Source organism: Peromyscus maniculatus, chromosome 2 (genome assembly GCF_049852395.1).
Source record: "Peromyscus maniculatus bairdii isolate BWxNUB_F1_BW_parent chromosome 2, HU_Pman_BW_mat_3.1, whole genome shotgun sequence".
In the NCBI taxonomy this organism is placed as follows: domain Eukaryota; kingdom Metazoa; phylum Chordata; class Mammalia; order Rodentia; family Cricetidae; genus Peromyscus; species Peromyscus maniculatus.
Window position 1 is genome coordinate 127,929,690 of NC_134853.1, and position 140,791 is coordinate 128,070,480.

General features: G+C 46.6%; 5 protein-coding genes, 1 long non-coding RNA gene and 1 pseudogene across 19 annotated transcripts in view; 5 read left to right on the plus strand and 2 right to left on the minus strand.

The window, feature by feature from the left end:
• Nucleotides 1-7,493: 7,493 nt before the first annotated feature.
• Ldlrad1 (low density lipoprotein receptor class A domain containing 1) lies at nucleotides 7,494-19,213 on the plus strand. 4 transcript variants are annotated; one of them, XM_042271552.2, is made up of 6 exons: nucleotides 7,494-7,721; nucleotides 8,062-8,116; nucleotides 10,592-10,717; nucleotides 13,524-13,661; nucleotides 15,064-15,192; nucleotides 16,848-19,213. In XM_042271552.2, exons 1-6 carry the CDS (start codon nucleotides 7,686-7,688, stop codon nucleotides 16,994-16,996), a joined length of 633 nt encoding a protein of 210 aa, XP_042127486.2. In that variant the 5' UTR covers nucleotides 7,494-7,685; the 3' UTR covers nucleotides 16,997-19,213. The 4 variants fall into 4 exon arrangements, with proteins under 4 accessions (XP_042127486.2, XP_076420766.1, XP_006977772.2 ...); XM_076564651.1 differs by lacking the exon at nucleotides 10,592-10,717; XM_006977710.3 differs by lacking the exon at nucleotides 7,494-7,721 and having other exon boundaries at nucleotides 7,730-8,116.
• An 18,778-nt stretch (nucleotides 19,214-37,991) lies between these two features.
• Lrrc42 (leucine rich repeat containing 42) lies at nucleotides 37,992-57,390 on the minus strand. Of its 4 annotated transcripts, none has more exons than XM_076564652.1 (8): nucleotides 57,135-57,389; nucleotides 51,417-51,900; nucleotides 46,194-46,325; nucleotides 45,167-45,285; nucleotides 43,723-43,811; nucleotides 43,208-43,321; nucleotides 40,173-40,257; nucleotides 37,992-38,457 (listed from the first exon to the last, which is right to left on the minus strand). In XM_076564652.1, the coding sequence occupies exons 2-8, from the start codon at nucleotides 51,884-51,886 to the stop codon at nucleotides 38,201-38,203; spliced, it is 1,266 nt and encodes a 421-aa protein (XP_076420767.1). In that variant the 5' UTR covers nucleotides 51,887-51,900; nucleotides 57,135-57,389; the 3' UTR covers nucleotides 37,992-38,200. The 4 variants fall into 4 exon arrangements, with proteins under 4 accessions (XP_076420767.1, XP_076420768.1, XP_042127487.2 ...); XM_076564653.1 differs by lacking the exon at nucleotides 57,135-57,389 and adding an exon at nucleotides 56,986-57,072; XM_042271553.2 differs by lacking the exon at nucleotides 57,135-57,389 and adding an exon at nucleotides 56,619-56,754.
• A 150-nt stretch (nucleotides 57,391-57,540) lies between these two features.
• On the plus strand, nucleotides 57,541-85,359 carry Ift25 (intraflagellar transport 25). Of its 4 annotated transcripts, none has more exons than XM_076564655.1 (6): nucleotides 57,541-57,632; nucleotides 68,772-68,884; nucleotides 79,744-79,850; nucleotides 81,341-81,409; nucleotides 83,498-83,541; nucleotides 85,151-85,359. In XM_076564655.1, exons 2-6 carry the CDS (start codon nucleotides 68,787-68,789, stop codon nucleotides 85,262-85,264), a joined length of 432 nt encoding a protein of 143 aa, XP_076420770.1. In that variant the 5' UTR covers nucleotides 57,541-57,632; nucleotides 68,772-68,786; the 3' UTR covers nucleotides 85,265-85,359. The 4 variants fall into 4 exon arrangements, with proteins under 4 accessions (XP_076420770.1, XP_042127489.1, XP_076420771.1 ...); XM_042271555.2 differs by lacking the exon at nucleotides 57,541-57,632 and adding an exon at nucleotides 57,779-57,923; XM_076564656.1 differs by lacking the exon at nucleotides 57,541-57,632 and adding an exon at nucleotides 64,033-64,067.
• A 6,551-nt stretch (nucleotides 85,360-91,910) lies between these two features.
• On the plus strand, nucleotides 91,911-96,567 carry LOC143271929 (uncharacterized). Its single transcript, XR_013049265.1, has 2 exons — nucleotides 91,911-92,102; nucleotides 92,314-96,567. It is a non-coding gene; the product is annotated as an uncharacterized LOC143271929 (long non-coding RNA).
• Nucleotides 96,568-102,258: 5,691 nt separating this feature from the next.
• Nucleotides 102,259-119,114, minus strand: Dio1 (iodothyronine deiodinase 1). Of its 3 annotated transcripts, XR_013049266.1 has the most exons (5): nucleotides 118,686-119,102; nucleotides 113,878-114,083; nucleotides 109,669-109,812; nucleotides 105,988-106,187; nucleotides 102,259-103,254 (listed from the first exon to the last, which is right to left on the minus strand). XR_013049266.1 is itself a non-coding variant. In XM_006977715.4 (4 exons), the coding sequence occupies exons 1-4, from the start codon at nucleotides 119,020-119,022 to the stop codon at nucleotides 103,162-103,164; spliced, it is 774 nt and encodes a 257-aa protein (XP_006977777.2). In that variant the 5' UTR covers nucleotides 119,023-119,114; the 3' UTR covers nucleotides 102,259-103,161. The 3 variants fall into 3 exon arrangements, 2 of the variants coding, with proteins under 2 accessions (XP_006977777.2, XP_042127490.2); XM_006977715.4 differs by lacking the exon at nucleotides 113,878-114,083 and having other exon boundaries at nucleotides 118,686-119,114; XM_042271556.2 differs by lacking the exon at nucleotides 113,878-114,083 and having other exon boundaries at nucleotides 105,874-106,187; nucleotides 118,686-119,096.
• Nucleotides 119,115-124,824: 5,710 nt separating this feature from the next.
• The window catches only part of Yipf1 (Yip1 domain family member 1), a 33,093-nt gene continuing 17,126 nt past the window's right edge, over nucleotides 124,825-140,791 (plus strand). Inside the window, exons 1-6 of one of the 3 annotated variants that reach the window (XM_042271559.2) lie at nucleotides 124,849-124,972; nucleotides 125,201-125,269; nucleotides 126,039-126,118; nucleotides 130,339-130,502; nucleotides 134,190-134,270; nucleotides 134,509-134,596. In XM_042271559.2, coding sequence (XP_042127493.1) covers nucleotides 126,088-126,118; nucleotides 130,339-130,502; nucleotides 134,190-134,270; nucleotides 134,509-134,596 — 364 coding nt within the window. In that variant the 5' untranslated portion in view covers nucleotides 124,849-124,972; nucleotides 125,201-125,269; nucleotides 126,039-126,087. Of the gene's footprint in view, nucleotides 124,973-125,165; nucleotides 125,270-126,038; nucleotides 126,119-130,338; nucleotides 130,503-134,189; nucleotides 134,271-134,508; nucleotides 134,597-140,791 lie in introns of all 3 variants that reach the window. The other 2 variants (XM_076564658.1, XM_042271558.2) reach the window with 2 other exon arrangements.
• Nucleotides 126,949-129,042, plus strand: LOC143271930 (small ribosomal subunit protein eS27 pseudogene; annotated as a pseudogene).

Sequence of the window (140,791 nt, forward strand, 5' to 3'; positions counted from 1 at the left end):
ACAGCAAATCCTAGTGTGTTTCTGTGTCGTCACTAGGAAGTGTTCGATTCTTGTGCTAACCAGTGTCCTTGAACTCAGAGCCTGTGGAGGCTGCAGTAGTGCTGTCTTTCCCTAGAGTGCCCCACACTCACCCTGGGGCTGGATTGTCAGCTTTCCTAAGTCAAAATACAGCTGACAGCTAAGCAGATAAGACTTTGATCACAGTAAGTAGGATTTGTGTAGATGTAACCAACCGTCTTATTAAATAAGAAACACAGAACCAATGCAAAGAAGAAAGCCGAGAGATCAGAGCTAAGAGCCTTACCGCCTGCTGCAGCTAGCCTCTTCAGCCAAGAGACATTTCTGAAAGAGACCTACTTCCTGTGTGTTTGTCTTCATATAGTCTTTCTGTTCTGCCTTCTCATTGGTTGTAAACCCAAACACATGACTGCCTCATCACTGCCTGTATGTACAGCCCTCTAGGTCTTCTATGGTATTGAGATTAAAGGCGTGTGTCTCCAATGCTGGCTGTATCCTTGACCACACAGAGATCTACCAAGCACCTTTATTTATTAACATACAATTAAAATCACATTTCAGTACAAATAAAATACCACCATAGATTTGTATTTTTAAGATAGTCTGTCTAGATTTGGAAGACAGAGAGAGGGCTGTGGGCCAGGTCCCAACACATGAGCCTTGTGTGGGGGCATTTCATATCTGAACCTGGATAAGCCTGGAGAACTGTGAGAGCACGTGGGAGGGTCACTGATATGGGAGGAAGTGGTGACCCAGTTTCAACCTGGAGGGGATGGAAAACTAGGAAATATAGAGGGAACAGCGTTCCAGCCAGTGGGTACGATATGCTTGGGGGAGAGGCTGCAGGTTGCTCATGCATGGCATAGCTATGAATAATAAAAGTAAGTCTTCATCCAGAGCATAGTGGAGAGTTAATTGCAAAAGGCTTCAGCCACAGGGTCCCGATGTAGGATGGTTCACAGAGTGACTGAGACATCTGTGGAGTAGCCTGGGGATGGGAGCAAATGCAGAGGCAGCCATTGTTGGTTAGGACTGTAGAGCAAACCCAGGCCTGCTCATGTTAGGGTGGTGTTCTGCCACAGAGCTGCATCCCAGCCCTTGGTGTTCTGAGGCAGTCTCACTAGCTCAGTCTAGTCTTGACCCAGATCCTCCTGCCTCAGCCTCCAGGTGCGCACCCCATTCCATGTTTCTTTTGATTAAGCGACCTACATCCTGTTCTCTTTACTTTCATTGTTTAGCCTTTGTCCCCCTTAACGTTGTTGGAAGCCTAGGACCCCACGCGCATGCGTTGTGGTCACAACCTAAGTCACTGGTTCTCAACCTGTGGGTCGAATATCAGATGCCCTGCACATCAGATATTTACGGTACGATTCATAACAGTAGCAAAGTTCCAGTTATGAAGGAGCAACGAAATAATGTTATGGTGGGAGTCACCACAGCATGAGGAGCTGTGTTAAAGGGCCGCACAGTGGGAAGGATGAGGACCACTGCTCTAGGTGGTGCCAAACAAACAGAAGACTGAAGCCCAGATCCCAACCGTGGAGCTCTTTCCTCTTGGACTGGGTCGTCAAGCCACATCTCCAGTCTGCTTACCACTGGCTTCCTTCAGGCCCATGGCCACGCAGGCTGCCCTCAGCTGCTGAGTCCTCCCCCAGGCTCCAGTTGCTAAGTGTCTGTTGTCCTATTTGAGTATCATCAGCTCCAGTTACCTTTTTAATCTTTCCTTGGCTGTTTGTTCTGCATTAGTGTGGGGTGGAGGTATGGCCCGAGATAAAGGCTGAGGCACTGGGAACTGTGGGCTTCTGTGGAAAGCTGACTCGTACAGTTAGTGTGGTTTTTGACATTGTGTAATCCTGACTTCTGGGGCACAGTTCCTCCCTTACTTGAAATCCTAACTCTCAAAGCCCTTTTCATGTGTTTCTCTGCTAAATGCCCTTCCTGTGCTGTTAGTGTCCGACTTGTTTAGAACAGGGATCTTCTGTTGGGGAGTGCATATGTATGTATGCATGTGTGCACCTCCGTGTATCCATGTGTGGAGGAGGGCAGAGGTCACCATCAGTGTCCTCTGTTGCTGACCATCTTCTTTTTTGAGACAAAGTCTCTCACTGAAATGGGAGCACAGCAGTTTGGCTAAACCAGCTGACCCAGCCCCTGAAATCCCTCTTTGTCTCCCAGCACTGGAATTCCAGGCCTGTGGCACCACACCCTACTTTTTATGTAGGTGCTGGGGATCCAAACTCAGGGCCTCATGCACATTACCTACTGAGCCATCTGCCCAGTCCCCTAGAACAGGGATTCTCAACCTTTTTCTGTGCCACAGACCTTTTTGGAGATTTTTTTTTTTTTTTTTTTTCTCTGAGACAGGGTTTCGCTGTGTAGCTTTGGGCCTTTCCTGGTTCTCGCTCTGTAGCCCAGGCTGGCCTCGAACTCACAAAGATCCGCCTGGCTCTGCCTTCCGAGTGCTGGGATTAAAGGCGTGCGCCACCACCACCCGGCTCTTTTTTGGAGATCTTATGAAGTCTATGGAAACCCCTCTCAGAATTACCTTTTCAAATGCATAAAACTAAAGAGGTAAGATTACAGAGAAACTTAAAATTAAATGCTTATCAAAATATTTTCAAAACTTTGATGTAGTAATGTATATACTTCCACTCACACAAAATAATATCCAAAGGTAGTTTTAACACTTGTGTGATCTCAAAGGATTGTGTAAAAGATGTTTAACACATCTTAGTGATGTGGGCTCTACTGTTGATGAGGTCACAGGTCTGCTGTTCTCCAGTTAAAATCTAGTGAACAATGAGTTAACTTTTTCCCCAACAAGTTCACCTAACCCCTGGTTAAGGGGTTGTCTGAGTTTTCTTTGACATGTCAAGAGTGAGTTGTGTCTGTTTGCTCAGTTCAGGTGATTGGATCAACTTACTGCTTCTGTGTGCGCTTTCTGTACCTGGTGTTCGCAGGGTTGGCAGTAATTGAGGACGGGGGTAGAAAGGAGTCAGCGACCGATCGGAAAGGAAAGGCTGAAACCAAAGCTCATGGCGATGCTTCCTGAGGTGCACCGTGTCCCTCTTCCCAGAGACCATGCCGCTTGAGTTCAGAGTGCTCAGGTGTATGGACTTTAATTTGCAACATCTGAATTAAGCAAGCATCTAATTAGGTAATTCACGGGAGGGTTCGTTTGTTGACGGCCTTTATAGCAGTCATGCGTCTACTTACAAGATCGGTCTTCAGTATAGCACCCTCCCAGCTGAGCTGTCTGGTGGCCAAGGAATCCTAACATCCCTGGAAGGAAAGCAGATGGATGACGCCCTCCATCTTATACTTGACTGTGTGGTTTTGGGGTAGATGGACTTCTGCAGTCCCGGGGCAGTGAAAGACCTCCTCGGGGAGCAGTGAATGCTGAGGTAGGGATTGGGCCACTTTTCCCAGACAGCAAGATGCAGCTCTCTCCAGCCCCGGCCTCTGTAATTGGGGTGTCTGTTTAGTGTAGAAGCTTCCAGTGCTAAGCCCCAGCTCTCAAGAATGTCTCTCTGTGACTGGGACCAGATCAAGACACTCAGAACCCACAGAGGGTGAACTTACTCCATCCTGCCCACAACTCTTGTTCTTACCCCATTCTTCCAGTTGACAGCTGAGGCTTGGAGCGATTGCAGCCTGCCTCTTAGATAGTAACTTGTTATTCAGAAGGAAAGCCAGGTCGGTCCGATACAAGCCAGGCGCCCATGTCCAGTGGGTCTCTCCTGGCTTCAGCAAGCTAAGATGTGGGCAGAAGCTAAGGAATGCAAGGAAAAGAAAGACCAGAGGGAGACATGCTAAAGGTTTCAGGGAGGGAGACTACCTGGCCCGGGCAGGAAGACAGGTTTTAAAAGGGAACTGCAGAATCCCTCAAACAGGAGACCAAGGCATAGGGTAGCAGAGAGGTTTACAGCCCATGACAGGCTGTTCAGATCAGGCTTGGTGACTCATATCTGTTACTCCACGATAAGGGAGCTGAGGCAGGTGGATCACCATGAGTTCAAGGTGAGTCTCCCACCTCCAGAAAAAGAACCCTCTTCTGGCCTTTGCAGGCACCAGGCACACAGATGGTATACAAGCAAACATATATACAGACAAAACACTCATACACACACATAAATAAATAATTTTTTAAAAAGAAAGGACAAAGGGGCTGGAGTGATGGTTCATTGGTTAAGAGCACTTGGCGCTCTTGCAGAGGACATTCAGTTCCCAGCACCCATGTCAAGCGTCTCATGGCAACCTATAACTCCAGGGGATCTCAGCTGTTTTCTGGCCTCTACACACATCTGGCGCGCGCGCGCGCGCGCGCGCGCGCGCGCACACACACACACACACACACACACACACACACAGAGATAAGGGAGGGAAGTAGGGCCATGGGATCCATAGCCAGTGCAGTAGCTGCCCTGTGGCCATAGGACCAGCAGATTCACAGAGGTTCTGATGGATCATCACGTTACAGAACTTCAAGATCGTCCATCTACTAACGCTACACTGGCCCCTACCCTACCTCTACAGCAGCATGGATATCCATGTTAACCTCCTGACCACCCAGAGGCCAGTAACAACAATGTGGAGGTCTTCAAGTATTTCTCCGATGACTGTGAACTGGGCCTAGGGTTCAGCTTTCATGGTTTCCCTGGCCGTGGATGAGCTGTTCCTTGGGACCGGATAACTGAGACAACCTGCTCGCCCCGGCCCTTTTGGACTCACCTGCTTGAGTCACATTCCAGGCTGGCAGCCAGCCCATCCCAACAGCCTGCACCTCACCTGTGGGAAGAGGGCCTACCTGCCACAAGACTGTACTCCCCTGGCTCTGGGCCGCGGCTGTGCCACAGCCTGCCTTTTATAGCCTGAGTAGCTGTGCCCTTGTCAAGTGAGGCTGTGGTTATGTGTGTTGGAGCCCCAGTAAATGTATGTTCCCACAAAACAGAGAGGCCCATAAGTCAATAGGAAAAAAATGCACTTATTGAAAAGTGAGTAGCCTGCACGAACAAGCTGTCCACCAGAGAAGAAAGCCCTCGTGCGTGACAGTGCGTGTTTACAAGGCCCAAGAGTGGAGAGAAGGGCCAGGAGGCTCTGGTCTGTGGGCTGAAGTGAGATGGGCCGTGGGTTGCAATCCTAGCTCTGCCCTTTCAGAGGAGAGCCTTGGGCAAGTAGCATAATGCTTCTAGACCTCAGTTTCCCCATCTGAAACGTGGATGGAGATATGCTGGAGAAGACAGGATGGGTTAACTTACAGAAGGCGTGCTGCACAGCAGATGGTGGAAGTGAGTGCTGAGGAGCTGGTAACGTTGGAGCAGGAGGAGGATAGTGAATAAAACCGTCACCATGTCCCATGAACCAGATCGGCAGATGGTGGAAGGCCTGGGGACTTCAAGGGCTGAGGAAAGGGTCTCATACACTGTTTGCCCAGCGCAGACTGGCGCAGCATCTTGAAGAGCAGCTTGACAGCGTCCAAGGTGGCACTCTAGGGGCATGCGTACGTACGTGCGTGTATACTGAAATGGTGTGTAGGACCCTGCTGCCCTTCCTTCGAGGGTTCCCGGTCACAGCAGAGCCCAGGAGAGACAGCCTGATATGGCCACACCTGCACTGAATGAAGAAGGAGTCCAAAGGAAGAAGCATTGAACAACATGAGCAGTGTTCCTATAAAGGAACACCAAAGCTGGTGTGAGAGCATGCCTGTCTTCGCAGTCCTTGGGAGGCTGAGGCAGGAGGATACCCAGGAATTCGAAACCATCCTGGGCTATACTACACAAACGAACAGCAATGAATGGATGGATGGATGGATGGATGGATGAAAAGGGACACTGAAGAATCAAGAGTCCGTGGAAGCCAGAGAGAGACGATAGGGCATGTGTTGGTCCAGGAATGTACTCTACTCTCCACTTGGACATCCATGGCCGACAGTACTAATCAATCATAGACCCTGACCTCAACACCCTTTTGATGTTCCACATAGCCTCTACTAGTTGACCATAGTTGGCAGAGGAAAATAAATCTAGGTAGTATCTTTTGTTTATGTCCGTCCCTCCAGCCTTTTCCCTTTCATGGCTTATCGGCGTGGCTTCCAACTGCCATTGGCCTCCCTTTGCCGACCACAGGCCAGGGGAGCTAGGGATAGACAGTTGGCAACAGCTTCAGTCAGTGGCTGGCAGGATGGGCTAAGTGCCCCAGTTCCCTCGGGTGAGTGCCTTAGAGATGCATCGTCACCAGGGTCCCCACATGCCCCACAGAGTCCAGGTGCTGGCCCCTAACGGTGTGTGGAGTCTCCCTTTCACCTCACTCCCCTCTACACCAGCATGTCCGGGCTCCTTCCCTTGGAAACCCACTGTCCCCTGCTCTTGTCCGAAGGCCCAACTCTGAGGAACTACACTCGAGCACCCCTGCATCCTCATGGGTGTGAATGCAAGGGACTTTCCCAAGAATTGGCAAGGCCCTGGTGAGAACGCATGCTTAGCTTCCCCAGCCTCCTGGCTCCCTGTGGTCTCTGCCCTCCTGCTTTGGCATTGATTTCCCACTGCAAGAGAGATGGCCCAGCAGGGTAATCCCTGATGGGAACTCCTGGGCGCCCGGAGGTGGGTACCACCTTTTGGGTGGGCCTCAGAGCAGTCCCTTCTTCCAGGGCCTCAGTCTCCCTCTGCGGACTAGATTGCTAAGGAATCTGCTTCCTGCTGGGATGGAAGATGGTCTGGAAAGCAGCTGGCTTCCACCCAGTCATGAACATCCAAAAGGTTAAAAATGCATATCTCCAAGTTTTTAGCAGTTCAAGAATCTGTTTACACTTTAGCTTTAGTGAGAAGGGAATGCTCTTTCTCTTTTTTATTTATTAAAATTATGTGTGCGTGTGTGGGGTGGGTGGGTGTGCAGCATGTGTGGAGGTCAGGACAACTTTGTGGGGTTAGTTCTCTCCTTGGACCCTCACATTCACTCTGGGACTTGAACTAAGGTCATCAGGAATGCATGGCAGGCACCTTTACCCGCCACACCATCCTGCTGGCTGTCAGAAATGCATATTCTTCTGCTCTAGATCAACTACTTTTTTTTTTTTTTTTTTTTTTTTTTTTTTTTTTTGGTTTTTCGAGACAAGGTTTCTCTGTAGCTTTGGAACCTGTCCTGGACTAGCTCTGTAGACCAGGCTGGCCTTGAACTCACAGAGATCCGCCTGCCTCTGCTTCCTGAGTGCTGGGATTATAGGTGTGCACCACCACCGCCCGGCCTCAACTACTTATTGAACAGATCATCAGTGAGAAAAGGAACTCTGTCAAGACTCATGGCACTTCTGCCCATGGCTCCTGCCACTGGGGCCTCGCCACCCCACAGTCTGTTGATGCAGAGGTGAAAAACGTACTTAAGGCCCTGGCTCATCTCTCCACTCCCAGTGTGACTTAAGGCACAAAGCACTTTCTTTCAGAAACACCAGCTTGTCACCTGTGGAATGTGAAGATTCCAACCTAGGGAAAGGCTTGGTAGGAGAGGGTACCCTTTCCTTTGCCGCCGCCGCTGGGGAGGCAGCCTGGGATGGGAGTGTCACAGGGGAGGGAACAGTCTTGGCAAAGCCTTTTTCTGTCCCTCCCTCCCCCAAGCTGCCCTTGGTGACAAGGCAGAGGACCTACACTGAGCTCTCTTTACCCCAGTTCTGGAACATGAGTGTTGGAGCCATGAACAAGATCTTCCCCCAGGTAAAAGCTGCCGGAGCCTGAACTGGTTCCTGACCTAGGGGGCTAACCTTGGGGTGCAAAGGGCTCTAGGGGGTGCCCCGGGACCTCGGGTTACATTCATCTGCCCTGGGGACTCACTCCAAGTGGGAGCCAAGAGTGCTAATAGGCAGACAGAAGCTCAGGGGCGTTAGGGCACTGTCACTGGGAAGACCTGCCTGAGTCCATGTGAAGGGCAAAGGAGTAGACCCTGGGTAGAAGCCACCCACCACACTGGTGAGGTGTGGAAGTGTGAAGCCCGCAGATGAGTCTGGGCTGTGAGGGACCAGCGGTTTGCCCAGTCTGCTTCTGGTCTCTTGGGCAGGGAGATTCCGAGAGCCACGCTGCTGCTGGAAAGCGAGCCCGCCCTGGAGGGGAAGGTAAGAAGGGAGGTGCAAGTCAGGCTGGGTGCTGTGGGTGCGTCCCCAGGAACTACCTGAAGCTGGGCACAGAAAGTCCAAGGCTACTACCACGGCCCCTCGGCCCCAATGTCAACAGTGGTGTCTGCTCCCAGCTTCCTGCCTAGCCAGACAGACAGCCACTTGCTGGATAGAGCTGTTCATTCTCTCCAGCACCCAGCATTTTCTGATGGCTACATTGTGCCTTTTACCTGCCAGACCACCGCACTGAACCTGTGACACCAAGGACCTCTCAATCAACCTCTGGACCCCCAGGCCTGATCTGGGCAGTTCTGTTGATCTTAAGATAGAGTGGGTTAGGGCCACACACTTGTACCTATTATATTTCCCCCCACTCTTGTGTGGCTGGGACCTTCATGAGGTAAGGAAGGTGTACCTACATACTGAATGTCTCCCTGGGCCCCATCTTGGCCCTCAGTTGAGCAAGGAGGAAAAGAATAGCTGTGGAGGATCTGCCTCGGATGCGTGGAGTAGTAGACCTTGCTTTCAGGACAGCCCTGGGTGAGTTGGGTACTAGAGGCTAAGAGAAGTTAGGTGATCGGGTCAAGGTAACATAGCATTGTAAGGAGGGTGCTAAGCCTCAGGGCCTGCCTTGCTCCGTGCTGATGGCTATTTCCAAGTTGGAGATGTGGCTTTTCTTCCTTTGTCCCGGGTGGGCAGCAGCTAAGGAGTTTCTGGATTTAAAGTGGGCATCTCCACCTGGCTCTGCCTGGGAGTCTAGTCTTGCCTGTGACCCCCACCTCGCACGCCATGTATACTGCACAAATATTTGAGGAGCAGCCGCTTGGCTGTCCAGAAGTCTCTCCCGCCCAGGTTCAACACAGTCTCCCTGGTGACCCAAGTTTACTCTGTGTTTGCTGACCTCAAAGGAGCCGCCAACTAGGGCTGTGGGATGATAGGTTTAGCTGTCCGTGTGCTTCCTGTCAGTGTGTTGTCACCTCTGCTGACCTACACCCCCCATGCCTTCATCCTCGCTAGCCACCCCTCAGGCCTCTCCTCCCACACCCTCTGCCCAGAAAGCCTGCTCTTGGAGGTCTCTCTCTGCCCTGCCCCGACCTATGAATCAGCTGGTTTTCCTGAGGCCCCTGCATCACGCGAAGCTCGTCAGAGCCCTGTCCACACTTCCTCAGCCATCCTTTCGTTTGACACTACAGACTCAGGTCTTGCTGGCAGGTGACTGGAAACGTGAGTGGTGTGAATTAAATGACCCAAATCAGGAGCCTCCCCTTGTCTTCTGCGTCTTTGGTTTGCGCGCGCGTGCGCGCGCGCGCGCACACACACACACGCACACGCACACGCACACCCAGCACCAGTGAGAGCTATGCCCCTGCCTTAGAGCCTGACCAGAGGCCACAGGGATGAATCAAACCTGCTGCTGCCCTTCTGTGACCTGGCACAGGGGACCAACAATGTCTGGTTCTCCAGCTGCAGCTGCCAACTCTCCGAGGCCAAGGAAAGCTATTTTCATGCCTTCCACAGAGCAAGGCACCCAGGAGCTCCTTCATAAAGCTGCTTTGCTTCATTTTGCAAGCAAGTAAGCATTAGGGGGTCAAGCCAGGCATAGTGGCACATGCCAGTAATTCCAGCACTTGGGAGGTGAAGGCAAGCAGATCTCTGTGAGTTTGAAGCCAGCCTGGTCTATATAGTGAGTTCTAGGCCAGAGATACACAGTGAGACCCGTCTTGAAAAACAAAACAAAACAACAACAACAACAAAGAATTAGGAGAGCCGAGCACAATTCTAGAGGACGGGGACATCTGCCAGCTACTCCCATCACTGCTGTTTCCACAGTGCCCCGGTGAGAGCTTGACACATGGCGGATGCACAGTAAATACTTAACTCCCAACAGCACCTGCTGTTTTAGAATAAACATTCAACAAACCAACCCCCATCACGGCACCACTGAGGCACAGAAAAGTGAGGTTCTCACTGTGTGGCCAGCTAGGGGCTGATGGAACTGGACTCCGGGCAACATTCTGGAGGGCACTGGAACAGATTTTAGGTTGGAATGGAGGGAAAGGTCTGGGTTTGGGCATCAAACAGGTATCGTGCCTCAGCCCAGTCCAGGGTAACCGGGACCAGTCTGTCATCCAGAGAAATAAAGGACTTTTGTGAAAAATGGAGATGACAGCTGTGATGAACCTGTGGCCATTTCTTTCATGGTACAGACTGGGTACACAGACGTCTACTGTCCTATTCCCCTGGTCATGAGGATAGACTAGGAAGGACAGACGGGGAGACAACCTCTGGGGGCAGAGGCTAGCCAGCAGCGGCGCTTGGTGATGGGGAGGACAGGCAGGACCAGAGAGTGTCACGGCGGGCTTTGGAGGGCTTCTTCTAGCCCTAAGGCTCCCTGACGGGGGGAGGGGCGCCTGCAGGGCTGGGGGGGACCCTGGGGGGGGTCCCTGCACCTCTTCACTGTCTTCCCCTCCACAGGCTGCGGCCCCTGCTGCTGCTCCCGCCGTGGGGCCTGCCTCTCGGCCTCCCTGCTGCTACTGCTGGCCGGGCTCGCCGTCTTGCTTGTCGTGGCCACTGTCCTCGGACGTCCGCCCCGCACCCCAGGTCAGGGTGGCGAGAGGGAGGCATGGAGGCTCAGGGAGCTGGGAAACGGAGCCCAGCCCAGCTTCCCCCTCTAGTGTCTTGAGGTTCCTTAAGGTGCAAACACAGACACCTGTGCATGTATGGACACAAGTCGGGGAGAGGCCTTGCACACACCCTCGACATGAATCGTTTTAAATTTTTTTCTTTTATTTTTTAAAATTTAGTTTTCTGTATATGAGTGTTTTGCATGCATATATGTCTGTACACCACATGTGTGCCTGGGGGCCAGGGAGGACGGAAGATGATGTCAGACCCCCTGGAACTGTAGTTAACAGATGGTTGTGAGCCTCCAGGTGGGTGCTGGGAATTGAACCCAGGACCTCTGGAAGAGCAACAAGTGCTCTTCAGCATCAAGCCATCTTTCCAGCCCCAATTGCACTACTGAGAGGTCCTGGTTTTGCTGTTACTTCCTCTAAGAAACTCTCTCTGACCCCTGAGCTGGGCTAGGAGCTTCCTCAGTCCCACAGTCAATGCGCTTCCTAGTCCCCTCATCTGACCACCCTGGGTGGTGGTCTCAACCACAGACCAGGTTGTGTTCAGAGCTTTCCTGTGGTCTGGCTGCAGCGGTGAACCACCCAATGCAGCCCCCACGCTTAGGGAGCAGTTGAGAGAGCCATCTGGGCTTGATCGAATAAACACCCAAGGGCAGGCCTAATGGGGGGTCAGGGGTCCGAATGAAGGCTCTCATCCAATCAGTGGTGGGAGTCAGGGTGGGAAGCATCTTGGGAGTGAAAGAGACCTGAGGTGGGAAGGGAAAGTGGAGATTGGTTGGAAGAGAGTGTCAGGAACAGCACCGCAGGCATAGGGAACAGCCTGTGTGGAAGTCCTGAGGTGGGAAGCATACGGAGAAGGAAAGATGGAAAGAAGACAGTGGATGTGAGTGCGTCGGGTCAGGTGCCCCGGACCTTAAAAGCTGCACTTGGGAGGGTGGCCATGTTCCTGGAGCTGAGGGAAGGGACTGTCCCATCCTTCTTCCTCACTTTCTGAGAGATGGCTCCATGGCCAGGCAGGGCCACGGGAAGGGTGAAATCACAGCATTCCCCCTGCCAGAGCAGGAGGGGGAGCTGCAGCCATGGGCCTGTGTGTGTAAGAGTGTGTGCATGTGTGTCAGTGCCTGTGTGCATGCAGATGCTTGACTGTGCATGTATGTGCGAGTGTCTGTATGTGTGCAGGTGCCTGCCTGTCTGCCTGTGTGCATGTGTGTGTGAGTGTGAGTGTGCATGCAGATGTCTGCCTGCTTGTGTTCATGTGTGTGTGTGAATGCGCATATGTTATTGGGCTTTGTTTTGTTTTTGTTTTTGTTTTTCACACTCTTTACTCTTTGGAGGCCCACCTCCAACTACCAAATAAATACACAGAGACTTATTCTTACTTATGAATGCCTGGCATTAGCTTGGCTTGTTTCTAGCCAGATTTTCTTCAATTATCCAGTCTACCTTTTGCCTCTGGGCTTTTACCTTCCTCTGTTCTATATTCCTTTCTTTCCTTCTTACTCCATAGCTGGTTGTGTGGCTGGGTGAATGGCCCCTGGCGTCCTCTCTCCTTCTTTTCTCACCCTTCCTCTTCTTCCTTCTCCTATTTATTCTCCCTGCCCGGCAGCCCCACCTATCCCTCTCTCCTGCCTTGCTATTGGCCGTTCAGCTCTTTATTAGACCAATCAGGTGTTTTAGACAGCCAAAGTAACACAGCTTACAGAGTTAAACAAATGCAACATGAAAGAATGCAATACGTCTTTGCATCATTAAACAAATATTCCACAGCATAAACAACTATACTACATCTTCAACTAATATTCCACAATACCCATATGTGTGCAGACGCCTGCCTGCCTATGTGCACATTAGTGTGCATGTCAGTCTATCTGTGTACATGTGTGTCAGTATATGTGCACAACATGTCTGTGTGTGCATCTGTTGTCTTCATGCATGTGCAGGAAGGTGTAGCTGTGTCCATGTGAATGTGTTCATTTTCCTGTCTGCATCTGCGACAGTGTGTGTCCCTAAGGGTGTCTCCTATGACTAGCTGAGGTAGCTCTGGGATTGAGACATGACTCATACTGGCACAAATGCACTGACGGACCTGCTGCTTCCCCTCCCCCATCCACACGTGTACCCACAGGCACAGTCTGTGACTTCCATCTTCTTAGTTTCTCCTTTAAATCTTGGGGCTACCCCTAGGGGTGAGTGTCTTTCCTCCTCTGGGAGGGTTTAAGCATACTCCACTTCTCAGGAGTACTTGGGGGAACAATAAAAACATGGAAGTTGGCAGACTCTTGAGGTATGCCCAGTTGGAAGGGATTGTGACATTCTGTCCCCAGATAGCACAAATATACAATTTGCAACAAGCTAAACTGGTTCCAGGAGATCCATCATTAAAGCCATGTGGATGATGGCACACTGACCTCAATGCTTCCTGTGTGAGCAAACCAGGGAGGCACTCTGCACACCCTGTGATCCACGGTGTCTAGAATGATCATGTTGTCCCCCACATTCCACACACCCCTGGGACTAGGCTCTGACCTCTATTATGTAGACAAAGGACCTAGGCTTGAGGGGCAGGATCACCTGTACCTGCCATGATTTGGAAACAGCAGAGTGGCAGCTTCAACTCCACAGATGCCATAGAGTTTAGGGTCTCCCCGCTGCCCCAGGCCCTCCAGGAGCTCAGAGGGGCTCCCTGGGGGACCCTGTGCAGTGTCCACCTTGCCCATCTCAAGGATGCCTGGATGAGCACCACCTCCACTCTAGGGCCTCTCTTGCCCCTACAGAGACCCGGTTCTGTGTGACAATGACCAACAGGACGGGCTTCTTATGCCATGACCGAAGGCAGTGCATCCCGGCCCACGGGGTGTGTGATGGCATCCGCACCTGTGCCCATGGTGAAGATGAGGAGGAGAGCTTGTGCCGTGAGTACCCCTCAGATCCGTGTCCCTGTTCCTTCACCCACAACCACCTTAACTCTCCCTGCAGCTCAGCTCTGTGGAACATTCTTAGGCACTGCCTCCACGCCCCCATGCCCACAGTGACATGATGCCCTAGCCAGGACCTTCCGCTGTACACTGAGGGAGCGCCACTCCTCAGCCTCTGTGGCCATCCTTCAAGGCAGAGTTCACAAACTGCCTCCTCCTGGAAGCCTTCCCTGACTCCTCCTGCTGGAGGCCAACAGTCCTTCTCTAGGCTCCTACAGACCCTTTCCTCCCTGTGTCTTGGCCCCAGTCACGCTGGCCTCACATCTGCCACCCCATTAGGCTACGAAGGCCTCTGTGGCAGTCTGTGCCAGTCTGCTTGATCCTGAAGTTCCAGTGGCTGGGACAAGGGTAGCCAGAATGACTTGCTGAATGAATGAATGAATGAATGAACACGTGAATGAATGGATCAGAAGGCCTGGAAACACCTGCATTTAGGACAGAGGAGCCTGGCTGTGTAGAACTAACGTGAGAGCATGAATGAACTCCGGGGAGACTTGCAGGAGGCGAGAGCTCTGAGCTGGAGGCGGAGGTTGGGAGTCTAAAGAATCATTTAGCCCAAATCCAAGAGTGGCGGTGCACACCGTAATCTCATCACTTGGAAGGTGGATGCAGGAGGATCAGGCGTTCAAGGTCATCCTTGGCTACACTGCGAGTTTCAGGCCAGCCTGGGCTACATGAGACCCTGGCTCAATAGCAACAAAAAGGTCAGCTGGCCCACCCTCCAGCTCCTATCCCAAGTGCTGCTCCAACAAGTGCAACAGAGACCACCCAGCCTCCGCTTAAATGCTTCTAGGACGGGGAGTTCACTACGAAAGGCTGGCCTGGGTTTGTGTGGATTTGGGTCACCCTGTACACGACCACCTGACCTGGGAGCTACTTTGGAACTCTGGGGCCTAAGTGTAAGGAATCTGGGTTCTGCCTGCTGTGTCCTGACGAGAGGAGGCTTCCTGGCTGGAAAGAACTTGACCGTGGGTGAAGGCGGTGAAGGCAGGGGTGGCGAGGAGGACTTCCGCAGAGACGGCATATGCAATGCTGAGGGGGGGGGACGTGCTAGAGGAGCCGGGACAGACACGAGACTGAGGGTGGGGACACGCAAGGGCTGGGTAGCAAGTGCAGATGCTCTTCCGGCCTCTCGCCACCCGACAAGAGGTACCCAGAGCAAGAACACTCCACTCCTTGACCTGACCTCCTCCCGGGAGACTTCCTGTGCCCTTTCCAGAGCGGATAGGGAGACCCCGAGTGCACTGACTGCCAGGCTGGACAGGGTGATCGAGCCGCAGGTGGCTGAGGTACTGTGGTCCTAGGGGAACTTCATCCTGCCCCATGTGTCCCTCTCTAGGAGATGTGCCCCAGAGCCTCCCCAGTTTCCTCCTGGCCCACTGTGGAGACCCAGCCTCCTGGATCTACTCGGACCAGAAATGTGATGGCACCAACAACTGTGGGGACTGCTCGGATGAACTGAGCCCAGGTAGGGTCTGTGCACGGGTGGGCGGGGTCTGGGCACGGGTGGGCGGGGGTCTGGGCACGGATGGGCGGGGTCTGGGCACAGTGGGCGGGGTCTGGGCACGGGTGGGCGGGGTCTGGGCACGGGTGGGCGGGAACAGGCAGCTAGGCGTGATCAGGGAAAGAGGCTGAGCAGAACGCTGAGTCTCCTGCATGCTTTCCCTGCATCCCGGGAAGGAGTTTTCCATTCCCACTTGAACACCTCTGGGTAGAGGTGCTGGGTATGAGAGGCTCTCCTGTGGAGGGGACTTGTCTCCAGGGTGTTGACTGGGCACCAGGGCACTGAGGGGGACTGAGCGAAGCCACTGCCCTACCTTTCTGGGTCTGAGCCTTCTGTCCTGGGCACCTTCCAGCAACCTGTGAGGAGGGCAGGACGGGACTTGAGACCCCAATTCATATGTGGGCAATCTCAAGCGTCAAGAAGGGAACAGACGTGGCAGGAAGGGAATGTGCAGTCCAGAGACCTGCTTTAGACCTCCTTAAGCCCTCTCCCCAGCACTGGGGAGGTGCTCAGGGCTTGCTGCACAGCATGGGGGCCCAAATTCCATCCCTGGGATCCACACGCTAGAAGGGGAGAAGTGACCACAGGCTCTCTGACTTCCACACGCCACATGCACACCATGTCAGGTACGCAAGCACACACACAATAACTGAATGGAATTTAAAACTTTTAAGGTATGGTGCTGAAGATACAGCTCAGTTGGTAGAATGCCTGCCTAGTGTGCATGAAGCCCTGGGCTGACGCCCAGCACCACAGAAGTGAGGCATGCTGGTACATTCCTATAGTCCCAATACTCAGAGTGGAGGCAGGAGGAGCAGAGGGCAAGGCCATCTTTAGCTACATAGCTGAACAGTTAAAGGCCAGCTTGAGACTCCGTCTCAAGAGACAAAAGCTGAGGAACAATTGAGAAAGACACTGCAGACCTTAAGCCTCCATACAAACACACATATACATGAGCATGCATCCATCTGTGTGTATACGTGTGTGCGCGCACACATGCACACACATTCTATCCCCAGTGTTAAATCAACAAACATGGTCTGAGCACTGTTGAGGGAGGCCTGTGCCAGATTCTGGAAGGGGATGCTCAGGAGCCAGACACATCTCCACGGCTGCATCATGTGGGTGCCAAGAGGAAGTGCTGGGCCTGGAGGAATCCACGGACTTCTCAGAAAAGGCTTCTCCAGAACAGGCTGCTGAGAACAGGGGCCAACAGTCAGGGATGGTGGGTAAAGAGGAATGCTGGAGCCATGGGCACCGGGCAGGGGACAGAAGGGTGAGGCACCCCAGGGCATCCAAGGGACAGCTATGGCGGGAGTCAGAATGAAGCAGGAAGCTGAACTGGGTAAAGCAGTTTCTACACACCCATTAATGTCTGAGCTCTGCCTAGTTCCTTTTACTCAGCAACTGAGCAGATGGAACCTGAGGCTTAGACAGGGTGAGCAGGTCACACAGCCTGTGAGTTATGGCGTTCAAGTCTCTCTGCTGCAGGGAAACCGGGAACATACTCACCCCGCAGTAGATAGCCTAAGGCTACAGGAGCTATGGTATGGTGCAGGGCTGGAGAGTGCCCTAGTGTGTGGAGAGCCCAGGACTTCTTCCTCCGCTTGTCTCCCCAGTGACTGTGTGCCCACCTTGTGGCCCGGGATGGTGGCCCTGCACTCCCACTGTCTTCAGGTACTGCAGCTGCATCCCAAGGGTCCTGTGCCGGGACCGCGTACAGCACTGTGCTGACTGGTCAGATGAGTACATCTGTCCTGGACCCTGAGTGGACCTCCCTCCACAGCATGGAAGCGGGCATCGGGACCTTCCGCCAGAGCATCGAACCCTAGACCACACAGGCAGGAAGGAACCTCTGACGTCATCCAGTGACAGCCTCCCACTCTCTCTAACTCGGAATTACCTTTCCTCTTTTCAAGGCTCTCAGCCTTTACCTGGGCACCTCCAATGACAAGGAGCTCACTTCCATGTTAGACAGCTTCTAACAAAGATGAGGCGAGTCTGCCTCCATCTTTTTAGGCCTGCCTATGGGACCACACAGAGGAAATACGCTCCTTGGCTCCAGGGCAGGCCTGAAGGTCCCAATCTTGTCGATGTTTTTAGAGACAGATAAATGTGTGGCTCAAATGCCGAGCAGAGGAGTTTAGCCCCCGTGGATAGAAAACAAAGTACACACATTTACCACCGTCCATCTGCTGCCCAAGGCAGAACTGCTGAGATCTCAGGCCGCTGGAGCATGTTGCTCAGCTCACCAGCAGCCCCCAGTTGACCACATGGGACGCACGTGGTATCCTTCTAGCGCCCCAGGCTCCTAGTGGCTGGAGAGTGGGAGGCCCGGAGAGAGGATCAGTGCCTTCAGCCTCTGCCGGCCCTGCTTCAGCCGACACTCTTCTGCAGGTTGGCATTTTGGTCCTGAAGCCAGAGTGAGCCATCTCCCTGAGTTCCTTCTAGCTTCGCGGCACCTAGGCAGGCAAGGGCAGATGTACTTTTAGACAGATGGGGAAACTGAGGCCCGGGGGCTAACTTGCCCAGGATCAACGCTGGAACTGGGACTCAACTTCAGTCTCAAAGTCAGCCTGTGGAACCCTGACCTTAGGGCCTTCCCCACTCGTAAAGAATAGAGCCACACCTTGGCTGGGGGGAGGGGGGTGACTATAAAGAGGTAGCTTGAGGGACCAAAAGTAACCCGTCCTAATCCTGAAAGAGAAACTTGGGATCTGGCTATGTGGAGGGCCCCTGTGGGAAGACACAGAGATAACCCGCTGGAAATGAATAAAACTGGTTTTCTATGTTAGTGTCTTATAAGGTTTGACCTGAAAATGGCACCAAAGGAGCCAGTGAGCTCTGGCCCTTCATTAGTTCTTTCACTGATTCATGCATTCATTCAGCCATTTCTGAACCGAGCTGGGAGCTGGGCCCCCAGAGAAGAGGCCTGGGTCCCAGCGCACGAGCAGTGTGAGTCCTTGTGGGGAACCCATGTCACCCCATGCAGGGATGAGTGAGGCAAGCGGGGATGCTAGGCCCCAGCGACCCTGCTTGAGGGATGTCCAGCCTCAGCTTGACCCTTCAGCTGGATTTCTCTGCAGAGGGCAGGCAGGGGTTGTCTTCAGGAGGAGGGACCCTGTGATCCACATGACAGTTCTCCTCACCCATGGACCGTCCAACAGGCTGGAGCAGCCAAAGCATGGGCATATGTGAAAAACAAAGATGCTCACTTCATAATAAGAGTACCGGAGACTCAGCCGAGCAAAAGCAAATCAATTTATTTAACGATCTTGCAAGGCATCAGCCCGGACTGGCAGGCTTGCCTCGTGAGTGCAGTTAGCATTTATAACCCCTAGTGCGTTTGTGAATAATCGGGAGGGCACAGTCTCACAGACCATCGAGGTTTAATCTGACCCTCTCCTTCACATTTGTCTTTTTCTCAGCAAAAACTTTGCATGGGTTCATCTGTTTTATACCCTGTTTATTTTAAGGCTTATCAGATGTGTGCAGGCAAGCTTGGCTGTGAGTAATTTTCTGTTCTAAACTTCTAGTGTGGACAGGGGTGGGTAGCTTAGCAGAGTTTGGATAGGGGCATGTGGACTAGCAGGCATTAGCAGAGGGCCAGCATTTTCTGGTCAGTTTGCACTGGGCCTCAGTTGACTCAAGGCACCTTGGAAAAGGAATCATCAGATTTTTCTCACAAGGCGGGGGGCAGGCACAGTAGTGGGCAGAGGGTCCAGCTTGCAGGCAGTGGGGTGACATTGGGGAGATTAAGCCAGGAACATGGACTGTTTTAACAGTATCTAAAACCTGTCTCTGCTGGACGGTGGTGGCATTCACCTTCAATCCCAACACTCAGGAGGCAGAGACAGGTGAATCTCTGAGTTCGAGACCAGCCTGCTCCAGGACAGCCACGGCTACACAGAAAAACCCTGTCTTGAAGTGTTTCAAAATAAAATAATAAAACCTGTCTCTTGGTGCCTTAGGGGGTAGTGAGTAAAGTGTTTTCTGTGCATGACGGCCTGGGCTTGGATTTTCAGCGCTCACATGCAAGGCAGGGGCAGGGGTGGCATCTCTATCTCCAGTGCTCTCGGCATCCGTGTGCAGACAGGCAGGTCCCAGGGGCCGAGACAGGCAGGGCCCGGGGGGCGACTGGCCGTCCATCGGCCTGATGAACCCCGGTTCAGTGGGAGACCCTTTCTCGGATAAGCTGGCATTACAGTGAGATGGGGAAAGGCGCCTGCTGCCAAACCTGATACCCGAGTTTGATTCCTGGGACCCACAAGAAGAGAACAAATGAACACAGAGAGACAAACAGGGGCTTGTCCTTCTGCCATGTGTGTCCACACAGCCACACAGAAATAAAATAAATGGAAATATAAATAAGGTGGAGAGGGGTTGAGGAAGACACTGTCAACGTCTGGCCTCCATATGTGCATGCACGAACACACACATTCATGCACACATGTACCACACACAATAAATACAACGATTAAATTAAAGCCTATCAGAAAGAGGCCTGGCAGCGTGTCTACCTCTGCGACATGGAGGACAAAGCAGATTGTGCAGCCTGCCATTTGTGGACCACTTCACGGTTGTATGCCGTCTCAGGGGATCTTCGAAGGCTGACTAATCAAAGTGGAGGCCTGAGCAGGGGCTTGGAGGGAACCCGGCCGGGTAGCAGGCAGGGAAAGGCGCCAGAGTGGGTGCGGGCAGGAGCAGGGCACTGGCAGAGGAGCGCCTGGCCGCTGGAGGAGCAGGGCACCGGCAGAGGAGCGCCTGGCTGCTGGAGGAGCAGGGCACTGGCAGAGGAGCGCCTGGCCGCTGGAGGAGCAGGGCACCGGCAGAGGAGCGCCTGGCTGCTGGAGGAGCACCAGCAGAGGAGCGCCTGGCCGCTGGAGGAGCGCGGTAATCTCAGTGTCTCAAGAGAGCAGAGCAGCCTTAGGGCCGGCTTTGCAGAGGGGTCTTGGCTTCAGGCCACAGTTTGTTTTCAGCAGGAAGAATACATTGGGTTTCCTCATGTGAAGAGGACTTGGAAGAAGGCTGGGGACTAAGGAGCCAGCCCAGACTACTCTGCAGGCTCACTGAGAGGAGGGACATGTGTAAAGGTCGTGTGAAGACTGGGATGCCTAGAGTGGACCTGTGGCTCTCATGAGCGTTAGCGGTGGGGCTGTGAGCACCTCACCCTGCCGCTGCACGCTCCTGTAAGCTCTCCCATCAGCCTCTCCCAGTATTCTCCCATCTCCACCCCCACCCCCACTCCTGGACCTGGGATAGTTGCTCACACTTCCCAGAAGCACAGAGAGATGCAGTTGCCTGCCTAAAATCACACAGCTCTTAAGAGCCAGGAGTTCCGGGTGGACAGGCCCAAGTCCAGAGGCTACTGTCACCGTCCTGAAGCCTTGCTCTCTCAGCCAGGCCGCCCCAGGTGGGAAGCTGGAGCCTGGCAGGTGCCACAGAAGCTGTGCAGGAGGTAGTTGGTGTTCGTTCCTTTCTTGTTTATTGGTCCTGCCCTTCGTAAAGGAGAAGGTGCCATAGCCACCACCCACACAATTCTCTATAAGGCATTCCAGGAAGATACAGGCCTGGGGCCTGGGCCAAGCTGATCCACCCCTGGCGCCAGGCCTCAGAACAGCCAGAAGGGACAGCCCAGCAGTCAGTGCCAATATTTGCCCTGACCCCGCCTCCCTGGTCCCAGCCTCAAGATCAAGGCTCTAAATACAACAGGTTCTTAGCTGTGTCAACACGGAGGGCTGAATGGCTGGAATTTAAAGTGGCTCCAGCTGGGCCCCAGGGCTTGGGTGGAAAATCTGCTCTGGGTTAAGCGCCCGCCATCTCTGTTTGCTGGGGGCTCTCCTTTCATCCTTATGCTCACAGAAACCACATTAGCTAGAGCCAGCAAGAGGCTCAGGCAGGCTTTTGACAAAAGAGGACGCTACCTCCCAGACAGGTCGGGGATTGGCCCAAAGCTGCGTTGCCCGGTGGCTGCCATGGGGTTCTGAGGGCCACACTAACTCCAGACACTCACTATGTATTCATGTCTGGCATGAGTCTTCACACCACACACACACACACACACACACACACACACACACACACACACACGGGCAGGGGTGGTTGTGGGGGGGGAGCAGGACATTCCGTCTCAAAAAATTGAACATACATAGGAAAAAGAACTAATAATAAGTTATAGCTTCATTACTTTTGCATTTGGAAACTAGCTTTCCTTCCTTCCTTCCTTCCTTCCTTCCTTCCTTCCTTCCTTCCTTCCTTCCTTCCTTCCTTCTTCTCTTCCTTCCTTTCTTTTCTTTGTTCCTTCCTTGCCTTTTTCCTCTCTCTCTCTCTCTCTCTCTCTCTCTCTCTCTCTCTCTCTCTCTCTCCCTCTCTCTCCACAACCTTGCCACATGGCTCTGTCTGGCCTTGAACCCTCCCTGACTCAGCCCTGTGGGATTACAGGCACATGCCACCAAGTCCCATAGTGCCACTGTTGAGTAGGACAGTACTTACTTGAATATAAGCACTGCAATACCTCAGTGACGAATCTGAGGCTGGCTGGCAGGCTGGCTGGCTCAGTGAGAGAAAGGTGCTTGTGGCCAAGCCTGAAGATCTGAGTTCAATCCCTAGGTCTCATGGTAGAAGGAGAGAACTGATTCAAGCTAAATGTCATCTGATCTCCACAATTTGTGAGCGTGAGCCTGTACGTGTGCATGCAGTAGCATGTGTGTGTAGACACACACACACACACACACACACACACACACATACACACACAAAGCTAAGTAAAAAAGACACTAAAAGAATGATCAGGAGCTTATAATAAAAAATGTATTTTAACAGTTAAAACAAACTATTTTATGAAGTACTGTAAGAAGAATATGCAATATTACATAGAGTTATTGTATTTATTTCAAAGCATGAGAAGTGTCCAGGTATGTGTGAAAAAAAGTATTATAACAAAACTTTTTAATTTTAGTTTAAAATTTTCTTTAAATTTTCATGTACTAAAAACTTCTGCTGTAGGAGTCTCTCACTTCCTTGATTAGGTATATTCCTAGGTATCTTTTGGAAGCTATTGTAAGTGAGGTTTAGGGGAGTTCCCCTGGTTTTTTTTTTCTTGGCAAATTTGATATTGGCATACAGAAAAGCTCCTGGCTTTGTGTCTTGCCTCTGCTGAAGTGTTATTGGATATGAGCGTTTTAGGGTGGGCTTTAGTCTTTGAAGTACAGGACTGTGTCACCTGGAATAGGGCTGTTTTCACTTCTTCCTTCCCTGGTGGGTACCTTTTGGTTCTTTCTCTTGTCTTACCGATCCAGCTGAAGACTCTGAACTCTATGAAATAGGAGTGAGGAGAATGAGCCCTCTAGCTTTGCTTCTCAAGTTGTTCCACCATTGAGAACAATACCCAGCTTTCCTCATGCTGAGGCATACTCCTCCTTTTCCTTTATCCTGAAGGCACGGTGACACTTTGCTGATTCTGCATCAATTGAGACAGTCTTGTGGCTTTCCTTTACGTTTCTTTATTTTGTATGTGTGAGTACATGTAAGTGACACATGTATGTACCAGAGCATACGTGTAGAGGTTAAAAAACAGCTTAAAGGAGTTGGCTGGAATCTAACTCAGGCCATCAAGGCTTAGCAGCAAGTGCCTTGATCCACTTAGCCATCTTGTTGGCCCTGATTATGTGATTTCTGATCTGATTTATGTGCTGAATTGCATTGATGCTGATTGGTGTGTGTTGGAAACAAACTTGTATCATCGGAATGAAACCAGTTGGTGTATAATCTTTTTGTTTGTTTGTTTGTTTGTTTGTTTGTTTTTGAGACAAGGTTTTTCCATGTAGTTTTGGTGCCTGTTCTAGAGCTTGCTCTGTAGACCAGGCTGGCCTCGAACTCACAGAGATCCGCCTGGCTCTGCCTCCTAAGTGCTGGGATTAAAGGTGTGTGCCAGCACCGCCCGGCGACTTCTTTCTGATTTTTATAAGTAAGCACTCTAGCTAGAAACTCTCCTGTGAGAACTGCTGTGGCTAAATCCCAAAGGTTTTGTTCTTTGGCTTTCACTGGATTCTAAGAACTTTTACATTTCTCCCTGATTTCTTCAATGATTTTCTTGTTATTTGACAGTGTATTTGTCCAGTTTTCATGAATTTGTATAATTTCTATAGCTCTTCTCTGTTGTGTAATATTATTTTAACTAGGTAAAGATGTGTTACATTTGTTTACGCTGAGTGATATTACTTTAACTGTGTAAAGGTGTGTTACATTTATTTATGCTGCATTTGTTTAACAATGTAAGGATGTGTGTTTAATTATGTAAAGATGTGTTGCATTTGTTTCACCTTGCCTGCCCAAGACACCTGATAGGTCTGATAAACCTGAACGGCCAATAGTTAGGGAGAAGAGGGATCGGGAGGCTGGCAGGCAGAGAGAATAAATAGGAGGAGAAATCTAGGCTCAAGAGAAGAACGAGGGGGACGCCCAGGGTCGGAAGCCAGGTGCCAGACATCAAGAAGCAGGGAAAGCAAGATATACAGAAGTAAGAAAGGCAAAAAGCCCCGAGGCAAAGGGTAGATAAAGAGGAACAGGTTAACTTAAGTAAAAAGACCTAGCTAGAAATGAGCCTAAGCTAGATCTAGCATTCAAAACTAATAATAAGTCTCCATGTCATGATTTGGGAGCTGGTTTGTGACCCAAAAGAAAAAGTCTGGCACACTTCTCTATCAGTTTCTGATTTTACTACACTATACTCTTATAATATGCAGGAGATTGTCTCCATTCTTTCCATTAGGAAAGCTTGGTTGGCTTGGGATGTAGTCTATTTTAGAGCCAGTCACCAGGACTGCTGAGAGTATGTATGCTGTATCCTTTGGATGTAATCTTCTGTAGACATATGTAAAGTACATTTGGGTGATGGCGTAGTTTGCCCCTGAGCTTCCTTTGATTTTAACTTGAATAAACTCTCTAGAGATGAAAGCCCGGTATTGAAATCATCCTCTTCCAGCATTTTTGGAGGACTGTTGTCATCCTCACCTCCTCCTCTTCCTCCTCTTCCTCCTCCTCATCATCCAGTTTCTCAAAGAGGGTCCTGGGATCTACTCCATCCTCTTTGGCGCAGCTAGAAGGTAGGGATGGAGGGATTTTGTGCTCTGTTTTTAAAAACAGGCTCCCAATGTGAGCATGGGAGTTTGGGAACCACTAACCCAAAGCCTTTGCCTAGGATTTCCTTCTACAACACTTGCTAGACATGCTGCTTTGTTAGGATGCACTAACCTATTCTATGCTAAATTGAATGTGCATTATGTGGCATGATTTCTTCTCTAAAAGGCTGTATATAGCTTGGTGCAAGCCTTTAATCCCAGCACTTGAGGGACGAAGACAGGAAGATGTCTGAATTCTAGGTTAGCCTGGTCTACAGAGCAAGTTTCAGGACAGTCAGGGCTGTTACACAGAGAAACCTTGTTTCAAAATAATAATAACAATAATAATGAAATAAAAAGATGTATATAAATAGGCATACATAAGCCTGGCATGGTGCTGCACACCTTTAATTCCAGCACTGGAGAGGCAGAGGCAGACAGATGTCTGAGTTCGAGGCCAGCCTGGTCTACAAAGGGACTTCCAGGGCAGCCAAGGCTACATAGAGAACCTTGTCTCAAAAAAAAAAAAAAAAAGAGCCGGGCGGTGGTGGTGGTGGTGGTGGTGGCGGCGGCGGCGGCGGCGGCGGCGGCGGCGGCGGACGCCTTTAATCCCAGCACTCGGGAGGTAGAGGCAGGCGGATCTCTGTGAGTTCGAGGCCAGCCTGGGCTACCAAGTGAGTTCCAGGAAAAGCGCAAAGCTACACAGAGAAACCCTGTCTCGAAAAAACCAAAAAAAAAAAAAAAAAAAAAAAAAAAAAAAAAAAAAACAAAACAAAAATAAATAAGTAAAAAAAAAATACACATATGTAGGTACACACACACACACACACACACACACACACACACACACACACACACACACACACTCTTTGTGCTGCTGGGGATCAAATGCCACAAAATAATCGTTTGGATCTTTTCATAAAACCCTTCAAGATGACCAGAGAAACCTGGTGTGAGGCTGCCGAGCTTGGAGGGAGCCTAAAGATCACCAAATGCCACCCTCAACTGAGAGGATTGGTTTGCCTGCATACCAGCCCTGCCAAAGAGCCACTCAGCCTTGGCACTTCCAAAGATGGGGAACTGGCTCCCTCCTGACAGCTGTGACTCCAGAAGCTGATTCTTCTTGGTTTTCACTGATTAGGTCTAGATCCAGAAAATGTATGTGATCCCTCGCTCGGTTCCAGGAAAGCATCCCTCTACAAACTGGGGACCATCTCCCCAGAGGCATTTCAAGCTGCATGGCCCCAAAGCCTTTGGCTGTTCCTTATGAGGTCAGTTTTTAGGCACCTAATCAAGCCTGGAAGCAGAGTTGGCCATGGTGACCTTCATTCATCTTGGCTTCCTCCTGTTCCTGATGACAGCAGTCATGAGGCATGGCCACTACTAATCTGAAAGGTGAGGACAAATGGACTGGAGCTCTGAGGGCTGGAGACAGCTATCTTCTGGGGCTCGTTCCTCAGAGCATACTAACATGTCTTGGTCTCTCTGACATTAAACAGCCCCCTACTCTCTATCAGGCTTTCTTTGACAAACTTCTCAACTTCCAGTCACATTGTCTGGCTGTCACCCTTGCCCTGTCTGCCCAGAAGCCACAGCCGAGCACGCCTGCCATCGGGATCATTCTTTTCCGGGTTCCAGAACGGTGTCCTGTCCTGTTTCCTGTTTGACATTTCTTCTCACTCACTCCATCCTCTGCTTCCCTTTAGACATTGCCGTCCTCTAGGGCACCGGCCTTAGTCATCTGCTTGCCACCATCTATTTGAGGGGTTCCTTTCCTCCTTTTGGGATGTGATGACTGTGGGTCCTCTCCCCAGATTGTGGAGAAAAACTCACCTCCAAACCCACAATGTCTGATGTACAACTCCAGGTTCTTAGCCTGAAAGCTGTTTTTCCTGCCTGATTTTACCCTCATCTCTGGCTTCTGCTCAATCTCTCTTCTAAGTCCCCTCAGCTCCATCCTATACCGCCCCCCCCCAACCTCCCCTCTGGCCATGCTGTCTTTACTCTGGCTCTTCACAACTGAGCAGAGAGCCAGCCTGGTAGCAGGTGCTTCACCCACACACAGCGAGGGAGTGAGCAGGTTCTCTTCTGCATCCCTCTGCCTTGTCTCACATCAGCTTCAGAGGCATCCTTCTGAAACACAGATCCCTGTTCACCCACTGAAGTCTTCAGGGCTCTGTGATTTCCAAGACCTTTCCTGAAGGTGGTCCTGGTCGACCCCTCTGCCCACCCACAGCTCCCTTGAGCTTCTCATGTGGAAATGCTGTCACTAGTTTCCACACTCCATATAGTCCTGAAGGCCTGGGCCCTCTCCTTTGTGACTTCATCCTTCATCCTTCATCATCCTTTATCATATTCATCCTTCAAGCCCACTTGGGCATCGTTATCATTTGGGAAACATTCTCGCCTCACAGCTCTTGATTATCATTTTAACATCTTGCTGTGGACAACGGTTCCCAAAGCATGCAGACATCACAGCACTGGCTGTGGAGACTCACTTCTCTGTTTCTTACTTGAGGGCAGGAATTGTCTCTGCTCTGCCTACCTGGGCCCACCCTAGGTGCCCAGTAATTGTAAAGGGATGACCATACTGGTCAGGTTTCATTGGAAAAGTAGAACAGGGGGTGTCTCTGTGTGTATTTCTGTCTGTCTGTCTATATTCTCTGTCTACATATCTGAGAGACTTCTTTCAAGGAACTGGCCTGTGTAGATATGGAGGCTGGCAAGTCTGAAGTCTATTCTTAATGTATATTTATGTGCTTTTGCCCTGGGTGTCAGGGTCCCCTGAAACTGGAGTGACAGACAGGTATGAGCTGCCATGTGGGTGCTGGGAATTGAACTCAGGACCTCTGGAAGAGCAGTCAGTGCTCTCAACCCCTGAGCCATCTCTCCAGCCCCAACTCTGAAGTCCTTAGGCCAGGCCAACTGGCTGCAAGCCTCCCTTCTTCAAGAGACCTCAGTCTTTTCTTTCAAAGCTGGTAGCATGATATGCATATTTTGATGGGTAATCTGTTTTACTCAACATTTACTAATTTCAGTGTTAAGCTCATATTTTAAAAAGGGCTGCTATTGGGGATGAAGAGATGGTCCAGCCATTAAGAGCGCTGGCTGCTCTTCCAGGGGTCCTGAGTTCAATTCCCAGCTCCCACATGTCCTCACAGCCTTCTATAGAAGGATATGCCTTCTTTTGGCATGCAGGCATATATGCAGATAGAGCACTGTATACATTAAATAATAAATAAATCAATCTTTAAAAAGGGCTGATATTTAGGAGTATATATGTATAACACATACAAATACATATAAAAATATATTAAAAATATGTAACAACAATTTTAAAAAGAGGGGCCATAAATTGGAAAGAGAACAAAAAGACATATATGGGAGAGTTTGGAGGGAAGAAAGAGAAAGGGGAAATGATATAATTATATTATAATCTCAATAAAAAATCAGGACTGGAGATGTAGCCTGCTTAATGTGTGAGGCCCTAAATTTGATCTTTAGTAACAAACAACATATTTTCATAGCAACATGTAGGCTGGTGTTTGTCCACACCTGGGCACCATATCTGAGTCATCTGAACATGAGATTGACAACCATAATAAAACTTAGCTTCTCTATCTATAAAATGAATAGTTGTTATCATGTTCTAGGATTCTATAAGAACTCATAACTGGCAACTATCTGGGTTACATTTGCATTTCCACTCACAATCTATCATTCAGTTTCTACAATTCTGTCAAGGACGTTCATTGTTAACCACTTTTTACAGATGAGAAGACCGAGATAAAGATTTACTGAGCAGCAAGAAAGAAGAAAGATGGACTAAACTGGATTTTCTGGTTCTCAGCCTAGAACTGATCCATCTGGGCCTGAAGAATCATCTTTGAAACTTGGGAGAAAGAAATGGACAGAAGCAGGAGCTGACCCAGAGGTCGGCTGCAGGAGCACACAGTAAGCCTGGTGTGACCAATGGCAGGATATTCTTTCTTCCTCTTTCCTTCCTTCCTTCCTTCCTTCCTTCCTTCCTTCCTTCCTTCCTTCCTTCCTTCCTTCCTTCCTTCCTTCCTGTCTGTCTCTGTCTCTCATCTGTTTTTTATTGTGTCTACGTATGTGAATGTAGACATGTGTAGGACATGTGTACATGTGGTGGTCAAAGAACAACTCTTAAGAATCAGTTCTATCCTGTCACTTTATGGGATCCAGGGCTCAAACTCACACAAGCACCTCTGCCTAGTGAGCCATCTGGCCAGCCCATCCTAGGAACTGTTGGATGTCATTTCTCTTTTCCAGTAGAGAGAGTACAGCATGGCCAGGTCTTGATACCTGCTGGATTAAGAATACTAACTTGAGGTCAATATAATTCAGACAGTAAGGGCGGCAGGCATGTCGGTTACGCTGGAAAATCCGGGCCACAGCTCCCTACTTGCTTGGAGTCACATGGGCCAGAACGTTGCCAGGATGTTCTCACACAGCTCTCTCCTGGAGCTAGGCCGTCACGTTTCTGCCAGACTGTGACTGCCAAAGCCTTCAGGGGAAGGACCAGAAGCAACATAGCTTAGTATGGTTGTTTCGCTGCAACGTCCCAGAAAATACAGTCAGGTTTAACCGGAAAAGGGCAGCAGAGGACTCTTCACATCAGAAAGCAATCTGCAAGCTGCCTCTGACAGGCCCGTCAAGAAGCCAGGCTTTTCCATGATTGAAAAAGGAGGTGCTGGGCGGTTAAAGTGAAGGCCTGCTGGTCCTTAAATGCCTCCTGGCTCTCCCATTCTCCTGTACTTCCTCTGGGTCTCAGGGTGCGGCGGCAGTGGGGGTGGGGTGACCCACCTGTTGTATTTTTAAAACGGGAAGGAATCACAACATACAACAGGCCCACGTGGGAGGTTTATTGAGGGGAGGGCAGAGACTAGTCCCTGGGGGTGAGAGGGGGGGGGGGAGAGAGAGACAGAGACAGAGACAGAGAGAGAGAGACAGAGAGAGAGACAGAGAGACAGAGAGAGAGACAGAGACAGAGAGAGACACAGAGAGAGAGAGACAGGTGTACAAGGCCCGCCTTTTATAAGGAAATGCAATGAATGCACACAGGAGTTGCTCTTAGCGGCTGCAGCTGAGGTCTATCCTGTCAGGACCCTAAGGGCAGGCCAGCACAGAGGCCCAAATGCTAACACCACCTCCTTGCCAGGTTTCAGGCCCTCTGGCCCCATCATCCTCCTACTCCAGCCCCTCACTTCCACCACCTCCTGCTTTACTATTGATTCTGACCCTCTGCCTCCTTTTGATATGGACCCTTGGGATTACATTGGGTCTTCCTGTCCTTGTGGATAATCCGGGATAATCTCATCCAGGGTTGAATGTGTCTCAGTGGCAAAGCCCTTGCTTAGCATGCACAGGCCTTGGATTCTATTTCCGACAAATTCAAAAAGAATCCTTCCCGAATTCCCTTAGTCATATCAACGCAGTCTCTGTGCTGATGGGACACATCACAGGTTTTGTGGGAAGCTGCGGCTCAGCTTGCCACTAAGGGTGTAATACACATGCCAGTTTATGCTCTTCTGCTTTTGAGTATGTTGGTTTTTGTTTTTTTTTTTTTTTTGTTTTTTTTGTTTTTTGTTTTTTGTTTTTTGAGACAGGGTTTCTCTGTGTAGCTTTGTGCCTTTCCTGGAACTCACTCTGTAGCCCAGGCTGGCCTCAGACTCACAGAGATCCACCTGCCTCTGCCTCCCGAGTGCTGGGATTAAAGGCGTGCCGCCACCGCCGCCGCCACCACCGCCCGGCGAGTATGTTTTAACACAATCATGGAAGGAAGGGCTGGAGGTGGCTGAGTGCTTAAGAGCATGTATTCTTCTAGAGGAGCTGAGTTCAGTTGCCAACACCCACATTAGGTGGTTCACAACCCCCTGTAACTCCATCACCCTTTCCTGGCCTCTACAGGTATCGGGGACTAGGTCGGTCGAGCCCCTCGATAGTCCCCTCCTAGGGTCCGGGAAGAATCTACAGCCAGCTGATAATTTAATCTTCGATGAAAAGAATTAAATCTACACACATGAAACTCCTTAGTCCATACACTTTATTCTTCTGAGTCAGTTCTCTCTCTCCACAGCTTCTGTTCTGCTCTCATGCCTGGCTCCTCTCTTGCCTGATTTCTCTCTACAGTCATCTGCTGTCCTCCAAGTTCTAACTGAATTCTCTCCTATTAGTTCTGCCCCATCTAGGTTCTCATCCATCTAGTTCCTTCCCATATCAGCTCCTCTCCCATCTCCTTCTTTCTTATCTTGTTCTTCCTCATCCTGTTCTTCCCCAAGTGGCTCTTCCTCATCTTCCATCTCGTTCCTCTAGTCCTCTCTTTTAGCCCTTCAATCTAGTTCCTACCATCTAGTCCATTCCTCTCCAGTTCTTACCCAACTAGTTCTTCCATTCTCTCTTTTCCTCTCTCCTCCTCTCCATCTCCTTATTCTCTTTGTTCCCCCCAAGTCTCCCAGAAATCCAGTTATAAACCCAAGCAATAGCAATCCTCTGGCCCAGCAAGGTCACCAGGCTTGAATTCTTATGGGGTCATAAAGGCAGGTAAGAATTTTCCTCAGGCAGTGACCACCAGGCTTTCTTTTTCTTTCTTTTCTTTTTCTTTCTTTCTTTCTTTCTTTCTTTCTTTCTTTCTTTCTTTCTTTCTTTCTTTCTTTCTTTCTTTCTTTCTTTCTTTCTTTCTTCTTTTAAAGATTTATTTGTTTATTATGTATACAGCATGTATGACTGCAGGCCAGAAGAGGGCACCAGATCTCATTACAGATGGTTGTGAGCCACCATGTGGTTGTTGGGAATTGCTTGGGACCTCTGGAAGAGCAGCCAGTGCTCTTAACCTCTGAGCCATCTCTCCAGCCCCCACTCCCTCAGTCAGGCTTTCTTTTACAACCCAAAATGGGAGAGGTGAAAGAGGAGGTCAACTGAGTGCTAATGACCAGTTAGTATATCAAAAAGGATATCTATGTGCTCAGTCTACATTCCGAGAAGTGGTTAGGTAAGAAGTTAGGGGTCTGTTAGTAAGGTTGTATAAGAAAGGAGGGTCTCACCCTAAATTGCACAGAAATAAAGCTATCCGCCTGACCTAGGAGACAGGTGTTGTTTCATATGACCTTGGATGCTTGATAGGCATTTTAGATAAATACATTGTTAGGAGTTCTTGGAAGCACACAAGAAAATCACTGTAGGAACCAGCTAATATATATACAAAGGCTACAATATCACCAAGACTCCTTCAGCCATGGCTTGACCTTTGGGAAAGTTGTTGACTTTTCCGAGCAGTAGCTTCTGTGATGGTAGCTGGGTTCCATGATGTTTTCCTGCGGCTTGCAGCATACAGGCACCAGGTATGTGTGTAGTGTACTTACATACATGCAGGCAAATAATCATACACCTAAAGAAATCAATCAATGGTAGGAGAGAATGGAATCTCAAAAGACAAGTTCGAAATGGATTCCTCTTACCTCCACACACATGCACTCATACAATACATGACAATACAAAAATCAAATTAAAAGTAAAAACAAACAGTAAACAACCAGAAAGAAAATTTAAGATTAAAAAAAAAATTGGTCAGGTGTTGGGGGCGCACGCCTTTAACCCCAGCACTCAGACAGAGGCAGAGGCAGGTGGATTTCTGAGTTCAAGGCCAGCCTGGGCTACAGAGTGAGTTCTAGGACAGCCAGTGCTACCCAGAGAAACCCTGTCTGAAAAAAAAACTGCATATCCTAAGAGCCAGGGCTATAGCTCAATGATAAAACATTTGCCAGGAATATACAAGGCCCCATGATCCTTAGCACTAGGAAGTTAAAAAAAAAAAAAAAAAGACTGAACCTCCCATGTTGGTTGAACACAATGAATTACCCTAGCCATATTAACAAATGAATTACCCTAGCCATATTATACAGGTCATAATTTTTTTTTTTTTTTTTTATACCGGAGCAGGAAGCTGATTGCATGCACTACATGGGGCAGGGAGCAGGCAGTAACAAGAATACCACCGGCAGGCTGCCCATAAACTCCTGACCTTTTCCTCAATAACTGAAGGAAAGCCCAGACTGTGACTTGAAAGACAGTATGAATTGTTTAGGTCACAAGAGGTAGTTGTTTAAGAACTTATGAGTAGAGAAAAATGAGACCCTTGGAAGAAAAGAATTTTTTTTACAATAATTAGCATTGTATTTGAATAATTTAATACATTTATACATAATAGAGCAAAGATACATAAGGGAAATTGTAAAACTTCTCAACTGTAGTGAAAAGGTTAGAAAAAGGTCTATACACAATGTCTGAGGGACAAAAAAATGCTCCCTACATAGACCAGGCTGGCCTCCAATCTGTAGCCATCCTCCTGCCTCCTGAATTGAGCACTGGGATTACTGGTATATATCTGCTGCTATGCCTAGCCCCACAAAATGCATTTAATTTTCAATTAAGAATAGAGAACAAAAATAGTGAAATAAACCCCCTTATGTAAACCAAAACTCATTAGTTGGGGATTAAAGTGGGGAGGGGAGTCCTCCAGTTTATATTGGAAGAAAAGATGTTTTAAAAGGAATTTTTTTTTTCCTGAGACAGGGTTTCTCTGTGTAGCCCTGACTGTCCTGGAACTCATAGAGATCCGCCTGCCTCTGCCTCCCAAGTACTGGGATTAAAGATGTGCGCCGCCGCCGCCGCCGCCGCCACCGCCACCACCACCACCACCACCACCACCACCACCACCACCACCACCACCTGGCAACAAGGAACTCTTAACCAGGTGCTGTGGCCACATCTTTAATCCCAGAACTCAGGAGGCAGAGCCAGGTGGATTCTGAGCTCGAGGCCAGCCTGGTCTACAGAGCTAGCTCCAGGACAGCCAGAGCTACACAGAGAAACCCTGTCTCGGAAAACAAAATAACAAACAACAACAAAAAGGGACCTTTAGGTTTAAAAGAGCACTGTGCTTCTGAGTAGTTCTCGGGGTCATTCTGAAGGGTAAATATGTAAGACCTGCCTTCCACAGTAAGCACACAGGTGAGACATCAGGGAGACATTCCAGCAGTCACTTTGATCGGTGCTGACCACAGGCAATGATGGTGTGGCAGTGTTGGTGTGTATTTTGGGTGGGGTGATCAAACTAGGCTTGGGTTTGCAAGATTATATATGCTGTGTTTGACGATCGAAGTTATTTATTGGTAGTAAGAATTTGGTAAGGTATGCTACTGTTTGCCTAAATATTTATTTTAAAATAGGTGTGTGTGTGCGTGTGCGTGCGCGCACAGGTGCTGAGGCCAGCAGCATCCTGTATTCCTCTGGAACTGGAGTTACAGGCCGGCATGAACCGCCCCGTGTAGGTGCCAGGAACAAACTCCAGTCCTCTGTGAGAGCAGTGCGGTGTTAGCCACTGAGCGGTCTCCCCAGCCCCACAAATGACGTTTCAAAACTCAATTTTATGGGCACAAAACCCCAAAGCACACTGTGCAGGTCAGCTCTGTCTTTGCTGCGCAGCATCTGGTATAAACAACCCAAGGAAGATGCACTTTGCTCTGTTTCAGTGGCTTGGCTCAAATGTTCTGTGGTGGAGCAAAGCCAAGTCTCATGGTGGCCCGGGAGGAAAGACCTCGCCTTTATAATAAACTACCCGCCTGCTCTCCCTCCCTCCCTCCCTCCCTCTCTCCCTCCCTCCCTCTCTCCCCTTTCTCTCTCCCTCTCAGCAAAGCGTCATGGAGCCCAAGCTGGCCTTGAAGTTGAACTCACTACATAGTTGAGGATGACTTCTGATCTTCCTGCATCTACCTCCCAAGTACTTGAATTAAAGGCACTCACCACCATCCAGTCCTTGTTTACCTGGTGCTGGGCCTGAACCCAGGCTTTCACATATGCTAGTTAAGCATCCTGCCCACTGAGCCACACCTCCAGCTGGAAACTCCATTTCTCAGTACCAATTTTCTGCATTAGCTCTCAACATCCAAAATGCCTGTGATAAACCAGCTCAAAGAAGAAAGGCTAAGAGTGGGCATGGTGACGCATGCTTGTGATCCCTGCATTTGGGAGGCGGAGACAAGAGGGCTGTGTTGTGGAATATCGCTTTAAGACATGTTACATTTGTTTAAATAAAATTAACTGGGGTCAGGAGGCCGAGTCAGCAACCAGCTTGACAGGAAGTGGTAGGGAGGAACCACGTGTAGCTAGGGTTCTTAAGTAGGGGCTGAGCAGAAGGATGCGGCTGCTTTGGGGAGCCTTGAGCTAGGAGAAAAGGTTAGCTACTTGCTCTTCAGTCTCTCTGAACAAGCGAGATTTCACCTTAGCCTTTGTTTGACTCCCGAGTTCTACAGAGGGAGAGAGCTGTGAGTGAAGGTCCCTTAGTGGCCCTGACGGAGCCGATACTGGGAGCTGCACCTTCCGGTTAGGGCAGCAGTGGCTTAGGGGCAGCTACTGACTTTAATGAAAAACAACAGGGCCGTTTGAATTCAGTCCTGACTACATGCAGACTGCGTTCTAGGCAAGAATGGACTACACAGTAGATACTATCTTAAAATCAAAACAGCAAGGGGGTTAGCCAATCAGCTCATTGGGTGAGACACTTCGGGTGACCTGAGTTTGATTCCCAGAATCCACAAAACAGATAACTGACTTCACAAAGTTGTCCCCTCACCTCCATGTGTGCCTACACACACACACACACACACACACACACACACACACACACACACACACACTTTCTTCCCCCATGGGAGGACTTATGACTCATCGTTGAGAAGTCTTAGTCCATCGATGCTTGACAGCTTTGAGGCCTGTGGTGAGGCAGGATACCAAGGCAAGAGTGTGTAACAGAAGAGTATGTCACACATACAAAGCATGTGTAAGCCCCTGGACCTTAGCACAACTGACTCCATGATAGAAGTACCATTCAGGCTGTAAAACTCCGCACATAGACAGCACCACCTGCCAAGACTAAAACAAAGACCTAATCCACCACAGCCCACAGTTCTGGAAAAGTCTCTGAATGTACTAACCTTGCTTTTTGGCTTCTGCAGTTCCGCTTCTGGCTAACTGTTCTTGTTAACTGAAGTATGTCAACAGAGGACATGGTTTTTGTGCTTAAGAGCTCACCCTGAGAAAGCCTTGGGGCTACAACTGGGATCCTGAACACACAGTGTAGTCCTCCGCTGTCTAATAAAGACTTTCTATTGGCTTAAATCCGTGTCTGAGCAATCTCTGGTGGCTGCCTCACATGTGAGATGAAAATTGCTGGGCTCAACTGCTATAAAGTGAGTGAAGAGCACTGGCTTTTCTGTCAGATTACAACCTCAACCTGGTAAGGTACCCACAAATGGGTTAGTCCACCGATGAGATTAATACCCTCATGATCCGGTCACCCCCAAAGCCTGCCTGTGAACACTATGGTGTTTAACACTTGAACTTTTGGGTACATTTAAGATCCTAAGCTTAGTGTGGTGGTGCCCACCTATAATCCCAGGCTGGACTACATACTGAGACATAGTGTCTCAAAACACTGAGACAACAAAAAAACCTCCAAGCTGTAACATGCACTGTTTGCCTTGTTACACATTTTAGGAGTCCGAGCTTTTGCTGTGAGCCTTGGTTGGTGGTCATCCATGGTCTTCACCTTGCATAGCTCAGAATAGTGAATAAAACCCCAGACCTACCTTTAATAGTTTGGTTAACCTCCAGAGTTTCCAAATGTCAAATCAACGTTTTTGATTTCTTGAGATATGTTCTCCCTTCCTTAGTTGCTTATAAGTCTTGCCATTCACGCCCCTTTTAAAGGTGGGTATGTCTAGAGAAGTGGTTCTTAACATATGGGTTGTGATCCCTTTGGGGGTTGCATGTCAGATATTTACATTACGATTTATAGCAGTAGCAAAATAGTTATAAAGTAGCAATGAAATAATTTTATGGTTGGGGTCAACACAGCATGAGAAACTGTGTCAAAGGGTCACAGCATTAGGAAAGTCGAGAACTGTTGTCGAGACAGAAATAAAATGTAATCCAAATGCAAGGCATGTATGTCACCTAAATTTTTCTGGTAGCTACAATTAGAAAAGTAAAACCAGGCACTTTTTTTTTCCTGTGCTTTTTGAGATAAGGTCTCTTATAGCCCAGGCAGGCCTGGAACTCACTAGTTGAAAATGACCTTGAAGGTGAGTGAGTGATGGTGGCCCACACGTTTAATCCTAGCACTCAGGAGGCAGAGGCAGGTGGATCTCTGTGAGTTCCAGGACAGCTAAGGCTATAGAGAAATCCTGTCTCAAAATAAACAAAAGACCTTGAACTCTTCCTGATTCTCTGACTCATCTTGCTAAGTGCTGAGGTTACAGGCATGTGCGCCACCTCCGCTCAGAGTATTTTTCATTGCCATTTATTTATTTTTTAATGTGCGTTGTTGTGAGGGTTTCAGACCCCCTGGAACTGAAGTTACAGTTGTGAGCTGCCATGTGGGTGCTGGGAATTGAACTCAGGTCCTCTGAAGAGCAGCCAGTGATCTTAAGCGCTGAGCCATCTCTCCAGCCCTCATCACCATTTTAACATGTCATTAACACCCAAAAATGGAAGCATTCTGCACTGAAGCTTCTGGAATGAAGTCTTTGCTATCTAATGTCCAGTGTTCATACAGCTAGGGTTAGAGCCTTGATACTCAGTATGGTCTGCAAACGAGGGGTACCGGCATCATCTAGGTGCTTGCTAGAAATGCGGAATCTTTCCTTTAATGTAGTCCAGGCTAGCCTTGAATTCCTAATCTTCTTGCCTCCACCTCCAAATTTTGGTGATAAGTATATGCTGTACTCAACTAGAAATTCTGACTCAAGCCTATACCAGACCTGCTCAAGTTGACTTTTTTTTTTTGAGACAAGGTTCTTCTGTGCAGCCTTGGTCATACTGGAACTATGTAAACCAGGCTGGCCTTGAACTCGAGATTCACCAGCCTGTTTCCCAAGTGCTGGGATTAAAGGAATGTGATACCACCTCCAGCAAGTTCATGTTTGCTAAGCTGCCTCAACTGCAGTCCTCACAAGGGTACCTGCTTTTCAACAAGCACCCCCAGGTGTGGTGGCAGACACCCAAACTCTGGTTATTTGCCAGCCACCTGTCTTTGTAAAAAAAAAAAAAAAAAGCATTGGCAGGCAGCCATATTTATTTACTGTGTAAAGCTTGGATATCTGTAACAAAATTCTTGTGGCCTGAAAAACCTACAATATTTATCACTGGGCCTTTCCCACTAAGTCTTAAGATGGAAAAGCTTCTGCCCTGTTACTTCCAAGGCTGTTGTAAGTCACTCAGGTCTTAATGAATACCCTCAATGGCTGGGATTTCAATAAATGCTAACTACTGTTGAGAGGCAACGTCACAGAATGGGCTTGGCAGCCTACTAGAAAGGAGCGTAAGCTCCAACTTCCACTTGTAAGCTCCATGACATTAAACATGGCCCTTAACTTGAGGATGAATGTTGTTGGCTCTGCATTTCAGCTCGTTTCATCTACACTGGCTATGAGGCTGGGGCATGGCCCAGGGCAGCATTCAATCAGCGCAGCTTCAGTCACATCTGTGTTCTGTAAGTTGTGCCAAACCTGTCAGTTCACAGGGTGCTACTTCCTGTGGTTCCAACCTGCAATCCACAAGCAGATCTCAACGAGAGCAAAAGAGTTTATTTGAAAAAATTACTATGTATTGAAAATATACATTAGAAATTATTACAGACGTCCATAGCAGCCCCTCCCCCACAAAAGTAGAACTATCTGCTTGCTATGCTAATGCCGTAAGTAAATCCAAACCAGAGGAAAACCACCAGCAGTCTCTGCCCTGTGCTGAGATGAGCGGAAGGCTGGCTGTGTCCGTCAGTACGAGTTCAGCAAGTCCCAGTCCTCCACGGCCAGACACACGCACTTCTGCTTGGCCGGCTGTGGCGGCGCGCTCTGCTCCTGCTCCGACTCCTCGAAAGCTCTCTTCTTGCTCTTCTTTGATTCTTGGCTCAACAGCGGCCCATGGCAGTCCGGAGCCTTCTCTCTATAGAACTGGAGTTTTCCAGAAGAGTTCATGTGGGTGTCTGCCAGGGGACATTTCCTTGAGGCTTCCGAGAGAGCTCGTTTCTGATCTGTAAGAGTATCATGGGGCTAGTGTGAGTTTTCTGTGCTGGTGGGCCAGGGCCTGCCCAAGTCTGACAGATCGCCTAGGACTAAGACAAGGACCTAGGGTGGTCTGGGCTGAGTACCCGGCAGCAAGGGTGGTGGATGCCCTCCATGGCAGAGGGAGAGGCAGGTGCTTACTAGGTTTTAAGTGGGTCTAACTAATACCCCAAGAATCAATTTTCTCAACTTACTCTGAATAGAAAACACAGAATGACACAGAAATAAATGTGTCAGTGTCAGGCATACCCTTAACGCTCACAAGTTGTGGGCTTTCTTTGTCCTTTCAAACCTAGACCTGACCGCGCCCTCCAAGGCACACGCTCTGTCCTCTAGTGTCTGGTATGTCCCAGGAGTCTTTTTTTTGGTTTTTCAAGACATGGGTTCTCTGTGTAGCCCTGGCTGTCCTGAAACTCACTCTGTAGACCAGGCTGGCCTCAAACTCACAGAGATCCACCTGCCTCTGGCCTTTGAGTGCTGGGATTAAAGGTGTGCGCCACAATGCCTGGCTGTCCTAGGATTATTTTGTCATCTCTATGGTTTCCTTCAGTTTATCAATTCTTGTTTAAAAAGACAAAATAAGCACAACCGAATTCAGAACTTTTCTTTTTTCAGAGCTGGATGGACTCAGGGTCTTAAGCATGCTAGGCAAGCATTCTACCAGCAGCTACAACCCTTGCCCTCCAAAACACTTTATTACCTCCATTACTGTGTGTGTGGGTATGACCTGAGTGTGCACACACATGTGCCACAGTACACGTACAGAGGTCAACTCTTGCAAGTGAGTACCCCCTTCCATCATGAGATCTGAGATCACTCTCGGGCTGCTGGGTTTGCATGGTGAGTACTTTCACCCATGAATCATCTCTCCAGTCCACAGAACTCTATCTTGTACATTAAAAGTCTGTAACTATTAAACAGTAATTCCCTCCCTCGATGAACCTGGTGCTCTGGGAAGCTCACAAAGGAACAGTCATAACACAGCATTTGTCCTTTCACGGCTGCCTTATCTATCTCATGTAACATGTCTTCAAGGCTCACGTGTCAAAGTGTCCTAACCTTAAAAAAATAAAAAACTTAGATCATTTTTAACTGTATGTATGTGATTAGTATGTACACATGAAAGCAAGTGTCTGGGGAGACCAGATATGTTGGGTCCCCCAGAGCTGGAGTTTCAGGCAGTTATGAGTCACCTGACGTGGCTGCTGAGAACCTAATTCAGGTGCTCTGTAAGAGCAGTACACACTCTTAACCACTGGGCCATCTCTCTAGCCCAAACTGTCCTTACTTTTTAAGACTGAATCACACTCTCTTGTCTATAAATCCTGCATTCTGTTTATCCATCCTCTGTTGAAGGTACTTGGGTCTCACTTCTTTTTTCTCTCGTGTTTGAGATTGAATCCAGCCTTGCCCATGCTAGGCAACCCTTGTCCCCTGAACTGCATCCCTAGTCCTGCTTCCACCTGTTGGTGACACTTAATCTGTTTTCTTTTGTGCCATACAAGTCCTCTTTGGGATGAGACCGAGACAAATAATAAAAGCAACCTTCCCAAGGTAGTGCTTACACTGCAAGCGACATTAAGGGAATGATTTGTCTTAGTGGTCATAAAAAGACAATACTATTACAATGAAATTTCCCACAGAGAGCAGACAGGCTGAGGGTTTTAAACAAAGAACTTCTCACAGAAGTACTGAGCGGCCTTCCGAGGCTCTGCATCTTTCCGCTGTCGCACAGCTTCCACGCTCACTCGCTCCCACTGCAGAACGATCTAAAAGGAATTTGGAAAGATTTGAACCCAAACAAAAACTTTTCTCCTTCCCCCCTTGGTCTCTTCCCTTTTTTCTCCCCTCTGTTTTGTCCCAGGGAGGCAAGCACTATACCTTTGAGCTAGTCTTTGCTCCCTTTCCTGAAACACAAACCCATTGATAAATTTTGTTTATAAGAATCAAGTCAGACTGGACACACAGATATGATGGATCTATGTATCTGTGTGATTCAGGTCACTCTGCTGAGCCCACTCTTTCCCAGTTTCATTCTTGTTCTAAGGTAGGATTCAACTGCTTGAATTGCACATCTTTAAACTAAACACTAAAATCTAACATCTTGGTTATAATACTTTCACATACCCTCAGACCCTTCTTATGCCCGTATTTTTTTTTTTTTTAAATTTTTATTTCAGGGCTGAGGACCGAACCCAGGGCCTCAGCAAGCACTCTACCACTGAGCTAAATCCCCAACCCCTTTATGCCCTTATTATTACAAGTCTATAATAACTCATCTCTCCTACGTATGTAGAATGCCCACATTTCTATATTCTCACAGTACTTCAATTTCTATTCTTAACTGTTACAAACGTAATTTTATTTATTAGCTACTGCTAATTCTTTAGAAATTTGACTAAATATAAACTATACATGACAGAATGAAAAGTAAATGACCATTTCAACAAATCTTGAGTAACAAGGATTTTGCACTTAATATTTCTTACTAATGGAATGTAACAATCATAATGACCAAAAATGAAGAAAAACACTTGCGGGATACAGAGCAGTTCAAGTATTAAGAATACAGACCTAGCACGGTAGAGCACACCTGTTCCAGAATTGTGAATTTGAGCCCAGCCTGGGATACACAGTGTGACTCCAGACACAAAGAAAATCACAAACCATAAGAACACATTTACTAGTCAGGGGGGCCCTTAGCTTTAGATTTCATTTCTGAGTCTTGACCTGTTACACAGAGCTTAGTAATGGCATGCACACCACAGGACTGTTATAAGGATTACACGAAGGGTCTACCACTGTCCATCATGCAGAAAGCACTTGAAACATATTAGTTACGGACCCTTCAATGATATTTCCCGGTTATAGAAAATGGGTACTGATCTAAGGGAAAGCCAATCAATTTGGTGATTTAGTAGGAAATAAAGACACAATCCTTCCATTAACAGAAATAGAAGGGCTAGCTGTGAATACAGAAAAAGAAAGCAAGTTTGGATAAACTGACTGCAAGGTGCAGGAAGAAACTTGTAGATAATATTTGGGAATACATATGGTTTCTGATAGATGTGAGTCATCCTTTCAGGACATTGAGAAACCTAAGATCACCAGAGGAGCAGATGTGTAAAAGAGAAAAGAAAGGAGGAATCAGCGAAGAGAGAAAAACCCTAAGGCATGATGTTTATATTAAGTCACTGAAAGCCACAGAAGGTGAACACTGGTGACTTGGCAGCTCCAGAGACACTTAACGTACAGAAGAGGAGGCTAAGAGCAGACTGCAAGGGAGGCAGCAAGAGTCCGAGAGCTGAGGACAGACAGAACACAGCTGCACTGGGCTGCGGAACTCACTAGGATAGGGATGGCTGACTCTACACACAGAAAGAAACCACCACCAGAGGGTGACACTGAGGATGTGGTAACTATGACACAGGAAGCTGAAGGCCAGCAGGAACAGGACTGAAAGGAAAGACAGACAAGCAAGGGCTCCCCACTGAAATAAACTGGCACAGCTGTCTCCTTTAGAAAGGAGGGAAGCAGAATGTGGTTGGAGAAGTCAAGGAATTTGCAGACAAAAGACAGTTGGCTCCTGTTAGACAGCCTCCCTCTTCAGGGATGGGTCAGGATTTAGGAGGAGCCAGGAAAGCATCCTCTGAAGCTCTGGAGGTCTCAGGTGACGGCAGGAAGCTATGCTGGCACAATCACCTTCCTCTGAGGTCACGGTGTTAGGTGTTTTACCTGACCTTTACCAAACCCACAGAGAAATCCTAGTGTTTTGAGTTTATGGGTCTGTTGGATCTATGAGGCAGAACTCTCCAGTCTCTGACTCCACAACCTATGCTCTTTCCCATGATACTGGCTACTAACCTACAGGAGGTCTTGGCAAGAGACATGTGTCCAAGGTTTATGGGTGCTAGGGTACAACCTGGGTTCCACTCTGGCAGTTACTGCAACATGCCCAGTCTGAAACCCCTGACACAGGTCTCCCTTCTTATCTACAGGGGTGATGATATATTCAGGCACCTGGGCAGGTTCACCATCATGCCTTCTGCTCAGAGCCAGGGAGGGACTCAGGACAAAGTCACCATGCTTCCACCAGGAGACAACAGTTAAGTGTCTAAAGGGGAACAGTGTCCCACACAGGTGAGCTGCTATCTACCTGGTACCTTCTGACTTTCTCTTCAAGGCTGTACTTTACCAATCTGGAGAAAGGCAATAAGAAGTCAAGAGAGTCAAAGTGCAGTTCTTTCACCAGCAAGCGTCAAGAAAGAGAAAGATCAAGAGGCTGCTCACTAAGGCTATGGAAAAGGAAAGAGAAATAAGCCCAAAAGAAAGGGAAGAGTCAGATCTGAACTGGATACAGTGTGACACCAGTTAATTCTCTCTGGAGTACAGCTGTTAAGAAAGCAGTCAGATCATATTTTCTTCCTCTTTTTTTATTTTTTTACATAGCAAGCCATAATTTACTTATTTCCTAAGTCACTTATAGAATAAGATAGCATTTGAGGCATGACGCCCATCTACCAACCACAGCAGGGAAGTATGAAGATCTGACATCCAGTACTAACTCCTGAAGTAGATGAGTCAATAATAGTCTGTCACCACTGCTGACCGAGGTGAAGACTACAACTGAGCCCAAGAAGTACCGAAAGGATTAGTGCATATTTGATTTGTAGGTACCTAGAGTACAAATGGGACGCTGTAGTGAAAAGCCTGGAGTACCTGGTCAGCCCAGCCCTCTGTTTTGCAGTTACTATGATCAAATTCCTTCAAAGGCACTTTGGAGTGAACAAGGCCTATGTGTGTCTGGAGCTTGTCCTTGACGGCTTTGATATCCTAGTGAGGGAGAAACACCAGAGACATGAATACATTTTCCAATTCTTACTTGCTTTTAGTAGCAAAGACCACCATAAATTAGGTGTGGTGGTACACACTTGTAATTCCAATACTAGGGAGACTGAGGCAGGAGGATCATGATTTCCAAACCAGCTGAGCATGGTGACATATGCCTGTGATCCCAGTATTCAATAAGCTAAGGATTGCCATGAGTTTGAGGCCAGCCTGGGATACATGGGAAATTCAAGCCTAGGAAAGGGTACATAATAACACTGTATCTCAAAAAAGCAAAACCAAAACAAAACAAGACCATCATAAATACTAGCTCTTCCTAAACACCAATTAATAGAAGCAAAATATCAAATCATAATCTATAAAATGAAAGAAACCAAAAGCCTTACCTTTAGCCCTGTTCCAGAGATATCTAAGCAGTTTAGTTTTCTAAAAGAAAATAGGTATCCAATGCCAGCATCTGTGATCTCAGGGTTACCTAGATATCAAAAATAAGGTAGCACTCTGTCATAACTGCTGGTAAAACCCCCATAGTAAACTCAGGAAAAAAACACCCAGATAACAATAGGTTATAAAGTACAGAATGTGTGAATTTTGCAGAACAAATTCAATATAAGGGTTTTCTTTTCTCTGCTTACAACATGAAGCAGCCAAACTAGATCCTTCACAGCTCCAACTGCCTAGGACTTGGATGAGCAGGGGAAAATATATATATATGTATATATGAGATCAAGCAGTTATCCCAAATAACTCCATTTGGAGCTGCATGAAACTAATGAAATGGTTCCTATGTTCTGCTCATCACCATTTCACCTCTGAAGTAAAGGCATGTGTTTAGTTTGAAAAGACTTCTAAAACACTTACAAACAAAGGGACTACTATTCCTCTAACTCTCTCATGTTTCTCCAGAAGCTTTTCTTATAGATTACCTTCTCACATCAGAGAATGCTGCTTTAGCCATTTCCTCTAGGAATGCTACACACAGTGCCAGCTATACAGCAGATGCTCAAAATGTATTTACTGAATAGGTAACTTCCCTGGGGAGGTACGCCAGGGGGTTCAATAATGTTACTGTCCAGAGGCCAAAACTAAGGCTCAGAGGAGTCAAATAACTTGCCCAAGGGTACAAGACTGTTCTCTGCCCTCACCTCGGCAGTTTCTACTCACTGGGAACCAACCTACCTTGCCACAGACAGTGTTACGGGACTCTCAAACTGCTGACTTCCTAACACTAGAGTCAATGGAACTGGTTAATCTTTTTTCTTTTCCTTTCTTTTTCTTTTTTCTTTCTTTTTTTTTTTTTTTTTTTGGATACTGAGTTTCTCTGTGTAACCACCCTGGCCATCCTGGAACTTACTCTGTAGTCCAGGCTGGCCTTGAACTCAAAGAGATCCACCTGCCTCTGCCTCCCAAGTGGTGGGATTAAAGGTGTGTGCCACCACGGCCCAGAGGATCTGGTTAATCTTAAATAACCACAAGAGTGGACTTATTCAACTTCTTGATAAATACTGATGAAAAGAACCTAAATGACAGACACCATGGACCAGAGACTCAAAGTATAGCAAATGTCCTTATGTATGCTCTTAACGTGACAGAAGGGCCCAGTTGGCTAAACACTAAGTGGCCTGGGAAATCTGGAAAGCCTTTTCCTCCCTGCAGGAAGTGTGATGATGAGATGCTAAGGGCACTGGGCCAGGAGTCATGAGCTGCTGGCTTCAGTCCTGTACTAGACTGCTATGGCTCCTAGAAGGTCAGCTTGCCTTGTATCCTCTCAAATGAGGGGTGATGACCCTAAGGCCATTATTCTCCAGACATCACTACCCCATAACTTACAAGACAAGTCTAAGAGCGTTAGATTCTCAAGGCCTCTTTTCATCACTCTTACTGGTGCTGTCATTTTCCGAATGCCGGCATCAGATAAGCAGTTATCCTTCAGGTGGAGCTGAGTTACACTAGAGAAACAAAGTCCATAGAGAGTATCACTTAAATACTGTTTGAGAACATGCTTTGAAACATTTCACTTACAAACATAAAATATCACCGTCTCGAAATATTATCAAAGTCCACCCAAGTCCTACTAAGCTGTTAAATAAGCTGTTCTGATTTCAACTGTCCTTTCTTGCTGCTGCTATTCTTGAACTTTCGTAAATTTTTAAAAATAATTTTATGTGTTCAGTGTTTTGCCTCCATACATGTCTGTGCACCATGTGTGTATCTGATACCCTGGGAAGCTAGAATAGGGCAAAGAATCCCCTGGAACTGGAATTATAGATGGTTGTGAACCACTATGTGGGTGCTGGGAATTGAACCCAAGTCCTCTCCAAGAGCAGCAAGTGCACTTAACCACTGAGCCATCTTTCGAGCCCCCAATTTTTGTTACATATATTTATTTTTTGTGTGTGGATAGTGGGAGGGATGCATATGCCATGGTAAAAGTGTGGGGGTCAGAGGACAACTGTGGGAGTTGGTTCTCTCTCTACCACGTGGATTCTAGGGATTGAACTCAGGTCATCAGGCTTGGTGACACGTGACTTTACCCACTGAGCCAGGTTTCCAGCCTCAATTTTTTATCTCTTGCTATAATAAACTAGGAATGGACAAATAAGGGACATTTTTCAAGCCTGATGGTTTCAATTACTACAGGTTAAATAAAGGTTATTTAGAAAAAAGAACAAATCAATTATCTTTCCGAAGCATTATCCAATCTATATTGTTATACCAAGTAAACAGAGGTTGAAAATATTTTAGAAAAACAATTAGTAAATAAACACAGGAAACTAAGTGGCATTCCCTAAGATAATACCATTGGATCATCCTTTTAAAAATAAAACAATCATTTACAGTGACAGTAGCCTGGTACCTAGACAGGGCCTCATTGGTGAGATGTTCCAGAAGTTCATGCTCATCTCCAAGCTTGCAACATGAAAGATCCAGGCGGGTCAGCTCCCGGAAAGACTTAATCTCTTCAAGTTTTTCTGCAATCACCAAATACCTGTGCAGTGTGGAGAGCAATCAATAGCTTGTCTTTATCTTCTAGAACTTTCCATTTGTGAGCCTGTGTCACAGTCAACATGCCATCATTCCAGAGTACCATGTAGTAAGCTCACATCACCGACGACTGCATCACATGGGATGGGCTAAGTTAATAAAGACCTCAAAAGACTTTGTACATGATGGTGAAATAAACATTCTGAATAAACAGAAGTATATGAGCAAAGGCAAGCCACAAGAAAAAACATAGTTTGTAATTAGTCAGACCTTAGTGGTAGTGCTGGGATTTCACCTGGGAATTTCCAAACTCTTTAGTATACTACAAATTTCAACTGCTCACTCCTTCTTTTGAGGAAGGGTCTCACTCTATAATCTAGGCTGGCCTTGAACTCCCAAGTCTCCTGCCTCAATTATAGGCATGAGCGCTAGCTTTAATCTGCATAGACTCAAAAATATTTCAAAAGCTATCTAGCAGATCAAACTCTACCTTCCTACTGAAACTCAAGCTTGAGCACCTGTCCACACCACTGGAACTCTGTTACCCTCCCTACCCCGAAAGCATGTGGCAGCATGACTCTCATTTAGATGCTTACTAAGATAAACTATGAACATGAGTGACTTCATGACACTGGAGCACCTTGCCAAGCATTTACCAATCAGGAAGCATCAGGGAGGCCTCTGGAGAGGGAAGATCAAAATGGCATTCCATAGCCTGGCTGGGCTCTGCCCTGCCTTTTAGTTCTTCATCGATTTCTAATGAGGTCAGTGGAGAAAAAAATGAAAGTGGGGATTCGGTGTGACAGGCACAGGAGAGAAAGGGTTCCTAAGGCACCAGGGAAGCTTGACAGTGGCAAGAGCATCTACGTCCCATCTACTTTCCTCTCGGAGGTCTGAAGTTTCTACAGCAGAGGGTGCTAGGGTTAGTGAGAGTACAGCTCTTACTCAGCAGGATCTTCACTGCCAAAAAAACGGGATGGCTACTCAGAAGGAAGAGTGGGGTCAAACTTTCCTCCCTACAGTCAAATGAAATTACTGGTACTCAAACTGACCTACTAAGTAGATGGTTTGAGGTACCGAGACCCTCTTTAAATTGAAAATTTCATCTGCCTGGAGACAGCTCACCCTGGGACACAAGAAAGCGTTACTTACTCAGACTGCTGTGGCTGCACTGTAAATAGAGCTGTTTTCTACCTTCCAATCACAGTACTCAAGTGTGTTAATGGGAATTTAGGGGATTACTGGCAATTAGAGAAAGGAAAATACACATCCTTCCATCAATTACCAAAAGGATTTTTAGTAATTCTGAAATAAGGGTGAAGAACATGATACTGTGTAATGTGATTAAGAAACATTACAGAACTCAAGGCTAAGGACCAACATTCTAGGCACAGAGTGCTAAATGCTAGTCTAGGACATAAGGCTCCAGATTCTTGTTTGTCGCTAGTATTTCAAACGACCTTCGAAGGCCCAAACAGCAGAGAAACAACAGCACACACCCATGTCAGAGACCCGAGTTTGAATTCCTTTTACTGTACTGTGGGCAGAGAGGCAGAGAGAGAGATACAGAGATGGGGGTAGTGAGAAAAGGAGTGGAGTTGGTTCTTCCATGTTTATGTGGGCTGCAGGAGTCAAACTCCAGTTGTCAGGCTTGCACTGGGAGGTAGGTGCCTTTCCTTACCCACTGAGGCATCCTGCTGGCCCCAGTTTGTGTTCCAACAACTTTAATTGCTTGCTCCATCACTTAACCCTTCTGAGTTCAATTTTTTCAGCTATAAAACTGCATCTTCAGCCGGGCGGTGGTGGCGCACGCCTTTAATCCCAGCACTCGGGAGGCAGAGCCAGGCGGATCGCTGTGAGTTCGAGGCCAGCCTGGGCTACCAAGTGAGCTCCAGGAAAGGCGCAAAACTACGCAGAGAAACCCTGTCTCGAAAAACCAAAAAAAAAAAAAAAAATAAAACTGCATCTTCCCATTCTTTCCAGATTAAGAAAAACAAACATTTAAGAAGTATATGGCATCCTACGGACCACCTTTTAAATAGTGATTATTATTATTTGATTAACATGGGGCGATATTTTAAGGAAAATATACTTGCTCTCTGTGACCATTAGGATTAAAATATGGGGGCAGAGAGTTTTGTGTAGCTGGAGCCCAGCTGTAAAGACACCGGCTTTCATTTGTAATAATCACCTTCTCGGAGCCCAGACTTCCTTTGTAAGATAGATGCTACTTTATAGGGTGGTCATCATACCTGCCGAGATAGTCTTATAAGTAGAGTTATGGGCCCAGAATGGTGACACATGCCTGTACTCTCAGTCAGAGGAGGAGGAGGAGGATTAGTCATGAGTTTGAGGCCAACTAGATTTTCACTGAGGTACAAGCACAGCTTCACAGTGAGACCTTGTCTCAAAAAACCAAAGCAAACAAATAAAGAAAGTGAACCATGGGGTGAACAAGTCGTGTGGCTGTTTTAGGGCTCTCAATACATACTGCCAAACTATTTTCAGAAATGTTACACCTATGTATTATTTTGGTACTGGAGCTGTTACATTATAAGCTCATCAAATGTGAATTAGTGGTATTCTCACAATCTAACCGATCAGACTACAGAATAATAGGGACAAATAGCATTTTCAAAACCATGGGAAACATTTAGGCTGTAAAAATAACTGGGGAAAGTAAGGAAGTAGAACATTCGTTGTAGAGCTTATGCTCTCAAGTGAATAAAACTATGCATTTGAGCCGGCGGTGGTGGCGCACGCCTTTAATCCCAGCACTCGGAAGGCAGAGGCAGGCGGATCTCTGTGAGTTCAAGGCCAGCCTGGTCTACAGAGCAAGATCCAGGAAAGGCGCAAAGCTACACAAAAAAACCCTGTCTTGAAGAAAAACAAAAACAAAAAACAAAAAACTATGCATTTGAACATTATTGCTCTGGTGGGATTATAAAATTTTTAATTTTAATCTCACATATTATCAAATATGGAGTTATTAATACATAATTCTTATTTTTTACCCTTCTAATTTTCTACAATAAACATAAGTAACTTGGAATAAAAGTGAAGAAGTGAGGCACTGCAAGGTGGCCCATGCCTGTGATAGCACCCAGGAGTCTGAGGCAGGAGATTGGCAGTATAAGGCCAACTTGAGCTAGTACAAGATCCTACCAAGGAAGGAAGGAATAGGGTCGGGTGGGGGATAAAATGTGGAATAAACTGGCTTTGTCACTTAGCAAGAGCAGTGTTTTCTTTTCACTGGCAGCAGTCCCATGTCCTGCCACAACTAAGGCCACAGCACAGACAGAGCTTTCAGGAAATGCCTGCTTCATGGAAGTCCAAGGTTCTGCTCTGTGTGCCCTTAGGCCTTGTCTTTTTAGAGCAATATATGTGACCTGACCTGGGGTGAAATCAACTCCATGAGCCAACTAAATAAGACTAGTTATGCTTTTCTTCATGTTTTCTCTCTTTCTCTCTCTCTCTCTCTCTCTTTTTTTTTTTTTTTCCGAGACAGGGTTTCTCTGTGTAGCTTTGTGCCTTTCCTGGATCTCTCTGTAGACCAGGCTGGCCTCTAACTCACAAAGATCCGCCTGCCTGTGCCTCCCGAGTGCTGGGATTAAAGGCATGCACCACCGCCGCCCGGCACCGAGTTTTATCTTGTATTTTCTGGTATGGCTTTCTCTCTTTTACTGTATACCTTTTGTTTGGCCTCATTTTATAGGTCATACTTATCTTAATGGTAAATTGGTAGGCTGGGGAAATGTGTCTCAGATAGAACACTTAATTCATATAAAAAAGATCTAGGTTGGATCTTTAGAACCACACACACACAAAATGAACTAACAGCAAACTGCCTTTTAATCACAAAAAAATTCAGATGGTGCATTATAAAACTAAGTCAACAAAACTGATTATAAATGAGTTTCAAATTGTAAAGAAAGGTACATAGGTATATGAAGCATGTAGTCATCTATATTTCCAGTATTTCCAGTTTGACAAACTAGAAAGCCAAAAAAGAGAGAGAGATGCAAATGTTCAGTGTATCTCTTTAGTTATATTTATAAATAAATAAAGACAGTGACTGGTCTCTGGGAGAGGAACCAGGAGATGAGAAAGATGTTATACTCCTCTGTGCTCTTGTTTGAACTGTTTGCTGGGGTATTTTTTACTCTTTTAAAACTAGAAGATGTTCTCAAAGTTTTCTTAAATTATAGTGAAATAAGTATTTTAAATAAATACATAAAAGTACAATACCAAAGGCAAATCAGTCACAAAAGAAAAATCTGCTTTGTAAGGAGACAGGTCTGGGTGCTGGTAACTTACCGAACATTTCTAAACTTTAGGATATTTGAAATTTTAATCAGACATTTTTTAATGTTACTTTTTAGTCTAATACTCAATATTGAATATTCTTAAAATTGAAACAGGATCAAGAATTCTGAGTACTAACCTTCACATTCCCAAGGGTATACCAAGAGGTATTTGGCAGATCATATCTTGTCTGTATTCTCTTATGGCAAAAGTTGACTCCAAGGGAGCATGATGGTATACACTTTTACTTAAAAAGTTGAGGAGGAGGACAGTTTGAGCTCAGTTGCATTTTGTTTTCTAAGACAGGGTTTCTCTGTGTAGCCCTGGCTATCCCGGAACTCTCTCTGTAGACCAGGCTGGCCTTGAATCTGCCTGCCTCTGCCTCCCGAGAGCTGGGATTAAAGGCGTGTGTCACTACTACCAGGCAAGTCCAATTGTTCTAAGCCAGCCTGGGTAATATAGCAAGATCATATCTCAAATGGAAAAGAAAAAAGGAAAAGAAAAGAGAGAGAGAAGATGGTTGCAAAGTATTTTTATCTATTGAAAGAGCTGTGGCAGCCACCTAATCCTTACGGAACACTTTCAAAATAGGGAGGGCTAAGTGTTGTAGGAAATGAGGAAAGACAGTCAGTGATTCTCCCCCTCCCTCAAAATGGTCTGTACTTTGAATGTTTAAGTTTGAAATTGAAAGTACTGTCTGTTGGCAGAGTTCATGAGCCCGCTAAGCCCGGGGCTTGACAGGATCAACATATCCACTGAAGTACTCGAATATCCTAATGAGAATACCCACCTGTTTCTTAAGCACAGCGAGCAAAGCACCAGACTCCCATAGGCCTCAGTGAACTTCTGTAAAGCCCTGAGCCCTGCACCTGGCTCTGTGAATTTCTGCCTGGCTTCAGCAGCAGAAAAGAGCTTCTCAGCAATCTGCTCGGGAAAGCCAATAAGGGAATCAATGTGATCAACATTGTCGGAGATGAAGCCCAGCACGAGGCTGAAGAGGGATTTGGCAGAGTAGCGTAGATTCCCCTCCCGGGTGTATGTGAAGATGAAGTGATCAGTCTTCTCTTTCTGTGCAGTGTCTTCCCTGTTCATGCACAGTTCCACAGAAAAGCCTTTGGGAAAGAGTCTGAAAGGCCGTGGCTTCTGCAGGCTGTTCTTAACACCATCCAGTGCCAGATTGACCATGTGCAGCTGCCCATTTTCTCGAACATAGATGGGCCCTGGATCCACGTGGGTTTGTGAGTTGAGGTAGTAAGCCATTGCCTTGATTTCAACTGTAAAAGCAAATCCAATGAAAATGTTATCTGCAACATGGACTTCACCTTGTTATGGCCACAGCTTTATGGTAAAAGCAAAACTCACCAGTTGCTGAGTACTTTGTCACTATGAGGCACCCACTGTTTCTACCTGAAGCGCGTCTTCTGCACTTTTAACATGACTCAGTAATCTACTCATCTTTCAGAATTTTAAGCTCAATTTTCATTTCTAAAATTCACTCAGAAGTTACTAAAAATGCCAGCAACAATTCTTTCAGAAGTAAAGTCACAGCAGCACAGTTTCTGATAGCAGAGCAATAGGAGCATCCTAAATGTCCAACACTGAAGTGTTAGAAAATGAAGAATACACTCCATTCCATCGGGTATTATGAAGCCATGGAAATGCTGCGACTACAACTGTTTACACATGGAAAAGGAGACAGAAGTAAGTAGCCCCCGTGCTACTTTGGCACCTTCCACACAGCTCTTTGCTGCATTTGGCTCACTGTCCTATTGGTTTGCTTCTGGGCCTGTCTTTGCTGTTTTGCACACAGAGAAAAAGACCACATTTAATTCATCCAGACGCCATAACAGGACTCTGGCACATTACAGCCCCTGGGGAGAATGGTTCCATAAGCCTTAGGTAAACCACAAGCAACAGGATGTTGAATTTGAATTTACAAGCAAAGGACCCCCCCCTCTGCCCTCCCCCCAAAAGGCTAAATAAAGTTAATTATAGTCCTCGAGAGTGTCAGATCTATTCAGGTCCTGTTAAGAGTACTCTGAGGTAAGTTAAAAAAATAAAAAGCAGTTTAGTGTTTCTTCAGTCATGTTGGTGACATTATGCACCCAAGAATTAATTGTAAAAAATACTTGTTTTCTTGGATAAATGAGATTTCAAATTACATGAGAAACTGCTATGTTAAGTAAAGTGAAGGCATCAGATTATCATTTCTACAAGAAAGAAGGAAAGAATGTAAATTTTAATACAATGTAGGCCTGTCAGTATTTCCAAAGGACTTTGAAATTATCCCTCAAAGACTCTGATTGACTTTTAAAGTGAATTCAGCTTCTGTAGCAGTGCCTACAACGTCACCCTGAAGCCACTTACGAGTGTCAGCAAACAATTAAGTGAATGACAAAAATGCTGAGTCTCTGGAGATCAAACAATGATCCTGTTTGTGGGAATCACTACTATCCAGTTTTCTCCCGAGAATAATTATGTGTATAAAGTACAGCAGAAAAGAGGGCCCAGCCTAGCCCTGGAGCCTCATCCTTTCTGGCTCATCCACTATGTCTTACTCTGTGGCCCTGCCAACACTAAATGGGTAAACTGGCCACTCACTCGACCCACTGGAATTGGCTTAGTTTACGGCCCTTGGTTGCTTTGCCAGACCTAGCTATTTCCTGCTCATCATTAACATTCAGCTCAACCATCACTCACCACTCTCCTGGGAAACTTCTCCAACCCCTGTACCAGTCCATGCCTGTCTTGTTTTCCCAGGGCACCCGGTGTTTCCTTCTACACAACACTTAGCACTATGTACTGTGTTCACTTGTATCCAAACTGTGAGTTCTTTGAAGGAAAGGCACTTGGTTTATCTCTTAGTCAGGCCTAACATGGTGCTTAGTACTGAGTAAGCACTCAACAGACTGAACTGCATGAGACCTCAAAGGGGCAGATTTCGTGCTCTGATACTGTTGCTAGGAGCCAGCTCCTCTTCCAGGCAACAGCTGCAGGCTCCTCCCCCACTTGTCAGCCCTTCTGCAGGTGGCAGAAGCAGAGCAGATGATGGGGCTGTATGGCTACTGGTACTACCAAGGGAGAAAAACAAAACAACCAAAGTAAAAATCAGTTTAGAAAAAGTCCTGCGATAGTGCCAGCTCTAACCCTCCACACCCTTCTCTTGCCAGCATTCAGAGGCGGCTGCTGCTGCGGCTGCTGCTGCTGCTGCGGCTGCTGCTGCAGAGACGCCCCCTCCCATTTCTTTTAAGCACTTCTTTTAGCAGGGGCAAGTATTTGGCCCCTTCAATCTCACAGACCTTAATCCTAACCAGGAGAAAAAGAAAACATCCTTTGATCTTTAAGAGTAGATCTTCAGAGGCTACTCCATCTAAGTATCAGAAAGTAGTACTAGGTAGGTATGGTCCGAAAAAGAAATTACTTGATACTCAGACCAAAAAAAAGAAAAGGTATAAATGAGTGAATAAAGGAAAGAAAATGTTTTATTTTATCATTATCACCACTTTAGAGTGGCCTGAAACTTACTATGTAGTCCACGCTGGCTTCAAACTCACAGCAATCCTTTACCACAGCTTTCCAAGTGCTGGGATTACAGGCAAAACCCACTATGCTTAGCCTAATGATTTAACCGTAACAGCAGAAAGGCAAATCCTATGGAAGAAATGTTATCTTAATGGACCAACACACCATAATGCTGACAAGCAGAAGGAAGGAAAGAAGGTAGAAAAAGATAAAAACCCAGGTTCTACACATATGCACTGCTCTTAATCCTCATCTCTAACAATAACCTTGCACAAACTCTGGAGTAGAATGGAACGAATGGATGACAAGGATTCATGAAAATTAGGAGTGTGATTCCATCCAGCAGAGGGCACAAGTAGGTTGGGACCAGAGTGTGGATGCTAATCCCTTACTCTGCCCCAAATCCTGGCAGCTTTACCTTCTAAGAATCATTTTCAAAAAAAGGGAGCAGTTATGACTAGATTGTATCTTTAGACTAGCCATCAAATTATATTCTCCTTTTAAATGACAAAAAAATTCAGCATTTCCTTAAGAGTAAATCTACGTCATTTGTCCAGGCAGTACTCCAAGGCTTTGCTTTCTTCGATTATAGTATTTGAAGAACTACCCTTACCCTTAGTTTAGGGATTCATGGTAACTTTTTTCTTTCTTTTTTTAAAGCATCCTGCTTAATAAGGCACTTCCTGAAATTTGTGAGGTACTATAAAATGACCTAAGGATTCAATGAATGAACTTTCAACTTTAAGAACCATAAAGGGTAAAGGTTCTATACTAGATATTGCTTGCCCCTCACTATTGTTCACAGTAGCCTATTACAAACTGACCCCTTAAGAGACCGAGCCTTTTCTTGCTTGGGGGAGGGTGCTCATTCAAACTGGAAAATTAAGATAATAGCTATCTGCAAGAATAACAATGTTCAGTGTAGCTCTCTGTAGCTATATGTCAGATTAACAGTGACAGGCAGTCTGGTGGGTCTTCCAGCCCACTACAGAAGCAGCTCTGTGACCTAACCTAACAGCATACAAGTACGTACAACAGTGCATTACCATACGGGACTCTAAAGGTAGCACAAGCAGATCATTTCTTCAAATAAATGAAACATAACCTTAGTAGATTAAAAGTTCAATTCTCTACAGCTTCTTTAAATAAGAGACAGGATAAAATAATTGATAACTAGACATGACAGTTTCTTAAACCTTGAAGCCAGTTTCCAAGCCAAAAGCATAATAATTATCCCAGTCAGGTGAACAGGGAGAGAGAAGAGAGAAGGCAACAGGATAATAGTGCTTAAACTGTGAGCTGAGTCTGTGGTTAATTTGAAGGGAAAAAAACCCAACAAAATCAAAAAGAACACCCAACCTTAGTAGACAAGTTAACAATCTCCTAAAAACAATAAATAGGCCAAAGAATGACCAATGTTAATGACACCAGATGTGACTGAAAACTCGGATTTACTTACTATATACCTACCAGCTGGCAAGCACTGTTAGGTACAACATAAAATGATGTCATGCAGTCACCGATCCTATGAGGTCAGTACTGCCTCTTAATGGATGAAGAGGCTCAGAGGAATGAAGTAACTTACTCAGGGCTCACAACTGCTGAGTGACACAGCCTGGATTCAATCACAGGGCTGTGGGACTCCAAAGCACAAGATCTTTCCACTTGCATGATGCTGTACCTCAAGAATAAAAATATGACACCCAGCCTTAAAAATGTTTTTAAAACACTCCAAACTAATCTCACCGGCCATCTGATCTCTGTGGTCCTCACACACTGGCTCAAGGTGGGGGTTAAGAGGGCAGGGGATATATTAGAAAACAGAAACAGTGGTCATCTGAGGCAGAGAGTGGGTGGAAACAGAACCAGGGCTGTCTTAAGGATGAGGCGTTCCTCTTCTCTGCCAGGGCAGAAATCCGCCATATCCATAACACACCAGGAAAACATCTGTCAACCCATGACCTTCATCTCAAGACGGCAGACACCTTTGGTTCTTTTGAAAACATAGTGGCCTTTAAAGACTTTTTCTTCACATAAACATCCGAAGAGAAAGTAGTTCTAAACTATCTCTAACCAACTAACGACCCACCTTCATTGTTCCGTGTCCCCGCCATTATTCAATTTGCCACTACTTTTTCCCCCCCTGTAACTTGCACTTCCCTACCTGCTTCCCCCCCCCAAGCTGCAGAAACTCACGTCACACCCAGGCCAAGAGCAAGCCGATCGCTCCCACATCTTGATAGTTCTACCCACTCGACAGCTTTTCATACAAAAAAAAAGACCCCAATTCAATCCCCACCCCCCAAATCCTAACTTTGCCCATTCACCACTCCCAGGTCTTCTACCCATCTCCCTCTCACATCTCAGACTCTTCTGTGCCCCTCAAAATTCGGCCCCGGACCTCCAGACTCAGCCCCACCTCCATCCGCCTCCCCGCGCCCTTTTCGGCCCCCATCCTTCTCTCCCTCACCATTCTTCCCTTCCGCTCCCCATCGGGGTTCCTCTTAGCACCCGAGTCTCTCCATCTCCGGCCCGGGTTCTGCGCCTTCCACCTTCACAGCCCCCCTTTCTTCACGCCCAACTTCACCATTCACAGCCTCAACTTGTTCCTACCCTGCCCCCAAGCCCCACCCCTCCCCCTACTCCGCTCCTGGCCCCTCTGCTCGGTGCACGCCTCAACCCCGCTTCTTTTCCCCCTCCCCAGCGCCCACCCCAAGTCCCCCCCAAGCTACACCCGTTCCCTCTCCCGCCCAGAAACCCTAATTCTCCCCCTCCCCCTCCGCCTAGCCCCACACCCCGCCGACCCCACCCTCCAGCCCACCTCCGGCACCCCTTACATCTTCATCCTCCCACCTCGCCCTCTCCCCGCGGGCTCCACCTCGTCCCCAGGGCCTTCCCCTCCCCCAGCCCCTCACACTCGGCCCGCCCCCGCCCCCACGCGCTGCCCGCGGCTCGGCGAGCGGCCCTGCCCGCGGCCGCCACCTACCTGTGCCCCTGCCCGGGGCAGCAGCAGCCAGCGGCAGCACCTCCCCGGTGGCTCCTTCCTCCTCCACAGCGCGGCTGACCAGGAAGCGGCTCGGCACCTAGGCCACAAAGCCCGTGAGGGTGGGACACACACACACACGCACACACACACACGCGCACACACACACACACACACACGCAGAGAGTGCCAAGAGGGAGGGGCTGGGGGCGACCTGGCGCCGCGGGACCGCGGGACCGGCGGGGCGGGGGAGGCCTCGGCTGGGGAGGCGCGCGTGCGCGGGGCCGGCATGAGGGGCGTGGCCTGGCCGGGAGGTGGGCGGGGCACGGGGGCGGGGCGGGGCCGGGAGCGGGGTGGGACGGTGGATCTTGAGAGAGCTGGGTAGTAGCGGGGGGCGGGGCGGGGCGGGGCCGTGCCGTGCGCGCGCGTGCGTGCGTGCGTGCCCGCGCGGGGGCGTGGCCCCTGAGGCTTCTGCGGGCCCCCGAGGCGTCGCGGAGCCGGGTAAGGGTCGTCCCGAGGAGAGGCGCGCGAGCGAGCGGGCCAGCGAGCGAGGTGGCGGCGCATCTGGGCGGGTCCAGTGCCCGGAGGAGGGCGGGGCGGAGCTGCGCCGGCCGGGCGCGCGCCTGGGAACTCCGCCGAGGCGGGGGCGGGGCGGGGCGGGGCGGGGCGCGGTACGGCACGGGGCCCGGGGCGCCGGGCGGGGATAGCGAGCGAGCGGACGGTCCCTTGGCGGAGCTACCCGAGGCCCAGGCGAGCGGGCCTGCGCTGCGTTGTTGGGCGGGCACCCGAGAGGTGGGAGTCTGGTGGCGAGGCGAGGCGAGGGAGGCGAGCGGGAAGGGAGCGGTTGTGAGAGGATGCGCGGCGGGCGACCGCGGGTGGTGCGGCGACGTCACTGGGAGAGGGCGGTCTGACCAGGGCCGGGCCTCCCTCTCTCTGTGTCTTGGAGACCTAGGTCCCCTCCCCAAGAACCTTTTAGCGACCCGAAAGGATGCTTTGACCCCCTCAAAAGGGAGAACAAAATGCGAGACATCATCAGCATCGTCCAATACAATAAATTGTATTTAAAGTCGATGCCGGTGCATTTAGGGTATTTTAAATCTTTTGGGTCTGGGGCTTGCCAGGAGGTGAGAGGACTGTGTCTGGGCCGCCGCCCTAGGAGACAGAGGGTGACCGTTTTTTCAAATTGACACGGGAGTTACCAGTGGATGGCATAGGAAAGGATTTGGGGCGCGCCGATGTAAGAGCACCCAGAGCCAAGGGTGCTGGCCAGCAAGAAAATCAACCCAGGACTTGACCCAAAGGTTTTCTCAAAGTACCAGAAATGGCCACACTGTGTATAGGAGAACACCTATGGCCCTGGTGAAGGATAAGGCACCCGGAGTCCCTGAATGTAGAACACAGAAAACCTGCATCCTGAAGCCCTGGAAACATGTCTGCTGAGTGGTTCCATGGGTCAACTTGGGGTTGGCTTGCCTCTTTCTCATTAATTGCAACAAAAACTTAATGAAAACCCAATCTCTGCCCCCTTTCTTCCACGTCCAACAGGACAGATACTGGCGGTTCTAGGAGGTGCGAAATAACGTTATGTATTAAAGCACTTGTTTGCTCTTTTCATAGACATCTTAGATCATTTAAGAATGAGGTAAGAAAAGAACCGAGCATTTGAAGAGTACACGCTGTATCCCATTCATCTACTATGTACATCAATTCGAGAACATTCCCCTAAATGTTAACACTTATTTACTTGGTTTTGTTTTTTTGTGAGAACAGGCCTCTTGTAGCCCAGGACGGCCTTAAACTCCCTTCCAATCCTCCAGCCCTCACCTTCCCAGTATATGTGACGTCATCCCTGACTTGTAATTCTCCCTTATACATTTTTATCCACATGAAATATGCATACTGCATTTGCCTGTTTTGAGACATTCACATTAATTCAGACAGCAAAAGTAGAATTAGAAAATACACTACAAATTTGTTTGTCATCCTTTGCCGAGGCGTGCGCCCTTAGTATATGCACTGCCAGAGGAGGCGCTGTAACTTTTTAAAAAGTGTTTATTTAGATTTTTATTACGTTTATTTGTTTGTGTGTGCAGGGGAAGGGGGACACGCTCCTGAACTTTTTCTCTCCTCCAAACAGTATGGAACTTGATAATGTCCTTGGAAGGCTCTCCCCAGAACCGAACTCAGTATTCTAGATGTGAACCACACTGATGGCCCCAGCTACTAGTTGTGTGTCCATTAGCAGCTTGACAGGAAGCGAATTTCAAGTTGCAGGTTATATTAATCTTTACTGGTGTAGTGCCTTGGCATGTAGTACAGTCGGGCCCCTTGTTGATTGGTGTTCAAAGAATTTGATGGGATATAGTACCTCTTTAACTTCTTAAATTGTGTTTTGTTTTGTTGGGGGTGCTGGAGGACAAACCTGGGGCCTTGTGCTTGCCAGGAAGGCGCTTTCCCATTGAGCCACACCCCAGCCTAACTTTCAGTATAATCTAAAATAGCACTTTAAAATGTTACCTTTGGAGCAGTGTTGTCTTGTGTTGATTTTGTTGTGGACCAAACCAGTTAAGTTTTAATACATCTAGATCAAGGGTCGTGAAGGGCCAATAGTATTTTAGGCTTTATAGTCTGAGACAGCTACTTGGTTCTGCCACACATAGGCAGCCATAGACAATATGTAGATGGATGAGCATGACCTTGTACCAGTGAAACTTTTTTCTAGCTTGTTCTCTCTCTCTCTCCCCCTCCTCCCTTCCTCCCTCTCCCCCTCCTGCCCCCATTGAATCCAGGCTCATGAACATGCTAAGCACATGCTGTACAACTGAACTGTGCCCCTGTCCTTCCGCCATTTCTTTTTGAGGGCCAGTTCTGTCATTCATCATGGAAGCTAACATCTCAGCTTAGTGTGTTGTCTGCAGAGTTGATAAGCATGCTTCTGATACCCTTAGTTAACAACGGTGTTGTCTAAAATATCTTTACTTAATCCCATGGTGGGGGTGATAGGATCTTACTCCGTAGCTAGGTTCAATCGCTAGCACTCTAAAAGATAAATTTGTTTTGTTTTGTTTTTTTTTTTGGTTTTTCGAGACAGGGTTTCTCTGTGTAGCTTTGCGCCTTTCCTGGAGCTCACTTGGTAGCCCAGGCTGGCCTCGAACTCACAGAGATCCGCCTGCCTCTGCCTCCCGAGTGCTGGGATTAAAGGCGTGCGCCACCAACGCCCGGCCTAAAAGATAAATTTAAGAAGTACTAACTAGGATAATAATACAAATCTTGCACAAGTTCATTTTGTCTTGCTAATAATTATTCTCTGAGTATAGCTATTCAAAGAGTTATAAATAGTTTGTGAAAGCACTGTCATCTAGCCCGTATTTCCTTGGTCCAAAGTGTATCTCGAAAATATTTGTTGTGTTGTTCTGAACAAACATGTTCCTAATTGATAGGAACTCCAAGAAATGAAAAGAACTACTTTGATGTAACTTGGTAGTTAATGTTATTATTACCTTCAATTTTACTTGTGGATGCATTTTCAATTCTTAATAAATTAAGAATTTTGTTTGTAGTTAATATTTAGGTCCATCAACATATGTAAGAATTCTCTATTTTCCTCCTCTTTAAGGATTAACAATATCCATCCAATACCAGTTCTCTGGTATCGATAGTATAAAGGTTATGGTAAGATTGGTCAAGAAAAATGCACACAGAAATGCTAGAACATGGTTTTTACAGTATAGCCATGGCTGTTAGTACCATTGGTACTGTTTTTAAACTGTAATAGAAAGTGAACCAATCTAAAATCCAAGTGCTAATCTAAAACCCAAAAAATAAATGAATTAAAAGTTATCAGTAATTAATATAAGGGCTACAAGATGCCTCAGCTGGGAGAGTGCTTGGTACATAAGTCTGGATGGACTATCTGAGTTTGGTACCCAAAACCTACATAAAGGTAGGAGACAACTGATTTCTTCAAGTTGTCTTCTGACTTTCACAGGCACCATGAAGCTCCCACCAACATAAACATACATACACACTCAGTAATAATAAATAAAATTGGGCTGGAGAGATGGCTCAGAGGTTAAGAGCACTGCTTGTTCTTCCAAAGGTCCTGAGTTCAATTCCCAGCAACCACATGGTGGCTCACAACCATCTGTAATGAGATCTGGTGCTCTCTTCTGGCTTGCAGGGCTATGTGCAGACAGAACACTGTATACATAATAAATAAATAAATCTTAAAAAAAAATAATAAATAAAATTATTTTAAAATATTTAAATTATAAAAATTGATTCAAGAAGGTATAGAAATCCTGAATAGAACTACCAAATTTGACATAATAAAAGATTGCTCTAGAGCTGGACTGGGTGATACACTGGCACACTCCTGTGATTCTATCACTAGGGAGGCTGAGGTAGGTGAATCACAGGTTTGAGGCCAGCACTGTAAACATAGTAAGGACTTAAACAAACAAACAAGAACAATAAAACAGGCCCTACAAACCAGATATGGATCAAATACCCCCCACCCCCCCAGTGTGTGTGTGTGTATTACCAAACCTAGATAACATGTTAGGCAAGCACTCGCCTACTCAACTACTTCTCCATTCTCTAATAAGCCCTACTCTACATAAAATTGTTCCAATAACTAGAGAAAGAGCTTTCCAGCTCCTTATTTCCTTTGAAATATCATCCTAATCCCAGGGCTATAAAACTGATTATGTGGCAAAAAAATTCTAAATATGAAAGTAGCAAATCTTTGGATAAAAATAATGCATCTTGGGCATGTAGACTTTTTTTTTCTGGCCAGGACCTGGAGATACTGTAGCATTAGAAACATTTTATTTAATTGATCACATTAATATTCTTTTTTTGATTTTTCGAGACAGGGTTTCTCTGCGTAGCTTTGCGCCTTTCCTGGGACTCACTTGGTAGCCCAGGCTGGCCTCGAACTCACAGAGATCCTCCTGGCTCTGCCTCCCGAGTGCTGGGATTAAAGGCGTGCGCCACCACCGCCTGGCCTGCATTAATATTCTTAAGAAAAGCCATATGGGGGTCTGGAGAGGTGGCTCAGCATTTAAGAGCACTGGCTTCCAGAGGTTCTGAGTTCAGTTCCCAGCACCCACATGATGACTTACAGCCATCTATAATGGGATCTGATGCCCTGTTCTGGCATGTAGGTATACATGCAGACAGAGCACTCATACCTAAAAAAGTACATAAATAATTTTTTTAAAAAGCCATTATGGTCATCGTAATACATGAATTTGATAGAGTGTAATGCTTGTTCATTTAAAAGGAAAAGCTTAACAAACTAGTACCAAAAATTCTTAGAACAATAAGATCTAGTAAAACATCATTTTACTAGATCAAACATAATTTGACATTTAGTGTTAAAATGTGGTAAATACCCACTGTTTGGCTAACAATAAGGAATTTTGAGTATTGTTTTTACAAAGATCTCCTTTACAGTAGCAGTAGAAACTATAGTAACCAAGAGTTAAAAAATCTAAGATGGGGTAAAGAGATGTTGATAAACGGTTTAATATTTTAAGGACTTAAAAAGTCCTAAGTATGGGTTTGGGGATTTAGCTCAGTGGTGGAGCGCTTGCCTAGCAAGCACAAGGCCCTGGGTTCAGTCCTCAGCTCTGGGGGAAAAAAAAGTCCTAAGTAAATGCAGATATATGCTAGATACATGACACCTATTCATAGAAGCATGCCAATTCTCTCCAATTCAATCCATAAATTTAATGGAATTGTTTCTTATTAATAAGGTTCAAAGTATAGCACCAAACAAATTTTAAATAGTAAATAGAGGAACTTACCTTGCTGAATATTATAATGTATACCTGTCAAGCATAGTGACACAGGCCTATAATCCTAGCACATAAGAGGATAAATCAGGAGGATCAAGCATGCAAGGTCAGTGTGTACTACATAGCAAGTTCAAAGCCAGCTCAGACTATATAAAAAGACCCTGTCTAGGAAGAAAGAAGAAAAACAAAGTATACTGTATTCTATCACTTGCTTTCAGTCTGTGTCTTTATAAAATTAGAGTGTGTCTCTTGAAAATATTATTTGATTGATTTTTAAATTCAGTCTAATCTAGTGTTTAATTTACTAATGGAAAATGGGGAAATAATGTATTTGTTTAAATCCGTGTTCCTGCCTTCTTTCAATATAGTCAAGTATTTTTCTGGTATTGCCTTTTTATTCTTCTCTGCTGGCTTTTATCTTAGCCAGTTTTGTACTTCTATGACAAATTACTTGAAGCTGGGTAATTTGTAAAGAAAATAAGTTTATTTAATACACCGTTCTGAGCCGGGCAGCGATGGCGCTTGCCTTTAATCCCAGCACCTGGGAGGCAGAGCCAGGCAGATCTCTGTGAGTTCGAGGCCAGTCTGGTCTACAGAGCGAGATCCAGGATAGGCACCAAAACTACACGGAGAAACCCTGTCTTGAAAACAAACAAACAAACAAACAAAAACCCACACTGTTCTGGAGGGCAAAGAACGTGCTAACATCTGCTTGGCTTGGGTGAGGACCTCATAGGTGATAGCATATGGGGGGAAGGAGAGGTCATAAGGCAAGAGAAGGAAGCAGGAGAGCAGGGATGGACCAGGCCTGTTCACAGAAATGAATCACTCCTATAAAGCCCAACCTGCTCTCTGAGACTGGCATTAATAATCCCTTTCGGAAGCCTATTGTGACCATTCACCTCCCAGAGGTTTCATCTCTTAAAGGTCCCACCACCTTACAGTATAGTTAGAGTAGAGACCAAACTTCCACCATGAACCAGAGAAACCTTCTTTCTTTGTTGGTTTTCTCGTTATTAGTTACTATACAATCCTAGGATTATGACATGCATCCTTAACATCCTAGTGTCTCTGTCTGTCTGTCTCTGGTTTTGCAGTGCTGAGATCTAACGCAAGACATTGTGCATGCAAGGTCAGTGCTTTACCACTGAGCTGTATCCCCATCCCCTAGTCTAGTTTGAATTAATATTATATTATTTCATGTTCAGTGTTAAGAATTTTACTAACGTGATCTATAAATACAATTTCGTTACTTTCTTCTTGCTTTGTATTATTTATTGCCTTTGTTTTTTTTTTTATTTTTGAGAAAGTAGCCCAGATTAAATAGAAAGGTCTTGTAGAGCGCAGATTGGTGTCCAGCTTGCTATACACTTGAGGATAAACTTGAGCTCTACCCTCCTACCTCCACCCTGAGTACTTGAATTATAGGCATATGCCACCATGCCAGGCTCACATTTGCTGCTTCTGCATCTCTACTTTCCATTGCTGTTATTATTAGGCCACTCAGTAGATTGGGTCTTTTCTGTTGTTCTTGTTTTGATGATGGGGATACAGCCCAGGGCCTCTTGTGTATAAGGCAAGTACTCTCTTACTAAGTCATGCCTGCAGCCCAGGTCAGTGGTCCTTTAAAGAAAACTTCAAGCTGTTCTGTTAACAGTGTATTACCATCTTACCCTCTCTAGCACTTTTCATCTCTTCTCAAGATCTGGATCTAGCCTAGAAACATTTACTGTGATTTTAGTCTTGATTGGACTAAAAACGACCTACATTAATTAGTCAAGTACACCTCTGGAGGTATCAGTCTTTCCAGAGACAAGTTATTGTGGTTTTTTCTCTGACCGCTTTTCTTTTTTTTCAGCAATTGACTGGTGTGTCTAAGTAGAATCTTCTATGTGTTTGTTCAACTTAAAGTTCAGAATTTCTTGGAGTTGTGAGTTTATATTTTAGATTTGGGGGAAATTTCAGCCATATTTCTTCATAAAAATTTCCTACTTATTCAGTTTCCTCCTTCTAAGATACCAATTCCAATTGTGAATATTTCAGACGTCTGTTTTTATTTCATAAGTCTGATGCTCTGTTCACTTGTTTATTTTTTAAGTTAATTTATTTTATGTGAATGGGTGTTTTGCTTGCATGTGTTTGTATACAACATACATGAAATGCCCTCAGAGGCCAGAAGAGGGCATCCGACCCTTGGGAACTGGAGTTCAGATGGTAGTTAGCTACCACATGAGTGCTGGGAACTGAACCTGCATCCTCTACAAGAACAGCTATTAACCACTGAGCCATCTCTCCAGCTTCCTTCACTTATTTTTTAAAATATTTATTTTTGTTTATGTATGTGTGTTTCTGTGTGCATGCCATATGTATATGGGTGCTTGTGGAGACCAGAAAAGAGTGGTCAGATCCCCTGGAGATGGAGGTAGAGATGGCTGGGAGCAATGTGGGCGCTGGAAACTAAACTTGGATTAGCAGCAAGTACTTTAACTGCTGAGTATATCTTTTTTTTTTTTTTTCCAATGTTAGGCAAGTACTTTGCCATTACATTACACCTTCAGCTCATAGTTATGTTCACTGATCTTTACTTTTTTCATCTATCTATCTATCTATCTATCTATCTATCTATCTATCTATCTATCTATCTATCTATCTATCTATCTGTCGTGTGTTGTGTGCATGTGTATGCCATGGTTCTCAAGTGGAAGTCAGGATAACTTGTAGAGTTGATTCTCTCCTTCCACTGTGTGTTCTGGGGATTGAACTCACATCAGGTGTGGCTGGAAGCATCTTTACTGACTGAGCCATCTTGCCAGTCCCACCGATCATTGCTTAATATTAAATCCTATGTGATGTTAAGCAACATTTTTTTTTTAACTTTAGATAACTGTATTTTTCAATTCCTGAATTTTTGTGTTGTTCCTTTTGAGTTTTCATTTGTCTTGTAAAAGTCATTTTTTAATCCATTTTCTCCATGTCTTTCTAAATTATTTAGCAGATTTATAGTTACTTTTGTATCGTCTGATATAAATTAGCACACGGGTAGCTCCAGGATCTGAGTCATCTGTTGAGCTGTTTCTAATCTTATTTGATGTAGTGTCTCAACAGAAGATAGAGTAAGTAGATAAGTCCCCCCCTGGAGAGTTCACATCTTTTCCTTTGTCTGGGAGCTGGGCTCAGAGACAAATCAGTTCTTCTGCTGGGTTAGACCACATTGCAATTTTAAATGTTCAGTTAACTTCTGGTTTCAAATAACTAAGTAGTAAGCTTAATTTCTCCCTCACTGGGTTTGTCTCTTAAGTACCCCAAACCAAAGAAGCCTTTCTTTGCTTTTCAGCTAGCACCAGCTTCCTGTGAAGCTTCACGGGGGCTTGTTTCTTTGATCTCATCTCAGGTGACATGCGTGGGGGCTGTGCTGCAGCTGTACCTTATTGTACTTAACAGTGCTGCATGTGACAGTGATAAATTCACAGACATAAGGACAGAAAGACGCCAGATACCAATAAGCCTGCACAAGATTCCATGTACATGAAATGTAGACAATTGATTGACAGTATTAGAAATAGAACCACTGTTCCTAGTGGGGAGGAAGGAGAGGTAGACTCAGGAAGGGATGAGGAAGACTTCTCACAAGCTCTAGTATTTCCTTACCCTGATGTGTTGGCTTTGTAAAGCTTTATTGAATACATGTTTGTGATTTGGTCCCTTTTTTTGTGTGCATGTTATAGTTGGGTAGGCAACTCTTGCATCCACACCAAAGCCCAAGCCATAAACCAAGCATGGTGAAGCACATCTATAGTCCTAGTAGTCAGGAGGTTGAGGCAGGAGGATTAGAGTTTGAGCTAATAGTGAGACCCTGCTTCAAAAACAAATTTAAAGAGAAAAATCAAGCATGGATTGGGAGAAGACATTTATAAAGACACATGTAACAGGCTTTGTATCTAGAATGTGATTTAAGTTTTTTTTCTTGTGTGTGCCTGCAGGTGCGTGCACACAAAAAGTCAGAAAAAGGGATTAGATTCCCAGGAGCTGCCCCATGTGAGTGCTAGGAACTGAACTCTGATCCCTAGAGCCCTTGGGGAAAAGCCGGATATGGTGGCATGGGCTGTTCAGCTGAGCACTGGGGAAGTGCCAGTGAGAGCCCCTCAGAGGAGGTCAAGGGGATTCCTGTGCTCGTCTTCTGGTACTCCCACTCACATACACACAGCTGTCTGGTTACTTCCTATCTATCTGCATCCCCATCTGAACAGGTTGGTGAAGCAGAGGGTAAGATCTGAGAGGATCTGTAGTCTCCATAGTGGAGCTCAACAAGGTTTCTTCAGCAGAGATGGGTTAAGTCTCTGACCAGGTGACTAGTTCAGAATTTTAAAATAAGCTTATCACTTTCCTTATTTCATGTTCCTATTCAGAAAATGATAGCCGCTGTTGTTATGGGTCCCTGTAGTTTTAGCGATTGGAGAGACTGAGGGGGGGACCACATGAGCCTGGGGGTTCGTGAGGGCAGCATGGCTGGTAAAGCAAAACTGGCATCTCAGAAACGCAACCAAAGAGAGCGGGTCAGATTGTAAACGAGCATGGTTTGGTGGGCAACCAAAGAGAGCGGGTCAGATTGTAAACGAGCATGGTTTGCTGGGCAACCAAAGAGAGCGGGTCAGATTGTAAACGAGCATGGTTTCCTGGGCAACCAAAGAGAGCGGGTCAGATTGTAAACGAGCATGGTTTGCTGGGCAACCAAAGAGAGCGGGTCAGATTGTAAACGAGCATGGTTTGCTGGGCAACCAAAGAGAGCGGGTCAGATTGTAAACGAGCATGGTTTGCTGGGCAACCAAAGAGAGCGGGTCAGATTGTAAACGAGCATGGTTTGCTGGGCAACCAAAGAGAGCGGGTCAGATTGTAAACGAGCATGGTTTGGTGGGCAACCAAAGAGAGCGGGTCAGATTGTAAATGAGCATGGTTTGGTGGGCAACCAAAGAGAGCGGGTCAGATTGTAAATGAGCATGGTTTGCTGGGCAACCAAAGAGAGCGGGTCAGATTGTAAACGAGCATGGTTTGGTGGGCAACCAAAGAGAGCGGGTCAGATTGTAAATGAGCATGGTTTGGTGGGCAACCAAAGAGAGCGGGTCAGATTGTAAATGAGCATGGTTTGCTGGGCAACCAAAGAGAGCGCGTCAGATTGTAAATGAGCATGGTTTGGTGGGCAGACCTGAGACCCCACTCTCAGGGAGTAGACAAAAGAGAATCCTAAGTATGAGTGACCTTGTCTCCTCCCAAAGAAAAAAAAAATTAAAAATACAGCCAGGTGTGGTGGCTCATACCTGTAATCCTAGCACTTGGGAGACTGAGGCAGGAAGATTACTGTAAATTCTAGGGCAGCCTGGGCTACGGAGTGACTCAGTCTCAAAAACAAAAACCTCCAAAGTAAACATTCTTTGATGCTTGGATTGATAAGGGTGTAGATACTCACAAAATACCTGTATTTACCTTCCTTTTTTTTTTAAAAAAAAAAATTCATAAATAGTAAAAACAAAACAACCCATAATTTCTGTCACCATAGGCTTATTAACTGTCTCTGTATAATAACTGAGGGTTTTAATTTTAGAAACAGAATAATGATGTCAGTTCAAGTAGTCAAAGACATTTTGTGGAGACTAGAAGTGGGAATGATCGTATTTTATAGGTCATCCCAGGAGAGGGCCCGCGTTTGCAGGAACCAATGTGCAAGTCCCTCCCACGTGTGGAATAGCTTGTTGTTAAACTGTGTGCTAGGCAACAGCCTTGCTACCTCTTCTGTTGAGAATGGAGAGTTTGCTTTTTCACTGTATTTTTATAAACATTTCAGGTTAAAAGACTTGAGATGAAGAAGACCGATCTGTGTTCGAGCACGGAAGGGACTGAGGTGATTCTGGCGACCTCGAGTGATGAAAAGCACCCACCTGAGAATATCATCGATGGGTAAGAGTGGCTCTTCCTTCTGTTCTACTTCCAGGCTTAGTGTCAGAGAAGGGAGCCCTCGAGTGCTGGGGCCTGCTTTATAACAGCGGGCACTGTCAAGTGGTGTAATAAATACTTAGTCAGCTAGGTGACTTCATAGTGTCTATTTGTGGAGTCACTCTTGGAGTTAATCCAGTTGTGAAGATTTAAGGTTTTTTTAATCTTTAACAATTCTTAGACTTTTGGGCAAACAGATTTAGTTGTTTTTTTTTTTTTCCAATTTATTCTCTTTTTCAGTGATGGAAATTGAACCCAGGGCCCTCCGAGGGTAGACAAGTACTCTACCAACATGCTGTTCCCACAGCTTTTTCCCTGTTTGTGCCTGTGTGTGTGTGTGTGCCTGTGTGTGTGTGTGTGTGTGTGTGTGTGTGTGTTTTCTAAGACAGGGTCTTACTGTGTAACCTAAATTTGTCTTAAACTCAAAATTCTCCAGTCTCAACCTCCAATGTCCAGGAGTATAGTTGTGTTCCACCATTCCTAGTTTGCAAAAAGATGTGTGTGTGTGTGTGTGTGTGTGTGTGTGTGTGTGTATACGTGTTTTAAATTTTATTTGTTTTTATTTTATTCGTACTGATGTTTTGCTTATATGTATGTATATGTACCACGTGTGTGCAATGTTCAAGGACAGAAGAGGGTGTCAGATCTCCTAGACTGGAGTTACAGATGTGAGTTACAGTTGTGAGCTGCTGTGTAGGTGCTAGGAAACAAACCCAGGTCCTCTGCAAGAGCAGCTAGTACACTTAACTGCTGAGACATCCTCCAGCCCGTAAATAGATTTTTAAAAGTGATTTACTGAGACAAAAACACAAGACTGCAGCTTCATTCTATGGGAGAATAAATTTTAATATCTGATATTGGTTTAATTCCAAATTTCTTGGAAATATATAAACATTGTTACTTCGTATATATTGCCTGTCTAAGTAGCGTCTTTGCTGAGCTGAATGCTTCACGACTTGCCCTTCCTTTGACTCGACAACATCCTGAACTGTTTGTTGATTTAGAACACCAAATATTTGTTGAACTAATGTTGGAGAGCATGAGAGTGTAATTTATATACATGCAAACCTATATAAATGTATACACACACATACTTGTGACTGCAAATTTGTATAGGGTTTTACAGTTTGGGGAGTGATAAACACATATAAAAGCTACTTTCAACTGGGCTTGGTGTCTCATACCTCTAATCTTACAGTGCTGGGAGACTGAGGCAGAAGGAGAGGTGCCTTGAATTCAAGGCTCGCCTGGACTTTGTAGTGAGGCCCTGTCGCAAATAAAGGGGGTGGGAGGGCTGATAGGATGTCTCGGGTTAAGAGTGCTTGCTACTCTTGGAGAGGACTAGAGTTTTGTCTCAGCACCCATGTTAGATGACTCATGACCTCCTGTAACTCCAGCTCCAAGGGATCTAACATCCTTTTCTAACCTCGGTGGGCAACTGTTTGGGCATGTAGTATAAACACACAAACACATGCACATACACATAAAGTAAATAAACCTTTTTTAAAAAAGGTATTTTCAACTTCATTTTAAAGATGAACAAAAAGATTACCAAAGGTAAAACAATTTGTTAAAAAAAATGGGAGGAGGGAGGAGGGGGGTCTGTGGATAGCATGAGGAGTGAGTAGAAAATTTCTTAACAAAGAAAAATTTAAAAAAAAAATTAAAAAAGTCACACAGATAAACAAATGACAGAATCAACTAATACGCATGCCTTCTGACTCCCAGCTAAAGGTTCTGTATGACTCAGACTTAAGGCTTGAATTGAAAACTTAGTACCATCACCTATGTATCATAGTTTTCCTTTGTTTTATATTTCCCATGAAAGTTGAGTAATTGTTATTTATACCACTGATTTGCTATAGAAAAATTAGTTACATACATACACAGAACTGCAGAGGTTTGTCTTAAGTTGTTCATTTAGAATAGAGGTCTTTCCAGAAACACTCCTCACTTTAATTGGAGATAGATAGTTTTTTTAAGGCAAGATCAACTTATCATGCCCCCCCTTTAAAGCTTTAAAAAAATATGTTATGTGTATGAGTGTTTGTCTGCATGCATGTCTGGTGCCATGGAGGCCAAAAGAGGGCATCAGATCCCCTGAAATCTGAGTTATAGGCAGTTGTGAGCTGCCGTGGGAGTGCTAGGAATTGAACCTAGGTCCTCTGAATGAGGAATCAGTGCTCTTAACTGCTGAGCCATCTCTCCAGCCCCAGAGATTTTTAATCTGTGTGGTTCTACAAATCACTAACAGGCTTTATATAGTAGATATTTAAATTATTTTCTGCTGAAAGATTGTTTTATCTAAATGGAAATAGCTACAGAGTTACTATGAGAAAGTGATGCTGTAAATTTATCCCTACAGTGAGAATTATCTTATGCCGATGGTGAATACTTTAACTTTCCTTACAAGTTAGTTGTACTGTTTTTTTTTTTTTTGTTTTTTTTTTTTTTTGGTGGCTATTTGGTGTTTGTTTGTTTGTTTGAGATGGAGTCTCTTTGTAATCAGGCTGGCATAGACCCACTATGTAGCCAAAAATGACCTTGAGCTCCTGATCTTTCTGCCTCTATTCCCCCAATTCTGGGATTACACTTGGCCAGAAAGAAGGGTTAAAGTGAATGTATTTATTTCCTCTCGACCCTGCCTTTGTCCTCTGTACTTACTATGGCAGTGGAAAAGGGGAAAAGAAACTCCACAGAAAGACAACAAAGCTGGGTGTGAGATGTCTCAGCACTTGGAAGCTGAGACAGGAGTGCTTCAGTGAAGCTGGAGGCTAGCCCCGGCAATTTAGCAAAATACTGTCTCAGATTTTAAAAAATGGGGAAAAACCCCCAAAACTAGGACTATAATGGTAGATCCCTGCACAAGTGTGATCTGTGTTCTGTGCCCAATACATACTCATCCACCCCACACCCTGAGGAAGAGGTGGTCCTTTTTGCATAGTACAGTTAAATGTTATAGTTGAATCATATCAATGGAATTATACATATTGTGGTTTGAGGGTTTGTTTTTTGTTTTGTTTTTGTTTAAAGCGGGATGACACTAGCTGAAGCAATTGATTGTGTATCTCAGGCTGGCTTCAAACCCATAACAATCCTCCTGCCTTAGCCTTCCAAATGCTGAGAGTTAGAGGTATACATGTGCATCATCATGCCTATCTTATATGAGATCTATTGTTTATTGGTTTTGGTGTGTGTGTGTGTGTGTGTGTGTGTGTGTGTGTGTGTGTGTGTTTAATTTATGGGTATGGGTATTTTGCCTGTATACTCAATGTGTGCCTTGTACCCACAGAGGCCAGAAGAGGGTGTCAGATCCCCTGGCACTAAGGTTACAGATGGTTGTGAGCCACCATATAAGTACTGGGAATCCAAGTCAGGTCCTTTGTAAGAGCAGCCAGTACTCTTAACCTCTGAGCCATCCCTCCAGCCCCCTTTTTAATGTTTTTATGACCAAGTCTAAGTGTGGAGTTGACTGGCCTGGAATTCTTGGTGTAAATCTGGCTGGCCTTGAACTTGCCAGGATCCTTCTATCTTAGCATGAGCCACCACACCCTGCCTCCATGGGGACTGTTGTGATGCTTCTTTCACTTATATGATTTTAAGGTTCCTCTATCTTTAGTACATATTACTATTTAATTTTTTATTGTCAAACAATATTCATTTATGTTGCTAGAGCACGTAGTATTTATGCATTTTAAGTAGATAGACATTCTACTGTTTCTACTTTTCTAATTTTACTTAAAAAACAAAACCCACTAGCTTAGGACCAGTGAGATGGCTCTGCAGGTGACAGCAGGTTTGTTTACCAGAGAGAGCTCTGGTATCTGACAGACACTGAAAAAGAGGCATAAATAGACATAAAAAAAAAAAACCAAAAAACTGTCAACCTAGAATTCTTTCTCTGCTAAACATACTTCCAAAGTAAAGATAATTTATTTGTTACAGATAAACTTGCATGACAGAAAGTATTAAATGAAGTTTTCAGTTTGAAGAGGTATAATACCAGAAAAAAACTTTATGTAATGTACTAGAAATAAAAAGATATTTGGATAACTATTTTTCTGAGTTTTTTTGAGAGATGGCTAATCACTTAGTGATTAAAAAAACATTATATTATGGAGTTTATTACACATGTAAAGTATATTACTGTAGCACAAACATGAAGTTCTGAGTGATTTGATTATCACAAGGCTCTCTTTTCCGCTTTTTCACATGGTTGAGTATATGGTGTATATGGTGGTTTGAATGAGAATGGCCCCCATATGCTCATATCTTTGAAAACATGGTCCCCAGTTGGTGGAACTGTTTGAGAAGGATTAGGAGGTGTGGCTTTGTTGGTGGTATATCACTGGGGATAAGCTTTAAGGTTTCAAAAGCTCATGCCATTGCCTATTAGCTCTCTCTGCCTCCTGCTTGCAGATAAGGATGTAAGCTTTCATCTGCTCCAGCGCCGGGAATAACTGCCTGCTACCATGCTTTCTGACATGATTGATGCTAATAGCTAGCCCTCTAGAACTGTGAGCCCCCAATTTTTTTATAAGTTGCCTTAGTCACAGTGTTTTATCACAGCAATTGAAAAGTAACTAAGACAGTGTGTATGTGTGTGTGTGTGTGTGTGTGTGTGTGTGTGTGTGTGTGTGTACATACTCTGTATGTACATGTATATGGAGGCCTGAGGTTGATATCCAGAATCTTCCCCTATTGATTGCTCTTCCACCTTATTCTCTAAGGCAGGGTTTCCCAGTGAAATCCAGAGCTCACCAGTGATAAGGCCAGTCTTGCTAGCCAGCTTGCTCTGGGCATCCTTTGGTTCCACCTTCCTACCTGGAATTATAGGGGAGCTGCTGTGTTTACCTGGAGAGCCAAACTTTATCTTTCTTGCTTCCATGGCAAGATTTTAACTGCTGATCCATCTCCCCAGTCCAGCAAGTTTCTTCTATATTAATTTTGACAGTAACCACGATAACACTTCTAAAAATAAACAAAAGAAAGAGCTACCCTGATGTCATGGTATGTGCCTGTAATCCTGCCACTTGAGAACCCTAGGTGTGCGTGATGACTCTGCAGACCTTTAATCCCAGCAGTCCAGAGGCAGAGGCAGGTGGATCTCTCTTGAGTTCAAGGCCAACTTGGTCTACAGAGTGATTTCCATGCCAGCCAGGACTAATACAGTGAGATCCTGTCTTTAAAGAAAAAAAGCCTTTTCCTTCTGGCTGTTGCTGTGTCACCCAGACTGAGGAAGACCCAGAAGACTTCTTGGCCATGACTGTATCAGTCAGCATTAGAAGCAGCCAGGAGGTCAGGGTAACACTGACAGCATGCATCCCCATAGGATAAACTTTGACAAGTACCATTCAGGTGACTTTGGGGAAGTTGGTATGAAGCATTATCACTTAGAAAGAACCAGAGCTTCTGCCCAACTATCAACCTGGATAAAATGTGAACATTGGTCAGTAAGCAGATGTGGTAAGCTGCCAAAAACAAGACCAGAGCTACGTCAATCACTGATACCACAAAGTTCTGTGGAAGAGAAAGTTCCCTAAGCAGGCTGTCATTGTGAAAGCCAGATGCTTCAGAGGAAGAGCTGAGGAGATTAAGGGTGTTGGGAGTTTCTGTGTCCTGATGACTTGAAGCCACATAGGGAGATTAATTAAATGCTAACATTCTTTAAAACAAAACCCACTTCGTAGATGCCAGTGAGATGGCTCAGCTGATAAAGGCATTTATCACCGAGCATAGTAACCTGAATTCAGTTCTTTAGACCCACATGGTGAAGGAAAGTTGGTGCTTGAAAGTTGTTCCTTGCCTTTACCCTTCCCATGTGTACCATGGGTTGCATATGCAGGTATATATACACACAAAAGAAACTATAATAAAAAATTATAAATGTGAATAAGTTGAGAGTAAATAAAAAAATTATCTTCTTGAATGAGGCTTAGCTACATTCATAATAAAGTAGAAAATAAGATTTCTAGGAATAAAAGGCTATTTTATACTGTTAGAGGGTCAATCCCTTAGGATGTTACATACATATATATATATATATATATATATATATATATATATATATATATGGAAACTGAAAGATGAACGAAATCTACAGTTGGATAATTTAACACTCTTCTATCAATAAAGCTAGAACAAAACATGAGTCAATAAAGATTCAGATGATCTGAACAGTGCTATCAGTTATCTTCATTAATTGATTTGAAATACTGTCATCATTGGTGGTATATGAGACAAGCGCACATTGAATTTCCCTGAAGTGTACTGGAAAATAAGTCCCATCAATCTCAGAAGACTGAAGTCATGAAGAAAATGTTCTTAGCTGGGAGTGCTAGTTCACACCTGCAATCTTAGTATCCAGAAGGCCTCTGGGCTACATAGTAAGGCCCTGTGTGAAAAAAGTTAAAAAATAAAACCAATATAAATATTCAACTTGGGAATCTAGGAAAAGGAACAAATTAAACCCCAAGAAAGTAGAAGAAAATATAACAGGGCTGGGATGTCACTCAGTTGGTAGACTGTTTGTCTAGCATGCATGAAGCCTTGAGTATTTTCTCCAGCTCTTATCTATAATTTTAGTGCTCAGGAGGTGAGAGAGGAGACTCCTAAATTCAAGGCCAGCAAAGCTGTATATACAGACTCTGTTTCAACAAGCAAACAAATACAGAAAGCATAAATACTCAGTACTAAAAAGAAAGAAACCATATTAATAGAAATTCTGAAAGAATAGCCATTACATTATAAATAACAAAATTAAGGTAATAAATTTAACAACTTAAAGGAAAGGGACAAGCCTTAAGTACTTTAAACTGTAAAAATAACACAGGGTTGGGCTGGAGAGATGGCTCAGCAGTCAAGAACGCTGGCTGCTCTTGCAGTTTCCTGGTTCAGTTGCCAGCACCCATGTTGCAGCTCACAGCAGTTTGTAACTCCAGTTCCAGGAGATCCGATGCCCTCTTCTGGCCTCTGTGGGCACTGTGTGCACATGGTATACAGATACACATGCAGGAAAACACCCATACACGTAAAATAAAATGTAAAACTTAAATGATACAAGGTGAAGTAGAAAACTTGAACAGACACCTACCCATTACAGAAACCATCAAATACTCAAAGAAGAAATACCAATATTTTACAAATCCTTTTAAAAATAGACAAAGCTAGAGTATAGCTCAGTGATAGGGTGCTTGCCTATCATGTTTTTTGAATCAATCCTCAACAGATGGGGGGGAGGATTTCCTATTTATCCTGTTATCAAAACCAGACAGAACATTACAAGAAAGAATATTGGAGACCAGTGTTCTTTCTGAAAGTAAATTGAAAGTTTTTAATAAAATATTTTAAATTGAATTGAATGTAGTAGCACATTCTTACAATCCTCACACTGGAGAGGCTGAGGCGGGAGCATCAGGAGTTCCAGGCTGAGGCCAGCCTGATCTTTGTAGCAAGACCCTGTGTCAACCAAACAAAGACAAAAACATGAAAACCCAAAAAATGGAATCCAAAAAGTGTAGTTTACCCTGGGAATACAAGACTGATTCATGCATAATATCACAGGAATACAAGGTGAAATGTAGACTAATTCACTGTATTAGTAGAATGAGCACATGTCTATAACCCCAGCATTGGGGAGGTAAAGGCAAGATCAGAAGTGCAAGGCTAGTCTCAACTACAGAATGAGTTTGGGGGTAGCCTGGGCTATATGCATGATATCCTGCTTCAAGATAGAAGGAGGAGGAGGAGGAGGAGGAGGAGGAAGAAAAGAAAGAAAGAAAGAAAGAAAGAAAGAAAGAAAGAAAGAAAGAAAGAAAGAAAGAAAGAAAGAAAGAAAGAAGGAAGGAAGGAAGGAAGGAAGGAAGGAAGGAAGGAAGGAAGGAAGGAAGGAAGGAAGGAAGGAAAGAAAGAAAGAAAGGAAGGAAGAAAGATCCTACATCAGGAAAGACAGAAAATCATTTGACAAAATCTATTGTTCATTTTGGTGTCTGCTCTCAACAACCTAAGAGAAGAGGGTCTCTCAGTCTGATAAAGACACTTTTCAGTGGTCAAATTGGAACTACTTTCCCCCTAAGATTGGAAAAGTCCTTGCTGGCTCTCTGTCTTCTGGTGATCTCAGTGAGTACAGTAAGATAAAAAGAGACATGAAGGCCAGGCATGGTGGTGCATGCCTTTAATCCCAGCACTGGGAGGCAGAGGCAAGTGGATCTCTGTGAGTTTGAGGCCAGCCTGGGCTACAGAGTGAGTTCCAGGAAAGGCACAAAGCTATACAGAGAAATCCTGTCTCGAAAAACCAAAAAAGAAAAAAAAAAAAAAAGAGAGAGAGAGAGAGAGAGAGAGAGACATGAAAGGGAGAGAAATGAGAAACAGCAACACTGTCTGTTCACAGATGATGTGAAAAACCTCAAAGAATCTACAAAACAAAAAACTGGTCATGATGGCAAAAGCCTATTCCAAGCACTCGAGAAGCTGAGGTAGGAACATAAAGACCAAACTGGGCTTCACAGTTAAACCCTGTCTCAACCCCTTGACTCAAAAGAAAAAAGTGGGGGTGTGGATTAATAGAGCTAGTAAGTAAACTCAGTGGATAAAAAAATCAAGGAATTATTAAAATGAATTGTCTTGCTGTATGTTAGTTGGAAGTAAAACTGTCAATTTCACTTACAGAAGCTGGAGTCTTAGCTTAGGTGGTAGAGTGCTTGCCTGCATGCATGAAGCCCAGGGTTAGTTCCCAGAATGGTGTAAACTGAGTGTGGTGGTGCATACTTGTACTCCTAGCACTTGGGAGCTAGAGAAATGTAGAAGCAGGAGGATGAACAGTTCAAGGTCATCCTCAGCTACATAGCAAGTTTCAGGCCATCCTGAGCAACCAAGTGAAACCTTGCTTCAAAAAGACAGTACAAGCACTGGGTAGTGATGGCGCACGCATTTAATCCCAGCACTCAGGAGGCAGAGGCAGGCAGATAGCTGTGAGTATGAGGCTAGCCTGGTCTACAGAGCGAGTTCCAGGGACAGCTAGGGCTACACAGAGAAACTCCATCTTGGGTCAGTGGGGAAGCAGAGACAGAACAAGCTAAGGGTGAAGCTCAGCAGTACAACCCTTGCCTATAGCACATACAGGCCCCTGGTTCACTCCACAGCACTGAAAAAAAAAAAAACTGCAATGAATGAATAATGTAACGTTCACTGCATACACCATTGCATGGTCCATGATAAAAATCAAAGCAGTTGTTGGCGCCGGGCGGTGGTGTCGCACGCCTTTAATCCCAGCACTCGGGAGGCAGAGGCAGGCGGATCTCGGTGAGTTCGAGGCCAGCCTGGTCTCCAAAGGGAGTTCCAGGAAAGGCGCAAAGCTACACAGAGAAACCCCTGTCTCGAAAAATCAAAAAAACAAAAAACAAAAAAAAAAACCACACAAAAACCAAAGCAGTTTTTGGCTAAGGGCATGGAGAAATTGTCTAGAAGAAAGACAAGGGAATCTTTGGAATCATGGGAATGTTCTCTACCCTCATTGTGGGTATTGGTTACCTTAGTGAATAAGTTGCATGAGAATATACATTTATCAAAACTCATTACACTTAAATTTCATTGTATTTAACTTTTACTCCCCAAGAAAGAAAGAAAAGGATTATATTGTTTAAAATAGAAATGATTATTCCTATAGCCAATGCCATACCTGCAACAGACGATTTCATATATGGTATTGACTATAGAAATTATATTCATGTAACGTGTGTATGTGTGTGTATGAGACTTGAAACTTCATGGGTTTTTTTTTCAGCAAACATTGTTCATATACTATAAGTCCCCAACTATAATAATTATTAGGAAACATAAAAATAAAGAAAGATTGGGTTTGGAGAGGTGGCTCAGAGGTTAAGAGCACTGGCTGTTCTTCCAGAGGTCCTGAGTTCAGTTCCCAGCCACATGGTGGCTCACAACTATCTATAGTGAGATCTGATGCCTTCTTCTGGTGTGCAGATATGCTTGCAGACAGAGCACTGTATACATAATAAATAAATCAATCTTTTTTTTTTTAAAAAAAAGATCATGTTAAAAATAAAGAAAGGCTAGCCGGGCGGTGGTGGCGCATGCCTTTAATCCCAGCACTCGGGAGGCAGAGCCAGGCGGATCTCTGTGAGTTCGAGGCCAGCCTGGACTACCAAGTGAGTTCCAGGAAAGGCGCAAAGCTACACAGAGAAACCCTGTCTCGAAAAACCAAAAATAAATAAATAAATAAAAAATAAAAAAAAAAAAATAAAGAAAGGCAAGTGTCTGGGTCCATAGGAGCCATAAAAGCACAAGAGATACATGTCTAGGGTGGGAACGGATGCTATGAGGCAAGTGGAAAGCACAGAGGACATGATTGTCATCTGCTGGAGTTGGAGAAGGGACCATTAACTTTTGCAAGAGGAAGAAGGGCTTTGGGGTCAAGAGAACTCATTAAGTTAGGTATAGAGCATGAGTCTACATGATGTGTTGGAGAGTTGTAAGCAGCTTGCTGTGGCGGCAGTAATGGGATGACGTCGTGATGGGAGGCAATATACTTTAATGATGGAACTAAAGAGGTTGGGTTTATAGTCAGTAGGGGACTACTGAAGGCTTTTAGATGGAGGAACATCAGTTCTGCTGCAGCATTTTAGAAAAGAATATTTATTAGGAGTAAAAAGAGGGTATTAAAGTTGGGGAGATTATAGACAGAACCAAGTTAGAAAGGAATTATAAAATAAGACAGTAGCTGTTTCTAATATGTATTCATTAGAACATTATGATTACATTTTTATATCTATCTATTCCTTTTATTCCTTTAAAATTAACATTAGGAATCCAGAAACCTTTTGGACCACCACGGGCATGTTTCCCCAGGAGTTCATTATTTGTTTTCACAAACATGTAAAGATTGAAAAGCTTGTGATCCAAAGTTATTTAGGTAAGCAAGTCACACATTAATTTTGTATTATTTTTCCACAGCCAGAGGACACATGTCAACTTTTGGCCAAAAATCTAGTTTTTCTTTATTGCATGGGACCTAGTTTTATTGCTGAAATGGGAGGTGGAGAGTATGGGTTAACTGCCTTCAGCACAATTAGCCTCTCTTAAACTGTACATTTGAAACCCTTCCAAAGCACATCATAATTTCCATGCAGTTTACTATGGGAGAGTCTTTGGCAGAGATTCTATTAGGAATGTAAGAAGCTGGCTTGCCAAGATACTAGGTTCTATGACATCTTCATCCTAGGTTCATTTCGCCTGTAGTTCTCGCATTCTTTCTGTAAATCTGATAACCCCAATTATTCCCATTGGATAGTTTTGCTTCTTCCATTGCTAATGACGTTTTCTGGATTAAGAGTGGACTCTCCCCTCAGAACATCAAGTCCTGTCTGTGATAAAGTGTATCAGACAGAAAGAATCATGGCAGGAAACAGAATAGATCCCAGATGTTTCAAATGAAGAGACTTTATTAATAGATCTACTTATAAAATTCTGGCCTGGGATGCAGGAATGAATAAGGGATAATGGGTCTCAGAAACTAGCTACAGTAGGGAGCCACAGCTATCCTGGGACAAGGAAAGGAAAGTGTTACCAGATCCCATGGAGATCTGGGGACTGTACAGAGGGGCCTGGCTTTCAGAAGCTATATAGTCTTGAAGGGACAGGACCACTTTCAAAGACTTGGCATGAAGCAGGACAGAGTGTAGATAAAATATTCTGCCCTCCAATCTTCTGGTGCTTTCCAGAAGCTAGTTGTTAGTCTAGGAGATATAATCTATAGAAGCCAGCCCCTCCAGAATAGGACAGAGAAGGGAAAGGATGGTTCTGGGAGGTCACATGGAAACAATGGAGGAAAGCCTTGCATAAAGAAGATATCTGCGTGTTTGTTATGCTTCTGCCATAAGTATGGAGGCTCTAGAGACAGACAGGCCTCATCTGTGAACTCTTGTTCTGCATTTACTAGCTTTAGTCCATTGGACACCTTGCCTGGCTTCTGTAAGCCTGTGTCCTTATCAGGAAAGTGGGTTAATAAGACCTTTTTCATAAAGACTTCAGCCAAGAGAGAATGAACATACCTGACTCAAAACATGTTCTCCATAAAGGCTTATGACCAGGCTACTAGAAATATCATAACCAGTATATAAATGCTCCAGATAAACCAGATTCAGAAAAGCTCTATTAGATTTGTGCTCTGTAGTGTCAAACACTGCCAAGATTGCCATTATACAGTGTTACATTTTGCCATAGGGGCTTATGGAAAAACAGTTGTAGCTTCTTCCAGGATTTGTTATTCCTGGTCCTAGCACTTTGTGTAGTACCCATCAATCTATGGTAGTCAAGTAGCGGGGAAAAGAAGAACAGAAACAACAAAATAGAATTCAATAGCTAATTAACATCTTTATTTATTCTGTTCATTTATAATGCCAGTGCGGACCTTGAGGATCGAGAAGACCACGTCTAAGGAGCCGTTCGATTTTGAGCAGTGGGTTGAAAAAGGTGGGTGTGTTGTTGCCAGCCTTGTTCTGAGCGTGGGTAGATGCCTGGCCCTGACTGTGCTGTCAGTCCCCCTGGGTTTGGGTAAAGAAAAGGTGATTTTAATGATTCTGTAACACAGGGACGGCCTAGAAAAACACAGTTTGTAGTCTTCTTCATGTATTGTTTATATAACAATTCACATTTTCAGAATTTAGGTTATCAAAAATAGAGATGACACATTTAAGGCTTTTGAGAACTAGTGGCTTATATATTGACAAGTGAACAAATATTAGTTTTGTACCTTTCCTGCCTGATTAATGATACTGTTTAAATATCAGCTGAGCTGGGCATGGTAGCACATGTCCTCAATTACACAATTCAGAAAGCAGAGGCAGGGGGAATCTCTGAGTTTGAGGCCACCTTGATCTACATAGATCTTTCTAGGCTAGCCAACGTGACATAGTGAGTCTCTGTTTAAAAAAAAAAGTTCCTTTTGATAAACATCATCAGCTAAATTGCTATCCTCCATTTAAGCACAAACATACCTAATGACTTCATGTGTCTATCTCCTTTTCTTAGCAAAAACTGTGAAAACAATAGAATAAAAACACGTAAAACTTTAGGGAGAAAAGAAAACATCACCCTAGTGGACCAGCCAAATGTAGATCAATAGATATTACTGCCAGAGGGACAGCCATAAATTCTGGAATACAGAAGATTAGGTTGTAACCCAGTACCTTCCAAGGAAAGTATCAAGAAGTAAGTTAATTTATTACACGGAACCCCGGAAGGCCTAGAATTCGAGAGCAGCAGGTAATGTAGAAAGTGTGAAGGAGACTAGATCATAATTGGTTTCTTATTTTAGCAGTGTACTATTCCTCTAGTTAGACCCGGAAGTTGGTGATGGTTTAAGAAACCTAGATTTCTACTTACCACAGTATAAACTTAACTTATACATAAATAGAAAGAGAGCATAAACATATTATAATTCCAGAAAAAAAAAACCCAACCTAAATGTAAAAAAAGAATTATTTATTTAATGTGTATGGATGTTTTGTCTACATGTATATCTATGCACCACATCCATGCCTAGTGTCCAAGAAGCCAGAAGGTAGGCATCAGATCCCCTGGGACTGTAATTATAGACAGTTGTGAGCTGCTATGTGGGTTCTGGGAACTGAACCCATGTCCTCTAGAAAAATAGTCAGTGCTCTTAACCACTGAACCATCTCTGAAGCCTCCCACCCCCAACCTCCCACCACCAATTTTTATATAGCTTTTTATTCTATATGTAGCTTAGGCTGGTTTGGAGCTTATTATAATCAACCCTTCTGCCTCAGTCTCCTGAGTGCTGGGATTCCGGTGTGTACTACAATACCAGGCTAGAAGGTAGAAAACATTTATTGCTGGGGAGCATACCTAGAGAAGAAGGCACAGGGAAACGGGACAGTAGTTCTCTATTATCCAGGAAAGGCATTAAGAAGCAGAAAAAAAGGCTCCAGGATCTTACTTTCCAAAGTCTTCCCCTTTGGTCCTGGGTAGCTTTTGAAATTCTGTACATTATTTGGCACAAATTAATGTCAAACGGTGTTATTATATTAACTAAATAGTTGATGTTTCTGAAAGAATACTCAATATAATTAACTCATGGCTAAATAAATGATTCCAGTAATATGTTATTAAATTTGAGTACCAGGAGAGATCATGTCACAGGCTGTTTTACATCACAGTGAAATTTTCCTGTGGGAAAAATGGCTCCTTACATTAAAATCTGAAATTGCTATTAAGAACTTGGTTTAAAAAAAAAAAAAAGAACTTGGTTAATAAGAGGGGCGGGGGCTTCTGCATTTTATCAATTCTTGCTTTATATTTCTTTAGTATAATTTATACTTGCATTGTCTTTTGTTTATACTCACTAGAGGTATTTTATAGCTCATTAGTTTTTTTAAAGTCATATATCTTAAATCAACCCCCAAATAATGATAATTCCTTTAAATCCCGGCTGTAACTTATAGTTTGCCATATAATCACATTTTGCTGGGCACAAATTTCCATAGCTATCCTTATATATTTGAACCTTAATCTATTTCTATTAAATTTGTGTTTTAGATTTAGTACACACAGAAGGGCAGCTTCAAAATGAAGAAATTGTGGTGAGTGAACATACCCTGTAGGGATAAGATTATCTTTAGTGAGCCCAATTTAAATTTTAAATGTTCCTAGTATGAATTATTCATGATGAATATCCTCATGGTATTATCAGTTCTTTGCCTATTTAACCATTAGAGATTATTCTCAATGATATTATTAGCTAAATGTATTATTAATTAGGCTCTTTTTTTTTTTCAATCAATCCTGGAGAAAGTGGCTACATGGATACAACAATTGAATTCATTTATTTGTTTTATTTTGCTCAATCATTTATTTTTACAGTATTTACTTTTTTCATTTGATTCTTTAGGCTGTTTAGGAGACTAGAAGGGTTGAGATGTCAGAGTTGGATGTTAATTGCACGTGAAAGGACAAGAGAGGTTTAGATAAGGGACTAGAGCATAGGATCAGCGACAAATAAGCCAGAGAGCTGAGGCGGAAAGAGAACCAACCCGTGCTTGCTGACAGCACTCCACTGGGCTCTCCTGTCAAGTGAGTGAATGCCACGGACCAGTGGACGGACGGACGGACAGACGGACGGACGGAAGGAAGCTGCTGCTTCATCAGGAGTCCTCTACCTCTGCTAGTTTGTCATGCCCTCGTTAAACAAACAGGAGCTAGTCAAACACTCCAAGTGTGTTCAGGTGCCAGTGTTGGTGTACAGCTGCCCTCCAGGAGGCAGGATGGGGGGCTGGAGGCCACGCACCCCTTTATTGTTGTCGTAGCAGATCGACTCCATTCATTCTTCTGCTGCTAACCATAGGCCTCAGACGTTACAACAAACATGTGTGGAAAACCTTATATCATCTTTGTAAAGTTCATGTTCTATTCCAAGCTTTATAATGATGTTTTAAGGTACTGTAAATGTACTTACATACATTTAAGCTAATTTATTTTTTCTGTCATTATAAGTAATTCATAGCGAACATTAATATATGCTCTGGGCGTTATGACCTTCACATTTTTTTTTCTAGGATTAAATTTCATGGAATGGAATTGCTGGGCACAAGAATATATATATTTTATGGCTTTTTACATATATTGCCAAATTGGTTTCTAGGGAAATTATATAAATGTGAAAGTATAGTCATGCTTCAGGATAGTATATTTCCAAGGCATCACTAACTGACAGAAACTGCTTATTATGATTAGTACTTAAGAAAGGTACTTGTAAAACAGAGCTGCTCAGCAGTGTACATTTGTAATTCATAGTCCTCCCACTGTTTTTCATAAGACCGTGAGTGATAGATGCCATGCTGGATCACTCCCAGACAACTACTAGACGTAGCTGGCTTGTCTTCTGAACACGATTATATTTTGTTATATGTTAGAAAGTTACTCTTCAGGCTGGGCGGTGGTGGTGCTCACCTTTAATCCCAGCACTCGGGAGGCAGAGCCAGGCGGATTTCTGTGAGTTCGAGGACAACCGGTCTACAGCTCGAGATCCAGGACAGGCACCAAAACTACACCGAGAAACCCTGTCTCAGGAAAAAAAAAAAAAAAAGAAAGAAAGAAAGTTACTCTTCATCAAAGCCGTTGTTCTACCAATTGCCTGTTAATAGTTTGCTAGGATTGCTGAAAGCATTCATAGTGATCTTTTTCTCCTTACAGGCACGAGATGGCTATGCCACTTTCTTGAGATTCATCATTGTTTCAGCCTTCGATCATTTTGCATCTGTGCATAGCATTTCTGCAGAGGGACTGACAGTCTCAAATCTTCCTTAGTAATTACAACAAAATGCTCTGAACTACTTTTAAAATATATTTATAGAAACACAAAGTTATCTTTGATATGTTTACTATTAAAGAGATTTGTATCACTCTGTTTCCATATTTATTCATATTTTCTTCATTATTTTTGGCAAAGAAATTCTGGTTACATGAATAGGCAGTGTTGGAGGTGATGAGGAAATTTTGACTCAGTATACAGCTTACTCAAGGAAATGACTCTATGTAAAAACTTATAATTTATTGTGCCTCCATAGCATCTACTATAGGGCTTGTCTGCATTAAGTTTCTAATCTATTAAGGGATTGTTGCAAAAGCTAAGTGAGCAGTGTAAGCAGTCCACAGTGTAGGAGGCTAGGCGAGGAAAAGAACTTGGGAAGGTGTGAGTACAGTGCTGGAACCCAGCCAGGCTAAAAAGCAAGCCGATTTGGGGGCTTTTGTTTTTGTTTTGTTTCTTTCTTTTTGTTACTGTTGGTTTTTTGATTTGTTTGTTTAGTTTAGTTTTTTTTTTTTTTGTTTTTTGATAGTTGTTTGTCTTAATTTTGGTGATTTTTTTTTTTTTTTTTGATTTTTCGAGACAGGGTTTCTCTGTGTAGCTCTATGCCTTTCCTGGAACTCACTCTATAGACCAGGCTGGCCTTGAACTCACAGAGATCTGCCTGCCTCTGCCTCCCAAGTGCTGGGATTAAAGGCATGCGCCACCACCCGACAGAATTTTTTTTTTTTTTTTTGCTTATTTATGATTTGAAAAGATGTCAAAGAAAGATTAAAAAACAGTCATTATTGGCATCATTTTAAGTCCTGATATTTTTATGAAGCAAGGAACCTAGTGGATAGACAGATAGAATAAGACTTCTCTGACTATGTCTTATTAGTGTTTTATTTTATTTAAATAACCAGTGGAGCAAAAAGCTAAATTATAAAGCATTTGAAAAATACACTTTCTTCCCTCTGGCTGGCTGTCTCCACATGTCTCTCCTGAGGATATCAGTCTTATTGAATTAAGGGTCCATCCTGCCCTGTGTGAACTCATCCCAACTAGTCATATCTGCACTGAGGGACCCATTGTAAGATCACACTCATGGCTGTAGCTAGAGTTTTCCTGGTCCTACCTGGCCCACGGTCAGGACAAATCTCTCTCACCTGCCTGTCCTGCAGCCACTCAGACCCAACCAAGTAAACACACAGAGACTTATATTGATTACAAACTGTATGGCCATGGCAGGTTTCTTGTTATCTAGTTCTTCTATCTTAAATTAACCCATTTTTATTAGTCTATTTTTTTTTAAGATTTATTTATTTATTATGTATACAGTGTTCTGTCTGCACACACCCCTGCAGGCCAGAAGAGGGCACCAGATCTCACTACAGATGGTTGTGAGCCACCATGTGGTTGCTGGGAATTGAACTCAGAACCTTTGGAAGAACAAGCAGTGCTCTTAACCTCTGAGCCTTGCCACATGGCTCGTGGCTTACCAGTACCTTACATCTCGCTTGTCATGGCAGCGGCTGGCAGCGGCTCTCTGCCTCAACCTTCTACTTCCCAGAATTCTCCTCTCTCCTTGTCCCACCTATACTTCCTGCCTGGCTACTGGCCAATCAGCATGTTATTTATACAGAGCAATATCCACAACACATGACCTCTAGTTAGTATGACTTTATCATGTCATTTGGGGGATGAAGTTCAACTCACTACATAGTATATTTATAATGGTTAATTTTATTTATCAGTGGACTGGGCCATGGTGACTAGAGGTTTGTCAACATTATTCTGGGTGCTTCTGTGAAAGTGTTCACTTTTAATAAACTAAGCGTTTAAATTGGTAGGTTTTTGGATAAAGTTGCACTACATAAAGTGCTAGGCCTTGCCTAGACGTTTGGAGGTCTTAACAGAATAAAGACGACTTCCCCAAACATGTAGAAACTCCAGCTGCAGCTTTGGCTCTTCCCTGGATCTTCCTCTTGTAAGCCTTCACTAGCTTCCTATCGAGTCGGGACTCGCTGGCTTCTCTGAGCTAAGTGATGTATGTATAAGCTAGCTTCTGCTTAGTTACAAACAAGCCCAAAATGCCCTGGCAGGCAGCAACAGCTTCACCTCTCAATCCTGGCAGGTTTTTTTTCTAGTTTGCACCTGACTGGCTGATGTCTGTGGTCCCCTGGCAACTTAGTCTAGGTAACAAAGATTTGCTGGACCTAGGTGACCTCAGCTGGGATAATTCTCAGCCCCAGGAAGTTCCTATAGTGGTCTACCCTGAGCCTCTTCAGTGATTCTAAAAAGTAGCGAGAGAGGGAGAGAAAAAGCCCAAGTGCAAGCTTGTTTACAGTCTGCCCTGATTTCCAGATCATGTCACAGTGTGACAATAAACATGTCTACCCAAGGGCATGCCACTACGAGGTGGGGGCTGTTGATGCTACAATCCGTTATACTGAGTTTCTCCTGGTGTGATACAGTGTGAAGCACCTAGCAGCCTATGAGATATTCTGGCCAAAATGACTGAGCTTGAATCTAATTGAGCTCTAAATTAACTTCTATTTTCAGGAAATTCACAGGGTAGTTGAAGAAAGGTAAATAGACAAGTTGCCATTAATGCAGCAAACTGAAATGTCCCTGTGACTTCCTGGCCTTCTTTGGGTAGTGCCATGTGGTCAGTTCTGGCCCGTGAGATGAAGAGTAAAATACTTAAGGCTAAGCACTGAATTGCCTTGGTGAGACCCTTCAAGGTTCTTCTCTGTTGCTCCTATGGCCAGCAGTGGTTTGTAGCAAATCCAGTCTGGGTCTGGGAGTGAGGCCAATAGCTTACAGATAGCAGGCTTAACCTGAGTTGGCTGTGTAGGAATGGGTGCTGTGTCTTTCTGTATGTCTTTCTGTATGCTGTGACTATGTGTTGCTCTCATAGGTTGATAAATAAAGCTGATTCGGCCTATAGCAAGGCAGAATATAGCTAGGCGGGAAAGCCTCACAGAATACAGGAAGAAAGAAGGGCAGAGTTGAGGCAGAAGCCATTCAGCCACCTAGGGAGCAAGATGCCGGCAGACTGGTAATGCCACAGTCACATGACAAAATACAGATTAATAGAAATGGGTTAATTTAAGTTTTAAGAGCTAGTAATAAGCCTGAGCCATCTGCCAAACATTTATAATTAATGTAAGCCTCTGAGTGATTATTTTATAAACGGCTGTGGGACCTGGCAGGACGCAGAAAAGCCTCTGGCTACAAATTGGAAGGCGTCACTGTTCTGTGCTTGTGAGCTTCTGGAGCTGCCTGTCTACAGTGGGTAGCTGTTGGAGCCATGGCCTCAAGCACCGCCCCTAAAGGCAGCTGTGGCTGTTACACCTGCCTGTGACCTTGAGGTACCTGCCCCTGGGATGCACGAATAGTGCTCTCTCTTGGCTGCCCCATGGTTTGGATACTGAGATCTTAGACCAAGTCATTCAGCATGGGACATAGCTCAGTTTTCCTGGACCCTACAATAAATCTCCCGTGGTTGTGAGTTTACCCCCAAATACATTCCTTTGCTCATTAAGCTGATTCCATGGATTGCTAGCAATTTAATCACATTACCTGTCCTTACAGTCCGACCTTGCCAATCCCAAACCGAACACAAGTGACCTGGGTTTGTCAGTGTCATGGAAAATGTTAAGGGTCTTCCTTCTAGGTTCCGAGATGTAAGAGCTCCTACAACTGCATGTCATGTGTGGATCTTGTCTGAGGGTGGCTTGAACAAAACAACTGAGAATATACAATTTAGAAATAAATGAGGACATTTGCTTGTGGAATGGGTATTTTTCTTTCCAGATATCCTGGATGTAGCTTGTGTTTAAAAAACCTGTTGATGCATAGTGGTGCTCGCCTTTAATCCCAGCACTCTGAAGGCAATGGATACTTATGAAGGCAATGAAGTAAATGGATACTTACTATTTTGTGGCTTGAGCATGCCAGGCAAGTACTTTACTACTGAACTACACCCCAGCCCAATTAGAGATTTTTTAATAATGTTTTTTTTTAAGTAAATTGAAGCAAATGTGTCCAAGAATTATTGAATGTGGGTGGTAGATATATGGGGGTTCAGTACGCTAGCCTACTTTTATGCATTCTTAAGATTGTTTAGGATGGAAGTAAAAATAATGCCCCATAAAATTTTGATTATTTTTAGCAGATTGAATATATATATACACACACATACATACATACACACACACACATACACATAGGTTTTTCAAGACCGGGTTCTCTGTGTAGCTTTGCACCTTTCCTGGATCTCACTCTGTAGACCAGGCTGGCCTCGCACTCACAAAGATCCGCCTGCCTCTGCCTTCCCAGTGCTGGGATTAAAGGCATGCACCACCACCACCCTGCTCAATTGAACATGTTTATTGAAAGAAAGTGGTGAAAATCCATGAGAGTAGGGTTCCAAGGGAAGAATAGCTCAGAAGACATTGTGTGCTTGTTTTATGTGCCGTTCAGATAGCTTCCTGAGATGAGATTCCTAGAACGCATCAAAGCTAGGTGCACTGGTTGTTTTATTTGCAGGGTAGAATCACGGCCAGGGCCTCACTGTCAGGCAAGTGTTCTTTCACAGAGCTACATCCTCAGCCTAGGGTTTTAAGGCTCTTAGGATTTCTGATAAATTGCTTACAACAATCTGTGACACTGATTTACTCCTGAAAAGTAAGGTTTGAGAACAAAGTCCGGAAGGATTGTGAGCAGCAATGTTGTTATCAAAGACGGGAAGGTGAAAGCCCATAAGTCACACCTGGGGCGGATGAATAGGAAAGTCCGATGGAGCAAAGAACCAGCTCATCAGAGCACCAGGGCAGCTGTCAAGGCTTTTCCTGTAACACGGATCCGTTAAGGTTTTTGAGAATGTGACCTAGAGCAATTGCTTTCATGTTCAATAGCAGAAGTGCTGGGGATTTTCTTTTTGTCAAGTTCCTAAACTGAAATGTCAATAGTTCTTTGCCCAAGAACTCTGTGTTAAGGCTTACAAATTGCTGGAAGGGGTCTCCAGGGTTTATCTGGCCCATCTCGGGCCCATGCCTAATGAATTCTCTTTAAGCAGCTTCTGTGGATTCAGTGAACAAGTGGTCAGTCCTGTCCTTATATTTCTGCTTCCTATAGGACCGGAAGGTGGCTGGAGGCGGGGTTCAATGGTAGAGTGTGCTAGCACCTCAAGGCCCTGGGTTGCATTCCCCAGAACAAAGTAAACACTGCGCAAAGACAGACACGCACTATAAAAAATCTTTCTGTTCCTGCCGTTTTCCTAGACCTTAAACCAGTTCTCACTGGTTGGCCGCAGGGGCTCACCTGGGGAACACCTCATTCCATTTCCACTCCAGGCTCAAGCTGCAGGTGGACGTTGTTGCCTTTCCTCTGCTGAACCCCATTAAAGTTTCATTTATTCTGCCCACAGATCCCCACTTGCGCTTGTGCTGGAGGCGAGGCCCTCTCCTCAGAGCCCCTTTGCCTCAGCTACCTTCCTCGTTTACTTTGGATGTAGAGATATCTTTAGTAAAGGTTTGCTGGCCTCTATCTTTATACTGAAATCCTTGAGGTGTGTGTTTGTTTAATTAACATAATTTTTATTGATTCGTTGGGGATTTCATGTGCTCTAATCCTACTCATCTCTCAATTCCTCTGCATCTGCCCTTCACCCTTGTGTTCCCCCACCAAGGAAAACTAAAAAATAAAAATAAGATGAAAAACAAAAGTAAAATTAAAAATGCAAATAAGAATATTAAAAACTAACAAGAAAAGCAAACAACCCCCCCCCCAGTTCACTCCTCCATCTTTCCTCCCTCTTCATCACCTCATCCTTCATCCTGCTGGCATTAGAGGCCTGCTGTGTATTGTACAGTAGATCCTTTTGTCCAAACAGCTCGACTTGCAAATGTTCATTGTGTGATGTTCAGGGCCTCTGGCTTCCGGCACACCATCAATACTGGATCCGCACCGAAACTCCTCTCGGATACCCTGCAGTTGCCCCGAGTCAGGGAGGTCCCTGCCGCTATGGTTCCACAGGACCAGTCCCTCCACGAGCTCCAGTGAGGCGGTGTTTTGTTCTGTGGTCTTGTGTATCTCAGGCTGGCTTTGAACTGCCGAGAATGACCTTAAACTTTTGATCCTCTTTCTTCCACCTTACCCAGAGTGCTGGGCTCACGGGATTGAGCTGCCATGCCTGGTTTATGGGATGCTCGGTATCAAACCCAGGGTTTTGTTCATGCTAAGCAGATACTACCAACTAAACTCCAATCCCAGGCCCAAGGTTTTAGTATACTAGCTAACCATGTATACGTTGTTTTTTAATTCAGCTCGGTGGTTGCCCCTGTTGGTGTGTCCCTTACCTCTCTCTATGATTTCAGGCCTCCCATCACCCCACCAAAAGAAGGTAGGTAGTAAAAGAGAAGGGACTGTTATGGTTCTGAGTCCCTTGGGCCGTTAGAAAGGGAATAGAAACTAAAACAGTCACCGGATGTCATAAAGGTTGACAATGAAGAAGCAGAGCAGGAATGGAGGACGAAGAGAAATGCAGGAGGCCTGTGTCCCCATTGCCTCTGCTAAGGGCCTAGAGAGACAACCACAAATGTCAAGGGTGGGTCCTGAAGAAGGGAGGTGGTGAAAGCGGGGGGGGGGGGGGGGTCAAGGAAGGGGCTTCCTCTTTCTCTGCAGAATGGAATTCCGACCTCGGACAGCAACTTGGAAGACTGCAGACCCTTCATCACTGTAGGCAACATATGGGAAGAAGTCTGTCTGGTGCTCCTGCCTGGTGTAGCCGCCCCATCGTGGCCTGGCAGGTGGAGTGATGTTGTTGACAAAGAGAAACAAGGCAGGATGCAGGTACATTTGCTTCTGGGGCAAAAGCTAGAGCTGACTAGCTATAAGACGAGAAGGCACCAGGTATTTCTTTTTGTCCAGATCTCCTACCCAAATTTTGGAAGCTTTTTCTACTACTACCAGGCCTGCTCTGGGTACTTCTTTTGAATCTTCTGTCAGAGTGGCACTTCTCCAGCCAGTGAGCCTCTTTGTACACCAACTTCATTTTCTCCAGAACCAGGCTGGACCCAGCTGAGCTGAGGGAACCCAGGGGACTGAAGTGCTGGGACGGGCAGAAGTGGCCTCCACTCAGACCAGCTTTTTCAAACTCCAGCCCACACTCAGGTGAGGCCAATCTCTTGGGCATTTCTGGGTAAGATGACTCCTGTCAGTTGGGGGCGTCTGTAGCTAGAGTTTTCCTGCCTTGCCCACAGTCAGGACAAATCTTTGTCACCCGCCAGTCCCACAGCTGCTCAGACCCAACCAAGTAAACACAGAGACTTATATTGCTTACAAACTGTATGGCCGTGGCAGGCTTCTTGCTAACTGTTCTTTTATCTTAAATTAACCATTTCCATAAATCTATACCTTGCCACATGGCTGGTGGCTTACCGGCGTCTTCACATGCTGCTGGTCATGGCGGCGGCTGCAGTGTCTCTCCTCAGCCTTCCGCTTCCCAGAATCCTCCTCTCTCCTTGTCCCACCTACTTCCTGCCTGGCCACTGGCCAATCAGTGTTTTATTTATTGACCAATCAGAGCAACAGATTTGACATACAGACCATCCCACAGCAGGCGTCTGTGAGCCCTCAGTAGCCAGCACTCTCAGAGGCTGGCACAGAGTTGAGACCTGGGCAGAGAACCAGCAGCATCCCGAGGCAGCGCGTCTCTACTGGTGCTCCTGGAGCAGCAACTTCACCTTCGTCCCTGGGAACTTGTTGGTGATGCAGGTCCCTCAGCGCACCCCCAAGTCTGCCGAACCCCAAACCCTGGAAGTGAGACTCAAGCATCTGCATATTATCCCCCTGGTAGTTTTAGTACATGTCCAAATGTGAGAACCAGTGTGTTATGGGGGCAAATGACTGGGAACTGTAAAACAGGGAAAATAAAGAAAATGCAGAACATGTTTTGCAAGAGAAATCCCACACAGAATTCCCAGACTCAAGTGACCCTCCTGACAGAGTTGCTGGGACTGTAGGCCTCTGCCACTTCCTCTGACTCCTGAGTTCCAGGATTATTTGCCCCAGGACAATCCACACTAGGATAGCCTTGGTAGAGTTGCTGGACATCAATATAAAAGGATCTACGGGTCTCCAGGCAGAATAAGTGAGCCAAGTGCCAGGAGAGAAGTAAGTTAGGCTGACCAAGATGCCTCCTCTGTGGCTTAGCTGCCAGAAGATCATCTGGCAATGTCCACAAATCTCAGGTAGAGATTGGAGCATGAGATTCCTCAGCTCAGCCATGATGCCTTCTGCTTAAAGATGACAGCTGGGTTTTGTGAGTATGTGTTAAGTTTCAGGGTATAGGGTCCATGTGACCTCCTTGGCAAGCTACTGGTAGCTTCAGTGAGCGAATCTGCTGAGGAGATCCTAATCCTGGAGTCTTTTCTCAAATAGCTAATGATACTTGGTAAAAATACATATACATAGAGAAGGAGAAGGAATGTGTTCGTGTGTCATTAGCCCAGGTTATCCTAAAACTCACTATACAGCCTAGGCTGGTCTTCACTTGAGATCTTCCTGTTTTGCCTCTTTGGTGCTGGGGTTACAAGAGTGTGCTGCCATTCCAGGGTTGGATATACTATTTTAATAAACCTTTTAAAGTTACTGGCTGTATTTGCCAGAAATAAAATGCCCTGTGACCAGTAATGGATTGGGCCTAACTTGGGAGATGAACAGCTCTGATGCTGTGAAGGTTTGGTTTCTGAGGCCTCTTGTCAGGCCCTGAAGACACTGCCTCATCCTGTAAAATGGGGTGCAGGTTCACAGTCCTCACATAAAGCCAAGCACTACAAAGGGCACCACCCTCATGAACAAGCAAACTGTTATGTGGGGGCCCTCCTTTCAAAAGCAGGCATGTGGACCGTGAGTTTTGCTCAATGGGAGAGCACTTGTCCAGCATTCTGGAGGTCTGGACTTGATCCCATTAAACAAACAAGAAAAAAAACCTGGAAGGAAGGAAGTATATACATAGTAATGTGTCAGAACACTGTCGGAGAATGGAGTCGTATGAGAAAATTCCAAGAAAACAAGAGTCTTGTGACCTCAGTGTCTTCAAACCACGGAATTGTTCTTGGAATGTGCTTGCATGCTCTTCCCAGGTGTTGAGGATAGGAGTGAGTTGTCTTCAGCTGTTGTTATTCCTGTCTCTATGGAAACATGTTTTTGCCACATGTGGCTTGTCCTTGTGATTGAACACCTTTCTCAAGTGATTCTTCTTAACCTTCAGGGTGTATGTTGTCTGATGCTCTGAATTAGGCATGAGACTTTTTAGTCTGCCTCATTTTCAGGCTCATGCTCCCAGGTTCATGATGCTAACTAGAGCAACAAATAGTGATGAATTTTGTCCTTTAAGTTAGCTGATGTTCTGAGAGCCGAATACTTCCAAATGGGTCATTAGTACAGAGCTCTTTCACCTGCCAGTAACTCATGTTAGGCAAGCGGAATGAGTTTATTCTTGGACTCTAGACCTCGAGAGTCCACACACACACACACACACCACATAATCAAATAGAATAGAGCTCAGACAGACCTCTCTGTCATCTGCACATGCTTCTCTCTACAGTGTGGTCCTCGACACATGAAATGCTGTTCTGGTTTACTTTGCTGTTGTAGTGAACACCCTGACCACATGCAACTTGGAGAAGAAAGGGTTTATTCCATCTTACACTTCCAGGTTGCAATCCATCATCGAGGATAATCGTAACAGGAACTCCAGACAGGAACCTGGAATCAGAGACCATGGACAATCTCCCACTACCCCTCCTACTCTTGTTATTCAGCTAGCTTTATACATATATATGAACACACACACACTCTCACACACACTCACATACACACATAGTCCGGACCCATGTGCCTAGGGATGATGCCACCCACAGTGGGCTGGACCCCCCTACATCAATTAGCAATCGAGCAAATGACCACAGATCTGCCCACACAGGCCAATCTGATCTGGGCAGATCTTTCACTGAGGCCCCTCTTCCCAAGTGACTCTTGTTTATGTCAAGTTGACAATAAAAACTAACCAGCACACATTCCCTGCAGGCTCCCTTCCTAAATGTGGAATACAGGGTATCCTTGGAGAACAAGCCCAAGTACCACCAGCTCCCAAGGCTTTTCTGGATCCAGCCACCCAGCTCAGAGGGAGGCTGTCTCCTCTGTCCTCAGCTCTAGCATATCCTAGCCCACTCTGAGTGACTGTTTTCATAGCCTAGGTCTGATCTCCATGATGTTAGGTTGGAGGACTGGTACAGCCATATCTGATGGGAATGGCAAAAGTCATAAAACCAGCACAGCTTCCTGACAGAGATCCAGCAAAGCTGAGTCACATGATGGCCACCATGATCAATTTTCACTTTTGGTTTTTATCTCCATGTGTTGCATGCTAGGGGGGCTTTTTGATATTGACACAACTTGGGGATATTGAATTGATGGAAAATTCCTTCTGAATCATTTACGCCTTCTCCCAGGAGTACTGCTTCTAAGCTTCTCCAGGAAAGCCCTGAACATACTAACCCTCCTGCTTTGAGGGAGCTATCCTTATCTACTTGAAGGTCTTCCTTATGCCTTGGAGGTTGTGATGTGCATAAAGAAGCAGAGATCTCTTTTCGAGGCTCTGAGATATACTTAAAACATATGCCCCATACTTACTCAGGAACAAGATAATCAAAACAAAGTAAACTTAGAAAGGTCAACAAGATGTTGTGGGCTAGAGAAGTTGGCTGCCAATCAGATTGCGAGCCTCTTCCCACTATACACTCAGGCAGTTACGTGGCATATACAGCAACAAAGTTAGATTGGCTGGAGTTACCTCTGCCCTACACAGGGACTTATAGTGATGGGTAAAGAATGATGTGGAGCCGGGCAGTGGTGGCGCACGCCTTTAATCCCAGCACTCGGGAGGCAGAGGCAGAGGCAGGTGGATCTCTGTGAGTTCGAGGCCAGCCTGGTCTCCAAAGCGAGTTCCAGGAAAGGCGCAAAGCTACACAGAGAGACCCTGTCTTGAAAAACCAAAAAAAAAAAAAAAAAAAAAAAAAAAGAAGAAGAAGAATGACGTGGAAAGATGATAAAGGAATGAGGTGTCAGGCCAGGCAGTGGTGGTACACACCTTTAATCCCAGCACTCAGGAGGCAGAGGCAAGCAGATCTCTGTGAGTTCAAGCCCAGCGTGGTCTACAAAGGGAGCTTCAGGACAGCCAGAGCAACACAGAGGAACCCGGTCTTGAAAAAACAAAAAACAAAAAACAAAAAAAAAAAAAGAAGAAGAAGAATGAGGGTTAGGACCTCCCTTTCTCAGAAAAGTTAGCTCATACATAGCCACTATGGTATCATATGACCAAGGAACAAAAGACTGCCAGGATTAGACATACAAACAAATTCTATAAAGATAGGTAAAATGTAAACATTGTATTATTCCAGAAATTGAATAATAACTTTGGCCTGAGGATTTTTCTTGGACACTCTGATCATTAAGAGTTAATGATACACTGCTCAGGACATGGCAATCTGACTGGGCTGGCTTGGAGATATTTCTGTCTAGTGTCCTTGAAACCACAAGGGCTGCCTAAAAGTTGGATTACGGGGTTGATGAGTTAAAATGATTGTAAAAGATAGCTCTGCTCTGTCACGGTTTATCAGTGATGACTAAAAGATCTGCAAGAGGAAGTTGAACGTGTGTCCAGGAACAGAAATGATAGGATCTATGTTTTTGAACAACGTGAATCTATCCCTGCTTACTGAAGTCTGTATAAATGAAGCAGCACTCTGACTGCTAATCAGTCAGACAGCGAGAGTCTCCTACCCACCATGGCCCCGCTCAACTTCCCTCGCCTACTCCTTGCCTCCTCTCTGGAAACTGTCAACTGCTGGGGCGGTGTTAGCATTCTGGCCCGCCCCTTGGGTACCCACCCTGCACATCCTGATGTAAAGCCTACTTGAAGAGAAAACTCCTCCTCTTCCTCCTCCTCCCTCTCTCTTTCTCTATTCCCATGAGGTGTGCTCTCTCTCCCTCTCTTCTCTTTCCCTCTTTCTCCCCCCCTTCTCTCTCTCCTCCCACCAAATAAAACTCTTCGCTGAGCAGTGTCTGCATGGCATCTCTGTCTCTCACCCACCATGTGGCACCTTGGCTCCACACACCAAAGCCTCCCACGCATCGTATCACAACATTGGTACCATGACTGCAACCTACCTTCTCAGCTCCCTCAAGGAACTGACAGATAGACGGATGGACGCCTGAGATCTCCCCACGATGTGCATGACTCCCCTCTCCCCATTTCACCCCTTGTCAGCTAGAAGCAGTCTCCAGAATTCAGTGTCCTTGTTCCCCCACTTGCTATCCATAGCTCACCTTTTTATAATGATCAAAATGGAGGAATGTTAGTATTCTGACCTGCCCCTTGGAGACCCATCCCTTGGAGACCCGCCCAGTGGCCTGACGTAAAGTCCCCTTTAAAAAAGAAACTGCCCCTCCCCCGCTCGCTCTCTCTCCCTCCATTCCCGTGAGGTGCGCACCCTCTCTCTTTCTGCCTCCCTCTTTCCATATCTTTCTCTTCATCTCTCTATTATAATAAAGGGATATGACTGACTATTCATGGCCCGCAGCCCGCCGCTGCATCTGCCTGGCATGTTTCCCTGCACGAGGGAGATACCCTGGCCCAGCCAGCCAGGGTCCCCCATGTACAATATCATAACTGCTGCTCCCTGCCTGGCAGAGGACCTCAGCTATCTTGTGGTTGTTTGAATGAAAATGGCCCCCTAAGCTCGTAGGGAGTGGCACTCTTAGGAAGTGTGGCCTTGTTTGGAGGAAGCTGGGGGTGGATTTGGGGCTTTCAAATCCTCAAGCCAGGCCCAGTGTCTTCCTCTTCCTGCTGCCTGCCGATCCAAATGCAGCTTTCTCAGCCACCTTTCCAGCGCCACGTCATGCTACCATTTTCCCACCGTGACGATAACGGACTGAACCTCTGAAACTGTAAGCCAGCCCCAGTTAAATGTTGTCCTTTGTTAGAGTTGCCATGGTCATGGCCTCTCTTCACAGCAGTAGCACATTAACGAAGACATATCTTTGCATCGCTCTGCACCCAGAAGAGAATCAGCTCTCACTGCTTGGTGTATTGAAGAGAACTGAGGTAGGAAGATGAAGGTCTATTTTATTCAGAAAATTTGGTTCTGTGGTGGTTTGAAAGAAAATGGCTCCGAAGGGAGTGGCCCTATTAAGAGAGTGGCTTTGTTGAAATAGGTCTGGTCTTGCTGGAGGACGTGTGTCACTGTGGAGGTGAGCTTTAAGGGTTCATATATGCCCAAGCCACGCCCACTGAGACAGTCTACTTCCTGTTGCCTTTGAGTAGGACTCTCAGCTGTTTCTCCAGCACCATGTCTGCCCGCACGCTGCCTTTCCTACCATGATGATAACGGATTAAACCTCCTAAAGTGTAAGCCACCTCAACGAAATGTTTTTCCTTGATCAGAGTTGCTGGGGTCTCTTCACAGCAGTAGAAACCCTCGCTAAGACAGGCCAGCCGCTAGCATTTGTTGACAAGTGGGAGTCTGTTGTGTGCTTACAGGACAGGATTGGAAGGGGGTGGGAAGTGGTTCAGAAGTGGGCCGCTCTGCAGAGTACTGAAGGGGGGCCGCTCTGCAGAGTACTGAAGGAGAGCCGTGCCCGCTCTGCAGAGTACTGAAGGAGAGCCGTGCCCGCTCTGCAGAGCACTGAAGGGGGGCCGTACCCGCTCTGCAGAGTACTGAAGGAGGGCCGTGCCCGCTCTGCAGAGTACTGAAGGGGGGCCGTGCCCGCTCTGCAGAGTACTGAAGGGGGGCCGTGCCCGCTCTGCAGAGTACTGAAGGAGAGCCGTGCCCGCTCTGCAGAGTACTGAAGGGGGGCGGTGCCCGCTCTGCAGAGTACTGAAGGGGGGCCGTGCCCGCTCTGCAGAGTACCGAAGGGGGGCCGCTCTGCAGAGTACTGAAGGGGGGCCGTGCCCGCTCTGCAGAGTACTGAAGGAGAGCCGTGCCCGCTCTGCAGAGTACTGAAGGGGGGCCGTGCCCGCTCTGCAGAGTACTGAAGGAGGGCGGTGCCCGCTCTGCAGAGTACTGAAGGAGAGCCGTGCCCGCTCTGCAGAGTACTGAAGGAGGGCGGTGCCCGCTCTGCAGAGTACTGAAGGGGGGCCGTGCCCGCTCTGCAGAGTACTGAAGGAGGGCGGTGCCCGCTCTGCAGAGTACTGAAGGAGGGCCGTGCCCGTTCTGCTTCAGCCCTGCTGCGTTCACGGCTGTTCGTTCTCACCGTTACCCCACAGACTCACGCCTGCGTCAGCCAGTTGCTTTGGCAGTGCAGAGAAGTTTTATTCCGTGACCGTACTGTCCTTTCCCACACCCTCACTCTGAAAAAAGGAGAGCTCAAGAGGCCGTTGTGTAATAGCAGGACATCATGACAACCTCTACACTCCGTGGCACTTTCCCTGAGCCAGGCATGGTTCTGAGGTTTTGCTCATAAATCCTCTGGAGAGGCACTGCTGACGTCCTATGTTACTATTCAGAATACTGAGGCGGCTTAACCAAGGTCACATAGTTAGAACAGATACAGGGCTCTGCCTTCAGCCAGTCCACATCTCAGCGTGTTGTTTATTAGCTCAGAGAACTTACACTACTCTGAGCCCTGACTCCCTTATCCACAAATGGGGATAATAATATCCTTTGGGGGATGTGGTGGTTTGAAAGAGAAATGGCCCCCTAAGGAAGCGACACTGTTAGGAGGTGTGGCCTTATTGAAGGAGGTGTGGTCTTGTTGAAGGAGGTGTGGCCTTATTGAAGGAGGTGTGGTCTTGTTGAAGGAGGTGTGGCCTTATTGAAGGAGGTGTGGCCTTATTGAAGGAGGTGTGGTCTTGTTGAAGGAAGTGTGTCACTGTGGGGTTGGGCTTTGAGGTCTCCTTTGCTCAGGCTACACCCAGTGAGACAGTCCACTTCCTGTTGCCTACATACCAAGATGTAGCCAGCACCATGTCTGCCTGCATGCCACCATGCTTCCTGCCATGATAAACCTCTGAAACTGTAAACTGCCACCCCAATTAAATGTTCTCCTTTGTAAACAGTTGTCATGGTCATGATGTCTCTTCACAGCAATAGAAACCCTAACAGATATAGAAGTTGGTCCAGGGACTGGGGTATTGCTGTGATTTGCCTGACCGTGTTTTCATTTGGAGGAATTTGAACCTTGGTACTTTGGGTTAGGAAAGCAGTAGAATGTTCTAAGCACTGCTTAATGGGCCATACTAGTAGGAGCATGGAAGACAGCGATGCTAAGAGAGATTTGAACTGTGGGGGGCTGGCTCAAGAGGTTTCAGAGAAGAATTTTACTATGTAGTCTGGAAATCATTCTTGTGATATTTTGGTGAAGAAAATGGCTGCTTTTTGCCTTTGTCTGAAGAATCTGCCTGAGGCTAAAATGAAGAGATCTGGATTAATTAATTAAGGAAATCTCAAAACAACCTAGTATAGACTCTGACTTGTGGTTACTAGTATTCATGTTTATAAAGATTTGTAATGAAAAGGAGCAAGCTGAGGAGGAGGAAAGGAGCATCAGAAAGCAGAATGGAGCTAAATCCTGTGACCAAGGAGATAAACAGATTAAGAAATGGAATAAAGGGAGTGGTGACCTCAGGGTAAGATCCAGACCAGCTAGGTTTTCCACTTGTGAAAAGGAATTAAAGAAAAGCTTAGAGCTGGGTGTGGTGGTGCACACCTTTAATCCCAGCATTTGAGAGGCAGAGGCAGGCCAATCTCTGAGTTTGAGGCCAGCCTGGTCTGCAGATCCAGTTTCAGGAAGGGCAGGCAGCCAAGCTTAGGTGAAGGAAACCACTGAAAACAGAACATTGGTGAAGATGTCACTGAATGAGGGAGCCATGTTCCAGCCCCAGTAAGCAGCAGATCTTGGCAGCTCAACCACGTGGTTCTAGCTTTAGAGTCAAGGATAGAAGAAAAGCATTACGGACCCTCCCTCCACGACTAAGGAAAGATGCTAAGTCAGGCATGTGTCATGTGTCAGGGTTGTACCTGAACGGAGGCCTAGAGAGGCCATTGCACGAAGCTGTAAAGTTGAAGCCTGAATTGCCTTGTAGACCTCAAGATGTTAGACATGTCACATTTGTGTGACACTTGCTGAGGAAGCTGCTAACGGAGTGAAAACAGCCCAAGAGGAAGAAGTGTGCTGCGGTCAGCAGAGCTGAAAGGAGTTGGAGATCTGAAGAGTGCTTTGACATCAGACATGGAGATCCACCTGCCTCTGCCTCCTGGCTGCTGAGATTAAAGGTGTGCTGCACCACAGCTGACCCAATTTCTTTCTGAAAGGAAAGCAGCCAAGCATAGTGGCACATGACTTTATCCCCAGTACGTGGGAGGTGGAGGCAGAAGGATCAGTTTGGGGATAGCTGTGGCTGCTTTAGAGTTTGAGGCCAGGGTGAGATACAGGAGACACTGTCTCAGTGAAATGAAATAAACCAAGTACATGTAAGAATAAAATGGTTTGACACAGTTATACACACCTTGAGTCCCTACTTGGAGTCTGTGGATTGTGAGTTCACAATCAGGACTATATAACTAGACCCTGTCTCACCTAAACGAATAAATCAATGCCACATTAAAATGTTTAAAGTGGGCGGGGCGATGGTGGCGCACACCAAAAGTTAAAGTGTAGCCCCCAAGGCAGAGTCGAGGAGAAGCTGTTTGTATGCTATCATGTTTCCTGTGTGCATTCTCTCATCGCCTTTAAAGGGAGTTCATTGTGAACAGTTATGTCCCTTCAGTAACACTTCACAAGGCAATACACACATTTGACATGTGCCACATGTGAACATTCTTCTTCCAGAATGGGGTCCTCCAGCAAATGATATTGTAGCTGATGAAATCACATGTGGGCGATCATAAACGATAGATCAGGCCAACACAAGTCAGAAAAAAAGATGTACAGACCACACTGATGCCGCTCGAAATAGACTGACAGATTTTAATTGTTATCTTGTTGCCTCTATTGACATTTTTAAAAAAAAATCAAGTCACAGCGGTGTGCACTTTACGCTGTGACCATCATAAGCAAATATGAAAAGAAGCAGTCACAACAGATGGACCGATGGTTGCCCATCAGTCCGACGTCATCTCACACGAAGGACCAATAAGAGACATGAGTCAGTGGAACAGAGTCTCACCAGGGCCTGAATGGCAGCTTTTGCTGGTGCCTGTGATTCAGTTTGGTCAAAGTTATAAAGCTTTTAGGTCAGCACCAGAGAACCAGAGAAGTAGAATTAGATATGTGTTGCTATGGAAACACCTATCACTAACAATACCAACTGATTTCAATCTTTTGGCTAGAAAAGTGGTCTTTGGTTCCCGCTTTCTCTGCCTTCAATTCCTCATCCCTCATTAACAAGTAGAAATACGTTCTGTGCTTGGTACTCAAAAAAAAAAAAAACTGTTCAGCATTTTAAATGACTGATTCCATGAGTGGCAAATTTGGTCAGCTGGATTGACTGAATGCAAAGGATGCCGTACCACAGCTCTTGACATCATCAGGAGAGCCACTACACTTCAGAAGTCTTCCCAGGGGGCTTGAGTGCCCGCCCCGCAGGATACCGGGTTGGTCTCTGCTGTGGGAGCAGTGTGGAGCTGCCCATTCACTTTTGCTAACAGCTCAGTATTGCTTTATTTTCTGGTTGTAACAATTTGTGCTGGTTTTTGTGCGTGACCTGCATTGCCTCCCTGGGATTTATTTGTGTAGATCAGAAAAATCTGAGCTGGTAATTCAGCTGGGAACACAGGTCAAAGATAAAAGACATCTGGACTGGGGAGAGGGAGCACCAAGCTTGGGGAGCCCTCTGGTTGGTTCTCTAGAGCTGAGCCATGTGTCCAGGTGAAGGGCAAAGCTTTTCCAGGACAGCGCGGACTTCCTCCGGATTGTAGTTCCAAGGGCCAGGTTTACCCTGCAAGAGAGTTGAGTCAGATGTCATCGGTCCCACCCTACAACGCATGTCACGGCTGGGGCTTGTCTGAGAGATCTGGGCTAATGATATCTACATGGGAATTGTCAATGCAGGCAGATGCAGCCTTGAGGTAGGTCATGCCACTCAGGGAAATTGTGGAGAGTGGCACCAACATTTCACATGAAGAGTGGGCAGGGAGTTAGGAGGGGGTCAGAGGCAAAATGACAGAGGTTTAGGAGAAGGGGACCAAACCATAAGTTCTTGCAACATCAGCCTTAACACTGATTCTTTCCATCCTATAGAATAATGCCTCTGGCTCTCCAGACCCGCTGTCCTTGCTCAGGCCTCTTCATCCCAATTTGGGAAACTACAGTACTTTCTGTGCTCGGTCCCTGTTCCCTTTGTCCTCTCTCCACAGACTCCAGTGAATTTTCTAAAGTGCAGATCTGATCAGATCATGCCTCACCTGTTCAAAACCTTCCTGTGGCTCTTCTTGGCCTTCAGGGGAAGATGAAATTCCCTGGTCCAGAACCAGATCCTGGTCATCTAAAGGATTAATTCCCTTCCTCCTCATGCCTTACCCACCTGCTTCCGATATTCTCAACCAACTTCCCTCCTCACGATGGCTTGCCTGAGTCCTTGCAGCTCAAGGCACAAGCCGGCCAGATCCTCGGAAAAGCCTGTCCTTCCCCCAGAAGCCGGAAACCTGAAGTCTGAGAGCCAGATCAGTTCTGATACCCCTGCTCTTTCATTTGCATGGTGTCCTCCACAGCTCTGGTGTTCTGACAGAATCAAATTGTTGGGGATTCAGAGACTTGGCTCATAAAGTAAAATATTGACTCTCTGACTCCTCAACAGAAAAGCTTCCCTGACCCCTGCTCTGGCATTGTCCAGCACTTGGTTCAACCTTACCCCCTCCCCCACCTCTCTCTTTTCCTATTCTCTATATGGAGCAAGTACTCATGGGGTCCAAAAGGAGGTATGAGAACCCCTGAAGCTGGAGTTACAGGTGATTGTGGGCTGCCCGACCTGGAAGCTGGGAACTGAACTCAGGTCCCCTGGAAGAGCAGAACAAGCTTTTAACTGCTGAGCCATCTCTCCAGCTGTAACCTTGTTTTTTGAGGCAGGGTCTCTCTCTGGTCTGGGGATTACCAATTAGGTTAGACTTCCGGCCCCAGAGCCCCAGAGATCTGCCTGTCTGCAATCTTGGCATCAGTAATGATATCTGTGTGCTGGGATTGAAGGCATTCACCACTGCCGCCCCACCCCAATAATGACGTCTTTGTAAGAGCTGTCAACCCAGGGCGCTTCCCATCTGTTTCCAATCCCTAGCACTGGAATTCCAAGGGCATGTCCCTGGGCTCAGCTTTTCCACCTGGGTTCTGGGTACCAAATTCAGGTCCCTGTGCCTGTGTGGCAAGCTCTTTAATGGCTGATCCATCTTTCTGTCTCCACCGCTCTTCTTTGTATCTTTCTTAGCCTCCAGACTACGGATACCTTTGACATAAGTCAGGGGTCATTTTAAGTGCGTTCTCTATTTCTTGTACCTGCGCAGGGCCTAACCCAGGATAGGGACTCAGTGCCCAGCTTGCCTCAATAGTGCCATCAAAAGATGAGGTCTCAGGGAGAAGGGAAGATGGGTCTTCTACTGTGACCCTTGCCCCCTGGGGCTCCATCTGTAGGTTATTCTTTGTTTTACCGGCAGGCCATAGAGCCAGCTTGTCATCGATGAGGCTAGGCATCCATAGTCTGTTCTCAAGGTTTGAAATCCCTTCAGAACTACACAATTTAGCGTCTACCCTCTGGGTAAGCTAATGGTGTCTGATGGGTCTTGGCTATGATTACCCTCTTTACCCTAACCAGGCAGAAACCTTGAGGGGGAAATGGTTGCTAGGAGGCTGGCCTGACTCGGTTTCCAAGTCATTTTCCTGCCATGTTTCTAGCTTCTGATCACCTGGTCCTTCTTAGCAGTGACAGCTCCAGAGCCTCCCTCTTCTGCTTGCCTGGTGACCTTGGGCAAGCTGTCCCTTCTCTGAGCATCATGTAGAAAATGGAAACATTTTCCCACTCAGCTTAAGGCCAAGGGCCACTGAGATGGCTCAGTGGGTAAATGCGCCTGTTGCTAAGCCGGACAACCCGAGTTTGATTGTCAAAACTCACCCGGTGAAAAGGGAAACTGACCCCCCAGGTTACACTCTGACCCCCACACTCACAGTGGCATGCATGTGCCCTCTTTCACACGTGTGAGATCAATAAAAAAATGTAATTAAAAAAATTAAAAATAAAGGCTGGGCATGGTGGTACATGCCTTTAATCCCAGCACTTGGGAGGCAGAGACAGGTGGATTTCTGTGAGTTCAAGGCCAGCCTGGTCTATAGAGTGAATTCCAGGACAGCTGAAGCTAGGTAGAGAGACCTTGTCTCAAAAACAAACAAGCAATAAAAGGTAAGCAAGAAGAGATAAGGACTAGGCCAAACTCGGGATGCTGAGGCAGCCAGGAGGTTGCGGCCCTAGTCAAATGCTGGCGTGTGCGTGGGCACGCTTCACTCTGCACCGGGTGGAGACCAATCTCATTTTGCAGAAGAGAAAACCGGAAGGTTTTGAGGTGAAAGGACTTGCCCAGGTCACATGGTGAGAAGTAATGAGTACAGCTCTCCCTGGGCTGACATCCTCTTCTGCCCCCGTGACACCAACTCCATGCCCTTTCCCAGACCTCTGATCCCAGGCCACCACCTTGTAGCAGATCCTGCCCTCCTGTATGACATAGAGCCTCTCGGGTAGAGCTGCGTAGAGCTGGCTGCTCTGGTTCTGCATTGTGTCCACCACCACAGGGCACTGGGGACTCCTGTCCAGCAGCCGGTGTGCGGCCCGCAGGCGGTCCTGGAGGTTCCGGTGTTGCCTGATGTCCACGTTGTTCTTGAAAGCCCAGCCATCTGCAGGAGAAAGGGTCGGCTGCAGCCCCGTGAATTCGACATGCAGTTCCCACGGTCTAAGTCCCACCCACTTTTAACAGAAAGCTCCACAGAGCAGTGCCCTATTAGAAATTGGCCAAGTCTCCTGTCAGAGGTGAAAAGCAAGTCCACACAGGGGTCACCAGAATTCAAGTGCTACCTGGGATACTGACTGACTGGCAGGACAGGCCTCGGGTCTTCAGTGAGACATAGTTGGACAAAGTGTTAGTGATCATTAGCCTACATTTGAGCCACTGGGGGCTGTGCTAGAGGAAGAGTCTGTCTAGGGGCCAGTGCGAGTGTAGCCCGCCCCTACGATGTCAAGGTTGCTGGTGCCTCAGCTGCATGTAGGGGCAAAGGTCAGAGCAATGGTTGTCCAGGTGTGTGTGTGTGTGTGTGTGTGTCTCCACTTCCCCACTGGAGTTCCCAGCCCTGCTCTAGGCCATAGAGGAACGGGCTCTGAACTGTGTGTTTTCACAGCCTTCTCCATAATTCTAATGTACAAGACAGTTTAAGGACTTCTACTTGGAGTAACTGAGCAGTGGTGGCGCTCGCCTTTAGTCCCAGCACTCGGGAGGCAGAGGCAGGCGGATCTCTGTGAGTTTGAGGTCAGCCTGAACTACAGAGTGAGTTCCAGGACAGCCAGGGCTACACAGTGAAACCCTGTCTCGAAAGACAACCACTGCCACTACCACCATCAACAATAACTACAACACTTCTACTGTGGAAACTAGACAACCTCCCTCCCCTCACTATTTCTCACCATGGTGTTCTTTCCAACATACAAACCTGTTGGCGGTTGTTTTTTACCCTCCGCCCGGGTTCCAAATAAATCTCACATGGAGGCTTATTCTTAATTATAAATGTCCAGCCTTAGCTTGGCTTGTTGCTAGCCAGATTTACTTAGCTTAACCTGGCTATCTTTGGCCTCAGAGCCTTTTATCTTTCTCTGTTCCTGTATACCTTTTCTTTTCTTCTTACTCCGTGTCTGGCTGTGTAGCTGGGTGGCTGAGTGGCTGGCCCCTAAAGTCTTCCTTTCTCTCTCATTCCTTCTTTTTTCCCCATATTTCCCCTTCTATATATCCTCTCTGCCTGCCAGCCCCACCTATCCTTTTTCTTGCCTTGCCATTGGCCGTTCAGCTCTTTATTAGACCATCAGGTGTCTAGACCATACAGGCACAGTAACACAGCTTCACCGAGTTAAACAAATGCAATGTAAACAAAAGTAATATATCTTAAAATAATATTCCCAACACAAATCTGCCCTTGTCACTCTCCTGCCTAGATCTTTTGATGGGCCCATCACCTTCCAGCTCGATCCCGGGCTTCTTAGTGCCTTTCAGCTCTACACGTGAGCGCCTACAGGAAGGAGGAGCTGTGTGTATGTCTTGTTTCACTCTTGCTGGGTCCAGCATGATCTTGAGCAGAGACTCAGTGCTGGCTGAGTATGGCTGAGTGATTCTGCAAGGCAGCGGCTGTTGCTCTACTCTGAGGCAGAGAAACAAGTCTGAGAGTTGACCGAGGTTATATGACCGGCATATGTTATAGTAGGAACTACACCCAGACTTTGGCTACAGACTCCTGAGCCCCTAGGATTGGTGGACTCTGGCTCTGCACACGTTCTTTCTGAAGTTCATGTCCAGTTCTGTCTGTCTCACAAAAGCAAGCATGTCAGAGCAGGAGGTGGGGAGGAAGAACTGTCTGTGGGCGGGGAGCAAGACACAGAGGTGACATCGTCAGGACAGCGCCAGGGAGCTTTTCCCCAGTGGCTCAGGTGGACAGGTCTGGGTTCTGGAAAGGGTGAGACTTGCTGGGCCTGACTTCAGGAAAAGTGCAGCAGGCATGAGAACCAGGTGTTGGTGCTGGGGGTGATCCCGCCCCTACGACAGCTAGCAACTTGTTCTTTTGGAAACGCATGCAGGCCCTCTAGGACTCAGCTTCTCCAAGTGTGGTCCCTGGGCCAGCTGCCCCGGCTCTACCTGACCGCACTGGGGTGGTGTGGTCCCAATAGGATCTCCATTAACCTTATGGAAGCTTGAGAAGTGCCACCCTAGGACCTAATCAGCTCTGGCTAAGCTCCAGCTGTCATCTTGGAGACTGTCAATGCCCTGTCTTATAGATGTAACCAACCGTCTTATTAAATAAGAAACACAGAAACAATGCAAAAGAGAAAGCCGAGAGGTCAGAGCTCAGAGCTAAAATCTCACCCTTCCGCCTGCGGTGTCCCAGCTTCCCGAATGAGGGTTCTATTTCCTGTCTGTTCATCTATTTAAAGTATTTTGTTCTGCCTTCTCATTGGTTGTAAACCCAAACACGTGACTGCCTCGTCACTGTCTGAATGTACAGCCCCCTAGGTCTTAAAGGCATATGTCTCCAATGCTGGCTATATCCCTGAACACACAGATATCTATGGGATTAAAGGCGTGTGCCACCACCGCCACACTCTTGCTATGGCTCTAATAGCTCTGACCCCCGGGCAACTTTATTTATTAACATACAATCAAAATCACATTTCAGTACAATTAGATTACCACTACACTGTCTCTTCTCAGCTAGGGAGATTATAGATCTCAGTGGACTGCCCAGGGCCTGCCTCTCACAAAGAGATTCACTGTGCCTTGTGCTTGAGCTCCTGCTGCCCAAGCTGTTCATATATATATATATATATATATATATATAATGGAATTTTTGTTTTGTTTTGTTTTGTTTTTTTCGAGACAGGGTTTCTCTGTGTAGCTTTGCGCCTTTCCTGGGACTCACTTGGTAGCCCAGGCTGGCCTCGAACTCACAGAGATCCGCCTGGCTCTGCCTCCCGAGTGCTGGGATTAAGGGCGTGCGCCACCACCGCCCGGCTATATAATGGAAAATTTTAAATATATATAAAACTACAGAGAAGCGCAGGCTTGTCCCCACGATATTTTAAGTTGTCCCCCAAATGTGAATGAGAACAGAAGCTTCCTTGAGTAAGAGCTGTCCTATAGCAGTGTTCCTCTGAGTGTGGTCCTCACACCAGAGACAGAACCATCACTTAGAACTCAACCCAGTTCTGTGAAGGCATCTGCTTCAGCAAGGCCCCCAGGAGCGTGGGGGCTCACCAAGGTTTGGTGAGCTACGATCCAGACAGGCCATAATGTCTCTTTGGTCTTAGGATATATCTGAATATAGCTAGAGGGCAGTCATTTTCATTTGTGGCACCTCACATCTCAACGCCTTGAAAATGTACTCAAACCAGCTGCCCTCCCTCGAACCTCCGCTTATCTATGTTCCTCTTCAGACTTCTGCTCTGTGTGCCCTGGCTGCAGCAGATCAGGGAGAGAGAGGCAGAGGCAAAGCCAGTGCAGGGCTGCACTGGCTGCACTGGCCCTCCCTCCTCGTCCCCCCCCCATCCCTACTATAAGATGGGCTTGGGGGGGTGGTTGAAAGAAGGGGGTGGGAAGAGTAGAGGCAGAGAGTCTTCTCGTACCTGTCGCGTGAGCTTCTTCGATGTAGATGATGAGGAAGTCTGCCGTGGAGGCAAAGTCGTCTACGAGTCTCTTGAATTGGTCAAATTTCAGAAGAAACGAAGGTCAGGTGCAGCTGCCAAAATTCAGCACCAGCGGCCTGTTGCCTGCAGCAAAGGGACCATCAGGAGCTACGTTTCCTTTTGCCTGTAACGTATTCCCTCCTGCATTCAGATCTGTTCCTTCTGTCCCTGTGGGGTGCATCGTGGGCACAGTGTAGAGCCCAAGCCTAGACAGCATGGTCAGTGGGGGCTGAGGCTGGCTTTTGCCCCCTGAGACCAGAGGTTTTGTTAAGGGTTTCGATGACCACTGTAGATGCTAGATGGTAATTAAAATAATAGAAGAATCCCTTCCCCCTCAGACTGCAGTTTATAAGGTAGGCAGATGTCCATCCTCTATGAGATGTGATTCCTAGTATTCAGAGTGGGTAGTTACCCCCCTTTTTTGGAGACAAGGTCTCACTACGTAGCACTGGCTAGCCTGGATCTCACTATGTAGACCAGGCTGGCCTTGAACTCAGAGATCTGCCTTCTGAGTGCATCACCATGCCTGGCAGTTCTCTCTCATTCTCAGGAAGGATCTGAAGCTTATGGACTTGCTTCAGCAGCACCCACACACAGCAGGTCAGCAGTGAAGTTCAAATGGACACTGGCTTCTGGACTTGCACGTCAGTGCTCTTTCTATAAAAAGTACCCCAGTTTCCTCCTCGTGCGCAATGGACATGATGGTGTGTGTCTGCAGTGAGCTGGGACGGTAGCTCGGCCATTTAGAGCACTTCCTGATCTTGCACAGGTTCTGTTCCCAGCACCCACATTAGGTGGTTCACCACCACCGGCAATTCCAGTTCCAGGGATGAGGCGCCCTCTTTTGGTCTCTGCGGCACCAGGCACACGGGTGGTGCACACACATACACACAGGCACACATACACAGTAAAAGAAAAAAAAAAAAAAACAAGTCTTCAGAGAACGCATACTTTACAGGATCGTTATGAAGGTTAAGTAAATCAATGCCAATGAGGGCTTAACCTGGTGCCTGGCACAGACGAGATGCTCGGTAGACATACACTATTGCGAGGAACTGGTGTCTACTCCTTGAGCTCTGAAGTAGTAACACAGTGCAGAGGGCGTCCCAGAGGGAGCAGGGATGGGACCTGCTGCGACATGAAATCTTCAAAAACGAAGCTGGCGCTGCCAAATTTGCTAAACAGATTCCTCGTGCCTTCCGTGGTCTCTCTCAGCACCTGGCCTGGTGTTTTAGTTAGCTGCTGTTTAATGCCATACTCCCCTAAAGCCCAAAGATACTGGAAGGGTGAGAGCAGGTCCCCAGAGTCCCCGAGCAGCTCAGTGGCTTTGCGTGGATCTCCCATCTCCTCCAGACCGAAACGCTCTCAGCCAGGAGCATAGAAGCGGAGGCAGAAGCTTCCCCCTCCTGCCTGCCCAGCCTTCTCCGCACTGGGCATTGCCTCTTCTATTCCTGGGTGTTCAGGGGACCTCCATGGGGCAGAGGCTGACTGACAAGGAGCCTCTCCCTCCAGGTCTCTCCCAGTCACGTGCCACATTGCACAATGTCAATGGCGGGGACAGCACCCTGTCATGTGACTCTGGGGAGGGGTGCCCACACTAGATCCCAGCTTTCCTGTTCAGTGATCTTGCCCCTTCTGGGGCAGAAAATGGCAGCAGTCACTGCGGGAGACAGAGGGCACAGCCAGTGAGAGAAGAGTGAGTCTCAGAGGACATGTCTCAGACATTCAGAAAAAGGCTGCGCTTGTGTGGGCTGAGGGTTCAGGTCCTCCGAGCTCATCCGTTATCCCACAAGGCTTGACAACTAACTGTAGTTACAAGGATGAAAACATGGCTGGACATAGTGGTACAAGCTGGTAGTCCCGGAAGTGAAGAGACTGAGGCAGGTGATGGCTGTGAGTTTGAGACCAGTCATGTCGTGAGACCCTGTCTCACCACCCCACCTTCCTAAAGATGAAATCATGAGGAATTTCACGCTAACTTCTGCAAAATACTAACTCCCAAGGGTGAGGCCCTTCTGAGTGTGGGACCCTGTGGGAGTCCCTGGTCTTAAGCCTGTCAAGCCAGCTCTAGGCAGGAGCCTTCTTAACTCCTCAGCCAAGGCTAAGGAAAGCCCTGGGGACCTACTTCTGTACCCTGAGGTTTCTATGGCTGACTCTGAAACCCTCTTGAACCCTTGTCTATTGGAGGCTGGCTGGCCCTGCACAGGAACACGACCTATGTGAACAACCACATCTCCCAGGCTGCTCCTTGCCCCTGAAGGGTTTACACTCATCTCCCCATTTCGAGCACGCTTCACATTCTACCTATAAGCATTTATTCAGCATTTACAGAATGCCAGGCTGGCCGCCACTGGCAGGCATCAGTACCGAAGGAGGACATCAGGAATCCGACTCCAAATACAGTGAGGTTTGTTTCGCAGGGAGACTGGTCACAAGCAAGTCAACAGTCAGCGAGCATTGTGAAACTGTGACAGTGTTAGGAAAGAGATCATAAAGGAATGGCCCCCTGCAGACAGGTGGGGCAGGGAGAGCCTCTGGAGAGCTGCCATTCAATGGGAAAGGTGAAGGACAGGAACGACCCAGCCCTGGGGAAAGGAAGAAGGGCATCCCAGGCAAAGCGAGTCAATGGACAAAGTCCTCGAGGAGGGACAGAGCCCAGTTTGTTTAGGGACCTGCAAGACCACTGTCTGGAACCTGGCAGGAGAGCGTCAAGGGCGGAGTTGGCACAGACCGCAATGGGCCAGAGCAAGGGCACTGGGTTTTATTCTAGCCGCAGCCCTGGAGCTATAAGGCAAGGGTGGTGGGTATATGCCCGCCTGGTTCCTTAGTCCCTTTTCTCATTTGGAATTCTGTGTATGACTGACAAGACAGTGCCCGGCTTTGCTATGTGGAAGACAGAAGAAGCAGGTATGCCCTCTGTCCCAGCAGCTGGGGTCGGGCAGCATCTCCATCGGTCTTTGATTCTGGAGCCACTGAGATAGAAGAACTCACAGCCTGGTGGCAGTGCTCAGGGATGGTGATGGACAGCTGTGGTGACAGCAAGATCTGGTCTAAGTGTTGATGTTAAAGATGCCCCATACCCAAGTCTCCAGAGACCTTTAGTCTTGGGGAGCCCAAGCTCCTTCTTATATGTTCCTTGGCACTCACATGAGCATGGTGTGTGTGTGTGTGTGTGTGTGTGTGTGTGTGTGTGTGTGTATGTGTATGTGTGGAATGTGTGTGTGTATATGTGTGGTGTGTGTGTATGTGTGGTATGTGTGTGTGTGTATATGTGTGGTGTGTGTGTATGTGTGGTGTGTGTGTAGGTGTATGTGTGGTATGTATGTGTATGTATGTGTGTGTATGTGTGGTGTGTGTGTATGTGTGGTGTGTTTGTATGTAGGTAGGTAGACAGATGCCTGTGTGGAGGTCAGAAGATGACCACTTGCAAGAGTCTATTCTTTCTTGCTCCCACCTGGGTCCTGAGGATTGAACCGAGGTTGTCTGGTTTGGCTACAGATGCTTTTACCCATTGAACCATTTTGCCAGCCCACAAGTTATTCTCTAACCTCCACACATGCATCATGGCACACTTGTGGAACACTTGTGCCCACACACATATACATATATGCACACATACATATACAAATGAATTAAAATATGTAATGAAAATTTTAAAGGAGACCAGAGTGAAGTCTGTTGCTTGCAGAAATCCCTAGCTTCATGTAGCCATCAGATTCACACTTGAAAGGCATGCTGGCTGTTGCGTGGAGTGAGCGGGTTGTGGGGGGCAGCTGGACAGAGAAGGGGAGCCTCAGCTAATGCACAGGCGGGGGCAGGCAGAACTGAGGGACATGCTGCTAGCTGGTGGCAGAGGGCTCCTCGGCTGACTCCTGCTTCATGTCATCAGTTACACATCTTCCTGTTCTGCACAGGATTTGAAGCAGCTTGCACATAGGTTAAAATAGCAAATAGTGCCGGGCGGTGGTGGTGCACGCCTTTAATCCCAGCACTCAGGAGGCAGAGCCAGGCGGATCTCTGTGAGTTCGAGGCCAGCCTGGGCTACAGAGTGAGATCCAGACAGGCACTAAAACTACACAGAGAAACCCTGTCTTACAAAAAAACCAAACCAAACCAAACAAAATATCAAGTAGTAACCAAGGGACAGACCATGGCCATCTGAGAAGTGTGGAACAGGAGGGCAGACGGCCGAGAGGCTCTGGTTGCTCTGCCCTTTTGAAATCAGCTTAGTTTTTGGCAATGCTGAAGATCGAACCCAAGGCCTCCAACGTGCTTGACAAGAGTTCTACCACTGGGCTGTGTCCCGGCCACTGTGCATCCATTGTAACAGAGCTGTGCACTTGACTTTGCATGTTCTAGTGGACGAGAAAAAGGAGACGCACAAGTCGTTATCATTTCCGAATATGGGGCCAGTGAGATGGCTCAGAATTCAGGGTGCTTGCTGCCAAGCCTGACCCCTCGGTTTGATTCCCAGAGCCCACATGGTGGAAGGAGAAAACCTGCCCCTTCGAGTTGTCCCCTGACCTCCACATGTACACTGTGGTGTGTGCATGGGCACATGTGTACACACACAAATAAATAAATAAATAAACAAACAAACAAATAAATAAATAAATAAAACCAGCCCCAGATTCTCAGCCTTCAATGTGAGGGGTGGACACGCTGGCTTCTCTGCAGACACAAAGGCCTCCTTGTCTGGCTTGCAGACTGTTTGCCTAGGCGGCCCTGGGAGGTCCCAGAGTGGGGCCTCGTCCCTGATGGTTGATTGCATGATGATTCCTCACCACATGACAGGGAGGCCCATGCCTTAGCAGGGGAGGCTCCCTGCTTAGCAGGGGAGGCCAGTCACTGACAAGCAGCTCGTCACTGGACTGTAATGACCCTAGAGAGGCATTCTTCAGATAAGAAAGGTGCTTTCAGGTCAGGACCAGCTCAAAATGTTAGCGGTCTGGAATTTTGCTTTCAATGGGCAAAAATTCAACAGGCCCCAGAAGGGACAGGGCCATTTGTTTACTTATCGAGACAGTGGTCGTCATGGTGATGAGTAGCCAGGGCAAAGTCTACGCTTCGTGCCATGCCGACCTGGCAGCAGAGAGAAGGAAGGGTGCCCATGACTGGTGCCCTGCTAGTGTCCACAGGCCACAGTCCACACTGTGAGGGTGTCAGGTAAGGACTCCAAGTCAGGTCTGCTGTGTTGCATAAATAGGAATCCAGTTCTAGAGCGCAGCCGGACTGGGCTCATGTTTGTGACTCCTGGGCCAGCATGCGAGCCTCTGGCCCAGGCTCTCTCCGTAGAGAAACCCCCTTTTATCGATACTAGGTGATGCCTCCTCTGTGCACTTGGAGAGACCGCAGATCCAAGTTTGCCCTGTGCATGTGTGTGGTGCTCAGGAGTGTGCGCATACTGTGCGTGTGTGTCCTTGTTCAGGGCCGTGCAGAGGCCTGGAGATGGAAAGAATCTCTCTGAGGCCCCAGGGTCCCATTCGACATGAAAAAGCAGGCCAGAAGCACAAGCTTGGCCCCACTCCACTGAGAACTGCTGTGTGACCCTGAACGGGTTCTTTACAACTCTGGTCCTTTGCATCTGAAACCGTGACGGGGTTGTTTAGATTACATTACCTGTAAGGACTCACTCGCCTGGCCTCCCATTCTGTGCCTTGAAAATGAGTTCAACGTTCATCTCCAAAGCATCCCTCAGAGTGTTTCAAAGGCCTGGGAGGTTTCTGAAGTATTATGGGATGTCTTTGTAATTAATAACTATTCGGAAAACCTTCCAGAAAGGCACAACCCTGTCAGGAATGTGTGTACCTCCGGGCAGGAGACAGGACGCCCTCCAGCTCTGGTCCCTGGTGACCTCAGCGGCCTCCCCTTGTACCCAGTTTCTACACGTGGGAACTCAACTGCCCCCCCCCATCTCTCCTGCTCTGTTCCCTGATTCTTGTCCTCATCTGGCCCTGGTTCCAGGGCTGCTAGGCTGCCAGCTCCCCAGTGTCCTCCTGGTAGCTTTGCCCAAGTCACTCAGGCCCAGGTGCCTTCTCTAGAACTGTCTTCTCTTCTCCAGAACTCCATCTCCTCTCCCATTCTCTCTGTCCCTCTGGTGTGCTGGGGCAGAGGCCAGTGACATTCACGTCTACTCACCAGTGCCAGTGACTTCAGGGCACACTGGGTCAATGTGCTGAAAGTCAACTCCATTTTATAAATGAAGGTTAGGAGGTCTCTCTCAGCTCCTCACATTGTTTGCTCTCTGATACAGCCCCAAGGGTCAGGGACAAATTGCACACTCCTATTTCTTTTCTTAAAAAAGGGTTTATTTATTTATTTATTGTGTGTGTGTGTGTATGTGTGTGTGTATGTGTGTGTGTGTGTGTGTGTGTGTGTGTGTGTGTGTGTGTATGTACATGTGTCTAGGTGTCTGCAGAGACCAGAAGAGGGAGGTGGATCCCACGGAGCTAGAGCTACAGGCAGTTTTGAACTGCCCAGCGTGGGTGCTGGGAACCAAACCCAGGCTTTCTGGAAGAGCGACAACCATTCTCAACTGCTGAGCCCTCTCTCCAGGTCACCACGTCCCACTTTCTTTATTTTAATCAGGGTCTCAGGTACAACGCTCAAGGTAGCGTGACCTTGAACTTGTGATCCTCTTGCCTCTGCTTCCCGAGTTCTAAGATTACGGGTTCCCGTCACTGTGCCTGATCTGTTCTTATTTCTGTTCTGAGGATCGAACCCACAGCCTTGAGCATGCTAGGCAAGCACCCCACCACGGAGCCATGTCCCCAGCCAGTAGTTTTTGATACAGTTCTCATTATATAGCCCAGGATGGCTCTGAACTCCAATCCTCCTGCCTCTGCTTCCCTAGTGCTGGGGCAACAGGTCTTTGCCTCCATGCCTGGAAAACTGAACTCTTGGTAACTAGGAGTGGACAGGTAACTGATACAAGCGGTTCTGTGAACTGGCCCCGGGGAGGGTGGCTTCGGGGAACTATCTTCTGATGGACACAGCACATTGTTCTGGTCCTCCAGTGTCTGGTACACCGTAGACACAGCACAAAAGCTGCTGCTCCCATGTCTTATTGTCAGCGCTCGTGTGCTGTTAGCTGGGGAAATTAAGGTCCTTTTCATGCTATAATCTAAAATCATTAATGAGGAGAGAGAGACTTGCCCTTCCTCTCCTACACTGAACATTCTCCTTCTCAGCCTACACAAATCATATTCATTACTTCTAAACACACTTCCTCCAGGAAGCCTTCCAAGCCTTTCAGGAAGTCAGGCCCTCCCTGAGCTCTGTATTTCACAGGAACATTGAATTTGCTTGTTCTGTTCTCCTATGTGGTGGAGCCATAGAGCCCTTGAGCCTAGGAGCAGGGTCTTGCCTGGGCTCCTGATGTCTAACTGAGGGTCTGGCGGGCAGGGACCGCTCCCTGAGAAATGGGAGGAAGAGGTCTGATCCTGAGTCTGACTGGCCACTCACTCACTCACTCACTCAGTCAGCTCAGCCTCTTAGTTCTCTCCATTCCCCTTCTAGGACAGGAGACACAGTTAGGTCAACATTTCCCAAAGGGTGGTGTTGGGAATCAGCCGCAGCTCAAAGGCTTTCCTTGAAGAGAGAGGACTGTGTGGGGGTGTGGGGTGGGGGTTATTTTACAGATCTGCTTTGAAGCCTCAGAGCCTCTCTGGACCTGCCACTGGCCCACTTGTCCCGTGGCATCACAGGAGCTAACATGGGACGTGGGGGTTTCCACACTGGTGTGCCTGCAGTGAAGCTTTTCTGAGGCGATTGGGTGCCAAAGAACATACTTTGAAAAGCACTGGGTTATCCCCCTGTCTCAGAGCCCAGGGGGTTAACTGAGTCAGACACAGCTCTTCCATGCCCCCCTGCACCCCCTCCACCGAGAAGCTCAGCTAGTGGGGAGCAGGAATGGTGGGAGCTGGGCAGGAAGTAGCAGTTCTTTGAGGGGAGGGGTGGGGAGGGGAGGCTGGGTCCAGCAGGGAGAGAGCATCTCCCTCGATATAGCCATTTAAGGTGGAGTCTCAGAGGATGAGGCCGGGGAGCTGGGTCCTGGTGCAGAGGGGAAAGTGGCTGGCCCCACAAAGTGTTCCAAATCGTTATGTAAGCAAAGGTACATGGAAGCCAAGCTCAGGTGGGCAAAACCTCACATGGGTCTATTGGAGTTAGTATGAAGGAATCTTGGAAATAGCGATGGGGTGAACATTCCAAGCTTGACCAGGGAGGACAGTGAACACCAGGCCGAGCCCAGGGCTCCTCTGAATCTGCAGATGTGTGACACTGCAGGGGGCTATGCTGGGTGATCTTAGGAAAAAGTGATCTGGCAGCCGTTAAGTGGAGTCTGAAAAGGAACTCAAGTAGAGAGAGTTCTGTCGAGGAGAGGAGCAGAGAGGACCAGTCAGGGTTTCCTGAACCCAAACAGACCTATGGTGGATGGGGAAGAGGACGGAGGACTGAGAGATCTCCAGCTGCTACCATGTGCCCACATCGGACATGGAGCACTAGAGTGGGTTGGAGCTAGGGTCCTCTCCTGTGGAATTTATAGGCTAGTGAGGGTGGCAGGTGAAACTTAGGAACCCACGCATAACTGCAAACCTTGAATGTTGATAAAGCAAATTTTAGGATGCTAGTCAGCCTAGAACAAGGGTAACCTGGGGAAGTCAGGGCTGGCTTCTTGCAGGAAGTGGCACTGTATGTCAGACTGGAGGCTGAGAAGGATTTCATCAGATAAAGACGAGCTGCCTACATCCAGGGGCTGTAAAGCCAGAGTGGATAGCTTGTGAAATGAACCCTGGAGAGAGGCCAGCTGAGAGAGAAAACCTCAGAGAATCCCACTACTCAGCAGGAGGCCAAGAAACAGCCAAAGGGAAGGTAGAAAATTTGGTGTTTTCCAATCCACTTCTCCACCCCACCTGCCCCCACTGCTCCAAGCCCCTGAGCCGAAAGAGCCTGCTGACCTTGAATGAAATCCCAGATGTTGCACTCTTGTCCCGAGAGGCAGACCACCGTGCAGTTGGGGGCCAGCCCCCCATACTCAGCCCGGTCCTCGAGTCTCTGCCACCGGACCTTCAGGACGAACCAGAAGTACTGGATGCTGAAGAAGGTTGGGACCCAGTTGTCGGGGGAGAATCGGGGATTCCTGGCCATCCCGGTCTTTTGGCCCATGGCCAGGATGTTCCGCTTGACTCTCTCTGGGAACAGTATCATTAGCACCTTGCCCACAGCCACCTCCACGGCTACCTGCAAGAAGATCCCTAGCCGCTTCAGCCATAGCCCTAGCCAGGGCAGCCCCATCTCAGCAAGGGGTAGAACTGACTCGGAGGCGGATGTAGGCGGATGGACAGACAGAGAGGCCCCAGCCAGACAACACTGGGCGGAGCTGGACAAAGGTGCAGGACAAGAGGGCTGTGCCAGACAGAACAGCAGGTGTTTGCCTTACAGTCAATTGGATGGAAAATTCCAAACCACTGGCACAGAGGTCTCTTTAAGTTAATATCTTCCCAGGTTCTTTGTTACTTTTTGAGAGATGCTTGGTTTCCCTCTGGGTGATTTTTTTTTTTTTTTTTTGACAAACACTTGAAAAGATTACATTGAAAGGGACCTTGTTAAATCATAATGAATTCCACTATTTTGTACAATTAATATTGTACAATAGAAAATAATACATTTTTTAAATAACAAAAAAGGGACCCTGTTAAAGATCTCTTGCTGCTGTGGTGGCGCACGCCTTTAATCCCAGCACTCAGGAGGCAGAGGCAGGTGGATCTCTGTGAGTTCGAGGCCAGCCTGGTCTACAGTACAAGTATTAGGACAACAAGGGATACATAGAGAAACCTTGTCTCAAAACAAACAAACAAACAAACAAAAAGTTGAAAATGCATTTAATGCAGTCAATCTATCAAGCACAATAGTAGTATATCACTTAAAATTAAATGACGCTTATATACGTGTGTGTGTGTGTGTGTGTGTGTGTGTGTGTGTGTGTGTGTGTGTGTATGGCAGGGGCCATGAATGCTGTAGCACATATGTAGAGATTAGAGGAGAATTTTGGTAGTCAGTTCTCGCCTACCCTGTGGGTCCTAGGGATTGACCTCAGGTCACTGGGCTACGCGGCAAATACCTTTACCCACGTACATCTTGGCACCACAGTAAAGTTAAAACCCCGAAGTGGAGCATTAAAAGTTCAGCAGCGTCTTTACTCTGGGATAAGGTACCGATCCCAGCTTTTGATTTTTATTTGTGGTGCTAGTGACTGAGCTGAGGATCTCGTGCATCCTAGGTCAGTTCCACCACTTGAGCTACGCCCACAGCCCTGTCTTCTGCCCCTGCTGAAGTCAGGTGTCCATTCTCTTGTTGAGTCATAAGAGTTCTTGGAATATTTTACATAAGATTCTTTTTCAGAAATGTCTTGCAAATGCCTTTTCCCAGTCTAGGCTTGTCTTCTCGTTCTCTTGATAATTGTTTCTTCCTTCCTTCCTTCCTTCCTTCCTTCCTTCCTTCCTTCCTTCCTTCCTTCCTTCCTTCCTTCCTTCTTTCCTTCCTTTCTTCCTTCTCTCCCTCCCTCCCTCCCTCCTTTCTTTCTTTCTTGGATAATTGTTTTTCATTTGTTTGTGTTTTTGAGACAAAGTCTCCCTATGGAGCCTAGGCTGGCCTCTCTACCCTTGCTTCCCAAGTGCTGGCATTATAGGGGTGTGCACCATACCTAGAAATTACTGTATCTTTATAGTGAATCTTAAAGTTGAATAACGTTAATCCTCTGATTTTGTTCTCCTTAATTATTATGATGACTATTTGGAGATCTTTTTCTGCTCCACATAAAGTCTAGAATCAATTTGTGGATACTGTATCAGCAACATAACTTCTTGGATGTAGCTCTAAGGTGTATTGAATCTGTAGGTCAACCTGAGAAGAATGAAAAATCTTGGCAGCTGGGTCTTCCTGTCTCTGAAGATGGAAGACACACTGATTTCTCAGCTCTTTGATATCTTTTGGCAGAGTTTTGTAGATCTTTTTTTTTTTTTTTTTTTTTTAATTTCTTCAAGTTTTAATATGAAAATCCACATCATGGCAAATGGTAAAGTAATGTAATGTGTTGATTCAGCCGGGCTGCGCAGCTACTCTAGTCTAACCTATCTGTCATTTCCCACCCCACTGTGGCCTCCAGTTCTTTTCCCCATGTGTATTTACACTCAGAAGATGCCTCCTCACCAGGGTGGATAGCCATTTTAAAATGCTACATACGTTAACTCAACCAACATTCAGATAGTGAATTGCTTTCTCCTGTCCCTGGAAAAAAAAAAAGCCAGCTGTCTGTCCTTTTTGGACGGAGATGTGAGAGTTTTGTAGATCTTGTTCACATGTCTTTAGGTTTATTCTAAGTTATTTTATTTTTTGGGTGCTAATATAAATGATATTGTGCTTTTAATTTCATTACTCAGCTATTTGCTGATTTTAATTGTCAATTGAGAGAATCTAGGCTCACCTGGGAGGGTGCTCTAGGTTTTCCTGTTGAGGTTATCTTGCTTGCATTAATGAGGTAGGAAGATCAGCCCACTGTGGGTGGCGCCATTCCCTGGCTGGGATCCTGGACTGAAAATGGAGAAATGGAACTGAGCAACAACACGCATTCATCCTGTTCTCCTTCTTGACTATGGTTACAGAGTGACCAACTGCCTCAAGTCCCCGCTGCTGTGACTTCCTTATCATGATGGACTGTAACCTTGAGCTGGGAGCCAAAATAAAACCCTTTCTCCTTTCCAGCCATGATGTAAGTAACACACAACACACACACACACACACACACACACACAGAGAGAGAGAGAGAGAGAGAGAGAGAGAGAGAGAGAGAGAGAGAGAGAGAGAGAGAGAGATCCCTAGTCTGGGTACGTGTGTGTGTGTGTGTGTGTGTGTGTGTGTGTTCAAGTGTGTTGCTGTCATTATTGTTTTGAATAAAAAAGTCAGTCATTTTGCTTTGCTCTCACTTTCTGCTGTTTTTTTTTTTATGTAAAGCTGAGTTTCTTGCTGACATTATTCTCCTCTATTAAGAAGTTCTTTTGACGTTTCTTTCAATATAAACCATGGGCAACAAATTCTCTCAATATCTGTTTGCTTGAGAAATTCTTTATTTCTTCTTCATTTCTGAGGGATAATTTCTTTTAAATATGCTGTACTTGTTTTCTTCCTAAGGTGTGAATATGTCACTGTTCTGTGTGAACTGTTTTCCTTGCTCCTTTAAATATCTTTACCTTGAATTATGCCTGTGACGTATGAGGTGGTGGTGGTGGTATGTGTGTGTGTTTGGGGGGTGCGTGAGTGGGGGGCGGGGGTCACATGGTGTTCACGTGGCGGTCAGGGGACACCTGTAGGGGACAGTTCTCTTCTTCTGCCGTGTGGGTCCTCAGGTCGCCAGGCTTGGTGGCGAGCACAGAGCCATCTCACCAACACTGAATTTGTCTTTTATTACACGCCATCTTAACAATAGAAAGATAGTATGTTTTCTCATTCAGCCTAGAAAAAGCTTCTATAAAATTCATGTGTTTGGCTGCTGGAGAGATGGCTCAGAGGTTAGAGCACTGGTTCCTCTTCCAGTGGTTCAGAGTTCAATTCTCGGCAACCACATGGTGGCTCACTGCCATCTGTAATGAGATCTGGCGCCCTCTTCTGGCATAGAGCACCACAAACATAAAATAAATAAATCTTAAAAAGATTTTTAAAAATTCGTTTGTTCTATTTTAAAAAGAAAATCTAAAACTAGGCGCAGTGACACATACCTTTAATCCCAATACTTCAGAGGCTAAGGTAGGATTTTGAGTTTCAGGCCTGCTTGGGCCAGTCAGGATCTTAGTGACCTTTGTCCCCCCCCAAAAAAAAATTATATATATGAAAAAAGAATAAATCTATCAATACCTCAAGAAAACTAAAATCAAGACAAAGCTTCATTAACTAGAGAACTAATCTCAAAACCCTGAGTAACCTTGCTTCAGAAATTGGTCAATTTAATTGTCAATTAATAAATTCTATCTAGGAGCTGAGGAAATGGCCCAGTCGGGAAAGTGCTTGCCTTGTAAACATAAACATAATGTAAATATAAAGCACCAGAGTTTGATCCCCAGCGCCCAGACAGAGATGCCAGGTGTGGTGGAAGAGACTTTTAACTCCAGCATTCGAGGCAGAGACATGAAGACACCTGAGGCTCAGTGGCCACTGGTGAGATCCAGTCCAGTGGAAAACCCTGCCTCAAAGGAGGTAGATGAGGAGGGCTCAAGAATGACACCTGGGATCGTCCTCTGGCCTCACACATACATGTACGCACACTTATACATGCACCATGTGCACACTTAGATTTAAAAAAAGAAAAGTATAACTAAGGGCCAGCAAGGTGTCTCAGCAGGTACAGCACTTGTGTGCGAGTCTGAGGACCCGAGTCTGATTCCCCAGAACCCACGTAAATGTGGAGGGGGAGACCTGACTTCACAAAACTGTCCTCTGACTTCCACTCATGCACTCATGGGGTGCATGCACTCACCCCAATAATAATAATTACGAAGGTAAAGTTGGGCTTTTTGAGACTTAGTCTTACTCTGTAGCCCCAGTTAGCCAGAACTTGCTGTTGACTGGGCTGACCTTGAACTCACAGAGATCTGCCCGTCTCTGCCTCCCAAGTGTTAGGATTAAAGGCATGCACCGTTGTACCCAAAGATAAAGATTTTTTTTGTTTTGTTTCTTCGTTGTTTTTTGTTTTTAGTTTGTTGCTGTTCCTAGACATCTGGAGTCCTTCCGCTCCCATGATCATCTGTTCATCATCATGTCCCTGCTTCTCAGTCTTGGGGGGAGGCCTATGAGGGTGCAATAAGCCAAGGAAAGTAGAGGACTCTGGATTGTCCGGGATGTGCTTAGTTCTTTTGAAACAGGGTCTTCCGTATCCCTTGAAATTCTGGTGGTCCTGCCTCACCTCACTGGGGCTGGGGTTCCAAACATCACCACATCTGGTGCTGGGGATTAAACCCGGTGCCTTTGCAAGCTAAGATAGCACTCTCCTAAGGGAGCTGTGTGCCCAGCCTCTGTTTGAGATTTCCTATTAAATTAGCATAATAAGGGCTAGAAAGGGCAGGAAAAACTAAATCAAAGGCTCAGTATCAAGATGAGATGCCACATCTGCTGACATCAGGATGTACACAAGGACCCTTGGAGTCTTCTGTCTGTGAGAAAGTAGGAGCCGTTTATCCACTGGAGGAGCTTAGTCCAAAGTCTCCAGAGCAGGACATGATGGCACACTCCTGCAATCCCAGTTATCAACAATAATTAATAAGCAGGGTCTGTTAGAAGTCAAAAGGGAAGTACCCTGTGTGGCGAGGCTAAAAACACTGGTCTCCTTGTGTGGACTGTGACTCCAGTGTCTGCTGTGTACACCACTGCAGACAGCAACAACTCTGTATAGACCCTCTCAGTCTGTGTTAGAGTGCTGTGAACAGTTAACTGTGTGCACAGCCCTGGGCTGGTACTGGCCACCCAGAGAATACAATCATTCCAGGTCTCTGTTCTCAAAGTGTTAACAGGTTGGCAAAGATGTGAAAACAGTAGCAATTCAGGCGAGCATTGCCAGGGCCCAGGGCAGCCCAGGGGATTAATACAGGAGGAGAAGGATGAGGACCGCGGAGACATTGACCAGACCCAGGCAGGAGACTGGCCACAAGGTCGCTTGCCAGACCACTCCAAGGTTGCTGAGTCCTGCTGTTTCCGAGGTGGCTGTCAGACGCCTGGGCGGCACAGCTGAGGGAGGCCATCCCTAGCCATCGCCCTCGTGAACCGTGATAAACACTCCTTTTATTCACAAGCCAGACTGCTAGGGACCGTTCCTCGCTGGTTAAATTTTCCAAAGAAACCTCGAATTGGTGTTCTATTTTTTTTTTTCCTTTCCTCAATTATTTTTCATTGCTCTGTTTTATATTTGCATAAGGAAAAAGTGTAAGTAATGAGTGAAACACTCCCGAACTGCTGAGAATGCGCCCTACCGGTGGCGGCCTCTTTAAGTCCCACGAGATGGGCGGGACCCGTCTCCCAGGGTCTGGAAGTCATCCAGGGCTGCGCTTGCTTTAAGAGAGGGGGCGGGGCTCTGCCCGGAGGAGGCGGAGAAATCCCCTCCCTCCCCCGGATCTCCGGCTTCCGGGAACCGGCTGGAAGGCCACTAGTGCTGAGCATCCCAGGCCCCAACCCTCCCTGGACAGCTGGACCCTCTCCCTGCGAGGTGAGGCCGTCGGGGCTTCTGGGCCAGTTGGGGAATCTCCTGCCCGCCCGGGCCCCTGCTGCTCATCACCCCCCCTCCCCCAAGTCTGCCTGTGCATCCCGGGTCCCTGACTGCAGCAGGGTCGCCAGCCAACACTCAAGCGCTGCTAATTGCCTGGCTCTGCGCTAAGCTCCTTACACGCACTATCTTATAGAATGATCTAGACACCATCATGAACCCATTTTACAGATGAGGAAGCTGAGGCCTCGAGGAGCGCACACACAGCAGAGAAGCAACAGAATCGGGACTCAAACCCAGGTCTGTCTGACCAGAGCATCTGAGACCTAAAACCGGCTGCACTGGAGTGCCTTCCCCATCACCCCTCCCAAATCCTAGGCTCCCGTCCACTTGCTCCCATCTCCAGGTTTCACCTGGTCCCCAAACATTCACACAGTGAGCGACCCCTGCAGCCAGGCTCTTCTGTGTTGATATGGGGCCTCTTGTAACCCACACTGGCCTCACCAAGTAGCATAGGACAACCCTAAACTTCCTGATCCTCCTGCCTCCACCTCCTCGGTGCTGGGATTACAGGCATACTCTAGATTTTGCAGGTCCTGGGTCTTGAACCCAGGACTTCCAACATACTAGGCAAAGCACTCTCTCAAATGACCTGCAACCGCAGCCATTCCTTTATAGCAGTTTTATTAATAGCTGATGCTTAGACGTAATCCTCATATAAACTATCAACCCCCACTGAAAATAGGCAAGGGAAAGCAGTGTGGCCAGGGAGATTGCTCAGCAGGTGATAGGCAACTGTCCCCAGGCATGGTCAGGGCCCATCCTGAGACCCACGACTCCCATCGCCACACAAGGCAAAGACACGTACATACATTTTCAATTTTTAAGACAGGATCTCACTATGCAGGGCAGGCTGGCCTTAAACTCATCGAGATCTGCCTGCCGCTGCCTCCGAGTGCTACGGTTAACTGTGTGTGCCACTCACCGCAGCTGGCTATGAACTTTTCTTTTGGTATGATTTCTTGCAGGTTGTTCCATTTTCCTAAGCTTATTTACTTCTTCGTTTTAGACCCCTGGAAATTCTCTTCCTCACCCCTGGGAACGGAGCCTCTGGCTGAATGGCAGCTGCAGATGACTTGCAGTTTGAAGGTATGGCATTTGGGTGACCACCTTTATCTTACAGCCGTAGCGTCTGCTGCCCAGGCAGTGGATTTCATTTGACGCAGAGGTTGAAGGATCTTATTTCAGACTTTGTGGTAAGAGGCTGTTGTTGGCCACACCCAGGTTTTTCTAATTTGGCCAATCAGCTGCTTATTTTTCTCACAGAAGTCTTCTGATTGGCAGCAGACATCATGGACGGGGCATAGCCCTTGCCTTGTGTTTTCTCAGCGCTTGCTATGCGGACACTGTTGTAAACTTCTTGGGTGAACACTGCCACAACCATAATTCTCCATCTTGTATTTGAGCACCCAAAAGAGCTCTTCCAGAGGACCTGAGTTGGGTTCCCAGCACCATCCATATCAGCCTGTAAATCCAGTTTCAGCGGATCTGGCGCCCCCTTCTGACCTCCACAGGCACCTGTACACAGGTGGCCTACACTCACCCGGACACACAATCATACACACATATAAAAACAAGTATCCAGCTGTCTGTCACCCCCTCGCCATCCCATCAGGGCAGGGTACAAGGACGCCTTTGACCCTGGGTGTGTCTAAATTATAGTCCTGCCTTCCTCGGCTCCTTGTTTCCCACCTCACTGGGAGTGGAAGCTTGGAAAACCAGGCTCCACTGACTACCTCTGACCTTTTCATTGTCTTTTTCTTAGCTCGTGTCCTTTCCCACTCTTCCCCTCCACACGGGGCTTGTGACCTCATAGAGTCCCAGCTTAGGGCCTCTGTGTCTTCCAGAGAGTTCGCACAGCTCCTCCTTGCTTTCTTCAGACCTTGCTTCATGGAAGAGCCCTTCATTGGCCGTGCTGTGTGAGGAAGTGCAAGCATTGTGAACAGTGTTTGCAAAGCCCCTGCCGAGGGAAGAAGACAGTTGAACTTTTTCTCTCTCTCCAGAGAGAGAGGCTAAAGGTTGGCCTATGTTCCAGATCACAGACTGGCCAGCAGAACTTGTTAGCTCAGGGTGACGTGAGAGGAGGCTGCCAGCGATGAAGATGATGCTATAAAAAACAGTGTGAAGGACTTTGGCTTCCGAAAAGAGCACGTGGTACTGAGGATGGCCCGGAAGGCTGTCCTGGGGAAGAATGGTAGATGACAGGGTGGAGCTCAGGAGCCTTCTGGAAGCAAAAGAGCTTCAGATAGGCCAGGATGTCTGGGCGGAAAACATTACTGTTGGAAACCACCCCATCCCAGCCTTGCCCAAGGGGCTGAAGTTGACCTAGCACAGAGGAGAGTATGTGGGCCATCGTGGAATACACACCTTACACTCCAGAGGGCGCCACCTGCTGCCAGTCCACATGTGCACACTTCCTTGTCTGCTCCTGGGTCCTTCTCGCTTTGTAGACCAGGCTGGTCTGGAACTCACAGAGATCCGCCTGCCTCTGCCTCCTGAGTGCTGGGATTAAAGGCGTGTGCCACCTCCACCCGCCTGGCAGTATCCTGCCTCTTCAACAAATCGTAGCTTTGATTTTCTGCATGAAATATTCATGGAGCTGTGGGCACTAAGAGTGAGCTGAGCTAAGAGCTCCACTCCACTGCTGGAACCTGTGAGTTACAGTGTGGGTTACAGTGATGACCACTGCTGCTTCCTCCGGCCTTCAGAAGTTCAGAGGTAAGCTAGGTGTGGTAGTACCTGCCTGAACTCTCAGCACTCAGGAGGCAGAGGCAGGAGGATCGCGGGTTTGAGACCAGCCTGGGCTAAGAAATTGTAGTGCTGTCCTGAATTTCATTCAGCGCAGCTAATCAGAGTGTTGGAGGTGTTCAGAGAAGTCTCCATCACTGCTGGTGGAAGTTAATGAGGAAGGTTCTTCGGGACAAATTTAGCAGTATAGTTCAAGAGTCTTCAAAAGCTGGCCTAGGGCTGGGGAGATGGCTCAGATGCCATGCAAGTGTGAGAACCTCATGAAGGAAGTGGGCTGGTGTGGTGGCCATCCAGAATCCCAGCACTAGGGAGGCAGAGACAGGATCCCCTCAGGTAAGCCAGCTAGCTGATCTAGCCTGATGTTTTGAATAGGTATGGCTCCCATGGACTCATGTGTTTGAATGCTTGGCCCATACGGAATGATGCTATTTGGAGATGTGGCCTTGTTGGAGTAGGTGTGGCTTTGTTGGATGACGTGTGTCATTGTGGGGGCAGGCTTTGAGGTCTCATATATGCTCAGGCTGTGTCCAGTGTGGCAGACTGTTCACTTCCTGTTGTATGTGGATCAAGATGTAGAACTCACTTTCCAGCAGTGACGACCTCCCTACAAGAACATGCCTCTCGAAAAGGATCTCCTTCATCCCTTTCCAGAAGAGGAAAAGAGGAAACACAAGAAAAAGTGCCTGGTGCAGAGCCCCAATTCCTACTTTATGGATGTGCAATGCCCAGGATGCTATAAGATCACCACGGTCTTTAGCCATGCACAGACGGTGATCTTGTGTGTTGGCTGCTCCATTGTCCTCTGTCAGCCCACAGGCGGAAAAGCAGAGCTGACAGAAGGATGCTCTTTAGGAGGAAGCAGCACTGAAAAGCACCTGATTCAAGATGAGTGGGAACCATCCCAATAAACACATTTTGGATAAAAAAAAAAGGTGTAGAACTCTGAGCTTCTCTAGTATCATGCCTACCTGCATGTCAGCATGTTTCCCGCTATGATGATAATGGACTAAACCTCTGAGTCTGTAAGCCAGCCTCAATGAGTGTTTTCCTTTATAAGAGTTGCTGTGGCTCATGGTGTCTCTTGAGAGCAATAGGAAACCCTCAGTCCCCCAAACTGACAAATTTGGGCTGTAGTAAGAGTGACGGCCTCTATAAATAAATAAGTGGAGAAAGATGGAGGAAGATGCCTGATGTGAACTATAGCTCCCCCATACATATGCAAATATGCAAGTGCAGATGATTATACACCACACACACACACACACACACACACACACACACACTGACTTAGTGGTTGTTCTGATTAGTGATCATCTTGAGACTGTAGCCCCCAAAGTCTCATATTCTCTAATTTTCCTTTCTTTTCTCTCTTGTTCCTTTGTTTACTTATTCTTCAGGTTAGCTTGGGAAGTAATGGATGTCACCATGGCATCTTCATTCATATATACATACATACATACATACATACATACATACATTATATATGTCATAGTGTGTTCTTTCCCATAGTCGCCCCCTAAAAGCTTTGTCTACACTGTCATTTCTTGTATACTTAAAAAAAAAACTATTATAATATAAAAAGTCATTGTTAGCCGGGTGGTAGTGGCGCACGCCTTTAATCCCAGCACTCGGGAGGCAGAGGCAGGCGGATCTCTGTGAGTCTGAGGCCAGCCTGGTCTCCAGAGTGAGTTCCAGGACAGCCAGAGCAACACAGAGAAACCCTGTCTTGAAAAAACAAAAACAAAAGGTCATTATTTCTATATAATCGCCAGTATACAAAACAGGTTATAGAATTGTTTGTTAGCTATTAGCACACCAAGTAGCAGGACCTGGGACCCTGTTGGCTGAGGTAAGTATTTGTTGTATGACAGAGTGATCACCACTGGCAAAAATCTTGCTGTGCAAAGAAAGGAAACCAACCAGGATCTCCTAGTGTTTGCGTTTGTGTGATGGAGCTGAGTGATTTGCTTCGTTTCGGTTTTTTGAGACAGGGTTTCTCTGTATAAAAGTCCTGGCTGTCCTGGAACTCACTGTGTAGCCCTGACTGGCTTTGAACTCACAGAGATCTGCCTGCCTCTGCCCAAGTGCTGGGATTAGAAGTGTGCGCCACCACTGCCCGGCTATAAGCTGAGTGATTTTTATTCTATTATTTCCACTTTGTTTTTGGTCCTCATGGTTTCTATGGTGATATAGGATTTAGTTGATTCAGAGATGTCTAGGTGGATCAGGTACCCTACTAAAGACTTAGGTAATACCCCCCACCCCTCCTTCACTGTGTTGTATGCTCAGGTGGATCTTGAATGAAACCCTCCAGCGTCAGCCTCCCTGGTGCTGAGCTTGTGTTCAAAGTCTCCTCTGTGCTGGTTCAGCTCCTCTGATAAGGTTCATAGTGGAGCTGAGAGAGTCAAGAAGGATGAGGGCTGGAAGCCAGCTTCTTCGGCATGCTGGTTGTGTGCTCTACCACTGAGCTCCATCCTCGGCACCAGGGCTTCCTCTGGTGGCAAGCACCCAGCTGCCAGTGTGGGAAGGTCTCCAGGCCTTTGCGCTTTGCTTGGTTTCAGAATTTGGCGATGGAACCACTCTGCTGGCCACAAACCCAGATGCTACCACAATAAGCATTGAGGATCCCGACGAGACTTCCAAACACCAAGTCAGACCCCGAGGAAGCTCGGGGAGAGAAGAGGATGATGAGCTGCTGGGAAACAACGACTCTGACGAGACTGAGGTTTGAACTTGCCTTTCAGTTTTTCCCTTGTCCTTGCTCAGAGCTTAGAGTCCGTGTGTTTACTTATTTGTTGTGTTCCTGGTTCAGTGCCGGGCAGTGGTGGCACACAGGTGTGTGACCTGTGGCATCCTTTTGAGGGAGACAGACAGGTAAACAGACCATCACCTGTGGGAAGCACTTGTGGGTGTGTGGGTCAGGGGAGCAGAGGAGGGGTTAGGGAAGGCTTTCCTGGGTTAGGGAAGGCTTTCCTGGGTTAGGGAAGGCTTTCCGGGGTTAGGGAAGGCTTTCCTGGGTTAGGGAAGGCTTTCCGGGGTTAGGGAAGGCTTTCCGGGGTTAGGGAAGGCTTTCTGGGGTCAGTGACACCTCGGCTAAGAGGGAAGGTGTGTAAGGGGGGGGGCAGAAGATAGGCAGAGGGGATGGAGGCAAGGGGAAGGGTCTTGGTAAAGTCACGGAGGTGTGGAAGAGCATGGTGCAGCCAGGAACAGCCTCTGTCTTCTGCATTGGAGCGAAGGATGTGTGAAGGCTGGAGGTGAGGCTACAGACAGGCCAGGACCCTGTGAGTTTACATCCATCTGTCCATTCCCAGTGAGTTCCCATACATTCTGAAAATTATCAGGGGCCAGTGGACAATTTAGACCATGTATCTGGGTGAAGATAGCTTGTATTTGGTGGCCTTAAATATAAGTTGGAGGGAGACAGACTAGAGTGCAGCCAGACAGAGCCATGCAAAATGGTCTTGACTCGAAGCAGAGGGAGTGAACTAAGCAGGGCTTGGGAGACGGTGTGGGTGAAGGAGAGACGCGGAGGCCTCCTTCTGAACGGAAGGAGAGAGCAGGAGGGCCGCAGAGAGACGGGGAGGCCTCCCTCCGATCGGCTGTGTGAGGGGAACAGTATTTCTTCAGCGTTCTACCTGTTGAATTGCGCCCACAACCCACGAGAGGAGCGCTTGCTCCGTGTGTGGCAGTGGGCTTCACCGTGCAGCTGTGGGGCGCCATCAGCAGCTCCGTGGGTCCTTTGTCACAAGCGGGATCGAAACCAGCAGACTAATCCTGCAGTGAGGGAAGGTGAGTCTCTTCTAGAAAAGCCATCCAGAAGACTGCAGAGCAGGCACTGGAGAGGTGGCCCGCAGGCTGCCCCGCTGGGAGAGTGGCCAGGAGCCAGGGGGTACGTCTCACTCGGAGGGAAGGTTTGGAGTATCCTGTGTTCTCTAGGAAAGGACAGAAACTCAGTGTAGCTCCTCAGCTCTGCTCACGGCTCAGCATGTGCTCGTGTGTGTGTGTGTGTGTGTGTGTGTGTGTGTGTGTGTGTGTGTGTGTGTGTGTATGTGTGTGTGTGTGTTACAGCTCCCACTGACGTATTACATCAGCCATGCAGTGAAGCTCAAGGAAGCCTGCGTGGTTGTATGTACCTGAAATCGAGGCACTCCAGAGGATGCGGCAGGATGGTTAGGAGTTCAAGGCCAGCTTGAGCTACATAGTGAGACTCTATCTCAAATAAAACAGAACAGACCTGTAAAAGTCTAAGGACAGTCCTGTCTGGTCAGAGTGAGTGGCATATTCGTGGTCACTAGTCTTAACCAGTTTGCCCATAGTTTCCAGTTATTTCTCTTTGCTCGCTTGCAGGCTCCCTGCGGTTCCCTGTCTCACGCTCTCCTTAGAGGTTTCCATGTCTAATTAGGGCTCCAGGAGCAGGCCTCGGCCTCTCGTCCCTCTTGTTGGACTGGGCTGGATTCAGCCCTTGAATGTTAACTTTAGGTGGGATCCTTGTAACCTGGCAAACCCAAACTGGGCCAGAATGTTTACAGAGGCCAGGACTGAAGATGGGTTACTAACAAAATTACAGCCGTGAAAGGGCCAGCCTAACGGGATAGGAACCAAGTTCAGGGAACAGGGAAGTTTTCACTGCTGACCGAGTGGCCTTTGGGTATGTGAAATAGTAACTAAAAAGAACCAAGTAGTCTAGAGAGAGGTAGCTCAGTGGTTAGAACACTTGCTGCTCTGCCAGAGGACTAGAGTTTGGTTCCTAGCACCCCTATCAGGGGACCCCAAACTTCTGTAACTGCAACTCCAGGGGATCTAGCACCTTCTGGTCTCTGTGGGTACCTGCATGCATGTGTGTGAACACACAGATACATACACATAAATAAAAATTTTAAATGAAATTTAAAAATCCAAAACGTTAACTGTTACTAAATGCAAAGCAATAGTTTAAGAAAACTCAGTTCCTTTTTCAAAAAAGGTGTATTTATTTTTATCTTACGTGCCAGTATGTGTTTGTGTACCAAGTGAGTGCAATGCCCGAGGATGCCAGAAGATGGCACTGCATCTCCTGGGACTGGAATTAGGGGCAGTTGTGAGCGAGCCATCATGGGAATGCTGGGAATTGAACCCAGGTCCTCTGCAAAGGCAGCAAGTACTCATAAGTACTCAGAGCCATCTTTCCAGCCCCCCAAAATCTATTCATTTAAATATTCAGGATAGATTTTAGTTTTATGCTAGTGTATTAAGTTTTAATCTTGGAAAATAGTTTTCAATAATCTTTAATTAAAAAAAATTAATTTTTATGCTTATTGGTATTCTGTCTACCTGTGTATACCTGGTGTTCAAAAAGGCCAGGATAGGGTTTCAGATTTCTTTGGACCAGAGTTAAGGATGGTTGTGAGCCACTGTGTGGGTACTGGGAATCAAACCCAGGTCCGCTGCAAGTGCATCCATGCTTGTAACTGTTGAGTCATCTCTCCAGCCCCCAGTAACTTTGACTTGGTGTGAGCTTGATCACATGCATACACTGTTTTTATGCAGCTGCCTACACAGAACACTGTGATTTCTGGTCTTGTCTTCATTCCTCATTTTGCTTTGGGGAAAATTCTTTACTTTAGGGCATGGTCTAATTTTATATACAAAAGCCTTTCTTACCCCAAAATTCTCTTTCCTATTAATTCCTATATGATCATATATTTTAATAAAATGCAGAAAGAAACTGTTTTAATAGGCCAGTAAGTTATGGAAACATGTATTAGACCTGTGCATATTGTCTCCTTATAGGCTTTTAAGATAGCAGAGAGTCCTTGAATTTATGTTAAGAGCTCTTGCTGTTCTTTCAGAGGTCTTGAGTTCAATTCCCAGCACCCATATGGCAGCTTACAACCGTCTGTAACTGTGTTCCCAGGGTGTGGTGGTTTGAAGGAAAATGACCTCAAAGAGAGTGGCACTATTAGGAAGTGTGGCCTTGTTGGAGGAAGTGTGTCACGGTGGAGGTGGCTCTGAGGTCTCATATATGCTCAAGCCACACACAGTGAGACAGTTCATCTCCTGTGGCCTGCAAATCAAGATGTAGAACTCTCAGCTCCTTCTCCAGCACCATGTCTGCCTGTGTGCCACCATGTCCCACCATGATGATAATGGACTAAAACCTCTGAAACTATAAGCTACTCCAATTAAATGTTTTCCTTTATAAGAATTGCCATGGTCATGGTGTCTCTTCACATCAGTAGAAACCCTAACTAAGTCACATGGGATCCGATGTCCTCTTCTGGTGTGCAGGTATATGTGCAGATTAAATATACTCACATATATGAAATATATGTACATACATATGAAATATAAATATATATGTATGTAAATAGTTAAAAGGAAGAAGCCATTGGGAGTGTTTGGAGTTGACCTTGTATCATTTTCCCTCTGACAGTTACTGGCCGGCCAGAAGAAAAGCTCTCCCTTCTGGACGTTTGAATACTATCAGACATTCTTTGATGTGGACACTTACCAGGTCTGTGAACCGGCTTCGCTCTTTATTTTCCGTAAGGGGGACTTGTTTCATCTGATGGAGCAAGCATCCTGTGAGAACCACTGTACTGGACATGGTCTTCCCAAAGCACAGAGGCTGACTGCGTGTGAAAACTGCTACAAAAGCTCAAATAACCAGCTTCCAGTTTTGTAGTAGTCAAATAGCTTACATCCTAAGGAAAATTAACCTCCAGTGGAATTCCTGCTGTGTTGTCTTGCAGGTCTTTGACAGAATAAAAGGGTCTCTGCTGCCGGTTCCTGGGAAGAATTTTGTGAGGCTCTATGTCCGCAGCAACCCAGATCTCTACGGTATGTACAGTGCCTTTGGCTGGTCAGCCCCATCCTGGCCAGTAAACAGGAGGGTTGCCTGGACGGTTAGAGAATTTCACTGTTAGTAAGGTGTACAACGTTTTTGGTTGACTCTCTGAGATTTAGCGACAATCTTTGCAAAGAATTTGGCAGGGGAAGGGTACGGAATTTCATGTTACGTTGTGTCCTGCAGCTACAATTATGAGTCGTCCTTTGGAAGGCTCCAGGTGACGCCAGTGTCGGCTTGAGGAGGATGAAGCTTTCTGAGTGCTGTTGATTTTCCGCCGTGGAGGACTGGGTGGTGTAGGTCGAGTGTGGAGTAGGTTTTCGTGATTGTCTGACCGTACTCCATAGTCTCGGGCATTTGAACACTTGGCCCCCAGTGGTGGCACTGTTTGGGTAGAATTAAGAGGTATGGCTTTGCTGGGGGAAGTACGTCACTGGGGGCAGGCCTTAAGGTTTCAAAAGCCACATGCCATTTCCAGTTCACTCTTTCTGCTGGCTGCCTGTGGTCCAGTATGCCAGCTGCTGCCACGCTTCGCCACTGTGATGGCGACGGACCATAAGCCCCGGTGAACCTTCTGTGAATTGCCTTGGTCACAGTGTTTTACCACAGCCACAGAAAAGTGACCGATCCAGTTCTCTTATACTTTGTCACTCACGTACTGAGTTCCTTCTCAGCTACCAGGGTGCGTGTGTGGGGGTGGGGGGTGGGGACTGGCTCGCCATTGAGAGTCTAAAACAGGGATAGGCCAAGGAATGGTTGTAACCCCTGGCTCCCTGGCTATCTGAGGAAAACGCCGAGGCTCACCCAGGGCTCCTGAGGAGAGGGTTGCACACCACGGCCTTTTGTATTTGAGGGGAGATGAGGCAAGCTGGCGACATTCTTCTTTCCTTGGACTCCCTGTGCTGGGCTACCCATTCTGAAGGCAGCTCTTCTCCTTCAATTAGTCTTTTCTGGAAATGTCCTCACAGTCGCCCAGAGGTGCGTTCCCTAGGTGAGTCTAAACCTAGTCAAAGTAACAATCAAGACCAGGGGCTGGAGAGATGGCTCAGAGGTTAAGAACACCGACTGTTCTTCCAGAGGTCCTGAGTTCAGTTCCCAGCACCCACATGGTAGCTGACAACCATCTGTAATGAGATCTGGTGCCCTCTTCCATATACATAATAAATAAATAAATCTTTAAAAAACAAAAACAAAACAACAACAAAAAAAACCATCAAGACCAGGCGGGCAAGATGGCTCATGGGTAAAAGTACGTGCTGTGCAAGGCAATGACCTTGGTTTGATCTAGAAAACCCAATGGAGGAAGGAACCAGCTCACAAAAGCTGTCATTTGTCCAGCGTGTGTGTGAAGACTCAAAGTTGACATTAGGAGTCTTTGTAGGTTGCGTTTCACTTTGTTCTCTGAGGCAAACAGGATCTCTGTAGTTCTTAGAGTGAGACCTTAGAGCGTCAACATGGATAGATGTCAGAACAGTGACAAGTGAAGAGGAAGCTGCTGAAGGCGACGAATGCTGTTTTGCTGTCATTGACAATTGTGCACACTCCCATAGAGGAGGCCAGAGGTCAGTATGGGTGTCTTCCTCAGTTTCTCTTCACGTCATTATTTGAGGCAGGGTTACTGAGGCTGGAGCTTGTTGACCTGGCTAGACTGGCTGGTCATGGTCCCAGTCACCCTCCTGACCATGTTTCCCCAGCGCCCACTGGTCCCAGTCCTCCTCTTAGCCCGTCTCTCCAGCCCTGGCTGGTCATGGTTCCAGTCCCCCTTACCCCGTCTACCCAGCATCTATTAGTCCCAGTCCCCCTCTTACCTAGTCTCTCCAGTACTGGGTTACAAGTGTGCATGGTTGTGTCTGGCCTTTCACATGAGGGTAGGAGATGAAATTCAGATCCTTATGCTTTTAGATACTTACTGAGCCATCTCCTCAGCCCTGTGAAAAAGATATTTTTAAAGCAGTATATGTACATACACCTGTTCGTTTTATTGTTCTTTGCTGTTTTCTCTGTTACAAATATTTCACAATATAAAATCAATCATATAATAGTACATTAAATATTATCAACACTCTATTAATATACTATATATTAAAACATTGAATATAATAAAATTAATACATAATAATTTTAGAAGTGCCCTTCATTATAAATGTAGCCCAAATTTAGGTTTCATTCCACTTCCACCATGTAAGAGTTGGGGTTTGGGAGGAGACGGGGAGAGAGAAGGCAAAATGAAGGAACTGGAAGGAGCTGGGGTGAGTGTATGCTGCATGACACCGGATCAGGTAGCTGGGAAAAAGGTTACTGAGCCTTGATCATCATGGGCCTTCTCTGTCAGCCTGAGGGGTTTAGATTTTGTTCTTAAGCAGTTGGGGGTTCATTCAAAGCCTGCAATGAGGAGAGAAGGAGTATAAAAATACCTCAGAAGACAGTTTAAAGCTAGGACAGGTTTCTTGCTTCTGTCCGGGGGTGAGTGCGGGCATTTGAGTTCAACAGGCAGAGTGGTAAGCAGGTGTCCGTGGCCTTTTAGGCCTGAAGTGTCTGTGTTATTAGCTTAGGGCTCGGAACAGCCAAAGAATGGCAGGCAAGGCGTCCGTGGGTACAGTGGACTCCTTGTCCCCAGGATCCGATCTGTGATTCAACCCACCAGAGCTCAGGAGTGAGTTTGGAAAATGCTGCATCTGTGCTCACACACGGGTCTTGGTCCAGTAGATCACCTCACACAGCACTGGCACTGCACTAGGTAGTACAGGTAATCTGAAGGCGGTGGAAGTGTGCGGGAGGCTGTGTGGAGATGATATGCAAACAGTGTATCCGTTTATACAAAAGGGCTTGAGCATCCCACGATGTGCGTGTCCTTCAGCATCGGGAGCCAATCCCTTACTTACACAGAGGGGCGGCTGCATAATTGCCTCCCATACCAGGTTTCCCCTTGCTGACAGATAAATCCCTCTCTCAAACAGGACTCCTCTGGCCCTCCATGGTCTGGCCTTGTCCGTCTGCAACCTCTGGTTGTCCCCTTGACCTTGACAGCCTTTCCTTGATTTGGGTCTTTGGGCGTGCTCTTCCCTGGCCCTGATTCAGCAGTCTTTTCGACCTCTTCACTTGAAACCCCTGCTCTTTAGATCCAGCCGGGACAGGCCTGGCTCAGGTTTGGCACCCTTCTGGTGTGTCCCTGGCAGACTCTGAAGACTAGATGTTGTACAGTACCTCCGTGTGGTTCCTGATGTACTACAGGCAGGGTCTATGTCCCTGTCGCACATTGCTGTGTGCCAGGAGCCTAGCCCAGGGCCTAGCAGTAGTGTGTGTATTTAGTAAATATTAGCAGAGAGCATGCTATGTGCTATGTGCTTTCAAGTCACATGACTATACTGTCTGGCCACTTGTGTTCTTATGCTTGGATGGCTTGGCAAAACTTTATTGTTGTTGTTGTTGTTATTATTATTATTATTATTATTATTATTATTTTATTGTATGTGTATGGGTGTTTTGCCTGTGTGTACATTGTGCACCACATGCCTGCCTGGTGCCTGTGGAGGCCAGAGCATCAAGCTCCCTGGAACTAAAATTACAGACACTCGTGGGTGCTGAGATGGAACCTGGGTCCCCTGGAAGAGCAGCCAGTGCTCCTAACCACTGAGCCATCTCTCCAGCCCTGGCAAAGCTTTTTGGTAGTGGAGGTTTTGCATGTTTTGTTTTGATTTTTATGTCTCTTGTGGTATAGTAAGCTAAAATAATACTGTGGGATTTACCCTGGACCGCGGCCCGGAGCCTGCACTCTGGTGGGGAAGCGAGTGGTGTGTGGAAAGCTGATGTTGGTGGCCCTTGGGGGTCATTCATTGCCTCGGTTCCCTTTTCTACCTTCAGGAGTCAACACTTGCCTTTGAAAGGCCCTCATCCATCTGTGTGATTTTCCCCAGATGCAATAATTTTATTAATTTTATGATATTTCAAGATGTCTGAAATTTGCTCCAAAGATACTGCCAAATATTAGTGAAAATGAAAAATTTTAAATATCAATTTAAAAATTATTGTTTGTTTTACATAGTAAATTAATTTTTTTATGTGTGAGGTGTTGTGTATGTGTGTGGTATACGTGTGTTGTGTGTGCATACATGCATGCATACACACATGTGCATATCTGTGTGTTTGTGTGGAAATCTGGGTTGACACGGGTGTCTTTCCTTGACTGCTCTCTACCTGGGTTTTCTGAGGCAGGTTTCTCACTGAGTCTGAAACTCATCCCTTTGGCTAGTCTGACTGTCCAGGGAGCTTCAGAGATTTACGATTTCTGTTTCCTGCCCCTTCTCCCCCCCAAAATCTGCGGTTACAGCATGTGCTACCACGTGTGGTTTTTCACATGGGTGCTGGGGAGCCAAATGCAGATCGTCAGTCCTGCATGGCAGGCTTCTTATTGACTGAGTCGTCTTCCAAGACCCATAGTACTTTAAAGAAAAATTGAGGTGGAGGTAGGGCAGGACACAAGGTTTCTCTGTATAGCCTGGCTGTCCTAGAACCTGCTCTGTAGACCAGGCTGGCCTTGAACTCACAGAGACCCACCCAGCTCTGCCTCCCGAGTGCTAGGATTAAAGGCATGCACCACCACTGCACAATTAAAAAAAAATTAAGATTTATTTGTTTTATTTTCTTATATGTAGGAGTATTTTGCCTTTCCGTATGTATGCACTCCACATACATACCTGGTGTGTGCAGAGGTCAGAGAAGGGCGTTGGCTTCCCCGGAACTTGAGTTGTAGATGGTTGAGAACCACTATGTAGGTGCTGGGAACTGAACCCAGGTCCTCTGCAAGAGCAACCAGTATTCTTAACTGCTACACCATCTTTCCAGACCCCTTAATACCTTTTCTAGGTAAAAGGGGATAAGGATGGTGTTAAGAAATCGAGCATGCTGGTCAGTGATAGTGCACACTTTTAATCCCAGCACTTGGAGGCAGAGGCAGGGGAATCTCTGTGAGTTTGAGGCCAACCTAGTCTACAAAGTGAGTTCCAGGATAGCCAGGGCTACACAGAGAAACCCTGTCTCCAAAAACCAAAACCAAACAGAGCAAAAAGAGAAACCAAGCACACGATGAAAGAACTTGCTGTTTTCTTGAGGAGCTGGGGGAGAATCTCCAGGGGGAGATGACGGTTAGAATAGAAAGGTACACAGCCAGATGTGCGTCTCGTCATCTGTATAGCCTGTGCACAGACATGCACATGCATGCACACACATATCCACAGCACTGCTCCTGTGAGTTGACTGTTTCTGGCAGGATTCACTAGAAACAGCGGGAGCTCTCAGGAGACACACGCAGAGCTGGGACCGGAGGGAAGGAAGCGTGCTTGCCTTTCCCCTGTGTTCTCTTTGGACCTGGAACCGTTATGTTATTGCTTGTGCAGGGGGGTTTTGTGGGCTGTCTGTCTGACTTCGCACTCACTGTGTAGACCAGGTTTGTGTCAATCCTCCTGCCTCTGCCTCCCGAGTGCTGGGATGGATTATAGGCGTGCGTGACCACGTCCAGCTGACTAATCACCTTTTCATTAGAAAGGGAAGGAGACAACTCCAAACACATGCTCACATGGACAGCCCTGGTTAAACTTCTAAGCTCAGTGTAAAATAAAAGGACACAAATGTGAGAAAGATTTGTAGGGGACAGGGGGGTAGACAGCTGTCGTAAGGAGACGGGAGAGGGTGGGATGTGAGAGTGGTCACTGTACATTATATACACGTGTAAAACTTTAAAAATGTAAGTTTGTGCAAAAAAAGGAAAGGAAGAAATGACAGGCTTTAGCTGTGTTTCCCCAGCTCTGTCTCTGTCTCTGTATGTCTCAGGCATGCACAAACACATGGGTATGTGCATATACTTGCACACACAATGATGGTGATTAAGTAGGTTATGGACTTTTTTCCCTTAAGATTTATTTATTTTTCTCATGTATGTATGAGTGTTTCGCCTTCATGTATGTGTGTGCACCACATGTGTACCTGGTACCTGCAGAGGTCAGAAGAGGGCATCAGAGTCTCCTGGATCTGGAGTTAATGGGCAGGTGTGAGCCAATGTGTGGGTGCTGGGAATTGAACCCAGGTCCTCTGGAAGAACAGTCAGTGCTCTTAACCGCTGAGCCATCTCTCCAGCCCCCAAGCTGACTTTCGGCTGAAGTCTGCTCCTTGCACTTTCCCTCATTTATAATGCA

What these genes read in the sequence shown, in the direction of transcription:
- Lrrc42 (XM_076564652.1), bottom strand. Translation starts at nt 51,886, where the DNA reads ATGGCTTACTACCTCAACTCACAAACCCACGTGGATCCAGGGCCCATC. An exon ending in ACCAATGAGGCCCTGTCTAG is followed by an intron (nt 45,286 to 46,193) that starts GTACCAGGCTAC and finishes TTGTTTCTCTAG; the next exon opens with TGTAACTCAGCTCCACCTGA. An exon ending in GAAGGCCGCTCAGTACTTCT is followed by an intron (nt 38,458 to 40,172) that starts GTGAGAAGTTCT and finishes ATACTCTTACAG; the next exon opens with ATCAGAAACGAGCTCTCTCG.
- Ift25 (XM_076564655.1), top strand. Translation starts at nt 68,787, where the DNA reads ATGAAGAAGACCGATCTGTGTTCGAGCACGGAAGGGACTGAGGTGATT. An exon ending in CCTGAGAATATCATCGATGG is followed by an intron (nt 68,885 to 79,743) that starts GTAAGAGTGGCT and finishes AATTAACATTAG; the next exon opens with GAATCCAGAAACCTTTTGGA. An exon ending in TGTGATCCAAAGTTATTTAG is followed by an intron (nt 79,851 to 81,340) that starts GTAAGCAAGTCA and finishes TTATAATGCCAG; the next exon opens with TGCGGACCTTGAGGATCGAG.
- Ldlrad1 (XM_076564650.1), top strand. Translation starts at nt 9,115, where the DNA reads ATGCCTTCATCCTCGCTAGCCACCCCTCAGGCCTCTCCTCCCACACCC. An exon ending in TGAGGAGGAGAGCTTGTGCC is followed by an intron (nt 13,662 to 15,063) that starts GTGAGTACCCCT and finishes GTCCCTCTCTAG; the next exon opens with GAGATGTGCCCCAGAGCCTC. An exon ending in CTCGGATGAACTGAGCCCAG is followed by an intron (nt 15,193 to 16,847) that starts GTAGGGTCTGTG and finishes TTGTCTCCCCAG; the next exon opens with TGACTGTGTGCCCACCTTGT.